Here is a 144,179-nt window from a genome sequence, read left to right as displayed (position 1 = left end):
TTTCATCCAGGAGTATCTGGACAAATTGTTGTAGTTTTGAAGTGAAATTTAACCAAAAAATCAACGTGAAAGTGGTTTTGGGAAAAGCACAATCTTCCGATTCGCCAAATGCATCCAATGTCATGTTTACAGAAAGAAATATCATGTTTTCTCAGGTTTCTGAAGCTTTCTTCCTAGAAAACTCGAATGTGGGGAGGATTTGACTCCAGGTGGAACCAATTAGCGTTTTCCAGCAGAAAACAAAAAGGGTCCTTGCTAAAATGCATTCAAAACCGTAAAGTCCATAGAGAATGTCCAGAAAACACAAACACACACAGAGGCTTTAGCAAGATCTGGGATTGAGATAGCCACAACACTCCAGATAGTTTTGTTTTCATCCAGGAGTATCTGGACAAATTGTTGTAGTTTTGAAGTGAAATGTAAGCAAAAAATCACCGTGAACGTGGTTTTGAAGAAAAGCACAATTTTCCTGTTTGGCAAATGCAACCAATGTCATGTTTACAGAAAGAAATATCATGTTTTCTCAGGTTTCTGAAGCTTTCTTCCTAGAAAACTCGAATGTGTGGAGGATTTGACTCCAGGTGGAACCAATTAGCGTTTGGCAGCTAAAAACAAAAACTTACATGCTAAAATGCATTCAAAACCGTAAAGTCCATGAAGAATGTCCAGAAAACACAAACACAGAGGCTGTAGCAAGATCTGGGATTGAGATAGCTAAAAATCACCAGATAGTTTTGTTTTCATCAAGGAGTATCTGGACAAATTGTTGTAGTTTGGAAGTGAAATTTAACCAAAAAATCACCGTGAACGTGGTTTTGAAGAAAAGCACAATCTTCCTGTTCAGCAAAAGCATCCAATGTCATGTTTACAAATACAAATATCATGTTTTCTCAGTTTTCTGGAGCTTTCTTCCTAGAAAACTCGAATGTGTGGAGGATTTGACTCCAGGTGGAACCAATTAGCGTTTGGCAGGTAAAAATAAAACCTTACATACTAAAATGCATTCAAAACCGTAAAGTCCATAGCGAATGTCCAGAAAACACAAACACACTGAGGCTGTAGCAAGATCTGGGATTGAGATAGCCACAACACACCAGATAGTTTTGTTTTCATCCAGGAGTATCTGGACAAATTGTTGTGGATTTTGGGTGATATTTAACAAAAATCACCGTGAACGTGGTTTTGCCCAAAAGCACAATCTTCCTGTTCGGCCAGTGCATCCAATGTCATGATTACAAATACAAATATCATGTTTTCTCAGGTTTCTGAAGCTTTCTTCCTAGAAAACTCGAATGTGTGTCGGATTTGATTCCAGGTGGAACCAATTAGCGTATGGCAGCTAAAAACAAAAACTTACATGCTAAAATGCATTCAAAACTTTCAAGTCCATAGAGAATGTCCAGATAACACAAACAAACACAGAGGCTGTAGCAAGATCTGGGATTGAGATAGCCACAACACACCAGATAGTTTTGTTTTCATCCAGGAGTATCTGGACAAATTGTTGTAGTTTTGCAGTGAAATTTAACCAAAAAATCACGGTGAAAGTGGTTTTGGAGAAAAGCACAATCTTCCTGTTCGGCAATTGCATCCAATGTCATGTTTACGAAAGAAATATCATGTTTTCTCAGGTTTCTGGAGCTTTCTTCCTAGAAAACTCGAATGTGTGGAGGATTTGACTCCAGGTGGAACCAATTAGCGTTTGGCAGCTAAAAACAAAACCTTACATGCTAAAATGCATTCAAAACTGTAAAGTCCATAGAGAATGTCCAGAAAACACAAACACACACAGAGGCTGTAGCAAGATCTATGTTTGAGATAGCTAAATATCACCAGATATCTTTGTTTTCATCCAGGAGTATCTGGACAAATTGTTGTCGTTTTGAAGTGAAATTTAACCAAAAAATCACCGTGAAAGTGGTTTTGGGGAAAAGCACAATCTTCCTGTTTGGCAAATGCATGCAATGTCATGTTTACAAATACAAATATCATGCTTTCTCAGGTTTCTGGAGCTTTCTTCCTAGAAAACTCGAATGTGTGGAGGATTTGACTCCAGGTGGAACCAATTAGCGTTTGCCAGCAGAAAACAAATGGGTCCTGCTAAAATGCATTCAAAACGGTAAAGTCCATAGAGAATGTCCAGAAAACAAAAACAAACACAGAGGCTGTAGCACGATCTGGGATTGAGATAGCTACAAATCAGCAGATAGTTTTGTTTTCATCCAGGAGTATCTGGACAAGTTGTTGTGGATTTCGGGTGAAATTTAACCAAAAAATCACCGTGAACGTGGTTTTGGAGAAAAGCACAATCTTCCTGTTCGGCAAATGCATCCAATGTCATGCTTACAGAAAGAAATATAATGTTTTCTCAGGTTTCTGGAGCTTTCTTCCTAGAAAACTCGAATGTGTGGAGGATTTGACTCCAGGTGGAACCAATTTGTGTTTGACAGCTAAAAACAAAACCTTACATGCTAAAATACATTCAAAACTGTAAAGTCCATAGAGATTGTCCAGAAAACACAAACACACACAGAGGATGTAGCAAGATCTGGGACTGAGATAGCCACAACACACCAGATAGTTTTGTTTTCATCCAGGAGTATCTGGACAAATGGTTGTAGTTTTGAAGTGAAATTTAACCAGAAATCAAAGTGAAAGTGGTTTTTTAGAAAAGCACAATCTTCCTGTTCGTCAAATGCATCCAATGTCATGTTTACAGAAAGAAATATCGTGTTTTCTGAGGTTTCTGAAGCTTTCTTCCTAGAAAACTCGAATGTATGGAGGATTTGACTCCAGGTGTAACCAATTAGCGTTTTGCATCTAAAAACAAAAACTTACATGCTAAAATGATTTCAAAGCCTTAAAATCCATAGAGAATGTCCAGAAAACACAAATACAGAGGCAGTAGCAAGATCTGGGATTGAGATAGCTAAAAATCACCAGGTAGTTTTGTTTTCATCCAGGAGAATCTGGACAAATTGTTGTAGTTTTGAAGTGAAATTTAACCAAAAATCACGGTGAACGTGGTTTTGAAGAAAAGCACAATCTTCCTGTTCAGCAAAAGCATCCAATGTCATGCTTACAAATACAAATATAATGTTTTCTCAGGTTTCTGGAGCATTCTTCCTAGAAAACTCGAATGTGTGGAGGATTTGACTCCAGGTGGAAACAATTAGCGTTTGGCAGCTAAAAACAAACCCTAACGTGCTAAAATGCATTCAAAACCGTAAAGTCCATAGAGATTGTCCAGAAAACACAAACACACACAGAGGCTGTAGCAAGATCTGGGACTGAGATAGCCACAACACACCAGATAGTTTTGTTTTCATCCAGGAGTATCTGGACAAATTGTTGTAGTTTTGAAGTGAAATTTAACCAAAAAATCACCGTGAAAGTGGTTTTGGGGAAAAGCACAATCTTCCTGTTTGGCAAATGCATGCAATGTCATGTTTACAAATACAAATATCATGCTTTCTCAGGTTTCTGGAGCTTTCTTCCTAGAAAACTCGAATGTGTGGAGGATTTGACTCCAGGTGGAACCAATTAGCGTTTGCCAGCAGAAAACAAATGGGTCCTGCTAAAATGCATTCAAAACGGTAAAGTCCATAGAGAATGTCCAGAAAACAAAAACAAACACAGAGGCTGTAGCACGATCTGGGATTGAGATAGCTACAAATCAGCAGATAGTTTTGTTTTCATCCAGGAGTATCTGGACAAGTTGTTGTGGATTTCGGGTGAAATTTAACCAAAAAATCACCGTGAAAGTGGTTTTGGAGAAAAGCACAATCTTCCTGTTCGGCAAATGCATCCAATGTCATGCTTACAGAAAGAAATATAATGTTTTCTCAGGTTTCTGGAGCTTTCTTCCTAGAAAACTCGAATGTGTGGAGGATTTGACTCCAGGTGGAACCAATTTGTGTTTGACAGCTAAAAACAAAACCTTACATGCTAAAATACATTCAAAACTGTAAAGTCCATAGAGATTGTCCAGAAAACACAAACACACACAGAGGATGTAGCAAGATCTGGGACTGAGATAGCCACAACACACCAGATAGTTTTGTTTTCATCCAGGAGTATCTGGACAAATGGTTGTAGTTTTGAAGTGAAATTTAACCAGAAATCAAAGTGAAAGTGGTTTTTTAGAAAAGCACAATCTTCCTGTTCGTCAAATGCATCCAATGTCATGTTTACAGAAAGAAATATCGTGTTTTCTGAGGTTTCTGAAGCTTTCTTCCTAGAAAACTCGAATGTATGGAGGATTTGACTCCAGGTGTAACCAATTAGCGTTTTGCATCTATAAACAAAAACTTACATGCTAAAATGATTTCAAAGCCTTAAAATCCATAGAGAATGTCCAGAAAACACAAATACAGAGGCAGTAGCAAGATCTGGGATTGAGATAGCTAAAAATCACCAGGTAGTTTTGTTTTCATCCAGGAGAATCTGGACAAATTGTTGTAGTTTTGAAGTGAAATTTAACCAAAAATCACGGTGAACGTGGTTTTGAATAAAAGCACAATCTTCCTGTTCAGCAAAAGCATCCAATGTCATGCTTACAAATACAAATATAATGTTTTCTCAGGTTTCTGGAGCATTCTTCCTAGAAAACTCGAATGTGTGGAGGATTTGACTCCAGGTGGAAACAATTAGCGTTTGGCAGCTAAAAACAAACCCTAACGTGCTAAAATGCATTCAAAACCGTAAAGTCCATAGAGATTGTCCAGAAAACACAAACACACACAGAGGCTGTAGCAAGATCTGGGACTGAGATAGCCACAACACACCAGATAGTTTTGTTTTCATCCAGGAGTATCTGGACAAATTGTTGTAGTTTTGAAGTGAAATTTAACCAAAAAATCACCGTGAAAGTGGTTTTGGGGAAAAGCACAATCTTCCTGTTTGGCAAATGCATCTAATGTCATGTTGACAAATACAAATATCATGTTTTCTCAGGTTTCTGAAGCTTTCTTCCTAGAAAACTCGAATGTGTGGCAGATTTGTCTCTAAGTGGAACCAATTAGCGTTTGCCAGCAGAAAACAAAAATGGTCCTGCTAAAATGCAATCAAAACCGTAATGTCCATAGAGAATGTCCAGAAAACACAAACACACACAGAGGCTGTAGCAAGATCTGGGATTGAGATAGCCACAACACACCAGATAGTTTTGCTTTCATCCAGGAGTATCTGGACAAATTGTTGTAGTTTTGAAGTGAAATTTAACCAAAAAATAAGGGTAAAAGTGGTTTTGGAGAAAAGCACAATCTTTCTCTTCAGCAAATTCATCCAATGTCATGTTTAGAAATACAAATAGCATGTTTTCTGAGATTAGTGGAGCTTTCTTCCTAGAAAACTCAAATGTGTGGAGGATTTGACTCCAGGTGGAACCAATTAGCGTTTGCCAGCAGAAAAGAAACAGGGTCCTGCTAAAATGCATTCAAAACCGTAAAGTCCATAGAGAATGTCCAGAAAACACAAACACACACAGAGGCTGTAGCAAGATCTGGGATTGAGATAGCTACAAATCACCAGATAGTTTTGTTTTCATCCAGGGATATCTGGACAAATTGTTGCAGTTTTGAAGTGAAATTTAACCAAAAATCACCTTGAAACTGGTTTTGGAGAAAAGCACACTCTCCCTGTTCGGCAAATGCATCCAATGTCAGGTTTACAAATAAAAATTTCACGTTTTCTCAGGTTTCTGGAGCTTTCTCCCTAGAAAACTCGAATGTGTGGAGGATTTGACTCCAGGTGGAACCAATTAGCGTTTTCCAGCAGAAAACAAAAAAGGTCCTGCTAAAATGCATTCAAAACCGTAAATTCCATAGAGAATGTCCAGAAAACACAAACACACCCAGAGGCTGTAGCAAGATCTGGGACTGAGATAGCCACAACACACCAGATAGTTTTGTTTTCATCCAGGAGTATCTGGACAAATTGTTGTAGTTTTGCAGTGAAATGTAACCAAAAAATCACCGTGAACGCCGTTTTGGAGAAAAGCACAATCTTACTGTAGGCAAATGCATCCAATGTCATGTTTACAGAAAGAAATATCATGTTTTCTCAGGTTTCTGAAGCTTTCTTCCTAGAAAACTCGAATGTGTGGAGGATTTGACTCCAGGTGGAACCAATTAGCGTTTGCCAGCTAAAACCAAAACCTTACATGCTAAAATGCATTCAAAACTGTAAAGTCCATAGAGAATGCCCAGAAAACACAAACACAGAGGCTGTAGCAAATCTGGTATTGAGATAGCTAAAAATCACCAGATAGTTTTGTTTTCATCCAGGAGAATCTGGACAAATTGTTGTAGTTTTGAAGTGAAATTGAACCAAAAAATCACGGTGAACGTGGTTTTGAAGAAAAGCACAATCTTCCTGTTCAGCAAAAGCATCCAATGTCATGCTTACAAATACAAATATCATGTTTTCTGAGGTTTCTGAAGCTTTCTTCCTAGAAAACTCGAATGTGTGGAGGATTTGACTCCAGGTGGAACCAATTAGCGTTTGGCAGCTAAAAACAAAACCTTACATGCTAAAATGCATTCAAAACTGTAAAGTCCATAGAGAATGTCCAGAAAACACAAACACAGAGGCTGTAGCAAGATCTGGGATAGAGATAGCTAAAAATCACTAGATAGTTTTGTTTTCATCCAGGAGTATCTGGACAAATTGTTGAAGTTTGGAAGTGAAATTTAACCAAAAAATCACGGTGAACGTGGTTTTGAAGAAAAGCACAATTTTCCTGTTCGGCAAAAGCATCCAATGTCATGTTTCCAGAAAGAAATATCATGTTTTCTGAGGTTTCTGAAGCTTTATTCCTAGAAAACTCGAATGTGTGGAGGATTTGACTCAAGGTGGAACCAATTAGGGTTTGCCAGCAGAAAACAAAAAGGGTCCTGCTAAAATGCATTCAAAATCGTAAAGTCCATACAGAATGTCCAGAAAACACAAACACACACAGAGGCTGTAGCAAGATCTCGGATTGAGATAGCTAAAAATCACCAGATATCTTTGTTTTCATCCAGGAGTATCTGGACAAATTGTTGTAGTTGGAAGTAAAATTTAACCAAAAATCACCCTGAAAGTGGTTTTGGAGAAAAGCACAATCTTCCTGTTCGGCAAATACATCCAATGTCATGTTTACAGAAGGAAATATCATGTTTTCTCAGGTTTCTGGAGCTTTCTTCCTAGAAAACTCGAATGTGTGGAGGATTTGACTCCAGGTGGAACCAATCAGCGTTTGGTAGCTAAAAACAAAAACTTACATGCTAAAATGCATTCAAAACTTTCAAGTCCATAGAGAATGTACAGAAAACACAAACACAGAGGCTGTAGCAAATCTGGGATTGAGATAGCTAAAAATCACCAGATATCTTTGTTTTCATCCAGGAGTATCTGGACAAATTGTTGTAGTTTTGAAGTGAAATTTAACCAAAAAATCACCGTGAACGTGGTTTTGAAGAAAAGCACAATCTTCCTGTTCGGCAAATGCATCCAATGTCATGTTTACAGAAAGAAATATCATGTTTTCTCAGGTTTCTGAAGCTTTCTTCCTAGAAAACTCGAATGTGTGGAGGATTTGACTCCAGGTGGAACCAATTAGCGTTTGGCAGCTTAAAACAAAAACTTAAATGCTAAAATGCATTCAAAACCATAAAGTCCATAGAGAATGTCCAGAAAACACAAACAAACACAGAGGCTGTAGTAAGATCTGGGATTGAGATAGCCACAACACACCAGATAGTTTTGTTTTCATCCAGGAGAATCTTGACAAATTCTTGTAGTTTTGAAGTGAAATTTAACCAAAAAATCACCGTGAAAGTGGCTTTGGGGAAAAGCACAATCTTCCTGTTCAGCACGTGCATCCAATGTCATGCTTACAAATACAAATATCATGTTTTCTCAGGTTTCTGGAGCTTTCTTCCTGGAAAACTCGAATGTGTGGAGGATTTGATTCCAGGTGGAAACAATTAGCGTTTGGCAGCTAAAAACAAAACCTTTCATGCTAAAATGCATTCAAAATCATAAAGTCCATAGAGATTGTCCACAAAACACAAACACACCCAGAGGCTGTAGCAAGATCTGGGATTGAGATAGCTACAAATCACCAGATAGTTTTGTTTTCATCCAGGAGTATCTGGACAAATTGTTGAAGATTTGAAGAGAAATTTAATCAAAAAATCACCGTGAAAGTGGTTTTGGGGAAAAGCACAATCTTCCTGTTCGATAAATGTATCCAATGTCATGTTTACAAATACAAATGTCATGTTTTCTCAGATTTCTGAAGCTTTCTTCCTAGAAAACTCGAAAGTGTGGAGGATTTGACTCCAGGTGGAACCAATTAGCGTTTGGCAGCTAAAAACAAAAATGGTCCTGCTAAAATGCATTCAAAACCGTAAAGTCCATAGAGAATGTCCAGAAAACACAAACACACACAGAGGCTGTAGCAGGATCTCGGATAGAGATACCTAAAAATCACCAGATATCTTTGTTTTCATCCAGGAGTATCTGGACAAATTGTTGTAGTTTGAAGTAAAATTTAACCAAAAATCACCGTGAAAGTGGTTTTGGAGAAAAGCACAACATTCCTGTTTGGCAAATGCATCCAATGTCATGTTTACAAATACAAATGTCATGTTTTCTCAGGTTTCTGAAGCTTTCTTCCTAGAAAACTCGAATGTGTGGAGGATTTGACTCCAGGTGGAACCAATCAGCGTTTGGCAGCTAAAAACAAAAACTTACATGCTAAAATGCATTCAAAACTTAGAAAACCGTAAAGTCCATAGAGAATGTCCAGAAAACACAAACACACACAGAGGCTGTAGCAAGATCTGGGATTGAGATAGCTAAAAATCACCAGATATCTTTGTTTTCATCCAGGAGTATCTGGACAAATTGTTGTGGATTTCGGGTGATATTTAACAAAAATCACCGTGAAAGGGGTTTTGGGGAAAAGCACATTCTTCCTGTTCGGCAAATGCATCCAATGTCATGTTTACAGAAAGAAATATCATGTTTTCTCAGGTTTCTGGAGCTTTCTTCCTAGAAAACTCGAATCTGTGGAGGATTTGACTCCAGGTGGAACCAATCAGCGTTTGGTAGCTAAAAACAAAAACTTACATGCTAAAATGCATTCAAAACTTTCAAGTCCGTAGATAATGTCTAGAAAACACAAACACAGAGGCTGTAGCAAATCTGGGATTGAGATAGCTAAAAATAACCAGATAGTTTTGTTTTCATCCAGGAGTATCTGGACAAATTGTTGTGGATTTTGGGTGATATTTAACAAAAATCACCGTGAACGTGGTTTTGGGGAAAAGCACAATCTTCCTGTTCGGCAAATGCATCCAATGTCGTGATTACAAATACAAATATCATGTTTTCTCAGGTTTCTGAAGCTTTCTTCCTAGAAAACTCGAATGTGTGGCGGATTTGATTCCAGGTGGAACCAATTAGCGTATGGCAGCTAAAAACAAAAACTTACATGCTAAAATGCATTCAAAACTTTCAAGTCCATAGAGAATGTCCAGAAAACACGAACACACCCAGAGGCTGTAGCAAGATCTGGGACTGAGATAGCCACACCACACCAGATAGTTTTGTTTTCATCCAGGAGTATCTGGACAAATTGTTGTAGTTTTGCAGTGAAATGTAACCAAAAAATCACCGTGAACGCCGTTTTGGAGAAAAGCACAATCTTACTGTTAGGCAAATGCATCCAATGTCATGTTTACAGAAAGAAATATCATGTTTTCTCAGAATTCTGGAGCTTACTTCCTAGAAAACTCTAATGTGTGGAGGATTTGACTCCAGGTGGAACCAATTAGCGTTTGGCAGCTAAAAACAAAACCTTACATGCTAAAATGCATTCAAAACTTTCAAGTCCATAGAGAATGTCCAGAAAACACAAACACACACAGAGGCTGTAGCAAGATCTGGGATTGAGATAGCCACAACACACCAGATAGTTTTGTTTTCATCCAGGAGTATCTGGACCAATTGTTGTGGATTTTGGGTGATATTTAACAAAAATCACCGTGAAGTGGTTTTGGAGAAAAGCACAATCTTCCTGTTCGGCAAATGCATCCAATGTCATGTTTACAGAAAGAAATATCATGTTTTCTCAGTTTTCTGAAGCTTTCTTCCTAGAAAACTCGAATGTGTGGAGTATTTGACTCCAGGTGGAACTAATTAGTGTTTGCCAGCATAAAACAAATGGGTCCTGCTAAAATGCATTCAAAACCTTAAAGTCCATAGAGAATGTCCAGAAAACACAAACAAACACAGAGGCTGTAGCACGATCTGGGATTGAGATAGCCACAACACACCAGATAGTTTTGTTTTCATCCAGGAGTATCTGGACAAATTGTTGTAGTTCTGAAGTGAAATTTAACCAAAAAATCACCGTGAACGTGGTTTTGAGGAAAAGCACAATATTCCTGTTCAGCAAAAGCATCCAATGTCATGCTTACAAATACAAATATCATGTTTTCTCAGGTTTCTGGAGCTTTCTTCCTGGAAAACTCGAATGTTTGGAGGATTTGACTCCAGGTGGAACCAATTAGCGTTTGGCAGCTAAAAACAAAACCTTACATGCTAAAATGCATTCAAAACCGTAAAGTCCATAGAGAATGACCAGAAAACACAAACACACACAGAGGCTGTAGCAAGATCTGGGATTGAGATAGCCACAACACACCAGATAGTTTTGTTTTCATCCAGGATTATCTGGACAAATTGTTGTGGATTTGAAGTAAAATTTAACCAAAAAATCACCGTGAAAGTGGTTTTGGGGAAAAGCACAATCTTCCTGTTCGGCCAATGCATCCAATGTCATGTTTACAAATACAAATGTCATGTTTTCTCAGGTTTCTGAAGCTTTCTCCCTAGAAAACTCGAATGTGTGGAGTATTTGACTCCAGGTGGAACCAATTAGTGTTTGGCAGCTAAAAACAAAAACTTGCATGCTAAAATGCATTCAAAACCGTAAAGTCCATAGAGAATGTCCAGAAAACACAAACACAGAGGATGTAGCAAGATCTGGATTCAGATAGCTAAAAATCACCAGATAGTTTTGTTTTCATCCAGGAGTATATGGACAAATTGTTGTAGTTTTGAAGTGAAATTTAACCAAAAAAACACCGTGTACGTGCTTTTGAAGAAAAGCACAATCTTCCTGTTCAGCAAAAGCATCCAATGTCATGCTTACAAATACAAATATCATGTTTTCTCAGGTTTCTGGAGCTTTCTACATAGAAAACTCGAATGTGTGGAGGATTTGACTCCAGGTGGAACCAATTAGCGTTTGGCAGCTAAAAACAAAACCTTACATGCTAAAATGCATTCAAAACGGTAAAGTCCATAGAGATTGTCCAGAAAACACAAACACACACAGAGGCTGTAGCAAGATCTGGGATTGAGATAGCTAAAAATCACCAGATAGTTTTGTTTTCATCCAGGAGTATCTGGACAAATTGTTGTAGTTTTGAAGTGAAATTTAACCAAAAAATCAACATGAACGTGGATTTGAAGAAAAGCACAATCTTCCTGTTTAGCAAATGCATCCAATGTCATGTTTACAGAAAGAAATATCATGTTTTCTCAGGTTTCTGAAGCTTTCTTCCTAGAAAACTCGAATGTGTAGAGGACTTGACTCCAGGTGGAACCAATTAGCGTATGGCAGCTAATAACAAAATCTTACAGGCTAAAATGCATTCGAAACCTTAAAGTCCATAGAGAATGTACAGAAAACACAAACAAACACTGAGGCTGTAGCAAGATCTGGAATTGAGATAGCCACAACACACCAGATATCTTTGTTTTCATCCAGGAGTATCTGGACAAATTGTTGTGGATTTGAAGTGAAATTTAACCAAAAAATCACCGTGAAAGTGGTTTTGGGGAAAAGCACAATCTTCCTGTTCGGCCAATGCATCCAATGTCATGTTTACAAATACAAATGTCATGTTTTATCAGGTTTCTGAAGCTTTCTCCCTAGAAAACTCGAATGTGTGGAGGATTTAACTCCAGGTGGAACCAATTAGTGTTTGGCAGCTAAAAACAAAAACTTACATGCTAAAATGCATTCAAAACCGTAAAGTCCATAGAGAATGTCCAGAAAACACAAACACAGAGGATGCAGCAAGATCTGGATTCAGATAGCTAAAAATCACCAGATAGTTTTGTTTTCATCCAGGAGTATATGGACAAATTGTTGTAGTTTTGAAGTGAAATTTAACCAAAAAATTACGGTGAACATGGTTTTGAAGAAAAGCACAATCTTCCTGTTCAGCAAAAGCATCCAATGTCATGCTTACAAATAAAATATCATGTTTTCTCAGGTTTCTGGAGCTTTCTACCTAGAAAACTCGAATGTGTGGAGGATTTGACTCCAGGTGGAACCAATTAGCGTTTGGCAGCTAAAAACAAAACCTTACATGCTAAAATGCATTCCAAACCGTAAACTCCATAGAGAATATCCAGAAAACAGAAACACACACAGAGGCTGTAGCAAGATCTGGGATTGAGATAGCCACAACACACCAGATAGTTTTGTTTTCATCCAGGAGTATCTGGACAAATTGTTGTAGTTCTGAAGTGAAATTTAACCAAAAAATCACCGTGAAAGTGGTTTGGGGGAAAAGCACAATCTTCCTGTTCGGCAAATGCATCCAATGTCATGTTTACAGAAAGAAATATCATGTTTTCTCAGGTTTCTGGAGCTTTCTTCCTAGAAAACTCGAATGTGTGGAGGATTTGATTCCAGGTGGAACCAATTAGCGTTTGGCAGCTAAAAACAAAACCTTACATGCTAAAATGCATTCAAAACTGTAAAGTCCATAGAGAATGTCCAGAAAACACAAACAAACACAGAAGCTGTAGCAAGATCTGGGATTGAGATAGCCACAACACACCAGATAGATTTGTTTTCATCCAGGAATATCTGGACAAATTGTTGTGGATTTTTGGAGAAATTTAACCAAAAATCACCGTGAAAGTGGTTTTTGAGACAAGCACAATCTTCCTGTTCAGAAAATGCATCCAATGTCATGTTTACAGAAAGAAATATCATGTTTTCTCAGGTTTCTGAAGCTTTCTTCCTAGAAAACTCGAATGTGTGGTGTATTTGACTCCAGGTGGAACCAATTAGCGTTTGGCAGCTAAAAACAAAAACTTACATGCTAAAATGCATTCAAAACCGTAAAGTCCATAGAGAATGTCCAGAAAACACAAATACACCGAGGCTGTAGCAAGATCTGGGATTGAGATAGCCACAACACACAAGATAGTTTTGTTTTCATCCAGGAGTATCTGGACAAATTGTTGTAGTTTTGAAGTAAAATTTAACCAAAAAATCACCGTGAAAGTGGTTTTGGAGAAAGCACAATCTTCCTGTTTGGCAAATGCATCCAATGTCATGTTTACAGAAAGAAATATCATGTTTTCTCAGGTTTCTGAAGCTTTCTTCCTAGAAAACTCGAATGTGTGGTGTATTTGACTCCAGGTGGAAAAATTAGCGTTTGGCAGCTAAAAACAAAAACTTACATGCTAAAATGCATTCAAAACCGTAAAGTCCATAGAGAATGTCCAGAAAACACAAATACACCGAGGCTGTAGCAAGATCTGGGTTTGAGATAGCTACAAATCCCCAGATAGTTTTGTTTTCATCCAGGAGTATCTGGACAAATTGTTGTGGATTTCGGGTGAAATTTAACCAAAAAATCACCGTGAAAGTGGTTTTGGAGAAAAGCACAATCTTCCTGTTCAGCAAATGCATCCAATGTCATGTTTACAGAAAGAAATATCATGTTTTCTCAGGTTTCTGAAGCTTTCTTCCTAGAAAACTCGAAACTGTGGCGGATTTGACTCCAGGTGGAACCAATTAGCATTTGGCAGCTAAAAACAAAAACTTACATGCTAAAGTGCATTCAAAACCGTAAAGTCCATAGAGAATGTCCAGAAAACACAAACAAACACAGAGGCTGTAGCAAGATCTGGGATTGATATAGCTAAAAATCAACACATATCTTTGTTTTCATCCAGGAGTATCTGGAGAAATTGTTGTGGATTTCGGGTGAAATTTAACCAAAAATTAACGTGAAAGTGGATTTCGAGAAAACCACAATCTTCCTGTTCGTCAAATGCATCCAATGTCATGTTTACAGAAAGAAATATCATGTTTTCTCACGTTTCTGAAGCTTTCTTCCTAGAAAACTCCAATGTGTGGAGGATTTAACTCCAGGTGGAACCAATTAGCGTTTGGCAGCTAAAAACAAAAACTTACATGCTAAAGTGCATTCAAAAACTTAAAGTCCATAGAGAATGTCCAGAAAACACAAACAAACACAGAGGCTGTAGCAAGATCACGGATTGAGATAGGTAACAATCACCAGATAGTTTTGTTTTCATCCAGGAGTATCTGGACAAATTGTTGTAGTTTTGAAATGAAATTTAACGAAAAAATCTACGTGAACGTGGATTTGAAGAAAAGCACAATCTTCCTGTTTAGCAAATGCATCCAATGTCATGTTTACAAGTACAAATATCATGTTTTCTCAGGTTTCTGAAGCTTTCTTCCTAGAAAACTCGAATGTGTGGAGGATTTGTCTCCAGGTGGAACCAATTAGCGTTTGCCAGCAGAAAACAAATGGGTCCTGCTAAGATGCTTTCGAAACCTTAAAGTCCATAGAGAATGTCCAGAAAACACAAACACACACAGAGGCTGTAGCAAGATCTGGGATTGAGATAGCCACAACACACCAGAGAGTTTTGTTTTCATCCAGGAATATCTGGACAAATTGTTGTAGTTTTGAAGTAAAATTTAACCGAAAAAGCACCGTGAAAGTGGTTTTGGAGAAAAGCACAATCTTCCTGTTCGGCATATGCATCCAATGTCATGTTTACAGAAATAAATATCATGTTTTCTCAGGTTTCTGAAGCTTTCTTCCTAGAAAACTCGAATGTGTGAAGGATTTGACTCCAGGTGGAAGCAATTAGGGTTTGGGAGCTAAAAAAAAAAACTTACATGCTAAAATGAATTCAAAACCTTAAAGTCCATAGAGAATGTCCAGAAAACACAAACACAGATGCTGTAGCAAGATCTGAGATTGAGATAGCCACAACACAGCAGATAGTTTTGTTTTCATCCAGGAGTATCTGGAGAAATTGCTGTAGTTTTGAAGTGAAATTTAACCAAAAAATTACCGTGAACGTGGTTTTGGAGAAAAGCACAATCTTCCTGTTCAGCAAATGCATCCAATGTCATGTTTACAAATACAAATATCATGTTTTCTCAGGTTTCTGGAGCTTTCTTCCTAGAAAACTCGAATGTGTGGAGGATTTGACTCCAGGTGGAACCAATTAGCGTTTGGCAGCTAAAAACAAAACCTTACATGCTAAAGTGCATTCAAAACCGTAAAGTCCATAGAGAATGTCCAGAAAACACAAACAAACACAGAGGTTGTAGCAAGATCTGGGATTGAGATAGCTAAAAATCAGCAGATAGTTTTGTTTTCATCCAGGAGTATCTGGAAAAATTGTAGTTTTGAGGTAAAATTTAACCAAAAAATCACCGTGAAAGTGGTTTTGGAGAAAAGCACAATCTTCCTGTTCGGCAAATGCGTCCAATGTCATTGGTACAGAAAGAAATATCATGTTTTCTCAAGTTTCTGGAGCTTTCTTCCTAGAAAACTCGAATGTGTGGAGGATTTGACTCCAGGTGGAACCAATTAGCCTTTGGCAGCTAAAAACAAAAACTTACATGCTAAAATGCATTTAAAACCGTAAAGTCCATAGAGAATGTCCAGAAAACACAAACCAACACAGAGGCTTTAGCAAGATCTGGGATTGAGATAGCTAAAAATCACCAGATAGTTTTGTTTTCATCCAGGAGTATCTGGAGAAATTGTTGTAGTTTTGACGTGAAATTTAACCAAAAAATCACCGTGAAAGTGGTTTTGGAGAAAAGCACAATCTTCCTGTTCAGCAAGTGCATCCAATGTCATGTTTACAAATACAAATATCATGTTTTCTCAGGTTTCTGAAGCTTTCTTCCTAGAAAACTCGAATGTGCAGAGGATTTGACTCCAGGTGGAAGCAATTAGCGTTTAGCAGCTAAAAACAAAAACTTAAATGCTGAAATGCATTCAAAACCGTAAAGTCCATAGAGAATGTCCAGAAAACACAAACACACACAGAGGCTGTAGCAAGATCTGGGATTGAGATAGCTAAAAATCACCAGATAGTTTTGTTTTCATCCAGGAGTATCTGGACAAAGTGTTGTGGATTTCGGGTGAATTTAACCAAAAAATCACCGTGAAAGTGGTTTTGGAGAAAAGCACAATCTTCCTGTTCGGCAAATGCATCCAATGTCATGTTTACAAATACAAACACCATGTTTTCTCAGGTTTCTGATGCTTTCTGCGCAGAAAACTCGAATGTGTGGAGGATTTGACTCCAGGTGGAACCAATTAGTGTTTGGCAGCTCAAAACAAAAACTTACATGCTAAAATGCATTCAAAAGCATAAAGTCCAAAGAGAATGTCCAGAAAACACAACCACACACAGAGGCTGTAGAAAGATCTGGGATTGAGATAGCTAAAAATCACCAGATAGTTTTGTTTTCATCCAGGAGTATCTGGACAATTTGTTGCAGTTTTGAAGTGAAATTTAACCAAAAAATCACCGTGAACATGGTTTTGGAGAAAAGCACAATCTTCCTGTTCAGCAAATGCATCCAATGTCATGTTTACAAATACAAATGTCATGTTTTCTCAGGTTTCTGAAGCTTTCTTCCTAGAAAACTCGAATGTGTGGAGGATTTGACTCCAGGTGGAACCAATTATCGTTTGCCAGCTAAAAACAAAAACTTACATGCAAAAATGCATTCAAAAACCGTAAAGTCCATAGAGAATGTCCAGAAAACAGAAACAAACACACAGGCTGTAGCAAGATCTGGGATTCAGATAGCCAGAACACACCAGATAGCTTTGTTTTCATCCAGGAGTATCTGGACAAATTGTTGTGGATTTCGGGTGAAATTTAACCAAAAAATCACCGTGAAAGTGGTTTTGGAGAAAAGCACAATCTTCCTGTACAGCAAATGCATCCAATGTCATGTTTACAGAAAGAAATATCATGTTTTCTCAGGTTTCTGAAGCTTTCTTCCTGGAAAACTCGAATGTGGGGAGGATTTCACTCCAGGTGAAACCAATTAGTGTTTGCCAGCTCTAAAGAAAAACTTACATGCTAAAATGCATTCAAAACCGTAAAGTCCACAGAGAATGTCCAGAAAACACAAACACAGAGGATGTAGCAAGATCTGGGATTGAGATAGCCACAACATACCAGATAGTTTTGTTTTCATCCAGGAGTATCTGGATAAATTGTTGTAGTTTTGAAGCAAAATTTATACAAAAATCACCGTGAAAGTGGTTTTAAAAAAAGCAAAATCTTCCTGTTTGGCAAATGCCTCCAATGTCATGTTTACAAATACAAATATCATGTTTTCTCAGGTTTGTGAAGCTTACTGCGTAGAAAACACGAATGTGCGGAGGATTTGACTCCTAGTGGAACCAATTAGCGTTTGGCAGCTAAAAACAAAAACTTAAATGCTGAAATGCATTCAAAACCTTAAAGTCCATAGAGAATATCCAGAAAACACAAACAAACACAGAGGCTGTAGCAAGATCTGGGATTGAGATAGCCACAACACACCAGATAGTTTTGTTTTCATCCAGGAGTATCTGGACAAATTGTTGTAGTTTTGAAGTAAAATTTAACCAAAAAATCACCGTGAAAGTGGTTTTGGAGAAAAGCACAATCTTCCTGTTCGGCAAATGCATCCAATGTCATGTTTACAAATACAAATATCATGTTTTCTCAGGTTTCTAGAGCTTTCTTCCTAGAAAACTAGAATGTGTGGCGGATTTGACTCCAGGTGGAACCAATTAGCGTTTGCCAGCAGAAAACAAAAAGGGTCCTGCTAAAATGCATTCAAAACCTTAAAGTCCATAGAGAATGTCCAGAAAACACAAACACACACAGAGGCTGTAGCAAGATCTGCGATTGAGATAGCCACAACACACCAGATAGGTTTGTTTAAATCCGGGAGTATCTGGACAAATTCTTGTGCATTTCGGGTGAAATTTAACCAAAAAATCACCGTGAAAGCGGTTTTGGAGAAAAGCACAATCTGCCTGTTCGGCAAATGCATCCAATGTCATGTTTCCAGAAAGAAATATCATGTTTTCTCAGGTTTCTGAAGCTTTCTTCGTGGATTCTCGAATGTGCAGAGGATTTGACTCCAGGTGGAACCAATTAGCGTTTGCCAGCTGAAAAGTAAAACTTACATGCTAAAATGCATTCAAAACCGTAAAGTCTATAGAGAATGTCCAGAAAACACAAACAAACACAGAGGCTGTAGCAAGTTCTGGGATTGAGATAGCCACTACACACCAGATAGTTTTGTTTTCATCCAGGAGTATCTGGACAAATTGTTGCAGTTTTGAAGTAAAATTTAACCAAAAAATCACCGGGAAAGTGTTTTGGAGAAAAGCACAATCTTCCTGTTCGGCAAATGCATCCAATGTCATGTTTACAAATACAAATGTCATGTTTTCTCAGGTTTCTGAAGCTTTCTTCCTAGAAAACTCGAATGAGTGGAGGATTTGATGCCAGGTGGAACCAATTAGCGTTTGGCAGCAGAAAACAAAAAGGGTCCTGCTAAAATGCATTCAAAACCGTAAAGTCCATAGAGAATGTCCAGAAAACACAAACACACCGAGACTGTAGCAAGATCTGGGATTGAGATAGCTAAAAATCACCAGATAGTTTTGTTTCCATCCAGGAGTATCTGGACAAATTGTTGTAGTTTTGAAGTGAAATTTAACCAAAAAATCACCGTGAAAGTGCTTTTGGAGCAAAGCACAATCTTCCTGTTCAGCAAATGCATCCAATGTCATGTTTACAAATACAAAAGTCATGTTTTCTCAGGTTTCTGAAGCTTTCTTCCTAGAAAACTCGAATGTGTGGAGGATTTGACTCCAGGTGGAACCAATTAGCCTTTGGCAGCTAAAAACAAAAACTTACATGCAAAAATGCATTCAAAAACCATAAAGTCCATAGAGAATGTCCAGAAAACAGAAACAAACACAGAGGCTGTAGCAAGATCTGGGATTCAGATAGCCACAACACACCAGATAGTTTTGTTTTCATCCAGGAGTATCTGGACAAATTGTTGTGGATTTCGGGTGAAATTTAACCAAAAAATCACCGTGAAAGTGGTTTTGGAGAAAAGCACAATCTTCCTGTTCGGCAAATGCATCCAATGTCATGTTTACAGAAAGAAATATCATGTTTTCTCAGGTTTCTGAAGCTTTCTTCCTAGAAAACTCGAATGTGTGGAGGATTTGACTCCAGGTGGAACCAAATAGCGTTTGCCAGTTAAAAACAAAAGCTTACATGCTGAAATGCATTCAAAACCTTAAAGTCCATAGAGAATGTACAGAAAACACAAACACAGAGGCTGTAGCAAGATCTGGGATTGAGATAGCTAAAAATCAGGAAATAGTTTTGTTTTCATCCGGGAGTATCTGGACAAATTCTTGTGGATTTCGGGTGAAATTTAACCAAAAAATCACCGTGAAAGTGGTTTTGGAGAAAAGCACAATCTTCCTGTTCGGCAAATTCATCCAATGTCATGTTTACAGAAAGAAATATCATGTTTTCTCAGGTTTCTGAAGCTTTCTTCGTGGATTCTCGAATGTGTGGAGGATTTGACTCCAGGTGGAAGCAATTAGCGTTTGGCAGCTAAAAACAAAAACTTAAAAGCTGAAATGCATTCAAAACCGTAAAGTCCATAGAGAATGTCCAGAAAACACAAACACACACAGAGGCTGTAGCAAGCTCTGGGATTGAGATAGCTAAAAATCACCAGATATCTTTGTTTCCATCCAGGAGTACCTGGACAAATTGTTGTAGTTTTGAAGTGAAATTTAACCAAAAAACACCGTGAAAGTGGTTTTGGAGAAAAGCACAATCTTCCTGTTCGGCAAATGCCTCCAATGTCATGTTTACAAATACAAATATCATGTTTTCTCAGGTTTCTGAAGCTTTCTTCCTAGAAAACTCGAAGGTGTGGAGGATTTGACTCCAGGTGGAACCAATTAGCATTTGGCAGCTAAAAACAAAAACTTACATGCTAAAATGCATTCAAACCCGTAAAGTCCATAGAGAATGTCCAGAAAACACAAACAAACGCAGAGGCTGTAGCAAGATCTGGGATTGAGATAGCCACAACACACCAGATAGTTTTGTTTTCATCCAGGAGTATCTGGACAAATTGTTGTAGTTTTGAAGTAAAATTTAACCAAAAAATCACCGGGAAAGTGGGTTTGGAGAAAAGCAAAATCTTCCTGTTTGGCAAATGCATCCAATGTCATGTTTAAAAATACAAATGTAATGTTTTCTCAGGTTTCTGAAGCTTTCTTCCTAGAAAACTCGAATGTGTGGAGGTTTTGACTCCAGGTGCAAAAAATTAGCGTTTGGCAGGTAAAAACAAAACCTTACATGCTAAAATGCATTCAAAACCGTAAAGTCCATAGAGAATGTCCAGAAAACACAAACACACCGAGGCTGTAGGAAGATCTGGGATTGAGATAGCTAAAAATCACCAGATAATTTTGTTTTCATCCAGGAGTATCTTGACAAATTGTTGTGGATTTCGGGTGAAATTTAACCAAAAAATCACCGTGAAAGTGGTTTTGGAGAAAAGAACAATCTTCCTGTTAGGAAAATACATCCAATGTCATGTTTACAGAAAGAAATATCATGTTTTCTCAGGTTTCTGAAGCTTTCTTCCTGGAAAACTCGAATGTGTGGAGGATTTCACTCCAGGTGAAACCAATTAGTGTTTGTCAGTTCTAAAGAAAAACTGACATGCTAAAATGCATTCAAAACTGTAAAGTCCATAGAGAATGTCCAGAAAACACAAACACACACAGAGGCTGTAGCAAGATCTGGGATTGAGATAGCCACAACACACCAGATAATTTTGTTTTCTTCCAGGAGTATCTGGATAAATTGTTGTAGTTTTCAAGCAAAATTTATACAAAAATCACCGTGAAAGTGGTTTTGAAGAAAAGCACAGTCTTCCTGTTCGGCAAATGCCTCCAATGTCATGTTTACAAATACAAATATCATGTTTTCTCAGGTTTCTGAAGCTTTCTTCCTAGAAAACTCGAATGTGCGGAGGATTTGGCTCCAGGTGGAACCAATTAGCGTTTACCAGCTGAAAACAAAAACTTACATGCTAAAATGCATTCAAAGCCATAAAGTCCATAGAGAATGTCCAGAAAACATAAACAAACACAGAGGCTGTAGCAAGATCTGGGATTGAGATAGCCACAACACACCAGATAGTTTTGTTTTCATCCAGGAGTATCTGGAGAAATTGTTGTGGATTTCGGGTGAAATTTAACCAAAAATCAACGTGAAAGTGGATTTGGAGAAAAGCACAATCTTCTTGTTTGGCAAATGCATCCAATGTCATGTTTACAGAAAGAAATATCATGTTTTCTCAGGTTTCTAAAACTTTCTTCCTAGAAAACTCCAATCGTGGTGTATTTGTCTCCAGGTGGAATCAATTAGCGTTTGGCAGCTAAAAACAAAACCTTACATGCTAAAATGCATTCAAAACCGTAAAGTCCATAGAGAATGTCCAGAAAACACAAATACACCGAGGCTGTAGCAAGATCTGGGATTGAGATAGCTACAAATCCCCATTAGTTTTGTTTTCATCCATGAGTATCTGGACAAATTGTTGTAGTTTTGAAGCAAAATTTATACAAAAATCACCGTGAAAGTGGTTTTAAAAAAAGCACAATCTTCCTGTTCGGCAAATGCCTCCAATGTCATGTTTACAAATACAAATATCATGTTTTCTCAGGTTTCTGAAGCTTACTGCGTAGCAAACACGAATGTGCGGAGGATTTGACTCCAAGTGGAACCAATTAGCGTTTGGTAGCTAAAAACAAAAACTTACATGCTAAAATGCATTCAAAATCATAAAGTCCAAAGAGAATGTCCAGAAAACACAACCACACACAGAGGCTGTAGAAAGATCTGGGATTGAGATAGCTAAAAATCACCAGATAGTTTTGTTTTCATCCAGGAGTATCTGGACAATTTGTTGCAGTTTTGAAGTGAAATTTAACCAAAAAATCACCGTGAAAGTGGTTTTGGAGAAAGCACAATCTTCCTGTTTGGCAAATGCATCCAATGTCATGTTTACAGAAAGAAATATCATGTTTTCTCAGGTTTCTGAAGCTTCCTTCCTAGAAAACTCGAATGTGTGGAGGATTTGACTCCAGGTGGAACCAATTAGCGTTTGCCAGCAGAAAACAAAAACTTGCATACTAAAATGCATTCCAAACAGTAAAGTCCATAGAGAATGTCCAGAAAACAGAAACAAACACAGAGGCTGTAGCAAGATCTGGGATTGAGATAGCTAAAAATCACCAGATAGTTTTGTTTTCATCCAGGAGTATCTGGACAAATTGTTGTGGATTTCGGGTGAAATTTAACCAAAAAATCACCGCGAAAGTGGTTTTGGAGAAAAGCACAATCTTCCTGTACAGCAAATGCATCCAATGTCATGTTTACAGAAAGAAATATCATGTTTTCTCAGGTTTCTGAAGCTTTCTTCCTGGAAAACTCGAATGTGTGGAGGATTTCACTCCAGGTGAAACCAATTAGTGTTTGCCAGCTCTAAAGAAAAACTTTCATGGTAAAATGCATTCAAAACCGTAAAGTCCATAGAGAATGTCCAGAAAACACAAACAGAGAGGCTGTAGCAAGATCTGGGATTGAGATAGCCACAACATACCAGAGAGTTTTGTTTTCATCCAGGAGTATCTGGATAAATTGTTGTAGTTTTGAAGCAAAATTTATACAAAAATCACCGTGAAAGTGGTTTTAAAAAAAGCACAATCTTCCTGTTCGGCAAATGCCTCCAATGTCATGTTTACAAATACAAATATCATGTTTTCTTAGGTTTCTGAAGCTTACTGCGTAGCCAACACGAATGTGCGGAGGATTTGACTCCAAGTGGAACCAATTAGCGTTTGGCAGCGAAAAACAAAAACTTAAATGCTGAAATGCATTCAAAACCTTAAAGTCCATAGAGAATGTCCAGAAAACACAAACAAACACAGAGGCTGTAGCAAGATCTGGGATTGAGATAGCCACAACACACCAGATAGTTTTGTTTTCAACCAGGAGTATCTGGACAAATTGTTGTAGTTTTGATGTAAAATTTAACCAAAAAATCACCGTGAAAGTGGTTTTGGAGAAAAGCACAATCTTCCTGTTCGGCAAATGCATCCAATGTCATGTTTACAAATACAAATATCATGTTTTCTCAGGTTTCTAGAGCTTTCTTCCTAGAAAACTAGAATGTGTGGCGGATTTGACTCCAGGTGGAACCAATTAGCGTTTGCCAGCTAAAAACAAAAACTTACATGCAAAAATGCATTCAAAACTGTAAAGTCCATAGAGAATGTCCAGAAAACAGAAACAGACACAGAGGCTGTAGCAAGATCTGGTATTCAGATAGCCACAACACACCAGATCGTTTTGTTTTCATCCAGGAGTATCTGGACAAATTGTTGTGGATTTCGGGTGAAATTTAACCAAAAAATCACCGTGAAAGTGGTTTTGGAGAAAAGCACAATCTTCCTGTTAGGAAAATGCATCCAATGTCATGTTTACAAATACAAATGTCATGTTTTCTCAGGTTTCTGAAGCTTTCTTCCTGGAAAACTCGAATGTGTGCAGGATTTCACTCCAGGTGAAACCAATTAGTGTTTGCCAGCTCTAAAGAAAAACTTACATGCTAAAATGCATTCAAAACCGTAAAGTCCACAGAGAATGTCCAGAAAACACAAACACACACAGAGGCTGTAGCAAGTTCTGGGATTGAGATAGCCACAACATACCAGATAGTTTTGTTTTCATCCAGGAGTATTTGGATAAATTGTTGTAATTTTGAAGCAAAATTTATACAAAAATCACCGTGAAAGTGGTTTTGAAGAAAAGCACAATCTTCCTGTTCGGCAAATGCATCCAATGTCATGTTTACAAATACAAATATCATGTTTTCTCAGGTTTCTGAAGCTTTCTTCCTAGAAAACTCGAATGTGAAGAGGATTTGACTCCAGGTGGAAGCAATTAGCGTTTAGCAGCTAAAAACAAAAACTTAAATGCTGAAATGCATTCAAAACCGTAAAGTCCATAGAGAATGTCCAGAAAACACAAACACACACAGAGGCTGTAGCAAGATCTGGGATTGAGATAGCCACAACACACCAGATAGTTTTGTTTTCATCCAGGAGTATCTGGACAAATTGTTGTAGTTTTGAAGTAAAATTTAACCAAAAAATCACCGTGAAAGTGGTTTTGGAGAAAAGCAAAATCTTCCTGTTCGGGAAATGCATCCAATGTCATGTTTACAAATGCAAATATCATGTTTTCTCAGGTTTCTAGAGCTTTCTTCCTAGAAAACTAGAATGTGTGGCGGATTTGACTCCAGGTGGAACCAATTAGCGTTTGCCAGCAGAAAACAAAAAGGGTCCTACTCAAATGCATTCGAAACCTTAAAGTTCATAGAGAATGTCCAGAAAACAAACACACACAGAGGCTGTAGCAAGATCTGCGATTGAGATAGCCACAACACACCAGATAGTTTTGTTTTCATCCAGGAGTTTCTGGACAAATTGTTGTAGTTTTGAAGTGAAATTTAACCAAAAAATTACCGAGAAAGTTGTTTTGGAGAAAAGCACAATCTTCCTGTTCGGCAAATGCATCCAATGTCATGTTTACAGAATGAAATATCATGTTTTCTCAGGTTTCTGAAGCTTTCTTCCTAGAAAACTCGAATGTGTGGAGGATTTGACTCCAGGTGGAACCAATTAGCGTTTGCCAGTTAAAAACAAAAACTTACATGCTGAAATGCATTCAAAAGCTTAAAGTCCATAGAGAATGTCCAGAAAACACAAACACAGAGGCTGTAGCAAGATCTAGGATTGAGATAGCTAAAAATCAGCAAATAGTTTTGTTTTCATCCGGGGGTATCTGGACAAATTCTTGTGGATTTCGGGAGAAATTTAACCAAAAAATCACCGTGAACGTGGTTTTGGAGAAAAGCACAATCTTCCTGTTCGGCAAATGCATCCAATGTCATGTTTACAGAAAGAAATATCATGTTTTCTCAGGTTTGAAATGCTTTCTTCCTAGAAAACTCGAATGTGTGGAGGATTTGACTCCAGGTGGAACCAATTACCGTTTGCCAGTTAAAAACAAAAACTTACATGCTGAAATGCATTCAAAACCTTAAAGTCCATAGAGAATGTCCAGAAAACACAAACACAAACAGAGGCTGTAGCAAGCTCTGGGATTGAGATAGCTAAAAATCACCAGATATCTTTGTTTTCATCCAGGAGTATCTGGACAAATTGTTGTAGTTTTGAAGTGAAATGTAACCAAAAAATCACCGTGAAAGTGGTTTTGGAGAAAAGCACAATCTTCCTGTTCGGCAAATGCATCCAATGTCATGTTTACAAATACAAATGTCATGTTTTCTCAGGTTTCTGAAGCTTTCTTCCTAGAAAACTCGAAGGTGTGGAGGATTTGACTCGAGGTGGAACCAATTAGCGTTTGGCAGCTTAAAACAAAAACTTACATGCTAAAATGCATTCAAACCCGTAAAGTCCATAGAGAATGTCCAGAAAACACAAACAAACACAGAGGCTGTAGCAAGATCTGGGATTGAGATAGCCACAACACACCAGATAGTTTTGTTTTCATCCAGGAGTATCTGGACAAATTGTTGTAGTTTTGAAGCAAAATTTAACCAAAAAATCACCGGGAAAGTGGTTTTGGAGAAAAGCAAAATCTTCCTGTTTGGCAAATACATCCAATGTCATGTTTAAAAATACAAATGTCATGTTTTCTCAGGTTTCTGAAGCTTTCTTCCAAGAAAACTCGAATGTGTGGAGGATTTGACTCCAGGTGCAACCAACTAGCGTTTGCCAGCTAAAAACAAAACCTTACATGCTAAAATGCATTCAAAACCGTAAAGTCCATAGAGAATGTCCAGAAAACACAAACACACCGAGGCTGTAGCAAGATCTGGGATTGAGATAGCTAAAAATCACCAGATAATTTTTTTTTCATCCAGGAGTATCTTGACAAATTGTTGTGGATTTCGGGTGAAATTTAACCAAAAAATCACCGTGAAAGTGGTTTTGGAGAAAAGCACAATCTTCCTGTTCGGCAAATGCATCCAATGTCATGTTTACAGAAAGAAATATCATGTTTTCTCAGGTTTCTGAAGCTTTCTTCGTGGATTCTCGATTGTTGTGAGGATTTGACTCCAGGTGGAACCAATTAACGTTTGTCAGCTAAAAACAAAAACTTACATGCTAAAATGCATTCCAAACCGTAAAGTCTATAGAGAATGTCCAGAAAACACAAACAAACACAGAGGCTGTAGCAAGATCTGGGATTGAGATAGCCACAACACACCAGATAGTTTTGTTTTCATCCAGGAGTATCTGGACAAATTGTTGTAGTTTTGAAGTAAAATTTAACCAAAAAATCACCGGGAAAGTGGTTTTGGAGAAAAGCAAAATCTTCCTGTTTGGCAAATGCATCCAATGTCATGTTTAAAAATACAAATGTCATGTTTTCTCAGGTTTCTGAAGCTTTCTTCCAAGAAAACTCGAATGTGTGGAGGATTTGACTCCAGGTGCAACCAACTAGCGTTTGGCAGCTAAAAACAAAACCTTACATGCTAAAATGCATTCAAAACCGTAAAGTCCATAGAGAATGTCCAGAAAACACAAACACACACAGAGGCTGTAGCAAGATCTTGGATTGAGATAGCTAAAAATCACCAGATAATTTTGTTTTCATCCAGGAGTATCTTGACAAATTGTTGTGGATTTCGGGTGAAATTTAACCAAAAAATCACCGTGAAAGTGGTTTTGGAGAAAAGCACAATCTTCCTGTTAGGAAAATACATCCAATGTCATGTTTATAGAAAGAAATATCATGTTTTCTCAGGTTTCTGAAGCTTTCTTCCTAGAAAACTCGAATGTGCGGAGGATTTGACTCCAGGTGGAACCAATTAGCGTTTGGCAGCTAAAAACAAAAACTTAAATGCTGAAATGCATTCAAAACCGTAAAGTCCATAGAGAATGTCCAGAAAACACAAACACACACAGAGGCTGTAGCAAGATCTGGGATTGAGATAGCCACAACACACCAGATAGTTTTGTTTTCATCCAGGAGTATCTGGACAAATTGTTGTAGTTTTGAAGTAAAATTTAACCAAAAAATCACCGTGAAAGTGGTTTTGGAGAATAGCACAATCTTCCTGTTCGGCAAATGCATCCAATGTCATGTTTACAAATACAAATATCATGTTTTCTCAGGTTTCTAGAGCTTTCTTCCTAGAAAACTAGAATGTGTGGCGGATTTGACTCCAGGTGGAACCAATTAGCGTTTGCCAGCAGAAAACAAAAAGGGTCCTGCTAAAATGCTTTCAAAACCTTAAAGTCCATAGAGAATGTCCAGAAAAGACAAACACACACAGAGGCTGTAGCAAGATCTGCGATTGAGATAGCCACAACACACCAGATAGTTTTGTTTTCATCCAGGAGTTTCTGGACAAATTGTTGTAGTTTTGAAGTGAAATTTAACCAAAAAATTACCGTGAAAGTGGTTTTGGAGAAAAGCACAATCTTCCTGTTCGGCAAATGCATCCAATGTCATGTTTACAGAAAGAAATATCATGTTTTCTCAGGTTTCTGAAGCTTCCTTCCTAGAAAACTCGAATGTGTGTAGGATTTGACTCCAGGTGGAACCAATTAGCGTTTGCCAGTTAAAAACAGAAACTTACATGCTGAAATGCATTCAAAACCGTAAAGTCCATAGAGAATGTCCAGAAAACACAAACACAGAGGCTGTAGCAAGATCTGCGATTGAGATAGCTAAAAATCACCAGATAGTTTTGTTTTCATCCAGGAGTATCTGGACAAATTGTTGTAGTTTTGAAGTAAAATTTAACCAAAAAATCACCGGGAAAGTGGTTTTGGAGAAAAGCAAAATCTTCCTGTTTGGCAAATGCATCCAATGTCATGTTTAAAAATACAAATGTCATGTTTTCTCAGGTTTCTGAAGCTTTCTTCCTAGAAAACTCAAATGTGTGGACGATTTGACTCCAGGTGGAACCAATTAGCGTTTGCCAGCAGAAAACAAAAACTTGCATAGTAAAATGCATTCCAAACAGTAAAGTCCATAGAGAATGTCCAGAAAACACAAACACACACAGAGGCTGTAGCAAGATCTGGGATTGAGATAGCTAAAAATCACCAGATAGTTTTGTTTTCATCCAGGAGTATCTGGACAAATTGTTGTAGATTTCGGGTGAAATTTAACCAAAAAATCACCGCGAAAGTGGTTTTGGAGAAAAGCACAATCTTCCTGTACAGCAAATGCATCCAATGTCATGTTTACAGAAAGAAATATCATGTTTTCTCAGGTTTCTGAAGCTTTCTTCCTGGAAAACTCGAATGTGTGGAGGATTTCACTCCAGGTGAAACCAATTAGTGTTTGCCAGCTCTAAAGAAAAACTTTCATGCTAAAATGCATTCAAAACCGTAAAGTCCATAGAGAATGTCCAGAAAACACAAACAGAGAGGCTGTAGCAAGATCTGGGATTGAGATAGCCACAACATACCAGATAGTTTTGTTTTCATCCAGGAGTATCTGGATAAATTGTTGTAGTTTTGAAGCAAAATTTATACAAAAATCACCGTGAAAGTGGTTTTAAAAAAAGCACAATCTTCCTGTTCGGCAAATGCCTCCAATGTCATGTTTACAAATACAAATATCATGTTTTCTCAGGTTTCTGAAGCTTACTGCGTAGCAAACACGAATGTGCGGAGGATTTGACTCCAAGTGGAACCAATTAACGTTTGGCAGCGAAAAACAAAAACTTAAATGCTGAAATGCATTCAAAACCTTAAAGTCCATAGAGAATGTCCAGAAAACACAAACAAACACAGAGGCTGTAGCAAGATCTGGGATTGAGATAGCCACAACACACCAGATAGTTTTGTTTTCATCCAGGAGTATCTGGACAAATTGTTGTAGTTTTGATGTAAAATTTAACCAAAAAATCACCGTGAAAGTGGTTTTGGAGAAAAGCACAATCTTCCTGTTCGGCAAATGCATCCAATGTCATGTTTACAAATACAAATATCATGCTTTCTCAGGTTCCTAGATCTTTCTTCCTAGAAAACTAGAATGTGTGGCGGATTTGACTCCAGGTGGAACCAATTAGCGTTTGCCAGCAGAAAACAAAAAGGGTCCTGCTAAAATGCATTCAAAACCTTAAAGTCCATAGAGAATGTCCAGAAAAGACAAACACACACAGAGGCTGTAGCAAGATCTGTGATTGAGATAGCCACAACACACCAGATAGTTTTGTTTTCATCCAGGAGTTTCTGGACAAATTGTTGTAGTTTTGAAGTTAAATTTAACCAAAAAATCACCGTGAAAGTGGTTTTGGAGAAAAGCACAATCTTCCTGTTCAGCAAATGCATCCAATGTCATGTTTACAGAAAGAAATATAATGTTTTCTCAGGTTTCTGAAGCTTTCTTCCTAGAAAACTCGAAGGTGTGGAGGATTTGACTCCAGGTGGAACCAATTAGCGTTTGGCAGCTAAAAACAAAAACTTACATGCTAAAATGCATTCAAACCCGTAAACTCCATAGAGAATGTCCAGAAAACACAAACACACACAGAGGCTTTAGGAAGATCTGGGATTGAGATAGCCACAACACACCAGATAGTTTTGTTTTCATCCAGGAGTATCTGGAAAAATTGTTGTAGTTTTGAAGTAAAATTTAACCAAAAAATCACCGTGAAAGTGGTTTTGGAGAAAAGCACAATCTTCCTGTTCGGCAAATGCATCCAATGTCATGTTTCCAGAAAGAAATATCATGTTTTCTCAGGTTTCTGAAGCTTTCTTCGTGGATTCTCGATTGCTGTGAGGATTTGACTCCAGGTGGAACCGATTAGCGTTTGCCAGCTAAAAACAAAAACTTACATGCTAAAGTGCATTCAAAAACGTAACGTCCATAGAGAATGTCCAGAAAACACAAACACACACAGAGGCTGTAGCAAGATCTGGGATTGAGATAGACACAACACACCAGATAATTTTGTTTTCATCCAGGAGTATCTTGACAAATTGTTGTGGATTTCGGGTGAAATTTAACCAAAAAATCACCGTGAAAGTGGTTTTGGAGAAAAGCACAATCTTCCTGTTAGGAAAATACATCCAATGTCATGTTTATAGAAAGAAATATCATGTTTTCTCAGGTTTCTGAAGCTTTCTTCCTAGAAAACTCGAATGTGCGGAGGATTTGACTCCAGGTGGAAGCAATTAGCGTTTGGCAGCTAAAAAGAAAAACTTAAATGCTGAAATGCATTCAAAACCGTAAAGTCCATAGAGAATGTCCAGAAAACACAAACACACACAGAGGCTGTAGCAAGATCTGGGATTGAGATAGCCAAAACACACCAGATAGTTTTGTTTTCATCCAGGAGTATCTGGAGAAATTGTTGTAGTTTTGAAGTAAAATTTAAACAAAAAATCACCGTGAAAGTGGTTTTGGAGAATAGCACAATCTTCCTGTTCGGCAAATGCATCCAATGTCATGTTTCCAGAAAGAAATATCATGTTTTCTCAGGTTTCTGAAGCTTTCTTCGTGGATTCTCGATTGCTGTGAGGATTTGACTCCAGGTGGAACCGATTAGCGTTTGCCAGCTGAAAACTAAAACTTACATGCTAAAATGCATTCAAAACCGTAAAGTCCATAGAGAATGTCCAGAAAACACAAACACACACAGAGGCTGTAGCAAGATCTGGGATTGAAATACCCACAACACACCAGATAGTTTTGTTTTCATCCAGGAGTATTGGACAAATTGTTGTATTTTGAAGTGACATTTAAACAAAAAATCACCGTGAAAGTGGTTTTGGGGAAAAGAACAATCTTCCTGTTCGGCAAATGCATCCAATGTCATGTTTACAAATACAAATGTCATGTTTTCTCTGGTTTCTGAAGCTTTCTTCTTAGAAAACTTGAATGTGTGGAGGATTTGACTGCAGGGGGAACCGATTAGCGTTTGCCAGCAGAAAAGAAAACCTTACATGCTAAAATGCATTCAACACTCTAAAGTTCGTAGAGAATGTCCAGAAAACACAAACACAGAGGCTGTAGTAAGATCAGGAATTGAGATAGCTAAAAATCACCAGATAGTTTTGTTTTCATCCAGCAGTATCTGGAAAAATTGTTGTAGTTTTGAAGTAAAATTTAAAAAAAAAAATCACCGTGAAAGTGTTTTTGGAGAATAGCACAATCTTCCTGTTCGGCAAATGCATCCAATGTCATGTTTACAGAAAGAAATATCATGTTTTCGCAGGTTTCTGAAGCTTTCTTCCTAGAAAACTCGAATGTGTGGAGGATTTGACTCCAGGTGGAACCAATTAGCGTTTGGCAGCTAAAAAAAAAAAAAAAAACTTACATGCTAAAATGCATTCAAAACCGTAAAGTCCATAGAGAATGTCCAGAAAACACAAACAAACACAGAGGCTGTAGCAAGATCTGGGATTGAGATAGCCACAACACACCAGATCGTTTTGTTTTCATCCAGGAGTATTGGACAAATTGTTGTATTTTGAAGTGACATTTAACCAAAAAATCACCGTGAAAGTGGTTTTGGAGAATAGCACAATCTTCCTTTTCGGCAAATGCATCCAATGCAATGTTTACAGAAAGAAATATCATGTTTTCTCAGGTTTCTGGAGCTTTCTTCCTAGAAAACTCGAATGTGTGGAGGAATTGACTCCAGGCGGAACCAATAAGCGTTTGGTAGCAAAAACAAAAACTTACATGCTAAAATGCATTCAAAACCGTAAAGTCCATAGAGAATGTCCAGAAAACACAAACACACACAGAGGCTGTAGCAAGATCTGGGATTGAGATACCCACAACACACCAGATAGTTTTGTTTTCATCCAGGAGTATTGGACAAATTGTTGTATTTTGAAGTGACATTTAACCAAAAAATCACCGTGAAAGTGGTTTTGGGGAAAAGAACAATCTTCCTGTTCGGCAAATGCATCCAATGTCATGTTTACAAATACAAATGTCATGTTTTCTCTGGTTTCTGAAGCTTTCTTCTTAGAAAACTTGAATGTGTGGAGGATTTGACTGCAGGGGGAACCGATTAGCGTTTGCCAGCAGAAAAGAAAACCTTACATGCTAAAATGCATTCAACACTGTAAAGTTCATAGAGAATGTCCAGAAAACAGAAACACAGAGGCTGCAGCAAGATCTGGGATTGAGATAGCTAAAAATCACCAGATAGTTTTGTTTTCATCCAGGAGTATCTGGACAAATTGTTGTAGTTTTGAAGTAAAATTTAACCAAAAATCACCGTGAAAGTGTTTTTGGAGAATAGCACAATCTTCCTGTTCGGCAAATGCATCCAATGTCATGTTTACAGAAAGAAATATCATGTTTTCGCAGGTTTCTGAAGCTTTCATCCTAGAAAACTCGAATGTGTGGAGGATTTGACTCCAGGTGGAACCAATTAGCGTTTGCCAGCAGAAAACAAAAAGAGTCCTGCTAAAATGCATTCAAAACCTTAAAGTCTATAGAGAATGTCCAGAAAACACAAACACACACTGAGGCTGTAGCAAGATCTGGGATTGAGATAGTTAAAAATCACCAGATATCTTTGTTTTCATCCAGGAGTATCTGGACAAATTGTTGTAGTTTTGAAGTGAAATGTAACCAAAAAATAACCGTGAAAGTGGTTTTGGGGAAAAGCACAATCTTCCCTTTTTGCAAATGCATCCAATGTCATGTTTGCAGAAAGATATATCATGTTTTCTCAGGTTTCTGGAGCTTTCTTCCTAGAAAACTCGAATGTGTGGAGGATTTGACTCCAGGTGGAACCAATTAGCGTTTGGCAGCTAAAAACAAAACCTTACATGCTAAAAAGCATTCAAAACCGTAAACTCCATAGAGAATGTCCAGAAAACACAAACAAACACAGAGGTTGTAGCAACATCTGGGATTGAGATAGCCACAACACACCAGATAGTTTTGTTTTCATCCAGGAGTATCTGGACAAATTGTTGTAGTTTTGAGTAAAATTTAACCAAAAAATCACCGTGAAAGTGGTTTTGGAGAATAGCACAATCTTCCTGTTCGGCAAATGCATCCAATGTCATGTTTACAGAAAGAAATATCATGTTTTCTCAGGTTTCTGAAGCTCTCTTCCTAGAAAATTCGAATGTGTGGAGTATTTGACTCCGGGTGGAACCAATTAGCATTTGGCAGCTAAAAACAAAAACTTGCATGCTAAAATGCATTCAAAACCGTAAAGTCCATAGAGAATGTCCAGAAAAAACAAACACACACAGAGGCTGTAGCAAGATCTGGGATTGAGATAGCCACAACACACCAGATAGTTTTGTTTTCATCCAGGTGTATCTGGACAAATTGTTGTAGTTTTGAACTGAAATGCAACCAAAAAAGTCACCATGAAAGTGGTTTTGGGGAAAAGCACAATCTTCCTGTTTGGCAAATGCATCCAATGTCATGTTTACAGAAAGAAATATCATGTTTTCTCAGGTTTCTGGAGCTTTCTTCCTAGAAAACTCGAATGTGTGGAGGACTTGACTCCAGGCGGAACCAATAAGCGTTTGGTAGCAAAAACAAAAACTTACATGCTAAAATTCATTCAAAACCGTAAAGTCCATAGAGAATGTCCAGAAAACACAAACACACACAGAGGCTGTAGCAAGATCTGGGATTGAAATACCCACAACACACCAGATAGTTTTGTTTTCATCCAGGAGTATTGGACAAATTGTTGTATTTTGAAGTGACATTTAAACAAAAAATCACCGTGAAAGTGGTTTTGGGGAAAAGAACAATCTTCCTGTTCGGCAAATGCATCCAATGTCATGTTTACAAATACAAATGTCATGTTTTCTCTGGTTTCTGAAGCTTTCTTCTTAGAAAACTTGAATGTGTGGAGGATTTGACTCCAGGTGGAACCAATTAGCGTTTGCCAGCAGAAAACAAATGGGTCCTGCTAAAAAGCATTCAAAACCTTAAAGTCTATAGCGAATGTCCAGAAAACACAAACACACACAGAGGCTGTAGCAAGATCTGGGATTGAGATAGCTAAAATTCACCAGATAGTTTTGTTTTCATCCAGGAGTATCTGGACAAATTGTTGTGGATTTCGCGTGAAATTTAACCAAAAAATCACCGTGAAAGTGGTTTTGGAGAAAAGCACAATCTTCCTGTTCGGCAAATGAATCCAATGTCATGTTTACAGAAAGAAATATCATGTTTTCTCAGGTTTCTGGAGCTTTCTTCCTAGAAAACTCGAATGTGTGGAGGATTTGACTCCAGGTGGAACCAATAAGCGTTTGACAGCTAAAAACAAAAACTTAAATGCTAAAATGCATTCAAAACCGTAAAGTCCATAGAGAATGTCCAGAAAACACAAACACAGAGGCTGTAGCAAGATCTGGGATTGAGATAGCCACAACACACCAGATAATTTTGTTTTCTTCCAGGAGTATCTGGATAAATTGTTGTAGTTTTCAAGCAAAATTTATACAAAAATCACCGTGAAAGTGGTTTTGAAGAAAAGCACAGTCTTCCTGTTCGGCAAATGCATCCAATGTCATGTTTACAAATACAAATATCATGTTTTCTCAGGTTTCTGAAGCTTTCTTCCTAGAAAACTCGAATGTGTGGAGGATTTGACTCCAGGTGGAACCAATTAGCTTTTGGCAGCTAAAAACAAAACCTTACATGCTAAAATGCATTCAAAACCGTAAAGTCCATAGAGAATGTCCAGAAAACACAAACACAGAGGCTGTAGCAAGATCTGGGATTGAGATAGCCACAACACACCAGATAGTTTTGTTTTCATCCAGGAGTATCTGGACAAATTGTTGTACTTTTGAAGTGAAATTTAACCAGAAAATAACGGTGAAAGTGGTTTTGGAGAAAAGCACAATCTTCCTGTTCGGCAAATGCATCCAATGTCATGTTTACAGAAAGAAATATCATGTTTTCTCAGGTTTCTGAAGCATTCTTCCTAGAAAACTCGAATGTGTGGAGTTTTTGCCTCCAGGTGGAACTAATTAGCCTTTGCCAGCAGAAAACAAATGGGTCCTGCTAAAATGCATTCAAAACCTTAAAGTCCATAGAGAATGTCCAGAAAACACAAAGAAACACAGAGGCTGTAGCAAGATGTGGGATTGAGATAGCTAAAAATCACCAGATAGTTTTGTTTTCATCCAGGAGTATCTGGAAAATTTGTTGTAGTTTTGAAGTGAAGTTTAACCAGAAAATAACGGTGAAAATGGTTTTGGAGAAAAGCACAATCTTCCTGTTGGGCAAATGCATCCAATGTCATGTTTACAGAAAGAAATATCATGTTTTCTCAGTTTTCTGAAGCTTTCTTCCTAGAAAACTCGAATGTGTGGAGTTTTTGACTCCAGGTGGAACTAATTAGCGTTTGCCAGCAGAAAACAAATGGGTCCTGTTAAAATGCATTCAAAACCGTAAAGTCCATAGAGAATGTCCAGAAAACACAAAGAAACACAGAGGCTGTAGCAAGATCTGGGATTGAGATTGCCACAACACACCAGATAGTTTTGTTTTCATCCAGGAGTATCTGCACAAATTGTTGTTGTTTTGAAGTGAAATTTAACCAAAAAATCACCATGAAAGTGGTTTTGGAGAAAAGCGCAATCTTCCTGTTTGGCAAATGCATCCAATGTCATGTTTACAGAAAGAAATATCATGTTTTCTCAGGTTTCTGAAGCTTTCTTCCTAGAAAACTCGTATGTGTGGAGGATTTGACTCCAGGTGGAACCAATTAGCGTTTGGCAGCTAAAAACAAAAACTTAAATGCTAAAATGCATTCAAAACCGTAAAGTCCATAGAGAATGTCCAGAAAACACAAACACAGAGGCTGTAGCAAGATCTGGGATTGAGATAGCCACAACACACCACATAGTTTTGTTTTCATCCAGGAGTATCTGGAGAAATTGTTGTAGTTTTGAAGTGAAATTTAACCAAAAAATCACTGTGAAAGTGGTTTTGGAGAAATGCACAATCTTCCTGTTCGGCAAATGCATATAATGTCATGCTTACAGAAACAAATATCATGTTTCTTCAGGTTTCTGGAGCTTTCTTCCTAGAAAACTCGAATGTGTGGAGGATTTGACTCCAGGTGGCACCAATTAGCGTTTGGCAGCTAATAACAAAACCTTACATGCTAACATGCATTCAAACTTTCAAGTCCATAGAGAATGTCCAGAAAACACAAACAAACACAGAGGCTGTAGCAAGATCTGGGATTTAGATAGCTAAAAATCACCAGATAGTTTTGTTTTCATCCAGGAGTATCTGGACAAATTGTTGTAGTTTTGAAATGAAATTTAACCAAAAAATCACCGTGAAAGTAGTTTTGGAGATTAGCACAATCTTCCTGTTCGGCAAATGCCTCCAATATCATGTTTACAGAAAGAAATACCATGTTTTCTCTGGTTTCTGAAGCTTTCTTCTTAGAAAACTTGAATGTGTGGAGGATTTGACTGCAGGTGGAACCAATTAGCGTTTGCCAGCAGAAAACAAAACCTTACATGCTAAAATCCATTCAAAACTGTAAAGTCCATAGAGAATGTCCAGAAAACACAAACACACACAGAGGCTGTAGCAAGATCTGGGATTGAGATAGCCACAACACACCAGATAGTTTTGTTTTCATCCATGAGTATCTGGACAAATTGTTGTGGATTTCGGGTGAAATTTAACAAAAAACACCGTGAAAGTGGTTTTGGGGAAAAGCACAATCTTGCTGTTCGGCAAATGCATCCAATGTCATGTTTACAAATACAAATATCATGCTTTCTCAGGTTTCTGAAGCTTTCTTCCTAGAAAACTCGAATGTGTGGAGGATTTGATTCCAGGTGGAACCAATTAGCGTTTGGCAGCTAAAAACAAAACCTTACATGCTAAAATGCATTCAAAACCGTAAAGTCCATAGAGAATGTCCAGAAAACACAAACACACACAGAGGCTGTAGCAAGATCTGGGATTGAGATAGCCACAACACACCAGATAGTTTTGTTTTCATCCAGGAGTATCTGGACAAATTGTTGTGGATTTCGGGTGAAATTTAACAAAAAACACCGTGAAAGTGGTTTTGGGGAAAAGCACAATCTTCCTTTTCGGCAAATGCATATAATGTCATGCTTCCAGAAAGAAATATCATGTTTTCTCAGGTTTCTGGAGGTTTCTTCCTAGAAAACTCGAATGTGTGGAGGATTTGACTCCAGGTGGAACCAATTAGCGTTTGGCAGCTAAAAACCAAACCTTACATGCTAAAATGCATTCAAAACCGTAAAGTCCATAGAGAATGTCCAGAAAACACAAACACACACAGAGGCTGTAGCAAGACCTGGGATTGAGATAGCCACAACACACCAGATGGTTTTGATTTCATCCAGGAGTATCTGGACAAATTGTTGTACTTTTGAAGTGAAATTTAACCATAAAATCACCGTGAAAGTGATTTTGGTGAAAAGCACAATCTTCCTGTTCGGCAAGTGCATCCAATGTCATGTTTACAGAAAGAAATATCATGTTTTCTCAGGTTTCTGAAGCTTTCTTCCTAGAAAACTCGAATGTGTGGAGGATTTGACTCCAGGTGGAACCAATTAGCGTTTGGCAGCTAAAAACAAAAACTTACATGCTAAAATGCATTCAAAACTGTAAAGTCAATAGAGAATATCCAGAAAACACTAACACACACAGAGCCTGTAGCAAGATCTGGGAATGAGATAGCTAAAGATCACCAGATAGTTTTGTTTTCATCCAGTAGAATCTGGACAAATTGTTGTGGATTTCGGGTGAAATTTAACCAAAAAATCACCGTGAAAGTGATTTTGGAGAAAAGCACAATATTCCTGTTCAGCAAGTGCATGCAATGTCATGTTTATAGAAAGAAATATCATGTTTTCTCAGGTTTCTGAAGCTTTCTTCTTAGAAAACTCGAATGTGTGGAGGATTTGACTCCAGGTGGAACCAATTAGCGTTTGGCAGCTAAAAACAAAAACTTACATGCTAAAATGCATTCAAAACTGTAAAGTCCATAGAGTATATCCAGAAAACACAAAGAAACACAGAGGCTATAGCAAGATCTCGGATTGAGACAGCCACAACACACCAGATAGTTTTGTTTTCATCCAGGAGTATCTGGACACATTGTTGTAGTTTTGAAGTGAAATTAACCAAAAAATCACCGTGAAAGTGGTTTTGAAGAAAAGAAAAATCTTCCGGTTCAGCAAATGCATCCAATGTCATGTTTACAGAAAGAAATATCATGTTTTCTCAGGTTTCTGAAGGTTTCCTCCTAGAAAACTCGAATGTGTCGAGGATTTGACTCCAGGTGGAACCAATTAGCGTTTGGCAGCTAATAACAAAACCTTACATGCTAAAATGCATTCAAACTTTCAAGTCCATAGAGAATGTCCAGAAAACACAAACACACAGAGGCTGTAGCAAGACCTGGGATTGAGATAGCCACAACACACCAGATAGTTTTGTTTTCATCCACGAGTATCTGGACAAATTCTTGTGGATTTCGGGTGAAATTTAACAAAAAACAACATGAAAGTGGTTTTGGGGAAAAGCACAATCTTCCTGTTCGGGAAATGCATCCAATGTCATCTTTACAGAAAGAAATATCATGTTTTTTTCAGGTTTCTGGAGCTTTCTTCCTAGAAAACTCGAATGTGTGGAGGATTTGAATCCAGGTGGATCCAATTAGGGTTTGGCAGCTAAAACAAAACCTTACATGCTAAAATGCATTCAAACTTTCAAGTCCATAGAGAATGTCCAGAAAACACAAACACACAGAAGCTGTAGCAAGACCTGGGATTGAGAAAGCCACAACACACCAGATAATTTTGTTTTCATCCAGGAGTATCTGGACAAATTGTTGTAGTTTTGAAGTGAAATTTAACCAAAAAATCACCGTGAAAGTGGTTTTGGAGAATAGCACAATCTTCCTGTTCTGCAAATGCATCCAATGTCATGATTACAGAAAGAAATATCATGTTTTCTCTGGTTTCTGAAGCTTTCTTCTTAGAAAACTTGAATGTGTGGAGGATTTGACTGCAGGTGAAACCAATTAGCGTTTGCCAGCAGAAAACAAAAAGGGTCCTGCTAAAATGCATTCAAAATCTTAAAGTCCATAGAGAATGTCCAGAAAACACAAACACACACAGAGGCTGCAGCAAGATCTGGGATTGAGATAGCTAAAAATTACCAGATAGTTTTATTTTCATTCTGGAGTATCTGGACAAATTGTAGTTTTGAAATGAAATTGAACCAAAAATCACCGTGAAAGTGGTTTTGGTGAAAAGCCCAATCTTTCTGTTCGGCAAATGCATCCAAAGTCATGTTTACAGAAAGAAATATCATGTTTTCTCAGGTTTCTGGAGCTTTCTTCCTAGAAAACTCGAATGTGTGGAGGATTTGACTCCAGGTGCAACCAATTAGCGTTTGCCAGCTGAAAACAAAAACTTACATGATAAAATGCATTCAAAACCGTAAAGTCCATAGAGAATGTCCAAAAAACACAAAGACAGAGGCTGTAGAAAGATCTGGGATTGAGATAGCTAAAAATCACCAGATAGTTTTGTTTTCATCCAGGAGTATCTGGACCAATTGTTGTGGATTTCGGGTGAAATTTAACCAAAAATCACCGTGAACGTGATTTTGGAGAAAAGCCCAATCTTTCTGTTCGGCAAATGCATCCAATCTCATGTTTACAGAAAGAAAATTCATGTTTTCTCAGGTTTCAGAAGCTTTCTTCCTAGAAAACTCGAATGTGTGGAGGAATTGACTCCAGGTGGAACCAATTAGCGTTTGCCAGCAGAAAACAAAAAGGGTCCTGCTAAAATGCATTTCAAACCTTAAAGTCTATTGAGAATGTCCAGAAAACACAAACACACACAGAGGCTGTAGCAAGATCTGGGATTGAGATAATACACAACACACCAGATAGTTTTGTTTTCATCCAGTGTATCTGGACAAAATGTTGTAGTATCCGGGTGAAATTTAACCAAAAATCACCGTGAAAGTGGTTTTTGAGAAAAGCACAAATTTTCTGTTCAGCAAGTGAATCCAATGTCATGTTTACAAATACAAATATCATGTTTTCTCTGGTTACTGGAGCTTTCATCCTAGAAAACTCGAATGTGTGGAGGATTTGACTCCAGGTGGAACCAATTATCGTTTGGCAGCTAAAAACAAAAACTTACATGCTAAAATGCATTCAAAACCGTTAAGTCCATAGAGAATGTCCAGGAAACACAAACAAACACAGAGGCTACAGCAAGATCTGGGATTGAGATAGCTAACAATTACCAGATAGTTTGATTTCATCCAGGAGTACCTGGACAAATTGTTGTGGATTTCGGGTGAAATTTAACCAAAAATCACCATGAAAGTGGTTTTGGAGAAAAGCACAATCTTTCTGTTCAGCAAATGAATCCAATGCCATGTTTACAAATACAAATATCATGTTTTCTCAGCTTTCTGGAGCTTTCTTCCTAGAAAACTTGAATGTGTGGAGTAATTGACTCCAGGTGGATCCAATTAGCGTTTGGGAGCTGAAAACAAAAACTTACATGCTAAAATGCATTCAAAACCGCAAATTCCATAGAGAATGTCCAGAAAATACAAAGACAGAGGCTGTAGCAAGATCTGGGATTGAGATAGCTAAAAATCACCAGATAGTTTTGTTTTCATCCAGGAGTATCTGGACCAATTGTTGTGGATTTTTTTGGAGAAATTTAACCAAAAATAACCGTGAACGTGGTTTTGGAGAAAAGCCCAATCTTTCTGTTCGGCAAATACATCCAATGTCATGTTTACAGAAAGAAAATGCATGTTTTCTAAGGTTTCAGAAGCTTTCTTCCTAGAAAATTCGGATGTGTGGAGGATTTGACTCCAGGTGAAGCCAATTAGCGTTTGCCAGTAGAAAACAAAAAGGGTCCTGCTAAAATGCATTCAAAATCTTAAAGTCCATAGAGAATGTCCAGAAAACACAAACACACACAGAGGCTGTAGCAAGATCTGGGATTGAGATAGCTAAAAATTACCAGATAGTTTTATTTTCATCCAGGAGTATCTGGACAAATTGTAGTTTTGAAATGAAATTGAACCAAAAATCACCGTGAAAGTGGTTTTGGTGAAAAGCACAATCTTCCTGTTCGGCAAATGCATCCAAACTCATGTTTACAGAATGAAATATCATGTTTTCTCAGGTTTCTGGAGCTTTCTTCCTAGAAAACTCGAATGTGTGGAGGATTTGGCTCCAGGTGGAACCAATTAGTGTTTGCCAGCTGAAAACAAAAACTTACATGATAAAATGCATTCGAAACCGTAAAGTCCATTGAGAATGTCCAAAAAACACAAAGACAGAGGCTGTAGCAAGATCTGGGATTGAGAGAGCTAAAAATCACCAGATAGTTTTGTTTTCATCCAGGAGTATCTGGACCAATTGTTGTGGAATTTGGGTAAAATTTAACCAAAAATCACCGTGAACGTGATTTTGGAGAAAAGCCCAATCTTTCTGTCCGGAAAATGCATCCAATCTCATGTTTACAGAAAGAAAATTCATGTTTTCTCAGGTTTCAGAAGTTTTCTTCCTAGAAAACTCGAATGTGTGGAGGAATTGACTCCAGGTGGAACCAATTAGCGTTTGCCAGCAGAAAACAAAAAGGGTCCTCCTAAAATGCATTTCAAACCTTAAAGTCCATTGAGAATGTCCAGAAAACACAAACACACACAGAGGCTGTAGCAAGATCTGGGATTGAGATAATACACAACACACCAGATAATTTTGTTTTCATCCAGTGTATCTGGACAAAATGTTGTAGTATCCGGGTGAAATTTAACCAAAAGTCACCGTGAAAGTGGTTTTTGAGAAAAGTACAAATTTTCTGTTCAGCAAGTGAATCCAATGTCATGTTTACAAATACAAATATCATGTTTTCTCAGGTTACTGGAGCTTTCATCCTAGAAAACTCAAATGTGTGGAGGATTTGACTCCAGGTGGAACCAATTAGCGTTTGGCAGCTAAAAACAAAAACTTACATGCTAAAATGCATTCAAAACCGTAAAGTCCATAGAGAATGTCCAGAAAACACAAAAACACACAGGGGCTACAGCAAGATCTGGGATTGAGATAGCTAACAATCACCAGATAGTTTGATTTCATCCAGGAGTACCTGGACAAATTGTTGTGGATTTTGGGTGAAATTTAACCAAAAATCACCATGAAAGTAGTTTTGGAGAAAAGCACAATCTTTCTGTTCAGCAAATGAATCCAATGCCATGTTTACAAATACAAATATCATGTTTTCTCAGCTTTCTGGAGCTTTCTTCCTAGAAAACTTGAATGTGTGGAGTAATTGACTCCAGGTGGATCCAATTAGCGTTTGGGAGCTGAAAACAAAAACTTACATGCTAAAATGCATTCAAAACCGCAAATTCCATAGAGAATGTCCAGAAAATACAAAGACAGAGGCTGTAGCAAGATCTGGGATTGAGATAGCTAAAAATTACCAGATAATTTTGTTTTCATCCAGGAGTAGCTGGACAAATTGTTGTGGATTTCGGGTGAAATTTAAACAAAAAATCACCTTGAAAGTGGTTTTGGAGAAAAGCACAATCTTTCTATTCAGCAAATGCACCCAATGTCATGTTTACAGAAAGAAATATCATGCTTTCTCAGGTTTCTGGATCTTTCTTCCTAGAAAACTCGAATGTGTCGAGGATTTGACTCCAGGTGGAACCAATTAGTCTTTGGCAGCTAAAAACAAAAAATACATGCTTAAATGCATTCAAAACTGTAAAGTCCATAGAGAATGTCCAGAAAACACAAACAAACACAGAGGCTGTAGCAAGATCTGGGATTGAGATAGCTAAAAATCACCAGATAGTTTTGTTTTCATCCAGGAGTATCTGGACAAATTGTTGTGGATTTCGGGTGAAATTTAACAAAAATCCCCGAGAAGGTGGTTTTGTAGAAAAGAACAATCTTCCTGTTCAGCAACTTAATCCAATGTCATGTTTAGATAAAGAAATATCATGTTTTCTCAGGTTTCTGAAGCTTTCTTCCTAGAAAGCTCGAATGTGTGGAGGATTTGACTCCAGGTGGAACCAATTAGCGTTTGCCAGCAGAAAACAAAAAGGGTCCTGCTAAAATGCATTCAAAACCGTAAAGTCCATAGAGAATGTCCAGAAAACAGAAACACACACATAGGCTGTAGCAAGATCTGGGATTGAGATAGCTACAAATCAACAGATAGTTTTGTTTTCATCCTGGAGTATCTGGAGAAATTGCTGTGGATTTCAGGTGAAATGTAACCAAAAATCACCATGAAAGTAGTTTTGGAGAAAAGCACAATCTTCCTGTTCGGCAAATGCATCCAATGTCATGTTTACAGAAAGAAATGTCATGTTTTCTCAGGTTTCTGAAGCTTTCTTCCTAGAAAACTTGAATGTGTGTAGTATTTGACTCTAGGTGGAACCAATTTGCGTTTGCCAGCAGAAAACAAAAAGTGTCCTGCTAAAATGAATTCAAAATCTTAAAGTCCATAGAGAATGTCCAGAAAACACAAACACACACAGAGGCTGTAGCAAGATCTGGGATTGAGATAGCTACAAATCACCAGATATCTTTGTTCGGCAAATGCATCCAATGTCATGTTTACAGAAAGAAATATCATGTTTTCTCAGGTTTCTGAAGCTTTCTTCCTAGAAAACTCGAATGTGTGGAGGATTTTACTCAAGGTGGAACCAATTAGCCTTTGGCAGCTGAAAACGAAAAATTACATGCTAAAAACATGCATTCAAAACCGTAAAGTCCATAGAGAATTTCGAAAATACACAAACAAACACAGAGGCTGTAGCAAGATCTGGGATTGAGATAGCTACAAATCACCAGTTAGTTTTGTTTTCATTCAGAGTATCTGAACAAAACGTTGTAGTTTTGAAGTGAAATTTAACCGAAAAATCACCGTGAAAGTGGTTTTGGTGAAAAGCACAATCTTCCTGTTCGGCACATGCATCCAAAGTCATGTTTACAGAAAGAAATATCATGTTTTCTCAGGTTTCTGGAGCTTTCATCCTAGAAAACTCAAATGTGTGGAGGATTTGACTCCAGGTGGAACCAATTAGCGTTTGGCAGCTAAAAACAAAAACTTACATGCTAAAATGCATTGAAAACCGTAAAGTCCATAGAGAATGTCCAGAAAAAACAAACAAACACAGAGGCTGTAGTAAGATCTGGGATTAAGATAGCTAACAATCACCAGATAGTTTTGTTTTCATCCAGGAGTACCTGGACAAATTGTTGTGGATTTCGGGTGAAATTTAACCAAAAACCACCGTGAAAGTGGTTTTGGAGAAAAGTACAATCTTCTTGTTCGGCAAATGCATCCAAAGTCATGTTTACAGAAAGAAATATCATGCTTTCTCATGTTTCTGGAGCTTTCTTCCCAGAAAACTCGAATGTGTGCAGGATTTGACACCAGGTGGATCCAATTAGCGTTTGCCAGCAGAAAACAAAAAGGGTCCTGCTAAAATGCATTTCAAACCTTAAAGTCCATTGAGAATGTCCAAAAAACACAAACACACACAGAGGATGTAGCAAGATCTGGGATTGAGATAGCCACAACACACCAGATAGTTTTGTTTTCATCCAGGAGTATCTGGACAAATTGTTGTGGATTTTGTGTGAAATTTATCAAAAAACACCGTGAGAGTGGTTTTGGGGAAAAGCACAATCTTCCTGTTCGGCAAATGCATCCAATGCCATGTTTACAGAAAGAAATATCATGTTTTTTCAGGTTTCTGGAGCTTTCTTCCTAGAAAACTCGAATGTGTGGAGGATTTGACTCCAGGTGGAACCAATTTGCGTTTGGCAGCTAATAACAAAACCTTACATGCTAAAATGCATTCAAACTTTCAAGTCCATAGAGAATGTCCAGAAAACACCAACACACAGAGGCTGTAGCAAGACCTGGGATTGAGATAGCCACAACACACCAGATAGTTTTGTTTTCATCCAGGAGTATCTGGACAAATTGTTGTAGTTTTGAAGTGAAATTTAACCAAAAAATCACCGTGAACGTGGTTTTGGAGCAAAGCACCATCTGCCTGTTCGGCAAATGCATCCAATGTCATGTTTACAGAAAGAAATATCATGTTTTTTCAGGTTTCTGGAGCTTTCTTCCTAGAAAACTCGAATGTGTGGAGGATTTGACTCCAGGTGGAACCAATTAGCGTTTGGCAGCTAAAAACAAAAACTTACATGCTAAAATGCATTCAAACTTTCAAGTCCATAGAGAATGTCCAGAAAACACAAACACACAGAGGCTGTAGCAAGACCTGGGATTGAGATAGCCACAACACACCAGATAATTTTGTTTTCATCCAGGAGTATCTGGACAAATTGTTGTAGTTTGAAGTGAAATGTAACCAAACAATCACCGTGAAAGTGGTTTTGGGGAAAAGCACAATCTTCCTGTTAGGCAAATGCATATAATGTCATGCTTACAGAAAGAAATATCATGTTTTCTCAGGTTTCTGGAGCTTTCTTCCTAGAAAACTCGAATGTGTGGAGGATTTGACTCCAGGTGGAACCAATTAGCGTTTGGCAGCTAATAACAAAACCATACATGCTAAAATGCATTCAAACTTTCAAGTCCATAGAGAATGTCCAGAAAACAAAAACAAACACAGAGGCTGTAGCAAGATCTGGGATTGAGATAGCTAAAAATCACCAGATAGTTTTGTTTTCATCCAGGAGTATCTGGACAAATTGTTGTAGTTTTGAAGGGAAATTTAACCAAAAAATCACCGTGAAAGTGGTTTTGGGGAATAGCACAATCTTCCTGTTCGGCAAATGCATCCAATGTCATGTTTACAGAAAGAAATATCATGTTTTTTCAGGTTTCTGGAGCTTTCTTCCTAGAAAACTCGAATGTGTGGATGATTTGACTCCAGGTGGAACCAATTAGCGTTTGCCAGCAGAAAACAAAAAGGGTCTTGCTAACATGCATTCAAACTTTCAAGTCCATAGAGAATGTCCAGAAAACACAAACACACAGAGGCTGTAGCAAGACCTGGGATTGAGATAGGCACAACACACCAGATAGTTTTGTTTTCATCCAGGAGTATCTGGACAAATTGTTGTGGATTTCGGGTGAAATTTAACAAAAAACAACATGAAAGTGGTTTTGGGGAAAAGCACAATCTTCCTGTTCGGGAAATGCATCCAATGTCATGTTTACAGAAAGAAATATCATGTTTTTTCAGGTTTTTGGAGCTTTCTTCCTAGAAAACTCGAATATGTGGAGGATTTGACTCCAGGTGGAACCAATTAGCGTTTGGCAGCTAAAAACAAAACCTTACATGCTAAAATGCATTCAAACTTTCAAGTTCACAGAGAATGTCCAGAAAACAAAAACACACACAGAGGCTGTAGCAAGATCTGGGATTGAGATAGCTAAAAATCACCAGATAGTTTTGTTTTCATCCAGGAGTATCTGGACAAATTGTTGTTGTTTTGAAGTGAAATGTAACCAAAAAATCACCGTGAAAGTGGTTTTGGAGAATAGCACTATCTTCCTGTTCGGCAAATGCCTCCATTATCATGTTTACAGAAAGAAATATCATGAATTCTCAGGTTTCTGAAGCTTTCTTCTTAGAAACCTTGAATGTGTGCAGGATTTGACTGCAGGTGGAACCAATTAGCGTTTGCCAGCAGAAAACAAAACCTTACATGCTGAAATGCATTCAAAACCGTAAAGTCCATAGAGAATGTCCAGAAAACACAAACACACACAGAGGCTGTACAAGATCTGGGATTGTGATAGCCACAACACACCAGATAGTTTTGTTTTCATCCAGGAGTATCTGGACAAATTGTTGTGGATTTCGGGTGAAATTTAACAAAAAACACCGTGAAAGTGGTTTTGGGGAGAAGCACAATCTTCCTGTTAGGCAAATGCATCCAATGTCATGTTCACAGAAAGAAATATCATGTTTTCTCAGGTTTCTGGAGCTTTCTTCCTAGAAAACTCGAATATGTGGAGGATTTGACTCAGGGGGAACCAATTAGCGTTTGGCAGCTAAAAACAAAAACTTACATGCTAAAATGCATTCAAACTTTCAACTCCATAGAGAATGTCCAGAAAACACAAACACACAGAGGCTGTAGCAAGACCTGGGATTGAGATAGCCACAACACACCAGATAGTTTTGTTTTCATCCAAGAGTATCTGGACAAATTGTTGTAGTTTTGAAGTGAAATTTAACCAAACAATCACCGTGAAAGTCGTTTTGGGGAAAAGCACAATCTTCCTGTTCGGCAAATGCATCCAATATCATGTTCACAGAAAGAAATATCATGTTTTCTCAGGTTCTGGAGCTTTCTTCCTAGAAAACTCGAATGTGTGGAGGATTTGACTCCAGGTGGAACCAATTAGCGTTTGCCAGCAGAAAACAAAAACTTACATGCTAAAATGCATTCAAACTTTCAAGTCCATAGAGAATGTCCAGAAAACACAAACACACACAGAGGCTGTAGCAAGATCTGGGATTGAGATAGCCACAACACACCAGATAGTTTTGTTTTCATCCAGGAGTATCTAGACAAATCGTTGAGGATTTCAGGTGAAATTTAACAAAAATCACCGTGAAAGTGGTTTTGGAGAAAGGCACCATCTTCCTGTTCGGCAAATGCATCCAATGTCATGTTTACAGAAAGAAATATCATGTTTTCTCAGGTTTCTGAAGTTTTCTTCCTTGAAAACTCGAATGTGTGGAGGATTGGACTCCACGTGGAACCAATTAGCGTTTGGCAGCTAAAAACAAAACCTTACATGCTAAAATGCATTCAGAAGCGTAAAGTTCATAGAAAATGTCCAGAGAACACAAACACAGAGGCTGTAGCAAGATCTGGGATTGAGATAGCCACAACACGCAAGATAGTTTTGTTTTCATCCAGGAGTATCTGGACAAATTGTTGTAGTTTTGAAGTGAAATGTAACCAAAAATTCACCGTGAACGTGGTTTTGAAGAAAAGCAGAATCTTCCTGTTCGGCAAATGCATCCAATGTCATGTTTACAGAAAGAAAGATCATGTTTTCTCAGGTTTCTGAAGCTTTCTTCCTAGAAAACTCGAATGTGTGGATGATTTTACTCCAGGTGGAACCAATTAGTGTTTGGCAGCTGAAAACAAAACCTTACATGCTAAAATGCATTGAAAACCTTAAAGTCCATAGAGAATATCCAGAAAACACAAACACACACAGAGGCTGTAGCAAGATCTGGGATTCAGATAGCCACAACACACCAGATAGTTTTGTTTTCATCCAGGAGTATCTAGACAAATTGTTGTGGATTTCGGGTGAAATTTAACAAAAATCACTGTGAAAGTGATTTTGGAGTAAAGCACCATCTTCCTGTTCGGCAAATGTATCCAATGTCATGTTTACAGAAAGAAAAATCATGTTTTCTCAGGTTTCTGAAGTTTTCTTCCTAGAAAACTCGAATGTGTGGTGGATTTGACTGCAGGTGGAACCAATTAGCGTTTGGCAGCTAAAAACAAAACCTTACATGCTAAAATGCATTGAAACCCGTAAAGTTCATAGAAAATGTCCAGAAAACACAAACACAGAGGCTGTAGTAAGATCTGGGATTGAGATAGCCACAACACGCCAGATAGTTTTGTTTTCATCCAGGAGTATCTGGAAAAATTGTTGTAGTTTTGAAGTGAAATGTAACCAAAAAATCACCGTGAACGTGGTTTTGAAGAAAAGCACAATCTTCCTGTTCGGCAAATGCATCCAATGTCATGTTTACAGAAAGAAATATCATGTTTTCTCAGGTTTCTGGAGCTTTCTTCCTAGAAAACTCGAATGTGTGGATGATTTTACTCCAGGTGGAACCAATTAGCGTTTGGCAGCTGAAAACAAAACCTTACATGCTAAAATGCATTCAAAACCTTAAAGTCCATAGAGAATATCCAGAAAACACAAACACACACAGAGGCTGTAGCAAGATCTGTGATTGAGATAGCCACAACACACCAGATAATTTTGTTTTCATCCAGGAGTATCTGGACAAATTGTTGTACTTTTGTACTGAAATTTAACCAAAAAATAACCGTGAAAGTGATTTTGGAGAAACGCACAATCTTCCTGTTCGGCATGCTTATCCAATGTCATGTTTACAGTAAGAAATATCATGTTTTCTCAGGTTTCTGAAGCTTTCTTCCTTGAAAACTCGAATGTGTGAAGGATTTGACTCCAGGTGGAACCAATTAGCGTTTGGCAGCTAAAAACAAAAACTTACATGCTAAAATGCATTCAAAACTGTAACGTCCAAAGGCAATGTCCAGAAAACACAAACACACACAGAGGCTGTAGCAAGATCTGGGATTGAGATAGCCACAACACACCAGATAGTTTTGTTTTCATCCAGGAGTATCTGGACAAATTGTTGTGGATTTCGGGTGAAATTTCACAAAAAACACCGTGAGAGTGGTTTTGGGGAAAAGCACAATCTTCCTGTTCGGCAAATGCATCCAATGTCATCTTTACAGAAAGAAATATCATGTTTTTTTCAGGTTTCTGGAGCTTTCTTCCTAGAAAGCTCGAATGTGTGGAGGATTTGAATCCAAGTGGAACCAATTAGCGTTTGGCAGCTAAAACAAAACCTTACATGCTAAAATGCATTCAAGATTTCAAGTCCATAGAGAATGTCCAGAAAACACAAACACACAGAAGCTGTAGCAAGACCTGGGATTGAGAAAGCCACAACACATCAGATAATGTTGTTTTCATCCAGGAGTATCTGGACAAATTGTTGTAGTTTTGAAGTGAAATTTAACCAAAAAATCACCGTGAAAGTGGTTTTGGAGAATAGCACAATCTTCCTGTTAGGCAAATGCATCCAATGTCATGATTACAGAAAGAAATATCATGTTTTCTCTGGTTTCTGAAGCTTTCTTCTTAGAAAACTTGAATGTGTGGAGGATTTGACTGCAGGTGGAACGAATTAACGTTTGCCAGCATAAAAGAAAACCTTACATGCTAAAATGCATTCAAAACCGTAAAGTCCATAGAGAATGTCCAGAAAACACAAACACACACAGAGGCTGTAGCAAGATCTGGGATTGAGATAGCCACAACACACCAGATAGTTTGTTTTCATCCAGGAGTATCTGGACAAATTGTTGTGGATTTCGGGTGAAATTTAACAAAATCACTGTGAAAGTGGTTTTGGGGAAAAGCACAATCTTCCTGTTCGGCAAATGCATCCAATGTCATGTTTACAGAAAGAAATATCATGTTTTTTCAGGTTTCTAGAGCTTTCTTCCTAGAAAACTCGAATGTGTGGAGGATTTGACTCCAGGTGGAAGCAATTAGCGTTTGGCAGCTAAAAACAAAAACTTACATGCTAAAATGCATTCAAACTTTCAAGTCCATAGAGAATGTCCAGAAAACACAAACACACACAGAGGCTGTAGCAAGACCTGGGATTGAGATAGCCACAACACACCAGATAATTTTGTTTTCATCCAGGAGTATCTGGACAAATTGTTGTAGTTTTGAAGTGAAATGTAACCAAACAATCACCGTGAAAGTGGTTTTGGGGAAAAGCACAATCTTCCTGTTAGGCAAATGCATATAATGTCATGTTTACAGAAAGAAATATCATGTTTTCTCAGGTTTCTGGAGCTTTCTTCCTAGAAAACTCGAATGTGTGGAGGATTTGACTCCAGGTGGAACCAATTAGCGTTTGGCAGCTAATAACAAAACCATACATGCTAAAATGCATTCAAACTTTCAAGTCCATAGAGAATGTCCAGAAAACACAAACACACACAGAGGCTGTAGAAGATCTGGGATTGAGATAGCTAAAAATCACCAGATAGTTTTGTTTTCATCCAGGAGTATCTGGACAAATTGTTGTAGTTTTGAAGGGAAATTTAACCAAAAAATCACAGTGAAAGTGGTTTTGGAGAAAAGCACAATATTCCTGTTCGGCAAATGCCTCCAATGCCATGTTTACAGAAAGAAATATCATGCTTTCTCTGGTTTCTGAAGCTTTCTTCTTAGAAACCTTGAATGTGTGGAGGATTTGACTGCACGTGGAACCAATTAGCGTTTGCCAGCAGAAAACAAAACCTTACATGCTAAAATGCATTCAAAACCATAAAGTCCATAGAGAATGTCCAGAAAACAACAAACACACACAGAGGCTGTACAAGATATGGGATTGAGATAGCCACAACACACCAAGTAGTTTTGTTTTCATGCAGGAGTATCTGGACAAATTGTTGTGGATTTCGGGTGAAATTTAACAAAAAACACCGTGAAAGTGGTTTTGGGGAAAAGCACAATCTTCCTGTTGGGCAAATGCATCCAATGTCATGTTTACAGAAAGAAATATCATGCTTTCTCTGGTTTCTGAAGCTTTCTTCTTAGAAAACTCGAATGTGTGGAGGATGTGACTGCAGGTGGAACCAATTAGCGTTTGCCAGCATAAAAGAAAACCTTACATGCTAAAATGCATTCAAAACCGTAAAGTCCATAGAGAATGTCCAGAAAACACAAACACACACAGAGGCTGTAGCAAGATCTGGGATTGAGATAGCCACAACACACCAGATAGTTTTGTTTTCATCCACGAGTATCTGGACAAATTGTTGTGGATTTCGGGTGAAATTTAACAAAAAACACCGTGAAAGTTGTTTTGGGGAAAAGCACAATCTTCCTGTTCGGCAAATGCATCCAATGTCATGTTTACAGAAAGAAATATCATGTTTTCTCAGGTTTCTGGAGCTTTCTTCCTAGAAAACTCGAATATATGGAGGATTTGACTCCAGGTGGAACCAATTAGCGTTTGGCAGCTAAAAACAAAAACTTACATGCTAAAATGCATTCAAACTTTCAAGTCCATAGAGAATGTCCAGAAAACACAAACACACAGAGGCTGTAGCAAGACCTGGGATTGAGATAGCCACAACACACCAGATAGTTTTGTTTTCATCCAGGAGTATCTGGACAAATTGTTGTAGTTTTGAAGTGAAATGTAACCAAAAAATCACCGTGAAAGTCTTTTTGGGGAAAAGCACAATCTTCCTGTTCGGTAAATGCATCCAATGCCATGCTTACAGAAAGAAATATCATGTTTTCTCAGGTTTCTGGAGCTTTCTTCCTAGAAAACTCGAATGTGTGGAGGATTTGACTGCAGGTGGAACCAATTAGCGTTTGCCAGCAGAAAACAAAAACTTACATGCTAAAATGCATTCAAACTTTCAAGTCCATAGAGAATGTCCAGAAAACACAAACACACACAGAGGCTGTAGCAAGATCTGGGATTGAGATAGCCACAACACACCAGATAGTTTTGTTTTCATCCAGGAGTATCTAGACAAATCGTTGAGGATTTCAGGTGAAATTTAACAAAAATCACCGTGAAAGTGGTTTTGGAGAAAGGCACCATCTTCCTGTTCGGCAAATGCATCCAATGTCATGTTTACAGAAAGAAATATCATGTTTTCTCAAGTTTCTGAAGTTTTCTTCCCAGAAAACTCGAATGTGTGGAGGATTTGACTCCAGGTCGAACCAATTAGCGTTTGGCAGCTAAAAACAAAACCTTACATGCTAAAATGCATTCAAAACCGTAAAGTCCACAGAGAATGTCCAGAAAACACAAACACACACAGAGGCTGTAGCAAGATCTGGGATTGAGATAGCTAAAAATCACCAGATCGTTTTGTTTTCATCCAGGAGTATCTAGACAAATTGTTGTGGATTTCGGATGAAATTTAACAAAAATCACTGTGAAAGTGGTTTTGGGGAAAAGCACAATCTTCCTGTTGGGCAAATGCATCCAATGTCATGTTTACAGAAAGAAATATCATGTTTTCTCAGGTTTCTGAAGCTTTCTTCCTAGAAAACTCAAATGTGTGGAGTATTTGCCTCCAGGTGGAACCAATGAGCGTTTCGCAGATAAAAACAAAACCTTACATGCTAAAATGCATTCAAAACCGTAAAGTCCATAGAAAATGTCCAGAAAACACAAACACACACAGAGGCTGTAGAAGATCTGGGATTGAGATAGCTAAAAATCACCAAATAGTTTTGTTTTCATCCAGGAGTATCTGGACAAATTGTTGTGGATTTCGGGTGAAATTTAACCAAAAAATCACCGTGAAAGTGGTTTTGGAGAAAAGCACAATCTTCCTGTTCGGCAAATGCATCCAATCTCATGTTTACAAATACAAATATCAAGTTTTCTCAGGTTTCTGAAGCTTTCTTCCTAGAAACCTCGAATGTGTAGAGGATTTGACTCCAGGTGGAACCAATTAGCGTTTGGCAGCTAAAAACAAAACCTTACATGTTAAAATGCATTCAAAACCGTAAAGTCCATAGAGAATGTCCAGAAAACACAAACACACACAGAGGCTGTAGCAAGATCTGGGATTGAGATAGCTAATAATCACTAGATAGTTTTGTTTTCATCCAGGAGTATCTGGACAAATTGTTGTAGTTTTGAAGTGAAATTTAACCAAAAAATCACCGTGAAAGTGGTTTTGCAGAATAGCACAATCTTCCTGTTCGGAAAATGCATCCAATGTCATGTTTACAGAAAGAAATATCATGTTTTCTCAGGTTTCTAGAGCTTTCTTCCTAGAAAACTAGAATGTGTGGAGGATTTGACTCCAGGTGGAACCAATTAGCGTTTGGCAGCTAAAAACAAAACCTTACATGCTAAAATGCATTCAAAACCTTAAAGTCCATAGGAATGTCCAGAAAACACAAACACACAGAGAGGCTGTAGCAAGATCTGGAATTGAGATAGCCACAACACACCAGATAGTTTTGTTTTCACCCAGGAGTATCTGGACAAATTGTTGTAGTTTTGAACTAAAATGTAACCAAAAAATCACCGTGAAAGTGGTTTTGGAGAAAAGCACAATCTTCCTGTTCGGCAAATGCATCCAATGTCATGTTTACAGAAAGAAATATCATGTTTTCTCAGGTTTCTGAAGCTTTCTTCCTAGAAAACTCGAATGTGTGGAGGATTTGACTCCAGGTGGAACCAATTAGCGTTTGGCAGCTAAAAACAAAACCTTACATGCTAAAATGCATTCAAAACCGTAAAGTCCATAGAGAATGTCCAGAAAACACAAACACACACAGAGGCTGTAGCAAGATCTGGGATTGAGATAGCCACAACACACCAGATCGTTTTGTTTTCATCCAGGAGTATCTGGACAAATTGTTGTGGATTTCGGGTGAAATTTAACAAAAATCACCGTGAAAGTGGTTTTGGAGAAAAGCACCATCTTCCTGTTCGGCAAATGCATCCAATGTCATGTTTACAGAAAGAAAAATCATGTTTTCTCAGGTTTCTGAAGTTTTCTTCCTAGAAAACTCGAATGTGTGGAGGATTTGAGTGCAGGTGGAACCAATTAGCGTTTGGCAGCTAAAAACAAAACCTTACATGCTAAAATGCATTCAAAACCGTAAAGTTCATAGAAAATGTCCAGAAAACACAAACACAGAGGCTGTAGCAAGATCTGGGATTGAGATAGCCACAACACGCCAGATAGTTTTGTTTTCATCCAGGAGTATCTGGACAAATTGTTGTAGTTTTGAAGTGAAATGTAACCAAAAAGTCACCGTGAACGTGGTTTTGAAGAAAAGCACAATCTTCCTGTTCGGCAAATGCATCCAATGTCATGTTTACAGAAAGAAATATCATGTTTTCTCAGGTTTCTGAAGCTTTCTTCCTAGAAAACTCGAATGCGTGGATGCTTTTACTCCTGGTGGAACCAATTAGCGTTTGGCAGCTGAAAACAAAACCTTTCATGCTAAAATGCATTCAAAGCCATGAAGTCCATAGAGAATATCCAGAAAACACAAACACACACAGAGGCTGTAGCAAGATCTGGGATTGAGATAGCTAAAAATCACCAGATAGTTTTGTTTTCATCCAGGAGTATCTGGACAAATTGTTGTAGTTTTGAAGTGAAATGTAACCAAAAAACCACCGTGAACGTGGTTTTGAAGAAAAGCACAATCTTCCTGTTCGGCATGTGCATCCAATGTCATGTTTACAGTAAGTAATATCATGTTTTCTCAGGTTTCTGAAGCTTTCTTCCTTGAAAACTCGAATGTGTGAAGGATTTGACTCCAGGTGGAACCAATTAGCGTTTGGCAGCTAAAAACAAAAACTTACATGCTAAAATGCATTCAAAACTGTAACGTCCAAAGAGAATGTCCAGAAAACACAAACACACACAGAGGCTGTAGCAAGATCTCAGATTGAGATAGCCACAACACACCAGATAGTTTTGTTTTCATCCAGGAGTATCTGGACAAATTGTTGTAGTTTTGAAGTGAAATTTAACCAAAAAATCACCGTGAAAGTGGTTTTGGAGAAAAGCACAATCTTCCTGTTCGGCAAATGCCTCCAATGTCATGTTCATAGAAAGAAATATCATGTTTTCTCTGGTTTCTGAAGCTTTCTTCTTAGAAAACTTGAATGTGTGGAGGATTTGACTCCAGGTGGAACGAATTAGCGTTTGGCAGCAGAAAACAAAACCTTACATGCTAAAATGCATTCAAAACTGTAAAGTCCATAGAGAATGTACAGAATACACAAACACACACAGAGGCTGTAGCAAGACCTGGGATTGAGATAGCCACAACACACCAGATAGTTTTGTTTTCATCCAGGAGTATCTGGACAAATTATTGTAGTTTTGAAGTGAAATGTAACCAAAAAATCACCGTGAAAGTGGTTTTGGGGAAAAGCACAATCTTCCTGTTTGGCAAATGCATCCAATGCCATGCTTACAGAAAGAAATGTCATGTTTTCTCAGGTTTCTGGAGCTTTCTTCCTAGAAAACTCATATGTTTGGAGGATTTGACTGCAGGTGGAACCAATTAGCGTTTGGCAGCTAAAAACAAAACCTTACATGCTAAAATGCATTCAAAACCGTAAAGTCCATAGAGAATGTCCAGAAAACACAAACACACACAGAGGCTGTAGCAAGATCTGGGATTGAGATAGCTAAAAATCACCAGATAGTTTTGTTTTCATCCAGGAGTGTCTAGACAAATTGTTGTGGATTTCGGGTGAAATTTAACAAAAATCACCGTGAAAGTGGTTTTGGAGAAAAGCACCATCTTGCTGTTTGGCAAATGCATCCAATGTCATGTTTACAAAAAGAAAAATCATGTTTTCTCAGGTTTCTGAAGTTTTCTTCCTAGAAAACTCGAATGTGTGGAGGCTTTGACTCCAGGTGGAATCAATTATCTTTTGGCAGCTAAAAACAAAACCTTACATGCTAAAATGCATTCAAAACCGTGAAGTTCATAGAAAATGTCCAGAAAACACAAACACAGAGGCTGTAGCAAGATCTGGGATTGAGATAGCTAAAAATCACCAGATAGTTTTGTTTTCATCCAGCAGTATCTGGAAAAATTGTTGTAGTTTTGAAGTGAAATTTAACCAAAAAATCACCGTGAAAGTGGTTTATGGTGAAAAGCACAATCTTCCTGTTCGGCAAATGCATCCAATGTCATGTTTACGGAAAGAAATGTCATGTTTTCTCAGGTTTCTGAAGCTTTCTTCCTTGAAAACTCGAAGGTGTGGAGGATTTGACTCCAGGTCGAACCAATTAGCGTTTGGCAGCTAAAAACAAAACCTTACATGCTAAAATGCATTCAAAACCGTAAAGTCCATAGAGAATGTCCAGAAAACACAAACACACACAGAGGCTGTAGCAAGATCTGGGATTGAGATAGCTAAAAATCACCAGATCGTTTTGTTTTCATCCAGGAGTATTTAGACAAATTGTTGTGGATTTCTGATGAAATTTAACAAAAATCACTGTGAAAGTGGTTTTGGGGAAAAGCAAAATCTTCCTGTTGGGCAAATGCATCCAATGTCATGTTTACAAATGCAAATATCAAGTTTTCTCAGGTTTCTGAAGCTTTCTTCCTAGAAAACTCGAATGTGTGGAGGATTTGACTCCAGGTGGAACCAATTAGCGTTTGGCAGCTAAAAACAAAACCTTACATGCTAAAATCCATTCAAAACCGTAAAGTCCATAGAGAATGTCCAGAAAACACAAACACCCACAGAGGCTATAGCAAGTTCTGGGATTGAGATAGCCACAATACACCATAGTTTTGTTTTCATCCAGGAGAATCTGGACAAATTGTTGTGGATTTCGGGTGAAATTTAACCAAAAAATCACCGTGAAAGTGGTTTTGGGGAAAAGCACAATCTTCCTGTTGGGCAAATGCATCCAATGTCATGTTTACAGAAAGAAATATCATGTTTTCTCAGGTTTCTGAAGCTTTCTACCTGGAAAACTCGAATGTGTGCCGGATTTGACTTCCAGGTGGAACCAATTAGCGTTTGGCAGATAAAAACAAAACCTTACAAGCTAAAATGCATTCAAAACCGTAAAGTCCATAGAGAATGTCCAGAAAACACAAACACACACAGAGGCTGTAGCAAGATCTGGGATTGAGATAGCTAATAATCACCAAATAGTTTTGTTTTCATCCAGCAGTATCTGGACAAATTGTTGTAGTTTTGAAGTGAAATTTAACCAAAAAACCACCGTGAAAGTGGTTTTGCAGAATAGCACAATCTTCCTGTTCGGAAAATGCATCCAATGTCATGTTTACAGAAAGAAATATCATGTTTTCTCAGGTTTCTAGAGCTTTCTTCCTAGAAAACTCGAATGTGTGGAGGATTTGACTCCAGGTGGAACCAATTAGCGTTTGGCAGCTAAAAACAAAACCTTACATGCTAAAATGCATTCAAAACCTTAAAGTCCATAGGAATGTCCAGAAAACACAAACACAGAGGCTGTAGCAAGATCTGGGATTGAGATAGCCACAACACACCAGATAGTTTTGTTTTCATCCAGGAGTATCTGGACAAATTGTTGTAGTTTTGAAGGGAAATTTAACCAAAAAATCACCGTGAAAGTGGTTTATGGTGAAAAGCACAATCTTCCTGTTCGGCAAATGCATCCAAAGTCATGTTTACAAATACAAATATCATGTTTTCTCAGGTTTCTGAAGCTTTCTTCCTAGAAAACTCGAATGTGTGGAGGATTTGACTCCAGGTCGAACCAATTAGCTTTTGGCAGCTAAAAACTAAACCTTATATGCTAAAATGCATTCAGTACCGTAAAGTCCATAGAGAATGTCCAGAAAACACAAACACACACAGAGGCTGTAGCAAGATCTGGGATTGAGATAGACAAAACACACCAGATAGTTTTGTTTTCATCCAGGAGTATCTGGACAAATTGTTGTGGATTTCGGGTGAAATTTAACAAAAAACACGGTGAAAGTGGTTTTGGGGAAAAGCACAATCTTCCTGTTCGGCAAATACATCCAATGTCATGTTTACAGAAAGAAATATCATGTTTTTTCAGGTTTCTGGAGCTTTCTTCCGAGAAAACTCGAATAAGTGGAAGATTTGACTCCAGGTGGAGCCAATTAGCGTTTTGCAGCTAAAAACAAAACCTTACATGCTAAAATGCATTCAAACTTTCAAGTACATAGAGAATGTCCAGAAAACACAAACATACACAGAGGCTGTAGCAAGATCTGGGATTGAGATAGCTAAAAATCACCAGATAGTTTTGTTTTCATCCAGGAGTATCTGGACAAATTGTTGTAGTTTTGAAGTGAAATTTAACCAAAAAATCACCGTGAAAGTGGTTTTGGAGAAAAGCACAATCTTCCTGTGCGGCAAATGCATCCAATGTCATGTTTATAGAAAGAAATGTCATGTTCTCTCTGGTTTCTGAAGCTTTCTTCTTGGAAAACTTGAATGTGTGGAGGATTTGACTGCAGGTGGAACCAATTAGCGTTTGGCAGCTAAAAACAAAACCTTACATGCCAAAATGCATTCAAAACTGTAACGTCCATAGAGAATGTCCAGAAAACACAAACAAACACAGAGGCTGTAGCAAGATCTGGGATTGAGATAGCCACAACACACCAGATAGTTTTGTTTTCATCCAGGAGTATCTGGACAAATTGTTGTGGATTTCGGGTGAAATTTAACAAAAAACACCGTGAAAGTGGTTTTGGGGAAAAGCACAATCTTCCTGTTCGGCAAATGCATCCAATGTCATGTTTCCAAATATAAATATCATGTTTTCTCAGGTTTCTGGAGCTTTCTTCCTCTGAAACTCGAATGTGTGGAGGATTTGACTCCAGGTGGAACCAATTAGCGTTTGCCAGCAGAAAAAAAAAGGGTCCTGCTAAAATGAATTCAAAACCGTAAAGTCCATAGAGAATGTCCAGAAAACACAAACACACACACAGGCTGTAGCAAGATCTGGGATTGAGATAGCCACAACACACCAGATAGATTTGTTTTCATCCAGGAGTATCTAGACAAATTGTTGTGGATTTCGGGTGAAATTTAACAAAAATCACCGTGAAAGTGGTTTTGGAGAAAAGCACCATCTTCCTGTTCGGCAAATGCATCCAATGTCATGTTTACAGAAAGAAAAATCATGTTTTCTCAGGTTTCTGAAGTTTTCTTCCTAGAAATCTCGAATGTGTGGAGGCTTTGATTCCAGGTGGAATCAATTATCGTTTGGCAGCTAAAAACAAAACCTTACATGCTAAAATGCATTCAAAACCGTAAAGTTCATAGAAAATGTCCAGAAAACACAAACACAGAGGCTGTAGCAAGATCTGGGATTGAGATAGCTAAAAATCACCAGATAGTTTTGTTTTCATCCAGGAGTATCTGGACAAATTGTTGTAGTTTTGAAGTGAAATATAACCAAAAAATCACCGTGAACGTGGTTTTGAAGAAAAGCACAATTTTCCTGTTCGGCAAATGCATCCAATGTCATGTTTACAGAAAGAAAGATCATGTTTTCTCAGGTTTCTGAAGCTTTCTTCCTAGAAAACTCGAATGTGTGGATGATTTTACCCCACGTGGAACCAATTAGCGTTTGGCAGCTCAAAACAAAACCTTACATGCTAAAATGCATTCAAAACCTTAAAGTCCATAGAGAATGTCCAGAAAACACAAACACACAGAGAGGCTGTAGCAAGATCTGGAATTGAGATAGCTAAAAATCACCAGATAGTTTTGTTTTCATCCAGCAGTATCTGGAAAAATTGTTGTAGTTTTGAAGTGAAATTTAACCAAAAAATCACCGTGAAAGTGGTTTATGGTGAAAAGCACAATCTTCCTGTTCGGCAAATGCATCCAAAGTCATGTTTACAAATACAAATATCATGTTTTCTCAGGTTTCTGAAGCTTTCTTCCTAGAAAACTCGAATGTGTGGAGGATTTGACTCCAGGTGGAACCAATGAGCGTTTGGCAGCTAAAAACTAAACCTTACATGCTAAAATGCATTCAGTACCGTAAAGTCCATAGAGAATGTCCAGAAAACACAAACACACACAGAGGCTGTAGCAAGATCTGGGATTGAGATAGCCACAACACACCAGATAGTTTTGTTTTCATCCAGGAGTATCTGGACAAATTGTTGTGGATTTCGGGTGAAATTTAACAAACAATCACCGTGAAAGTGGTTTTGGGGAAAAGCACAATCTTCCTGTTCGGCAAATGCATCCAATGTCATGTTTCCAAATATAAATATCATGTTTTCTCAGGTTTCTGAAGCTTTCTTCCTAGAAAACTCGAATGTGTGGAGGATTTGCCTCCAGGTGGAACCAATTAGCGTTTTGCAGCTAAAAACAAAACCTTACATGCTAAAATGCATTCAAAACCATAAAGTCCATAGAGAATATCCAGAAAACACAAACACACACAGAGGCTGTAGCAAGATCTGGGATTGAGATAGCCACAACACACCTGATAGTTTTGTTTTCATCCGGAGTATCTGGACAAATTGTTGTGGATTTCGGGTGAAATTTAACAAAAATCAACATGAAAGTGGTTTTGGGGAAAAGCACAATCTTCCTGTTTCGCAAATGCATCCAATGTCATGTTTACAGAAAGAAATATCATGTTTTTTCAGGTTTCTGAAGCTTTCTTCATAGAAAACTCGAATGTGTGGAGTATTTGACTCCAGGTGGAACCAATTAGCGTTTGGCAGCTAAAAACAAAACCTTACATGCTAAAATGCATTCAAAACTGTAAAGTCCATGGAGAATGTCCAGAAAACACAAACACACACAGAAGCTGTAGCAAGATCTGGGATTGAGATAGCCACAACACACCAGATAGTTTTGTTTTCATCCAGGATTATCTGGACAAATTGTTGTGGATTTCGGGTGAAATATATCAAAAAACACAGTGAAAGTGGTTTTGGAGAAAAGCACAATCTGCCTGTTTGGCAAATGCATCCAATGTCATTTTTACAGAAAGAAATATCATGTTTTTTCAGGTTTCTGGAGCTTTCTTCCTAGAAAACTCGAATGTGTGGAGGATTTGACTCCAGGTGGAACCAATTAGCGTTTGGCAGCTAAAAACGAAAACTTAAATGCTAAAATGCATTCAAAACCGTAAAGTCCATAGAGAATGTCCACTAAACACAAACACACACAGAGGCTGTAGCAAGATCTGCGATTGAGATAGCAAAAAATCACCAGATATCTATGTTTTCATCCAGGAGTATCTAGACAAACTGTTGTAGTTTTGAAGTGAAATTTAACCAAAAAATCACCGTGAAAGTGGTTTTGGAGCAAAGCACAATCTTGCTGTTTGGCAAATGCATCCAATGTCATGTTTACAGAAAGAAATATCATGTTTTCTCAGGTTTCTTAAGCTTTCTTCCTAGAAAACTCGAATGTGTGGAGGATTTGACTCCAGGTGGAACTAATTAGCGTTTGGCAGCTAAAAACAAAACCTTACATGCTAAAATGCATTCAAAACCGTAAAGTCCATAGAGAATGTCCAGAAAACACAAACACACACAGAGGCTGTAGCAAGTTCTGGGATTGAGATAGCCACAACACACCAGATACTTTTGTTTTCATCCAGGAGTATCTGGACAAATTGTTGTGGATTTCAGATGAAATTTAACAAAAATCACCGTGAAAGTGGTTTTGGGGAAAAGCACAATCTTCCTGTTCGGCAAATGCATCCAATGTCATGTCTACAGAAAGAAATAGCATGTTTTCTCAGGTTTCTGGAGCTTTCTTCCTAGAAAACTCGAATGTGTGGAGGATTTGACTCCAGGTGGAACCAATTAGCGTTTGGCAGCTAAAAACAAAACCTTACATGCTAAAATGCATTCAAAACCGTAAATTCCATAGAGAATGTCCAGAAAACACAAACACACACAGAGGCTGTAGCAAGATCTGGGATTGAGATAACCACAATACACCAGATAGTTTTGTTTTCATCCAGGAGTATCTGGACAAATTGTTGTACTTTTGAAGTGAAATGTAACCAAAAAATCACCGTGAAAGTGGTTTTGGGGAAAAGCACAATCTTCCTGTTGGGCAAATGCATCCAATGTCATGTTTACAGAAAGAAATATCATGTTTTCTCAGGTTTCTGAAGCTTTCTTCCTAGAAAACTCGAATGTGTTGAAAATTTGACTCCAGGTGGAACCAATTAGCGTTTGCCAGCTAAAAACAAAAACTTACATGCTAAAATGCATTCAAAACCGTAAAGTCCATAGAGAATGTCCAGAAAACACAAACACACACAGAGGCTGTAGCAAGATCTGGGATTGAGATAGCCACAACACACCAGATAGTTTTGTTTTCATCCAGGAGTATCTGGACAAATTGTTGTGGATTTCGGGTGAAATTTAACCAAAAAATCACCTTGAAAGTGGTTTTGGAGAAAAGCATAATCTTCCTGTTTGGCAAATGCATCCAATGTCATGTTTACAGAAAGAAATATCATGTTTTCTCAGGTTTCTTAAGCTTTCTTCCTAGAAAACTCGAATGTGTGGAGGATTTGACTCCAGGTGGAACCAATTAGCGTTTGGCAGCTAAAAACAAAACCTTACATGCTAAAATGCATTCAAAACCGTAAAGTCCATAGAGAATGTCCAGAAAACACAAACACACACAGAGGCTGTAGCAAGATCTGGGATTGAGATAGCCACAACACACCAGATAGTTTTGTTTTCATCCAGGAGTATCTCGACAAATTGTTGTGGATTTCGGATGAAATTTAACAAAAATCAATGTGAAAGTGGTTTTGGGGAAAAGCACAATCTTCCTGTTGGGCAAATGCATCCAATGTCATGCTTACAGAAAGAAATATCATGTTTTCTCAGGTTTCTGAAGCTTTCTTCCGAGGAAACTCGAATGTGTGGAGTATTTGACTCCAGGTGGAACCAATGAGCGTTTGGCAGATAAAAACAAAAACTTACATGCTAAAATGCATTCAAAACCGTAACGTCCATAGAAAATGTCCAGAAAACACAAACACACACAGAGTCTGTAGAAGAGCTGGGATTGAGATAGCTAAAAATCACCAAATAGTTTTGTTTTCATCCAGGAGTATCTGGACAAATTGTTGTGGATTTCGGGTGAAATTTAACCAAAAAATCACCGTGAAAGTGGTTTTGTAGAAAAGCACAATCTTCCTGTTCGGCAAATGCATCCAATGTCATGTTTACAAATACAAATATCATGTTTTCTCAGGTTTCTGAAGCTTTCTTCCTAGAAAACTCGAATGTGTGGAGGATTTGACTCCAGGTGGAACCAATTAGCGTTTGCCACCTAAAAACAAAACCTTACATGCTAAAATGCATTCAAAACCGTAAAGTCCATAGAGAATGTCCAGAAAACACAAACACACACAGAGGCTGTAGCAAGATCTGGGATTGAGATAGCCACAACACACCAGATAGTTTTGTTTTCATCCAGGAGTATCTGCACAAATTGTTGTACTTTTGAAGTAAATGTAACCAAAAAAATCACCGTGAAAGTGGTTTTGGAGAATAGCACAATCTTTCTGTTCAGCAAATGCATCCAATGTCATGTTTACAGAAATAAATATCATGTTTTCTCAGGTTTCTGAAGCTTTCTTCCTAGAAAACTCGAATGAGTGGAGGATTTGACTCCAGGTGGAACCAATTAGCGTTTGGCAGCTAAAAACAAAAACTTACATGCTAAAATTCATTCAAAATTGTAAAGTCCATAGAGAATGTCCAGAAAACACAAACACACATAGAGGCTGTAGCAAGATCTGGGATTAAGATAGCCACAACACACCAGATAGTTTTGTTTTCATCCAGGAGTATCTGGACAAATTGTTGTGGATTTCGGGCGAAATTTAACAAAAATCACCGTGGAAGTGGTTTTGGGGAAAAGCACAATCTTCCTGTTCGGCAAATGCATCCAATGTCATGTTTACAGAAATAAATATCATGTTTTCTCAGGTTTCTGAATCTTTCTTCCTAGAAAACTCGAAGGTGTGGCGGATTTGACTCCAAGTGAAACCAATTAGCGTTTGCCAGCAGAAAATAAAAAGAGTCCTGCTAAAATGCATTCAAAACCTTAAACTCCATAGAGAATGTCCAGAAAACACAAACACACACAGAGGCTGTAGCAAGTTCTGGGATTGAGATAGCTAAAAATCACCAGATATCTTTGTTTTCATCCAGGAGTATCTAGACAAATTGTTGTAGTTTTGAAGTGAAATTTATCAAAAAAATCACCGTGAAAGTGGTTTTGGAGAAAAGCACAATCTTCCTGTTTGGCAAATGCATCCATTGTCAGTTTACAGAAAGAAATATCATGTTTTCTCAGGTTTCTGAGGCTTTCTTTCTAGAAAACTCGAATGAGTGGAGGATTTGACTCCAGGTGGAACCAATTAGCGTTTTGCAGCTAAAAACAAAACCTTACATGCTAAAATGCATTCAAAACCATAAAGTCCATAGAGAATGTCCAGAAAACAGAAACACACACAGAGGCTGTAGCAAGATCTGGGATTGAGATAGCTAAAAATCACCAGATAGTTTTGTTTTCATCCAGGAGTATCTGGACAAATTGTTGTACTTTTGAAGTGAAATGTAAGCAAAAAATCACCGTGGAAGTGGTTTTGGGGAAAAGCACAATCTTTCTGTTCGGCAAATGCATCCAATGTCATGTTTACAGAAATAAATATCATGTTTTCTCAGGTTTCTGAAGCTTTCTTCCGAGAAAACTCGAATGAGTGGAGTATTTGACTCCAGGTGGAACCAATTAGCGTTTGGCAGCTAAAAACAAAATCTTACATGCTAAAATGCATTCAAAACTGTAAAATCCATAGAGAAGGTCTAGAAAACACAAACACACAGGGTGGCTGTAGCAAGATCTGGGATTGAGATAGCCACAACACACCAGATAGTTTTGTTTTCATCCAAGAGTATCTGGACAAATTGTTGTAGTTTTGAACTGAAATGTAACCAAAAAATCACCGTGAAAGTGGTTTTGGAGAAAAGCACAATCTTCCTGTTCGGCAAATGCATCCAATGTCAGGTTTACACAAAGAAATATCATGTTTTCTCAGGTTTCTGAGGCTTTCTTTCTAGAAAACTCGAATGAGTGGAGGATTTGACTCTAGGTGGAACCAATTAGCGTTTGGCAGCTAAAAACAAAACCTTACATGCTAAAATGCATGCAAAACCGTAAAGTCCATAGAGAATGTCCAGAAAACACAAACACACACAGAGGCTGTAGCAAGATCTGGGATTGAGATAGCCACAACACACCAGATAGTTTTGTTTTCATCCAGGAGTATCTGGACAAATTGTTGTACTTTTGAAGTGAAATTTAACAAAAAAATCACCGTGAAAGTGGCTTGGAAGAAAAGGACAATCTTCCTGTTCAGCAAATGCATCCAATGTCATGTTTACAGAAAGAAATATCATGCTTTCTCAGGTTTCTGAAGCTTTCTTCCTAGAAAACTCGAATGTGTGGAGTATTTGACTCCAGGTGGAACCAATTAGCGTTTGGCAGCTAAAAACAAAACCTTACATGCTAAAATGCATTCAAAACCGTAAAGTCCATAGAGAATGCCCAGAAAACACAAACACACACAGAGCCTGTAGCAAGATCTGGGATTGAGATAGCCACAACACACCAGATAGTTTTGTTTTCATCCAGGACTATCTGGACAAATTGTTGTACATTTGAAGTGAAATTTAACCAAAAAATCACCGTGAAAGCCGTTTTGGGGAAAAGCACAATCTTGCTGTTCGGCAAATGCATCCAATGTCATGTTTACAGAAAGAAATATCATGTTTTCTCAGGTTTCTGGAGCTTTCTTCCTAGAAAACTCGAATGTTTTGGAGGATTTGACTCCAGGTGGAACCAATTAGCGTTTGCCAGCAGAAAACAAAAAGAGTCCTCCTAAAATGCATTCAAAACCTTAAAGTCCATAGAGAATGTCCACTAAACACAAACACACACAGAGGCTGTAGCAAGATCTGGGATTGAGATAGCTAAAAATCACCAGATATCTTTGTTTTCATCCAGGAGTATCTGGACAAATTGTTGTACATTTGAAGTGAAATGTAACCAAAAAATCACCGTGAAAGTGGTTTTGGAGAAAAGCACAATCTTCCTGTTCGGCAAATGCATCCAATGTCATGTTTACAAATACAAATATCATGTTTTCTCAGGTTTCTGAAGCTTTCTTCCTGGAAAACCTCGAATGTGTGGAGGATTTGACTCCAGGTGGAACCAATTAGCGTTTGGCAGCTAAAAACAAAACCTTACATGCTAAAATGCATTCAATACCGTAAAGTCCATAGAGAATGTTCACAAAACACAAACACACAGAGAGGCTGTAGCAAGATCTGGGATTGAGATAGCCACAACACACTAGTTAGTTTTGTTTTCATCCAGGAGTATCTGGACAAATTGTTGTGGATTTCGTGTGAAATTCAAGAAAAATCACCGTGAAAGTGGTTTTGGAGAAAAGCACAATCTTCCTGTTCGGAAAATGCATCCAATGTCATGTTTACAGAAAGAAATATCACGTTTTCCCAGGTTTCTGGAGCTTTCTTCCTAGAAAACTCGAATGTGTGGAGGATTTGACTCCAGGTGGAACTAATTAGCGTTTGGCAGCTAAAAACAAAACCTTACATGCTAAAATGCATTCAAAACCGTAAATTTCATAGAGAATGTCCAGAAAATACAAACACAGAGGCTGTAGCAAGATCTGGCATTGAGATAGCCACAACATACCTGATAGTTTTGTTTTCATCAAGGAGTTTCTGGACAAATTGTTGTGGGTTTCAGAAGAAATTTAACAAAAATCACCGTGAAGGTGGTTTTGGGGAAAAGCACAATCTTGCTGTTCGGAAAGTGCATCCAATGTCATGTTTACAAATACAAATATCATGTTTTCTCGGGTTTTTGAAGCTTTCTTCCTAGAAAACACGAATGTGTGGAGATTTGAATCCAGGTGCAACCTGTTAGCATTTCGCAGCTAAAAACAAAAACTTACATTCTAAAATGCATTCAAAACTGTAAAGTCCATAGAAAATGTCCAGAAAACACAAACACACACAGAGGCTGTAGCAAAATCTGGGATTGAGATAGCCACAACACACCAGGTAGTTTTGTTTTCATCCAGGAGTATCTGGACAAATTGTAGTTTTGAAGTGAAATTTAACCAAAAGGTCACCTTGAAAGTGGTTTTGGAGCAAAGCACAATCTTGCTGTTTGGCAAATGCATCCAATGTCATGTGTACAGAAAGAAATATCATGTTTTCTCAGGTTTCTGGAGCTTTCTTCCTAGAAAACTTGAATGTGTGGAGGATTTGACTCCAGGTGGAACCAATTAGCGTTTGGCAGCTATAAACAAAACATTACATGCTAAAATGCATTCAAAACCGTAAAGTCGATAGAGAATGTCCAGAAAACACAAACACACACAGAGGCTGTAGCAAGATCTGGGATTCAGATAGCCACAACACACCAGATAGTTTTGTTTTCATCCAGGAGTATCTGGACAAATTGTTGTGGATTTCGGGTGAAATTTAACAAAAAACACCGTGAAAGTGGTTTTGGGGAAAAGCACAATCTTCCTCTTCGGGAAATGCATCCAATGTCATGTTTACAGAAAGTAATATCATGTTTTTTCAGGTTTCTGGAGATTTCTTCCTAGGAAACTCGAATGAGTGGAGGATTTGACTCCAGGTGGAACCAATTAGCGTTTGGCAGCTAAAAACAAAACCTTACATGCTAAAATGCATTCAAACTTTCAAGTCCATAGAGAATGTCCAGAAAACACAAACAAACACAGAGGCTGTAGCAAGATCTGGGATTGAGATAGCTAAAAATCACCAGATAGTTTTGTTTTCATCCAGGAGTATCTGGACAAATTGTTGTAGTTTTGAAGTGAAATTTAACCAAAAATCACCGTGAAAGTGGTTTTGGAGAAAAGCACAATCTTCCTGTTCGGAAAATGCATCCAATGTCATGTTTACAAATACAAATATCATGTTTTCTCAGGTTTCTGAAGCTTTCTTCCTAGAAAACGCGAATGTGTGGAGGATTTGACTCCAGGTGGAACCAATTTCCGTTTGCCAGCAGAAAACAAAAAGGGTCCTGCTAAAATGCATTCAAAACCGTAAAGTCCATAGAGAATGTCCAGAAAACACAAACACAGAGGCTGTCGCCACATCTGGGATTGAGATAGCCACAACACACCAGATAGTTTTGTTTTCATCCAGGAGTATCTGGATAAATTGTTGTAGTTTTGAAGTAAAATTTAATCAAAAAAACACCGTGAAAGTGATTTTGGAGAAAAGCACAATCTTCCTGTTCGGAAAGTGCATCCAATGTCATGTTTACAAATACAAATATCATGTTTTCTGGGGTTTTTGAAGCTTTCTTCCTAGAAAACTCGAATGTGTGGAGGATTTGAATCCAGGTGCAACCTGTTAGCGTTTGGCAGCTAAAAGCAAAAACTTACATGCTAAAATGCATTCAAAACTGTAAAGTCCCTAGAGAATGTCCAGAAAACACAAACACACACAGAGGCTGTAGCAAGATCTGGGATTGAGATAGCCACAACACACCAGATAGTTTTGTTTTCATCCAGGAGTATCTGGACCAATTGTTGTAGTTTTGAAGTGAAATTTAACCAAAAGATCACCTTGAAAGTGGTTTTGGAGATAAGCACAATCTTCCTGTTCGGCAAATGCATCCAATGTCATGTTTACAGAAAGAAATATCATGTTTTCTCAGGTTTCTGAAGCTTTCTTCCTAGAAAACTCGAATGTGTGGAGGATTTGACTCCAGGTGGAACCAATTAGCGTTGCCAGCAGAAAACAAAAAGTTACATGCTAAAATGCATTCAAAACCTTAAAGTCCATAGAGAATGTCCAGAAAACACAAACACACACAGAGGCTGTAGCAAGATCTGGGATTGAGATAGCCATAACACACCAGATAGTTTTGTTTTCATCCAGGAGTATCTGGACAAATTGTTTTGGATTTCGGGTGAAATTTAAACAAAAATCACCGTGAAAGTGGTTTTTGAGAAAAGCACAATCTTCCTGTTCGGCACATGCATCCAATGTCAAGTTTACAGAAAGAAATATCATGTTTCCTCAGGTTTCTGAAGCTTTCTTCCTAGAAAACTCGAATGTGTGGAGGATTTGACTCCAGATGGAATAATTAGGGTTGTTTTGCAGCTAAAAACAAAAACTTTCATGCTAAAATGCATTCAAAACTTGCAAGTCCATAGAGAATGTCCAGAAAACACAAACACACAGAGAGGCTGTAGCAAGATCTGGGATTGAGATAGCCACAACACACCAGATAGTTTTGTTTTCATCCAGGAGTATCTGGACAAATTGTTGTACTTTTGAAGTGAAATTTAACAAAAAAAATCACCGTGAAAGTGGCTTGGGAGAAAAGGACAATCTTCCTGTTCAGCAAATGCATCCAATGTCATGTTTACAGAAAGAAATATCATGCTTTCTCAGGTTTCTGAAGCTTTCTTCCAAGAAAACTCGAATGTGTGGAGTATTTGACTCCAGGTGGAACCAATTAGCGTTTGGCAGCTAAAAACAAAACCTTACATGCTAAAATGCATTCAAAACCGTAAAGTCCATAGAGAATGCCCAGAAAACACAAACACACACAGAGCCTGTAGCAAGATCTGGGATTGAGATAGCCACAACACACCAGATAGTTTTGTTTTCATCCAGGACTATCTGGACAAATTGTTGTACATTTGAAGTGAAATTTAACCAAAAAATCACCGTGAAAGTCGTTTTGGGGAAAAGCACAATCTTGCTGTTCGGCAATTGCATCCAATGTCATGTTTACAGAAAGAAATATCATGTTTTCTCAGGTTTCTGGAGCTTTCTTCCTAGAAAACTCGAATGTTTTGGAGGATTTGACTCCAGGTGGAACCAATTAGCGTTTGCCAGCAGAAAACAAAAAGAGTCCTCCTAAAATGCATTCAAAACCTTAAAGTCCATAGAGAATGTCCACTAAACACAAACACACACAGAGTCTGTAGCAATATCTGGGATTGAGATAGCTAAAAATCACCAGATATCTTTGTTTTCATCCAGGAGTATCTGGACAAATTGTTGTACATTTGAAGTGAAATTTAACCAAAAAATCACCGTGAAAGTGGTTTTGGGGAAAAGCACAATCTTCCTGTTCGGCAAATGCATCCAATGTCATGTTTACAAATACAAATATCATGTTTTCTCAGGTTTCTTAAGCTTTCTTCCTAGAAAACTCGAATGTGTGGAGGATTTGACTCCAGGTGGAAACAATTAGCGTTTGGCAGCTAAAAACAAAACCTTACATGCTGAAATGCATTCAAAACCATAAAGTCCATAGAGAATGTCCAGAAAACACAACAAACACAGAGGCTGTAGCAAGATCTGGGATTGATATAGCTAAAAATCACCAGATAGTACTGTTTTCATCCAGGAGTATCTGCACAAATTGTTGTAGTTTTGAAGTGAATTTTAACCAAAAAATCACCGTGAAAGTGGTTTTGGAGAAAAGCACAATCTTTCTGTTCGGCAAATGCATCCAATGTCATGTTTCCAAACAGAAATATCATGTTTTCTCAGGTTTCTGAAGCTTTCTTCCTTGAAAACTCGAATGTGTGGAGGATTTGACTCCAGGTGGAACCAATAAGTGTTTGGCAGCTAAAAGGAAAACCTTACATGCTAAAATGCATTCAACACCGTAAAGTCCATAGAGAATGTCCAGAAAACACAAACAAACACAGAGGCTGTAGCAAGATCTGGGATTGAGATAGCCACAACACACCAGATAGTTTTGTTTTCATCCAGGAGTATCTGGACAAATTGTTGTACTTTTGAAGTGAAATTTAACCAAAAAATCACCGTGAAAGTGGTTTTGGAGAAAAGCACAATCTTCCTGTTCGGCAAATGCAACCAATGTCATGTTTACAAATACAAATATCATGTTTTCTCAGGTTTCTTAAGCTTTCTTCCTAGAAAACTCGAATGTGTGGAGGATTTGACTCCAGGTGGAACCAATTAGCGTTTGGCAGCTAAAAACAAAAACTTACATGCTAAAATGCATTCAAAACTGTAAAGTCCATAGAGAATGTCCAGAAAACACAAACAAACAGAAGCTGTAGCAAGATCTGGGATTGAGATAGCCACAACTCACCAGATAGTTTTGTTTTCATCCAGGAGTATCTGGACAAATTGTTATACTTTTGAAGTGAAATTTAACCAAAAAATCACCGTGAAAGTGCTTTTGGAGAAAAGCACAATCTTCTTGTTCGGCAAATTCATGCAATGTCATGTTTACAGAAAGAAATATCACGTTTTCTCAGGTTTCTGAAACTTTCTTCCTAGAAAACTCGAATGTGTGGAGGATTTGACTCCAGGTGGAACCAATTAGCGTTTGCCAGCAGAAAACAAAAAGAGTCCTGCTAAAATGCATTCAAAACCTTAAAGTCCATAGAGAATGTCCAGAAAACACACACACACATAGAGGCTGTTGCAAGATCTGGGATTGAGATAGCTAAAAATCACCAGATATCTTTGTTTTCATCCAAGAGTATCTCGACAAATTTTTGTAGATTTGAAGTGAAATTTAAGCAAAAAATCACCGTAAAGGTGGTTTTGGAGAAAAGCACAATCTTGCTGTTCGGCAAAAGCATCCAATGTCATGTTTACAAATACAAATATCATTTTTTCTCTGGTTTCTGGAGCTTTCTTCCTAGAAAACTCGAATGTGTGGCGGATTTGACTCCAGGTGGAACCAATTAGCGTTTTCCAGCAGAAAACAAAAAGTTACATGCTAAAATGCATTCAAAACCGTAAAGTCCATAGAGAATGTCCAGAAAACACAAACACACACAGAGGCTGTAGCAAGATCTGGGACTGAGATAGCCACAACAAACCATATAGTTTTGTTTTCATCCAAGAGTATCTGGACAAATTGTTGTAGTTTTGAAGTAAAATTTAACCAAAAAATCACGTGAAAGTGCTTTTGGAGAAAAGCACAATCTTCCTGTTCGGCAAATGCATCCAATGTCATGTTTACAGTAAGAAATATCATGTTTTCTCAGGTTTCTGGAGCTTTCTTCCTAGAAAACTCGAATGTGTGGCGGATTTGACTCCAGGTGGAACCAATTAGCGTTTTCAAGCAGAAAACAAAAAATTACATGCTAAAATGCATTCAAAACCGTAAAGTCCATAGAGAATGTCCAGAAAACACAAACACACACAGAGGCTGTAGCAAGATCTGGGATTGAGATAGCCACAACACACCAGATAGTTTTGTTTTCATCCAGGAGTATCTGGATAAAAAGTTGTGGATTTCGGGTGAAATTCAACAAAATCACCGTGAAAGTGGTTTTGGAGAAAAGCACAAGCTTCCTGTTCGGCAAATGCATCCAATATCATATTTACAAATACAAATATCATGTTTTCTCAGGTTTCTGAAGCTTTCTTCCTAGAAAACTCGAATGTGCAGAGGATTTGACTCCAGGTGGAACTAATTAGCGTTTGGCAGCTAAAAACAAAAACTTACATGCTAAAATGCATTCAAAACCGTAAAGTCCATAGAGAATGTCCAGAAGACACAAACACACACAGAGGCTGTAGCGAGATCTGGGATTGAGATAGCTAAAAATCACCAGATAGTTTTGTTTTCATCCAGGAGTATCTGGACAAATTGTTGTAGTTTTGAAGTGAAATGTAACCAAAAAATCACCGTGAACGTGGTTTTGGAGAAAAGCACAATCTTCCTGTTTGGCAAATGCATCCAATGTCATGTTTACAGAAAGAAATATCATGTTTTCTCAGGTTTCTGGAGCTTTCTTCCTAGAAAACTCGAATGTGTGGAGGATTTGACTCCAGGTGGAACCAATTAGCATTTGCCAGTTGAAAAAAAAACTTACATGCTAAAATGCATTCAAAACCGTAAAGTCCATAGAGGATATCCAGAAAACACAAACGCACACAGAGGCTGTAGCAAGATCTGGGATTGAGATAGCCACAACACACCAGATAGTTTTGTTTTCATCCAGGAGTATCTGGACAAATTGTTGTAGTTTTGAAGTGAAATTTAAAGAAAAAATCACCGTGAAAGTGGTTTTGGAGAAAAGCACAATCTTCCTGTTTTGAAAATGTATCCAATGTCATGTTTACAGAAAGAGATACCATGTTTTCTCAGGTTTCTGAAGCTTTCTTCCTAGAAAACTGGAATGTGAGGAGTATTTGACTCCAGGTGCAACCAATTAGCGTTTGCCAGCAGAAAACAAATAGGGTCTTGCTAAAATGCATTCTAAACCGTAAAGTCCATAGAGAATGTCCAGAAAACACAAACACACACAGAGGCTGTAGCAACATCTGGGACTGAGATAACCACAACACACCAGATAGTGTTGTTTTCATCCAGGAATACCTGGAGAAATTGTTGTAGTTTTGAAGTGAGATTTAACCAAAAAATCACCGTGAAAGTGGTTTTGGAGAAAAGCACAACCTTCCTGTTCGGCAAATGCATCCAATGTCATGTTTACATAAAGAAATATCATGTTTTCTCAGATTTCTGAAGCTTTCCTCCTAGAAAACTGGAATGTGAGGAGTATTTGACTCCAGGTGGAACCAATTAGCGTTTGGCAGCTAAAAACAAAAACTTACATGCTAAAATGCATTCAAAACCGTAAAGTCCATAGAGAATGTCCAGAAAATACAAACACAGAGGCTGTTGCGAGATCTGGAGTTGAGATAGGCACAACACACCAGATAGTTTTGTTTTCATCCAGGAGTATCTGGACAAATTGTTGTGGATTTCGGGTGAAATTTAACCAAAAAATCACCGTGAAAGTGGTTTTGGAGAAAAGCACAATCTTCCTGTTCGGCAAATGCATCCAATGTCATGTTTACAGAAAGAAATATCATGTTTTCTCAGGTTTCTGGAGCTTTCTTCCTAGAAAACTCGAATGTGTGAAGGATTTGACTCCAGGTGGAACCAATTAGCTTTTGCCAGCAGAAAACAAAAAGGGTCCTGCTAAAATGCATTCACAACTTTAAAGTCCATTGAGAATGTCCAGAAAACACAAACAAACACAGAGGCTGTAGCAAAATCTGGGCATGAGATCGCTAAAAATCACCAGATAGTTTTGTTTTCATCCAGGAGTGTCGGGACAAATTGTTGTAGTCTCGAAGTGAATGTTAATAAAAAATCACCGGGAAAGTGGTTTTGGAGAAAAGCACAATCTTCCTGTTTGGCAAATCCATCCAATGTCATGTTAACAAATACAAATATCATGTTTTCTCAGGTTTCTGGAGCTTTCTTCCTAGAAAACTCGAACGTGTGGAGGATTTGACTCCAGGTGGAACCAATTAGCGTTTTCCAGCTAAAAACAAAATCTTACATGCTAAAATGCATTCAAAACCGTAAAGTCCATAGAGAATGTCCATAAAACACAAACACACACAGAGGCTGTAGCAAGATATGGGATTGAGATAGCCACAACACACCAGGTAATTTTGTTTTCATCCAGGAGTATCCGGACAAATTGTGGTAGTTTTGAAGTAAAATTTAACCAAAAAATCACCGTGAAAGTGGTTTTGGAGAAAAGCACAATCTTCCTGTTCAGCAAATGCATCCAATGTCATGTTTACAAATACAAATATCATGTTTTCTCAAGTTTCTGGAGCTTTCTTCCTAGAAAACTCGAATGTGTGGAGGATTTGACTCCAGGTGAAACAATTAGCGTTTGGCAGCTAAAAACAAAACCTTACATGCTGAAATGCATTCAAAACTGTAAAGTCCATAGAGAATGTCCAGAAAACACAAACAAACACAGAGGCTGTAGCAAGATCTGGGATTGAGATAGCCACAAAACACCAGACAGTTTTGTTTTCATCCAGGAGTATCCGGACAAATTGTTGTAGTTTTGAAGTGAAATTTAACCAAAAAATCTCCGTGAAAGTTGTTTTGGAGAAAAGCACAATCTTCCTGTTCGGCAAATGCATCCTATGTCAGGTGTACAGAAAGAAATATCATGTTTTCTCAGGTTTCTGGAGCTTTCTTCCTAGAAAACTCGAATGTGTGGAGGATTTGACTCCAGGTGGAACCAATTAGCGTTTTCCAGCTAAAAAAAAAAAACCTTACATGCTGAAATGCATTCAAAACTGTAAAGTCCATAGAGAATGTCCAGAAAACACAAACAAACACAGAGGCTGTATCAAGATCTGGGACTGAGGTAGCTACAAAACACCAGATAGTTTTGCTTTCATCCAGGAGTATCTGGACAAATTGTTGTAGTTTTGAAATAAAAATTAACCAAAAAATCACCGTGAAAGTGGTTTTGGAGAAAACACCATCTTCCTGTTCGGCAAATGCATTCTATGTTATGATTACAGAGAGAAATATGATGTTTTCTCAGGTTTCTGAAGCTTTCTTCCTAGAAAACTCGAATGTGTGGAGGATTTGACTCCAGGTGGAACCAATTAGCGTTTGCCAGCTAAAAACAAAAACTTACATGCTAAAATGCATTCAAAACTGTAAAGTCCATAGAGAATGTCCAGAAAACACAAACACAGAGGCTATAGCAAGATCTGGGACTGAGGTAGGCACAGCACACCATATAGTTTTGTTTTCATCCAAGAGTATCTGGACAAATTGTTGCAGTATTGAAGTGAAATTTAACCAAAAAATGACCGTGAAAGTGGTTTTGGAGAAAAGCACAATCTTCCTCTTCGGCAAATGCATCCAATGTCATGTTTACAAATACAAATATCATGTTTTCTTAGGTTTCTGGAGCTTTCTTCCTAGAAAACTCGAATGTGTGGAGGATTTGACTCCAGGTGGAACCATTTAGCGTTTGGCAGCTAAAAACAAAAACTTACATGGTAAAATGCATTCAAAACTGTAAAGTCCATAGAGAATGTCCAGAAAGCACAAACAAACACAGAGGTTGTAGCAAGATATGGGATTGAGATAGCCACAACACACCAGATAATTTTGTTTTCATCCAGGAGTATCTGGACAAATTGTTGTAGTTTTGAAGTAAAATTTAATCAAAAAATCACCGTGAAAGTTGTTTTGGAGAAAAACACAATCTTCCTGTTCGGCAAATGCATCCAATGTCATGTTTACAAATACAAATATCATGTTTTCTCAGGTTTCTGAAGCTTTCTTCCTAGAAAACTCGAACGTGTGGAGGATTTGACTCCAGGTGGAACCAATTAGCGTTTGCCAGCTAAAAACAAAAACTTACATGCTAAAATGCATTCAAAACTGTAAAGTCCATAGAGAATGTCCAGAAAACACAAACAAACACAGAGGCTGTAGCAAGATCTGGGACTGAGATAGCCACAACAAACCATATAGTTTTGTTTTCATCCAGGAGTATCTGGACAAATTGTTGTAGTTTTGAAGTAAAATTTAACCAAAAAATCACCGTGAAAGTGGTTTTGGAGAAAAGCACAATCTTCCTGTTCGGCAAATGCATCCTATGTCATGTGTACAGAAAGAAATATCATGTTTTCTCAGGTTTCTGAAGCTTTCTTCCTAGAAAACTCGAATGTGTGGATTACATGACTCCAGGTGGAACCAATTAGCGTTTGCCAGCTGAAAACAAAAACGTACATGCTAAAATGCATTCAAAACCATAAAGTCCATAGAGAATGTCCAGAAAACACAAACAAACACAGAGGCTGTATCAAGATCTGGGACTGAGGTAGCTACAAAACACCAGATAGTTTTGCTTTCATCCAGGAGTATCTGGACAAATTGTTGTAGTTTTGAAATAAAAATTAACCAAAAAATCACCGTGAAAGTGGTTTCGGAGAAAACACAATCTTCCTGTTCGTCAAATGCATCCTATGTTATGATTACACAGAGAAATATGATGTTTTCTCAGGTTTCTGAAGCTTTCTTCCTAGAAAACTCGAATGTGTGGCGGATTTGACTCCAGGTGGAACCAATTAGCGTTTGCCAGCTAAAAACAAAAACTTACATGCTAAAATGCATTCAAAACTGTAAAGTCCATAGAGAATGTCCAGAAAACACAAACAAACACAGAGGCTGTAGCAAGATCTGGGACTGAGATAGCCACAACACACCGTATAGTTTAGTTTTCATCCAAGAGTATCTGGACAAATTGTTGTAGTTTTGAAGTAAAATTTAATCAAAAAATCACCGTGAAAGTGCTTTTGGAGAAAAGCGCAATCTTCCTGTTCGGCAAATGCATCCAATGTCATGTTTACAGAAAGAAATATCATGTTTTCTCAGGTTTCTGAAGCTTTCTTCCTAGAAAACTCGAATGTGTAGAGGATTTGACTCCAGGTGGAACCAATTAGCGTTTTCCAGCTGAAAACAAAAACGTACATGCTAAAATGCATTCAAAGCCATAAAGTCCATAGAGAATGTCCAGAAAACACAAACACAGAGGCTGTAGCAAGATCTGGGACTGAGGTAGCCACAAAACACCAGATAGTTTTGTTTTCATCCAGGAGTATCTGGACAAATTGTTGTAGTTTTGAAGTAAAATTTAACCAAAAAATCACCGTGAAAGTGGTTTTGGAGAAAAGCACAATCCTCCTGTTCGGCAAATGCATCCTATGTCATGTTTACAGAAAGAAATATCATGTTTTCTCAGGTTTCTGAAGCTTTCTTCCTAGAGAACTCGAATGTGTGGCGGATTTGATTTCAGGTGGAACCAATTAGCGTTTTCCAGCTGAAAACAAAAACTTACATGCTAAAATGCATTCAAAACTGTAAAGTCCATAGAGAATGTCCAGAAAACACAAACAAACACAGAGGCTGTTGCAAGATCTGGGAATGAGGTAGCTACAAAACACCAGATAGTTTTGCTTTCATCCAGTAGTATCTGGACAGATTGTTGTAGATTTGAAATAAAATTTAACCAAAAAATCACCGTGAAAGTGGTTTTGGAGAAAAGCACAATCTTCCTGTTCGGCAAATGCATCCTATGTCATGTTTACAGAAAGAAATATCATGTTTTCTCAGGTTTCTGAAGCTTTCTTCCTAGAAAACTCGAATGTGTGGAGGATTTGACTCCAGGTGGAACCAATTAGCGTTTTCCAGCTGAAAACAAAAACGTACATGCTAAAATGCATTCAAAGCCATAAAGTCCATAGAGAATGTCCAGAAAACACAAACAAACACAAAGGCTGTAGCAAGATCTGGGACTGAGATAGCTAAAAATCACCGAATAGTTTTGTCTTCATCCAGGAGTATCTGGAAAAATTCTTGTGGATTTCGGGTGAAATGTAACCAAAAAATCACCGTGAAAGTGGTTTTGGAGAAAAGCACAATCTTCCTGTTTGGCAAATGCATCCAATGTCATGTTTACAAATACAAATATCATGTTTTCTCAAGTTTCTGGAGCTTTCTTCCTAGAAAACTCGAACGTGTGGAGGATTTGACTCCAGGTGGAACCAATTAGCGTTTGCCAGCTAAAAACAAAAACTTACATGCTAAAATGCATTCAAAACCGTAAAGTCCATAGAGAATGTCCAGAAAACACAAACACAGAGGCTGTAGCAAGATCTGGGACTGAGATAGCCACAACACACCATATAGTTTTGTTTTCATCCAAGAGTATCTGGACAAATTGTTGTAGTTTTGAAGTAAAATTTAACCAAAAAATCACCGTGAAAGTGCTTTTGGAGAAAAGCACAATCTTCCTGTTCGGCAAATGCATCCAATGTCATGTTTACAGAAAGAAATATCATGTTTTCTCATGTTTCTGAAGCTTTCTTCCTAGAAAACTCGAATGTGTGGAGGATTTGACTCCAGGTGGAACCAATTAGCGTTTTCCAGCTGAAAACAAAACCTTACATGCTAAAATGCATTCAAAGCCATAAAGTCCATAGAGAATGTCCAGAAAACACAAACAAACACAAAGGCTGTAGCAAGATCTGGGACTGAGGTAGCCACAACACACCAGAGAGTTTTGTTTTCATCCAGGAGTATCTGGACAAATTCTAGTGGATTTCGGTTGAAATTTAACAAAAAAATCACCGTGAAAGTGGTTTTGGAGAAAAGCACAATCTTCCTGTTTGGCAAATGCACCCATTGTCATGTTTACAAATACAAATATTATGTTTTCTCAAGTTTCTGTAGCTTTCTTCCTAGAAAACTCGAATGTGTGGAGGATTTGACTCCAGGTGGAAACAATTAGCGTTTGGCAGCTAAAAACAAAACCTTACATGCTGAAATGCATTCAAAACTGTAAAGTCCATAGAGAATGTCCAGAAAACACAAACAAACACAGAGGCTGTAGCAAGATCTGGGACTGAGATAGCCACAACACACCATATAGTTTTGTTTTCATCCAAGAGTATCTGGACAAATTGTTGTAGTTTTGAAGTGAAATTTAACCAAAAAATCACCGAGAAAGTGGTTTTGGAGAAAAGCACAATATTCCTGTTCGGCAAATGCATCCTATGTCATGTGTACAGAAAGAAATATCATGTTTTCTCAGGTTTCTGGAGCTTTCTTCCTAGAAAACTCGAATGTGTGGAGGATTTGACTCCAGGAGGAACCAATTAGCGTTTTCCAGCTAAAAACAAAAACTTACATGCTAAAATGCATTCAAAACCGTAAAGTCCATAGAGAATGTCCAGAAAACATAAACACAGAGTCTGTAACACGATCTTGGACTGAGATAGCCACAACACACCAGATAGTTTTGTTTTCATCCTGGAGTATCTGGACAAATTTTTGTAGTTTTGAAGTAAAATTTAACCAAAAAATCACCGTGAAAGTGGTTTTGGAGAAAAGCACAATCTTCCTGTTCGGCAAATGCATCCAATGTCATGTTTACAGAAAGAAATAGCATGTTTTCTCAGGTTTCTGAAGCTTTCTTCCGAGAAAACTCGAATGTGTGGCGGATTTGACTCCAGGTGGAACCAATTAGCGTTTTCCAGCTGAAAACAAAAACGTACATGCTAAAATGCATTCAAAGCCATAAAGTCCATAGAGAATGTCCAGAAAACACAAACACAGAGGCTGTAGCAAGATCTGGGACTGAGGTAGCCACAAAACACCAGACAGTTTTGTTTTCATCCAGGAGTATCTGGACAAATTGTTGTAGTTTTGAAGTAAAATTTAACCAAAAAATCACCGTGAAAGTGGTTTTGGAGAAAAGCACAATCTTCCTGTTTGGCAAATGCATCCAATGTCATGTTTACAAATACAAATATCATGTTTTCTCAGGTTTCTGGAGCTTTCTTCCTAGAAAACTCGAACGTGTGGAGGATTTGACTCCAGGTGGAACCAATTAGCGTTTGCCAGCTAAAAAGAAAAACTTACATGCTGAAATGCATTCAAAACCGTAAAGTCCATAGAGAATGTCCAGAAAACACAAACACTGAGGCTGTAGCAAGATCTGGGACTGAGATAGCCACAACACACCATATAGTTTTGTTTTCATCCAAGAGTATCTGGAAAAATTCTTGTGGATTTCGGGTGAAATTTAACCAAAAAATCACCGTGAAAGTTCTTTTGGAGAAAAGCACAATCTTCCTGTTCAGCAAATGCATCCAATGTCATGTTTACAGAAAGAAATATCATGTTTTCTCATGTTTCTGAAGCTTTCTTCCTAGAAAACTCGAATGTGTGGAGGATTTGACTCCAGGTGGAACCAATTAGCGTTTTCCAGCTGAAAACAAAAACGTACATGCTAAAATGCATTCAAAGCCATAAAGTCCATAGAGAATGTCCAGAAAACACAAACACAGAGGCTGTAGCAAGATCTGGGACTGAGGTAGCCACAAAACACCAGACAGTTTTGTTTTCATCCAGGAGTATCTGGACAAATTGTTGTAGTTTTGAAGTAAAATTTAACCAAAAAATCACCGTGAAAGTGGTTTTGGAGAAAAGCACAATCTTCCTGTTTGGCAAATGCATCCAATGTCATGTTTACAAATACAAATATCATGTTTTCTCAGGTTTCTGGAGCTTTCTTCCTAGAAAACTCGAACGTGTGGAGGATTTGACTCCAGATGGAACCAATTAGCGTTTGCCAGCTAAAAAGAAAAACTTACATGCTGAAATGCATTCAAAACCGTAAAGTCCATAGAGAATGTCCAGAAAACACAAACACAGAGGCTGTAGCAAGATCTGGGACTGAGATAGCCACAACACACCATATAGTTTTGTTTTCATCCAAGAGTATCTGGAAAAATTCTTGTCGATTTCGGGTGAAATTTAACCAAAAAATCACCGTGAAAGTGCTTTTGGAGAAAAGCACAATCTTCCTGTTCGGCAAATGCATCCAATGTCATGTTTACAGAAAGAAATATCATGTTTTCTCATGTTTCTGAAGCTTTCTTCCTAGAAAACTCGAATGTGTGGAGGATTTGACTCCAGGTGGAACCAATTAGCGTTTTCCAGCTGAAAACAAAAACGTACATGCTAAAATGCATTCAAAGCCATAAAGTCCATAGAGAATGTCCAGAAAACACAAACACAGGGGCTGTAGCAAGATCTGGGATTGAGATAGCTAAAAATCACCAAATAGTTTTGTCTTCATCCAGGAGTATCTGGAAAAATTCTTGTGGATTTCGGGTGAAATTTAACAAAAAAATCACCGTGAAAGTGGTTTTGGAGAAAAGCACAATCTTCCTGTTTGGCAAATGCATCCAATGTCATGTTTACAAATACAAATATCATGTTTTCTCAGGTTTCTGGAGCTTTCTTCCTAGAAAACTCGAACGTGTGGAGGATTTGACTCCAGGTGGAACCAATTAGCGTTTGCCAGCTAAAAACAAAAACTTACATGCTAAAATGCATTCAAAACCGTAAAGTCCATAGAGAATGTCCAGAAAACACAAACACAGAGGCTGTAGCAAGATCTGGGACTGAGGTAGCCACAACACACCAGAGAGTTTTGTTTTCATCCAGGAGTATCTGGACAAATTCTTGTGGATTTCGGGTGAAATTTAACCAAAAAATCACCATAAAAGTGGTTTTGGAGAAAAGCACAATCTTCCTGTTTGGCAAATGCATCCAATGTCATGTTTACAGAAAGAAATATCATGTTTTCTCAGAATTCTGGAGCTTACTTCCTAGAAAACTCGAATGTGTGGAGGATTTGACTCCAGGTGGAACCAATTAGCGTTTGGCAGCTAAAAACAAAACCTTACATGCTGAAATGCATTCAAAACTGTAAAGTCCATAGAGAATGTCCAGAAAACACAAACAAACACAGAGGCTGTAGCAAGATCTGGGATTGAGATAGCCACAACACACCAGATAGTTTTGTTTTCATCCAGGAGTATCTGGACAAATTGTTGTAGTTTTGAAGTGAAATTTAACCAAAAAATCACCGTGAAAGTGGTTTTGGAGAAAAGAACAATCTTCCTGTTTGGCAAATGCATCCAATGTCATGTTTACAAATACAAATATCATGTTTTCTCAGGTTTCTGGAGCTTTCTTCCTAGAAAACTCGAACGTGTGGAGGATTTGACTCCAGGTGGAACCAATTAGCGTTTGCCAGCTAAAAACAAAAACTTACATGCTAAAATGCATTCAAAACCGTAAAGTCCATAGAGAATGTCCAGAAAACACAAACACAGAGGCTGTAGCAAGATCTGGGACTGAGATTGCCACAACACACCAGATAGTTTTGTTTTCATCCAGGAGTATCTGGACAAATTGTTGTAGTTTTGAAGTAAAATTTAACCAAAAAATCACCGTGAAAGTGCTTTTGGAGAAAAGCACAATCTTCCTGTTCGGCAAATGCATCCTATGTCATGTGTACAGAAAGAAATATCATGTTTTCTCAGGTTTCTGAAGCTTTCTTACTAGAAAACTCGAATGTGTGGATTATATGACTCCAGGTGGAACCAATTAGCGTTTTCCAGCTGAAAACAAAAACGTACATGCTAAAATGCATTCAAAACCATAAAGTCCATAGAGAATGTCCAGAAAACACAAACAAACACAGAGGCTGTATCAAGATCTGGGACTGAGGTAGCTACAAAACACCAGATAGTTTTCCTTTCATCCAGGAGTATCTGGACAAATTGTTGTAGATTTGAAATAAAAATTAACCAAAAAATCACCGTGAAAGTGGTTTCGGAGAAAACACAATCTTCCTGTTCGGCAAATGCATCCTATGTTATGATTACAGAGAGAAATATGATGTTTTCTCAGGTTTCTGAAGCTTTCTTCCTAGAAAACTCGAATGTGTGGCGGATTTGACTCCAGGTGGAACCAATTAGCGTTTGCCAGCTAAAAACAAAAACTTACATGCTAAAATGCATTCAAAACTGTAAAGTCCATAGAGAATGTCCAGAAAACACAAACACAGAGGCTGTAGCAAGACCTGGGACTGAGATAGCCACAACACACCATATAGTTTTGTTTTCATCCAAGAGTATCTGGACAAATTGTTGTAGTTTTGAAGTAAAATTTAACCAAAAAATCACCGTGAAAGTGGTTTTGGAGAAAAGCACAATCCTCCTGTTTGACAAATGCATCCTATGTCATGTTTACAGAAAGAAATATCATGTTTTCTCAGGTTTCTGAAGCTTTCTTCCTAGAGAACTCGAATGTGTGGTGGATTTGACTTCAGGTGGAACCAATTAGCGTTTTCCAGCTGAAAACAAAAACTTACATGCTAAAATGCATTCAAAACTGTAAAGTCCATAGAGAATGTCCAGAAAACACAAACAAACACAGAGGCTGTAGCAAGATCTGGGAATGAGGTAGCTACAAAACACGAGATAGTTTTCCTTTCATCCAGGAGTATCTGGACAAATTGTTGTAGATTTGAAATAAAATTTAACCAAAAAATCACCGTGAAAGTGGTTTTGGAGAAAAGCACAATCTTCCGGTTCGGCAAATGCATCCTATGTCATGTTTACAGAAAGAAATATCATGTTTTCTCAGGTTTCTGAAGCTTTCTTCCTAGAAAACTCGAATGTGTGGCGGATTTGACTCCAGGTGGAACCAATTAGCGTTTGCCAGCTGAAAACAAAAACTTCCATGCTAAAATGCATTCAAAGCCATAAAGTCCATAGAGAATGTCCAGAAAACACAAACACAGGGGCTGTAGCAAGATCTGGGATTGAGATAGCTAAAAATCACCAAATAGTTTTGTCTTCATCCAGGAGTATCTGGAAAAATTCTTGTGGATTTCGGGTGAAATTTAACAAAAAAATCACCGTGAAAGTGGTTTTGGAGAAAAGCACAATCTTCCTGTTTGGCAAATGCATCCAATGTCATGTTTACAAATACAAATATCATGTTTTCTCAGGTTTCTGGAGCTTTCTTCCTAGAAAACTCGAACGTGTGGAGGATTTGACTCCAGGTGGAACCAATTAGCGTTTGCCAGCTAAAAACAAAAACTTACATGCTAAAATGCATTCAAAACCGTAAAGTCCATAGAGAATGTCCAGAAAACACAAACACAGAGGCTGTAGCAAGATCTGGGACTGAGATAGCCACAACACACCATATAGTTTTGTTTTCATCCAAGAGTATCTGGACAAATTGTTGTAGTTTTGAAGTAAAATTTAACCAAAAAATCACCGTGAAAGTGCTTTTGGAGAAAAGCACAATCTTCCTGTTTGGCAAATGCACCCATTGTCATGTTTACAAATACAAATATCATGTTTTCTCAGGTTTCTGGAGCTTTCTTCCTAGAAAACTCGAATGTCTGGAGGATTTGACTCCAGGTGGAAACAATTAGCGTTTGCCAGCTAAAAACAAAACCTTACATGCTAAAATGCATTCAAAACAGTAAAGTCCATAGAGAATGTCCAGAAAACACAAACAAACACAGAGGCTGTAGCAAGATCTGGGATTGAGATAGCCACAGAACACCAGATAGTTTTGTTTTCATCCAGGAGTGTCTGGACAAATTGTTGTAGTTTTGAAGTGAAATTTAACCAAAAAATCACCGTGAAAGTGCTTTTGGAGAAAAGCACAATCTTCCTGTTCGGCAAATGCATCCTATGTCATGTGGACAGAAAGAAATATCATGTTTTCTCAGGTTTCTGAAGCTTTCTTCCTAGAAAACTCGAATGTGTGGAGGATTTGACTCCAGGTGGAACCAATTAGCGTTTGCCACCTAAAAACAAAAACTTACATGCTAAAATGCATTCAAAACCGTAAAGTCCATAGAGAATGTCCAGAAAACACAAACACAGAGGCTGTAGCACGATCTGGGACTGAGATAGCCACAACACACCAGATAGTTTTGTTTTCATCCAGGAGTATCTGGACAAATTGTTGTAGTTTTGAAGTGAAATTTAACCAAAAAATCACCGTGAAAGTGGTTTTGGAGAAAAGCACAATCTTCCTGTTCGGCAAATGCATCCTATGTCATGTGGACAGAAAGAAATATCATGTTTTCTTAGGTTTCTGAAGCTTTCTTCCTAGAAAACTCGAATGTGTGGATTATTTGACTCCAGGTGGAACCAATTAGCGTTTTTCAGGTGAAAACAAAAACGTACATGCTAAAATGCATTCAAAACCTTAAAGTCCATAGAGAATGTCCAGAAAACACAAACAAACACAGAGGCTGTATCAAGATCTGGGACTGAGGTAGCTACAAACACCAGATAGTTTTACTTTCATCCAGGAGTATCTGGACAAATTGTTGTAGTTTTGAAATAAAAATTAACCAAAAAATCACCGTGAAAGTGGTTTCGGAGAAAACACAATCTTCCTGTTCGGCAAATGCATCCAATGTCATCTTTACAAATACAAATATCATGTTTTCTCAGGTTTCTGAAGCTTTCTTCCTAGAAAACTCGAATGTGTGGCGGATTTGACTCCAGGTGGAACCAATTAGCGTTTGCCAGCTAAAAACAAAAACTTACATGCTAAAATGCATTCAAAACTGTAAAGTCCATAGAGAATGTCCAGAAAACACAAACACAGAGGCTGTAGCAAGATCTGGGACTGAGATAGCCACAACACACCATATAGTTTTGTCTTCATCCAAGAGTATCTGGAAAAATTCTCGTGGATTTCGGGTGAAATTTAACCAAAAAATGACCGTGAAAGTGGTTTTGGAGAAAAGCATAATCTTCCACTTTGGCAAATGCATCCAATGTCATGTTTACAAATACAAATATCATGTTTTCTCAGGTTTCTGGAGCTTTCTTCCTAGAAAACTCGAATGTGTGGAGGATTTGACTCCAGGTGGAACCATTTAGCGTTTGGCAGCTAAAAACAAATCTTACATGGTAAAATGCATTCAAAACTGTAAAGTCCATAGAGAATGTCCAGAAAGCACAAACAAACACAGAGGTTGTAGCAAGATATGGGATTGAGATAGCCACATCACACCAGAGAGTTTTGTTTTCATCCAGGAGTATCTGGACAAATTGTTGTAGTTTTGAAGTAAAATTTAACCAAAAAATCACCGTGAAAGTGCTTTTGGAGAAAAGCGCAATCTTCCTGTTCGGCAAATGCATCCAATGTCATGTTTACAGAAAGAAATATCATGTTTTCTCAGGTTTCTGAAGCTTTCTTCCTAGAAAACTCGAATGTGTAGAGGATTTGACTCCAGGTGGAACCAATTAGCGTTTGCCAGCTGAAAACAAAAACGTACATGCTAAAATGCATTCAAAGCCATAAAGTCCATAGAGAATGTCCAGAAAACACAAACACAGAGGCTGTAGCAAGATCTGGGACTGAGGTAGCCACAAAACACCAGATAGTTTTGTTTTCATCCAGGAGTATCTGGACAAATTGTTGTAGTTTTGAAGTAAAATGTAACCAAAAAATCACCGTGAAAGTGGTTTTGGAGAAAAGCACAATCCTCCTGTTCGGCAAATGCATCCTATGTCATGTTTACAGAAAGAAATATCATGTTTTCTCAGGTTTCTGAAGCTTTCTTCCTAGAGAACTCGAATGTGTGGCGGATTTGACTCCAGGTGGAACCAATTAGCGTTTTCCAGCTGAAAACAAAAACTTACATGCTAAAATGCATTCAAAACTGTAAAGTCCATAGAGAATGTCCAGAAAACACAAACAAACACAGAGGCTGTAGCAAGATCTGGGAATGAGGTAGCTACAAAACACCAGATAGTTTTGCTTTCATCCAGGAGTATCTGGACAAATTGTAGATTTGAAATAAAATTTAAGCAAAAAATCACCGTGTAAGTGGTTTTGGGGAAAAGCACAATCTTCCTGTTCGGCAAATGCATCCTATGTCATGTTTACAGAAAGAAATATCATGTTTTCTCAGGTTTCTGAAGCTTTCTTCCTAGAAAACTCGAATGTGTGGCGGATTTGACTCCAGGTGGAACCAATTAGCGTTTGCCAGCTGAAAACAAAAACTTCCATGCTAAAATGCATTCAAAGCCATAAAGTCCATAGAGAATGTCCAGAAAACACAAACACAGAGGCTGTAGCAAGATCTGGGATTGAGATAGCCACAACACCCCAGATAGTTTTGTTTTCATCCAGGAGTATCTGGACAAATTGTTGTAGTTTTGAAGTGAAATTTAACCAAAAAATCACCTTGAAAGTGGTTTTGGAGAAAAGCACAATCTTCCTGTTCGGCAAATGCATCCTATGTCATGTGTACAGAAAGAAATATCATGTTTTCTCAGGTTTCTGGAGCTTTCTTCCTAGAAAACTCGAATGTGTGGAGGATTTGACTCCAGGTGGAACCAATTAGCGTTTTCCAGCTAAAAACAAAAACTTACATGCTAAAATGCATTCAAAACCGTAAAGTCCATAGAGAATGTCCAGAAAACACAAACACAGAGGCTGTAGCACGATCTGGGACTGAGATAGCCACAACACACCAGATAGTTTTGTTTTCATCCAGGAGTATCTGGACAAATTGTTGTAGTTTTGAAGTAAAATTTAACCAAAATTCACCGTGAAAGTGGTTTTGGAGAAAAGCACAATCTTCCTGTTCGGCAAATGCATCCTATGTCATGTGTACAGAAAGAAATATCATGTTTTCTCAGGTTTCTGAAGCTTTCTTCCTAGAGAACTCGAATGTGTGGATTATTTGACTCCAGGCGGAACCAATTAGCGTTCTCCAGTTGAAAACAAAAACGTACATGCTAAAATGCATTCAAAACCATAAAGTTCATAGAGAATGTCCAGGAAACACAAACAAACACAGAGGCTGTATCAAGATCTGGGACTGAGGTAGCTACAAAACACCAGATATTTTTACTTTCATCCAGGAGTATCTGGACAAATTGTTGTAGTTTTGAAATAAAAATTAACCAAAAATCACCGTAAAAGTGGTTTTGGAGAAAAGCACAATCTTCCTGTTCGGCAAATGCATCCTATGTTATGATTACAGAGAGAAATATGATGTTTTCTCAGGTTTCTGAAGCTTTCTTCCTAGAAAACTCGAATGTGTGGCGGATTTGACTCCAGGTGGAACCAATTAGCGTTTGCCATCTAAAAACAAAAACTTACATGCTAAAATGCATTCAAAACTGTAAAGTCCATAGAGAATGTCCAGAAAACACAAACACAGAGGCTGTAGCACGATCTGGGACTGAGATAGCCACAACACACCATATAGTTTTGTTTTCATCCAAGAGTATCTGGAAAAATTCTTGTGGATTTCGGGTGAAATTTAACGAAAAAATCACGGTGAAAGTGGTTTTGGAGAAAAGCACAATCTTCCTCTTCGGCAAATGCATCCAATGTCATGTTTACAAATACAAATATCATGTTTTCTCAGGTTTCTGGAGCTTTCTTCCTAGAAAACTCGAATGTGTGGAGGATTTGACTCCAGGTGGAACCAATTAGCGTTTGGCAGCTAAAAACAAACCTTACATGGTAAAATGCATTCAAAACTGTAAAGTCCATAGAGAATGTCCAGAAAACACAAACAAACACAGAGGCTGTAGCAAGATATGGGATTGAGATAGCCACAACACACCAGATAATTTTGTTTTCATCCAGGAGTATCTGGACAAATTGTTGTAGTTTTGAAGTCAAATTTAATCAAAAAATTACCGTGAAAGTGGTTTTGGATAAAAGCACAATCTTCCTGTTCGGCAAATGCATCCTATGTCATGTGTACAGAAAGAAATATCATGTTTTCTCAGGTTTCTGGAGCTTTCTTCCTAGAAAACTCGAATGTGTGGAGGATTTGACTCCAGGTCGAACCAATTAGCATTTGCCAGCAGAAAACAAAAACTTACATGCTGAAATGCATTCAAAACCTTAAAGTCCATAGAGAATGTCCAGAAAACACAAACACAGAGGCTGTAGCACGATCTGGGACTGAGATAGCCACAACACACCAGATAGTTTTGTTTTCATCCAGGAGTATCTGGACAAATTGTTGTAGTTTTGAAGTAAAATTTAACCAAAAAATCACCGTGAAAGTGGTTTTGGAGAAAAGCACAATCTTCCTGTTCGGCAAATGCATCCTATGTCATGTGTACAGAAAGAAATATCATGTTTTCTCAGGTTTCTGAAGCTTTCTTCCTAGAAAACTCGAATGTGTGGATTATTTGACTCCAGGTGGAACCAATTAGCATTTTCCAGTTGAAAACAAAAACGCACATGCTAAAATGCATTCAAAACCTTAAAGTCCATAGAGAATGTCCAGAAAACACAAACAAACACAGAGGCTGTATCAAGATCTGGGACTGAGGTAGCTACAAAACACCAGATAGTTTTCCTTTCATCCAGGAGTATCTGGACAAATTGTTGTAGTTTTGAAATAAAAATTAACCAAAAAATCACCGTGAAAGTGGTTTCGGAGAAAACACAATCTTCCTGTTCGGCAAATGCATCCAATGTCATGTTTACAAATACAAATATCATGTTTTCTCAGGTTTCTGAAGCTTTCTTCCTTGAAAACTCGAATGTGTGGCGGATTTGACGCCAGGTTGAACCAATAAGCGTTTGCCAGCTAAAAACAAAAACTTACATGCTAAAATGCATTCAAAACTGTAAAGTCCATAGAGAATGTCCAGAAAACACAAACACAGAGGCTGTAGCAAAATCTGGGACTGAGATAGCCACAACACACCATATAGTTTTGTTTTCATCCAAGAGTATCTGGAAAAATTCTTGTGGATTTCGGGTGAAATTTAACCAAAAAATCACCGTGAAAGTGGTTTTGGAGAAAAGCACAATCTTCCTCTTCGGCAAATGCATCCAATGTCATGTTTACAAATACAAATATCATGTTTTTTCAGGTTTCTGGAGCTTTCTTCCTAGAAAACTCGAATGTGTGGAGGATTTGACTCCAGGTGGAACCAATTAGCGTTTGTCAGCTAAAAACAAAAACTTACATGCTGAAATGCATTCAAAACCGTAAAGTCCATAGAGAATGTCCAGAAAACACAAACACAGAGGCTGTAGCAAGATCTGGGACTGAGATAGCCACAACACACCAGATAGTTTTGTTTTCATCCAGGAGTATCTGGACAAATTGTTGTAGTTTTGAAGTGACATGTAACCAAAAAATCACCGTGAAAGTGGTTTTGGAGAAAAGCACAATCTTCCTGTTTGGCAAATGCATCCAATGTCATGTTTACAAATACAAATATCATGTTTTCTCAGCTTTCTGGAGCTTACTGCGTAGAAAACACGAATGTGCGGAGGATTTGACTCCAGGTGGAACCAATTAGCGTTTGGCAGCTAAAAGCAAAAACTTAAATCCTGAAATGCATTCAAAACCGTAAAGTCCATAGAGAATGTCCAGAAAACACAAACACAGGGGGTGTAGCAAGATCTGGGACTGAGGTAGCTAAAAATCACCAAATAGTTTTGTTTTCATCCAGGAGTATCTGGACAAATTGTTGTACTTTTGAAGTAAAATTTAATCAAAAAATTACCGTGAAAGTGGTTTTGGAGAAAAGCACAATCTTCCTGTTTGGCAAATGCATCCAATGTCATGTTTACAAATACAAATATCATGTTTTCTCAGGTTTCTGGAGCTTTCTTCCTAGAAAACTCGAACGTGTGGAGGATTTGACTCCAGGTGGAACCAATTAGCGTTTTCCAGCTGAAAACAAAAACGTACATGCTAAAATGCATTCAAAGCCATAAAGTCCATAGAGAATGTCCAGAAAACACAAACAAACACAAAGGCTGTAGCAAGATCTGGGACTGAGGTAGCCACAACACACCAGAGAGTTTTGTTTTCATCCAGGAGTATCTGGACAAATTCTTGTGGATTTCGGGTGAAATTTAACCAAAAAATCACCGTAAAAGTGGTTTTGGAGAAAAGCACAATCTTCCTGTTTGGCAAATGCACCCATTGTCATGTTTACAAATACAAATATCATGTTTTCTCAAGTTTCTGGAGCTTTCTTCCTAGAAAACTCGAATGTGTGGAGGATTTGACTCCAGGTGGAAACAATTAGCGTTTGGCAGCTAAAAACAAAACCTTACATGCTGAAATGCATTCAAAACAGTAAAGTCCATAGAGAATGTCCAGAAAACACAAACAAACACAGAGGCTGTAGCAAGATCTGGGACTGAGATAGCCACAGAACACCAGATAGTTTTGTTTTCATCCAGCAGTGTCTGGACAAATTCTTGTAGTTTTGAAGTGAAATTTAACCAAAAAATCACCGAGAAAGTGGTTTTGGAGAAAAGCACAATCTTCCTCTTCGGCAAATGCATCCAATGTCATGTTTACAAATACAAATATCATGTTTTTTCAGGTTTCTGGAGCTTTCTTCCTAGAAAACTCGAATGTGTGGAGGATTTAACTCCAGGTGGAACCAATTAGCGTTTTGCAGCTAAAAACAAAAACTTACATGCTAAAATGCATTCAAAACCGTAAAGTCCATAGAGAATGTCCAGAAAACACAAACACAGAGGCTGTAGCACGATCTGGGACTGAGATAGCCACAACACACCAGATAGTTTTGTTTTCATCCAAGAGTATCTGGAAAAATTCTTGTGGATTTCGGGTGAAATTTAACCAAAAAATCACCGTGAAAGTGGTTTTGGAGAAAAGCACAATCTTCCTCTTCGGCAAATGCATCCAATATCATGTTTACAAATACAAATATCATGTTTTCTCAGCTTTCTGGAGCTTACTGCGTAGAAAACACGAATGTGCGGAGGATTTGACTCCAGGTGGAACCAATTAGCGTTTGGCAGCTAAAAGCAAAAACTTAAATGCTGAAATGCATTCAAAACCGTAAAGTCCATAGAGAATGTCCAGAAAACACAAACAAACACAGAGGCTGTATCAAGATCTGGGACTGAGGTAGCTACAAAACACCAGATAGTTTTGCTTTCATCCAGGAGTATCTGGACAAATTGTTGTAGTTTTGAAGTAAAATTTAACCAAAAACTCACCGTGAAAGTGGTTTTGGAGAAAACACAATCTTCCTGTTCGGCAAATGCATCCTATGTTATGATTACAGAGAGAAATATGATGTTTTCTCAGGTTTCTGAAGCTTTCTTCCTAGAAAACTCGAATGTGTGGCGGATTTGACTCCAGGTGGAAACAATTAGCGTTTGGCAGCTAAAAACAAAACCTTACATGCTGAAATGCATTCAAAACTGTAAAGTCCATAGAGAATGTCCAGAAAACACAAACACAGAGGCTGTAGCAAGATCTGGGACTGAGATAGCCACAACACACCAGATAGTTTTGTTTTCATCCAGGAGTATCTGGACAAATTGTTGTAGTTTTGAAGTGAAATTTAACCAAAAAATCACCGAGAAAGTGGTTTTGGAGAAAAGCACAATCTTCCTGTTCGGCAAATGCATCCTATGTCATGTGTACAGAAAGAAATATCATGTTTTCTCAGGTTTCTGGAGCTTTCTTCCTAGAAAACTCGAATGTGTGGAGGATTTGACTCCAGGTGGAACCAATTAGCGTTTTCCAGCTGAAAACAAAAACGTACATGCTAAAATGCATTCAAAGCCATAAAGTCCATAGAGAATGGCCAGAAAACACAAACAAACACAGAGGCTGTAGCAAGATCTGGGACTGAGGTAGCCACAACACACCAGATAGTTTTGTCTTCATCCAGGAGTATCTGGACAAATTGTTGTAGTTTTGAAGTAAAATTTAACCAAAAAATCACCGTGAAAGTGGTTTTGGAGAAAAGCACAATCTTCCTGTTCGGCAAATGCATCCTATGTCATGTTTACAGAAAGAAATATCATGTTTTCTCAGGTTTCTGAAGCTTTCTTCCTAGAAAACTCGAATGTGTGGCGGATTTGACTCCAGGTGGAACCAATTAGCGTTTGCCAGCTGAAAACAAAAACTTCCATGCAAAAATGCATTCAAAGCCATAAAGTCCATAGAGAATGTCCAGAAAACACAAACACAGGGGCTGTAGCAAGATCTGGGATTGAGATAGCTAAAAATCACCAAATAGTTTTGTCTTCATCCAGGAGTATCTGGAAAAATTCTTGTGGATTTCGGGTGAAATTTAACCAAAAAATCACCGTGAAAGTGGTTTTGTAGAAAAGCACAATCTTCCTGTTGGGCAAATGCATCCAATGTCATGTTTACAAATACAAATATCATGTTTTCTCAGGTTTCTGGAGCTTTCTTCCTAGAAAACTCGAACGTGTGGAGGATTTGACTCCAGGTGGAACCAATTAGCGTTTGCCAGCTGAAAACAAAAACGTACATGCTAAAATGCATTCAAAACTGTAAAGTCCATAGAGAATGTCCAGAAAACACAAACACACACAGAGGCTGTAGCAAGATATGGGATTGAGATAGCCACAACAAACCAGATAGTTTTGTTTTCATCCAAGAGTATCTGCACAAATTGTTGTAGTTTTGAAGTAAAATTTAAGCAAAAAATCACCGTGAAAGAGGTTTTGGAGAAAAGCACAATCTTCCTGTTCGGCAAATGCCTCCAATGTCATGTTTACAAATACAAATATCATGTTTTCTCAGGTTTCTGAAGCTTTCTTCCTAGAAAACTCGAATGTGTGGCGGATTTGACTCCAGGTGGAACCAATTAGCGTTTGCCAGCTAAAAACAAAAACTTACATGCTAAAATGCATTCAAAACTGTAAAGTCCATAGAGAATGTCCAGAAAACACAAACACAGAGGCTGTAGCAAGATCTGGGACTGAGATAGCCACAACACACCATATAGTTTGTTTTCATCGAAGAGTATCTGGACAAATTGTTGTAGTTTTGAAGTAAAATTTAACCAAAAAATCACCGTGAAAGTGCTTTTGGAGAAAAGCGCAATCTTCCTGTTCGGCAAATGCATCCAATGTCATGTTTACAGAAAGAAATATCATGTTTTCTCAGGTTTCTGAAGCTTTCTTCCTAGAAAACTCGAATGTGTAGAGGATTTGACTCCAGGTGGAACCAATTAGCGTTTTCCAGCTGAAAACAAAAACGTACATGCTAAAATGCATTCAAAACTGTAAAGTCCATAGAGAATGTCCAGAAAACACAAACACACACAGAGGCTGTAGCAAGATATGGGATTCAGATAGCCACAACAAACCAGATAGTTTTGTTTTCATCCAAGAGTATCTGCACAAATTGTTGTAGTTTTGAAGTAAAATTTAACCAAAAAATCACCGTGAAAGTGGTTTTGGAGAAAAGCACAATCTTCCTGTTCGGCAAATGCCTCCAATGTCATGTTTACAGAAAGAAATATCATGTTTTCTCAGGTTTCTGAAGCTTTCTTCCTAGAAAACTCGAATGTGTAGAGGATTTGACTCCAGGAGGAACCAATTAGCGTTTTCCAGCTGAAAACAAAAACGTACATGCTAAAATGCATTCAAAGCCATAAAGTCCATAGAGAATGTCCAGAAAACACAAACACAGAGGCTGTAGCAAGATCTGGGACTGAGGTAGCCACAAAACACCAGATAGTTTTGTTTTCATCCAGGAGTATCTGGACAAATTGTTGTAGTTTTGAAGTAAAATTTAACCAAAAACTCACCGTGAAAGTGGTTTTGGAGAAAAGCACAATCCTCCTGTTCGGCAAATGCATCCTATGTCATGTGTACAGAAAGAAATATCATGTTTTCTCAGGTTTCTGAAGCTTTCTTCCTAGAGAACTCGAACGTGTGGAGGATTTGACTTCAGGTGGAACCAATTAGCGTTTTCCAGCTGAAAACAAAAACTTACATGCTAAAATGCATTCAAAACTGTAAAGTCCATAGAGAATGTCCAGAAAACACAAACAAACACAGAGGCTGTAGCAAGATCTGGGAATGAGGTAGCTACAAAACACCAGATAGTTTTGATTTCATCCAGGAGTATCTGGACAAATTGTTGTAGATTTGAAATAAAATTTAACCAAAAAATCACCGTGAAAGTGGTTTTGGAGAAAAGCACAATCTTCCTGTTCGGCAAATGCATCCTATGTCATGTTTACAGAAAGAAATATCATGTTTTCTCAGGTTTCTGAAGCTTTCTGCCTAGAAAACTCGAATGTGTGGCGGATTTGACTCTAGGTGGAACCAATTAGCGTTTGCCAGCTGAAAACAAAAACTTCCATGCTAAAATGCATTCAAAGCCATAAAGTCCATAGAGAATGTCCAGAAAACACAAACACAGGGGCTGTAGCAAGATCTGGGATTGAGATAGCTAAAAATCACCAAATAGTTTTGTCTTCATCCAGGAGTATCTGGAAAAATTCTTGTGGATTTCGGATGAAATTTAACAAAAAAATCACCGTGAAAGTGGTTTTGGAGAAAAGCACAATCTTCCTGTTTGGCAAATGCATCCAATGTCATGTTTACAAATACAAATATCATGTTTTCTCAGGTTTCTTGAGCTTTCTTCCTAGAAAACTCGAACGTGTAGAGGATTTGACTCCAGGTGGAACCAATTAGCGTTTGCCAGCAGAAAACAAAAACTTACATGCTAAAATGCATTCAAAACCGTAAAGCCCATAGAGAATGTCCAGAAAACACAAACACAGAGGCTGTAGCAAGATCTGGGCCTGAGATAGCCACAACAAACCATATAGTTTTGTTTTCATCCAAGAGTATCTGGAAAAATTCTTGTGGATTTCGGGTGAAATTTAACCAAAAAATCCCCGTGAAAGTGGTTTCGGAGAAAAGCACAATCTTCCTGTTTGGCAAATGCATCCAATGTCATGTTTACAAATAAAAATATCATGTTTCTCAGGTTTCTGGAGCTTACTGCGTAGAAAACACGAATGTGCGGAGGATTTGACTCCAGGTGGAACCAATTAGCGTTTGGCAGCTAAAAACAAAAACTTAAATGCTGAAATGCATTCAAAACCGTAAAGTCCATAGAGAATGTCCAGAAAACACAAACAAACACAGAGGCTGCATCAAGATCTGGGACTGAGGTAGCTACAAAACACCAGATAGTTTTGCTTTCATCCAGGAGTATCTGGACAAATTGTTGTAGTTTTGAAATAAAAATTAACCAAAAAATCACCGTGAAAGTGGTTTTGGAGAAAACACAATCTTCCTGTTCGGCAAATGCATCCTATGTTATGATTACAGAGAGAAATATGATGTTTTCTCAGGTTTCTGAAGCTTTCTTCCTAGAAAACTCGAATGTGTGGAGGATTTGACTCCAGGTGGAACCAATTAGAGTTTGCCAGCTAAAAACAAAACTTACATGCTAAAATGCATTCAAAACTGTAAAGTCCATAGAGAATGTCCAGAAAACACAAACACAGAGGCTGTAGCAAGATCTGGGACTGAGATAGCCACAACACACCATATAGTTTTGTTTTCATCCAAGAGTATCTGGAAAAATTCTTGTGGATTTCGGGTGAAATTTAACCAAAAAATGACCGTGAAAGTGGTTATGGAGAAAAGCACAATCTTCCTGTTTGGCAAATGCATCCAATGTCATGTTGACAGAAAGAAATATCATGTTTTCTCAGTTTTCTGAAGCTTTCTTCCTAGAAAACTCGAATGTGTGGAGGATTTGACTCCAGGTGGAACCAATTAGCGTTTTCCAGCTGAAAACAAAAACGTGCATGCTAAAATGCATTCAAAGCCATAAAGTCCATAGAGAATGTCCAGAAAACACAAACAAACACAGAGGCTGTAGCAAGATCTGGGACTGAGGTAGCCACAACACACCAGATAGTTTTGTTTTCATCCAGGAGTATCTGGACAAATTGTTGTAGTTTTGAAGTAAAATTTAACCAAAAAATCACCGTGAAAGTGGTTTTGGAGAAAAGCACAATCTTCCTGTTCGGCAAATGCATCCAATGTCATGTTTACAGAAAGAAATATCATGTTTTCTCAGGTTTTTGAAGCTTTCTTCCTAGAAAACTCGAATGTGTGGAGGATTTGACTCCAGGTGGCACGAATTAGCGTTTGCCAGCTAAAAACAAAAACTTACATGTTAAAATGCATTCAAAACTGTAAAGTCCATAGAGAATGTCCAGAAAACACAAACACACACAGAGGCTGTTGCAAGATATCGGATTGAGATAGCCACAACACACCAGATAATTTTGTATTCATCCAGGAGTATCTGGACAAATTGTTGTAGTTTTGAAGTAAATTTTAACCAAAAAATCACCGTGAAAGTGGTTTTGAAGAAAAGCACAATCTTCCTGTTCGGCAAATGCATCCAATGTCATGTTTACAGAAAGAAATACCATGTTTTCTCTGGTTTCTGAAGCTTTCGTCCTAGAAAACTCGAATGTGTAGAGTATTTGACTCCAGGTGGAACCAATTAGCGTTTGCCACTTAAAAACAAAAACGTACATGCTGAAATGCATTCAAAACCTTAAAGTCCATAGAGAATGTCCAGAATACACAAACGCAGAGGCTCTAGCAATATTTGGGATTGAGATAGCTAAAAATCACCAAATAGTTTTGTTTTCATCCAGGAGTATCTGGACAATTCTTGTGGATTTCGGGTGAAATTTAACCAAAAAATCACCGTGAAAGTGTTTTTTTAGAAAAGCACAATCTTTCTGTTTGGCAAATGCATCCAATGTCATGTTTACAAATACAAATATCATGTTTTCTCAGGTTTCTGGAGCTTTCTTCCTAGAAAACTCAAATGTGTGGAGGATTTGACTCCAGGTGGAACCAATTAGCGTTTGGCAGCTAAAAACAAAACCTTCATGCTAAAATGCATTCAAAACTGTAAAGTCCATAGAGAATGTCCAGAAAACACAAACACACACAGAGGCTGTAGCAAGATATAAGATTGAGATAGCCACAACACACCAGATAATTTTGTTTTCATCCAGGAGTATCTGCACAAATTGTTGTAGTTTTGAAGTAAAATTTAACCAAAAAATCACCGTGAAAGTGGTTTTGGAGAGAAGCACAATCTTCCTGTTTGGCAAATGCATCCAATGTCATGTTTACAGAAAGAAATATCATGTTTTCTCAGGTTTCTGAAGCTTTCTTCCTAGAAAACTCGAATGTGTGGCGGATTTGACTCCAGGTGGAACCAATTAGCGTTTGCCAGCTAAAAACAAAAACTTACATGCTAAAATGCATTCAAAACTGTAAAGTCCACAGAGAATGTCCAGAAAACACAAACACACACAGAGGCTGTAGCAAGATATGGGATTGAGATAGCCACAACACACCAGATAATTTTGTTTTCATCCAGGAGTATCTGGAAAATTGTTGTAGTTTTCAAGTAAAATTTAACCAAAAAATCACCGTGAAAGTGGTTTTGGATAAAAGCACAATCTTCCTGTTCAGCAAATGCATCCTATGTCATGTTTACAGAGAGAAATATGATGTTTTCTCAGGTTTCTGAAGCTTTCTGCCTAGAAAACTCGAATGTGTGATGGATTTGACTCTAGGTGGAACCAATTAGCGTTTGCCAGCTGAAAACAAAAACTTCCATGCTAAAATGCATTCAAAGCCATAAAATCCATGGAGAGTGTCCAGAAAAAACAAACACAGGGGCTGTAGCAAGATCTGGGATTGAGATAGCTAAAAATCACCAAATAGTTTTGTTTTCATCCAGGTGTATCTGGAAAAATTCTTGTGGATTTTGGGTGAAAGTTAACCAAAAATCACCGTGAATGTAGTTTTGGAGAAAAGCACAATCTTCCTGTTCGGCAAATGCATCCTATGTCATGTTTACAGAAAGAAATATCATATTTTCTAAGGTTTCTGAAGCTTTCTTCCTAGAAAACTCGAATGTGTGGAGGATTTGACTCCAGGTGGAACCAATTAGCGTTTGCCAGCAGAAAACAAAAACTTACATGCTGAAATGCATTCAAAACCTTAAAGTCCATAGAGAATGTCCAGAAAACACAAACACAGAGGCTGTAGCAAGATCTGGGATTGAGATAGCCAGAACACACCAGATAGTTTTGTTTTCATCCAGGAGTATCTGGACAAATTGTTGTAGTTTTGAAGTGAAATTTAACCAAAGAATAACCGTGAAAGTGGTTTTGGAGAAAAGCACAATCTTCCTGTTCGGCAAATGCATCCAATGTCATGTTTAGAAATACAAATACCATGTTTTCTCAGGTTTCTGAAGCTTTCTTCCTGGAAAACTCGAATGTGTGGAGGATTTGACTCCAGGTGGAACCAATTAGCGTTTGCCAGCTAAAAACAAAAACTTACATGCTAAAATGCATTCAAAACTGTAAAGTCTATAGAGAATGTCCAGAAAACACAAACACAGAGGCTGTAGAAAGATCTGGGACTGAGATCGCCACAACACACCAGATAGTTTTGTGTTCATCCAGGAGTATTTGGAAAATTGTTGTAGTTTTGAAGTAAAATTTAACCAAAAAATCACCGTGAAAGTGGTTTTGGAGAAAAGCACAATCTTCCTGTTCGGCAAATGCATCCAATGTCATGTTTACAGAAAGAAATATCATGTTTTCTCAGGTTTCTGAAGCTTTCTTCCTAGAAAACTCGAATGTGTGGCGGATTTGACTCCAGGTGGAACCAATTAGCGTTTTCCAGCTGAAAACAAAAACTTACATGCTGAAATGCATTCAAAACCTTAAAGTCCATAGAGAATGTCCAGAAAACACAAACAAACACAGAGGCTGTTGCAAGATCTGGGAATGAGGTAGCCACAACACACCAGATAATTTTGTTTTCATCCAGGAGTATCTGGACAAATTGTTGTAGTTTTGAAGTAAAATTTAACAAAAAATCACCGTGAAAGTGGTTTTGGAGAAAAGCACAATCTTCCTGTTCGGCAAATGCATCCTATGTCATGTGTACAGAAAGAAATATCATATTTTCTCAGGTTTCTGAAGCTTTCTTCCTAGAAAACTCGAATGTGTGGAGTATTTGACTCCAGGTGGAACCAATTAGCGTTTGCCAGCAGAAAACAAAAACTTACATGCTGAAATGCATTCAAAACCTTAAAGTCCATAGAGAATGTCCAGAAAACACAAACACAGAGGCTGTAGCAAGATCTGGGATTGAGATAGCCACAACACACCAGATAGTTTTGTTTTCATCCAGGAGTATCTGGACAAATTGTTGTAGTTTTGAAGTGAAATTTAACCAAAAAATCACCGTGAAAGTGGTTTTGTTGAAAAACACAATCTTCCTGTTTGGCAAATGCATCCAATGTCATGTTTAGAAATACAAATACCATGTTTTCTCAGGTTTCTGAAGCTTTCTTCCTTGAAAACTCGAATGTGTGGAGGATTTGACTCCAGGTGGAACCAATTAGCGTTTGCCAGCTGAAAACAAAAACTTACATGCTAAAATGCATTCAAAACTGTAAAGTCTATAGAGAATGTCCAGAAAACACAAACACAGAGGCTGTAGAAAGATCTGGGACTGAGATCGCCACAACACACCAGATAGTTTTGTTTTCATCCAGGAGTATCTGGAAAATTGTTGTAGTTTTGAAATAAAATTTAACCAAAAAATCACCGTGAAAGTGGTTTTGGAGAAAAGCACAATCTTCCTGTTTGGCAAATGCTTCCAATGTCATGTTTACAGAAAGAAATATCATGTTTTCTCAGGTTTCTGAAGCTTTCTTCCTAGAAAACTCGAATGTGTGGCGGATTTGACTCCAGGTGGAACCAATTAGCGTTTTCCAGCTGAAAACAAAAACTTACATGCTGAAATGCATTCAAAACCGTAAAGTCCATAGAGAATGTCCAGAAAACACAAACACAGAAGCTGTAGCAAGATCTGGGATTGAGATAGCTAAAAATCACCAAATAGTTTTTTTTTCGTCCAGGTGTATGTGGACAAATTCTCGTGGATTTCGGGTGAAATTTAACCAAAAACTCACTGTGAAAGTGGTTTTGGAGAAAAGCACAATCTTCTTGTTTGGCAAATGCATCCAATGTCATGTTTACAGAAAGAAATATCATGTTTTCTCAGGTTTCTGAAGCTTTCTTCCTAGAAAACTCGAATGTGTGGAGGATTTGACTCCAGGTGGAACCAATTAGCGTTTGCCAGCTGAAAACAAAAACTTACATGCTAAAATGCATTCAAAACCGTAAAGTCTATACAGAATGTCCAGAAAACACAAACACAGAGGCTGTAGCAAGATCTGGGACTGAGGTAGCCACAAAACACCAGATAATTTTGTTTTCATCCAGGAGTATCTGGACAAATTGTTGTAGTTTTGAAGTAAAATTTAAAAAAGAATCACCATGAAAGTGGTTTTGGAGAAAAGCACAATCTTCCTGTTCGGCAAATGCATCCTATGTCATGTTTAAAGAAAGAAATATCATGTTTTCTCAGGTTTCTGAAGCTTTCTTCCTAGAAAACTCGAATGTGTGGCGGATTTGACTCCAGGTGGAACCAATTAGCGTTTTCCAGCTGAAAACAAAAACTTACATGCTGAAATGCATTCAAAACCTTAAAGTCCATAGAGAATGTCCAGAAAACACAAACAAACACAGAGGCTGTTGCAAGATCTGGGAATGAGGTAGCCACAACACACCAGATAATTTTGTTTTCATCCAGGAGTATCTGGACAAATTGTTGTACTTTTGAAGTAAAATTTAACAAAAAATCACCGTGAAAGTGGTTTTGGAGAAAAGCACAATCTTCCTGTTTGGCAAATGCATCCTATGTCATGTTTACAGAATGAAATATCATGTTTTCTCAGGTTTCTGAAGCTTTCTTCCTAGAAAACTCGAATGTGTGGAGGATTTGACTCCAGGTGGAACCAATTAGCGTTTGCCAGCAGAAAACAAAAACTTACATGCTGAAATGCATTCAAAACCTTAAAGTCCATAGAGAATGTCCAGAAAACACAAACACAGAAGCTGTAGCAAGATCTGGGATTGAGATAGCTAAAAATCACCAAATAGTTTTGTTTTCATCCAGGTGTATGTGGACAAATTCTTGTGGATTTCGGGTGAAATTTAACCAAAAAATCACTGTGAAAGTGGTTTTGGAGAAAAGCACAATCTTCTTGTTTGGCAAATGCATCCAATGTCATGTTTACAGAAAGAAATATCATGTTTTCTCAGGTTTCTGAAGCTTACTTCCTAGAAAACTCGAATGTGTGGAGGATTTGACTCCAGGTGGAATCAATTAGCGTTTGGCAGCTAAAAACAAAAACTTACATGCTGAAATGCATTCAAAACCTTAAAGTCCATAGAGAATGTCCAGAAAACACAAACACAGAGACTGTAGCAAGATCTGGAATTGAGATAGCCACAACACACCAGATAGTTTTGTTTTCATCCAGGAGTATCTGGACAAATTGTTGTAGTTTTGAAGTAAAATTTAAAAAAGAATCACCATGAAAGTGGATTTGGAGAAAAGCACAATCTTCCTGTTCGGCAAATGCATCCAATGTCATGTTTACAGAAAGAAATATCATGTTTTCTCAGGTTTCTGAAGCTTTCTTCCTAGAAAACTCGAATGTGTGGAAGATTTGACTCCAGGTGGAACCAATTAGCGTTTGCCAGCTAAAAACAAAAACTTACATGCTAAAATGCATTCAAAACTGTAAAGTCTATAGAGAATGTCCAGAAAACACAAACACAGAGGCTGTAGAAAGATCTGGGATTGAGATAGCCACAACACACCAGATAGTTTTGTTTTCATCCAGGAGTATCTGGACAAATTGTTGTAGTTTTGAAGTGAAATTTAACCAAAAAATCACCGTGAAAGTGGTTTTGGAGAAAAGCACAATCTTCCTGTTCGGCAAATGCATCCAATGTCATGTTTACAGAAAGAAATATCATGTTTTCTCAGGTTTCTGAAGCTTTCTTCCTAGAAAACTCGAATGTGTGGCGGATTTGACTCCAGGTGGAACCAATTAGCGTTTGCCAGCAGAAAACAAAAACTTACATGCTGAAATGCATTCAAAACTGTAAAGTCCAAAGAGAAAGTCCAGAAAACACAAACACAGAGGCTGTAGCAAGATCTGGGATTGAGATAGCCACAACACACCAGATAGTTTTGTTTTCATCCAGGAGTATCTGGACAAATTGTTGTAGTTTTGAAGTAAAATTTAACCAAAAAATCACCGTGAAAGTGATTTTGGAGAAAAGCACAATCCAATCTTCCTGTTCGGCAAATGCATCCAATGTCATGTTTACAGAAAGAAATATCATGTTTTCTCAGGTTTCTGGAGCTTTCTTCCTAGAAAACTCGAATGTGTGGCGGATTTGACTCCAGGTGGAACCAATTAGCGTTTGCCAGCAGAAAACAAAAACTTACATGCTGAAATGCATTCAAAACCTTAAAGTCCATAGAGAATGTCCAGAAAACACAAACACAGAGGCTGTAGCAAGATCTGGGATTGAGATAGCTAAAAATCACCAAATAGTTTTGTTTTCATCCAAGTGTATGTGGACAAATTCTTGTGGATTTCGGGTGAAATTTAACCAAAAAATCACCGTGAAAGTGGTTTTGGAGAAAAGCACAATCTTCCTGTTTGGCAAATGCATCCAATGTCATGTTTACAGAAAGAAATATCATGTTTTCTCATGTTTCTGAAGCTTTCTTCCTTGAAAACTCGAATGTGTGGAGGATTTGACTCCAGGTGGAACCAATTAGCGTTTGCCAGCAGAAAACAAAAACTTACATGCTGAAATGCATTCAAAACCTTAAAGTCCATAGAGAATGTCCAGAAAACACAAACACAGGGGCTGTAGCAAGATCTGGGATTGAGATAGCTAAAAATCACCAAATAGTTTTGTTTTCATCCAAGTGTATGTGGACAAATTCTTGTGGATTTCGGGTGAAATTTAACCAAAAAATCACTGTGAAAGTGGTTTTGGAGAAAAGCACAATCTTCCTGTTCGGCAAATGCATCCAATGTCATGTTTACAGAAAGAAATACCATGTTTTCTCAGGTTTCTGAAGCTTTCTTCCTTGAAAACTCGAATGTGTGAAGGATTTGACTCCAGGTGGAACCAATTAGCGTTTGGCAGCTAAAAACAAAAACTTACATGCTGACATGCATTCAAAACTGTAAAGTCCATAGACAAAGTCCACAAAACACAAACACAGAGGCTGTAGCAAGATCTGGGACTGAGATAACCACAACACACCAGATAGTTTTGTTTTCATCCAGGAGTATCTCGACAAATTGTTGTAGTTTTGAAGTAAAATTTAACCAAAAATCACCGTGAAAGTGGTTTTTGAGAAAAGCACAATCTTCCTGTTCGGCAAATGAATCCTATGTCATGTTTACAGAGAGAAATATGATGTTTTCTCAGGTTTCTGACGCTTTCTTCCTAGAAAACTCGAATGTGTGGAGGATTTGACTCCAGGTGGAACCAATTAGCGTTTGCCAGGTGAAAACAAAAACTCCCATGCTAAAATGCATTCAAAGCCATAAAGTCCATAGAGAATGTCCAGAAAACACAAACACAGGGGCTCTAGCAAGATCTGGGATTGAGATAGCTAAAAATCACCAAATAGTTTTGTTTTCATCCATGAGCATCTGGAAAAATTCTTTCGGATTTCGGGTGAAATGTAACCAAAAAATCACCGGGAAAGTGGTTTTGGAGAAAAGCACAATCTTCCTGTTTGGCAAATGCATCCAATGTCATGTTTAGAAATACAAATACCATGTTTTCTCAGGTTTCTGAAGCTTTCTTCCTTGAACTCGAATGTGTGCAGGATTTGACTCCAGGTGGAACCAATTAGCGTTTGCCAGCAGAAAACAAAAACTTACATGCTGAAATGCATTCAAAACCTTAAAGTCCATAGAGAATGTCTAGAAAACACAAACACAGAGGCTGTAGCAAGATCTGGGATTGAGATAGCCACAACATACCAGATAGTTTTGTTTTCATCCAGGAGTATCTGGACAAATTGTTGTAGTTTTGAAGTGAAATTTAACCAAAAAATCACCGTGAAAGTGGTTTTGGAGAAAAGCACAATCTTCCTGTTCGGCAAATGCATCCAATGTCATGTTTAGAAATACAAATACCATGTTTTCTCAGGTTTCTGAAGCTTTCTTCCTTGAAAACTCGAATGTGTGGAGGATTTGACTCCAGGTGGAACCAATTAGCGTTTGCCAGCTGAAAACAAAAACTTACATGCTAAAATGCATTCAAAACTGTAAAGTCTATAGAGAATGTCCTGAAAACACAAACACAGAGGCTGTAGAAAGATCTGGGACTGAGATCGCCACAACACACCAGATAGTTTTGTTTTCATCCAGGAGTATCTGGAAATTTGTTGTAGTTTTGAAGTAAAATTTAACCAAAAAATCACCGTGAAAGTGGTTTTGGAGAAAAGCACAATCTTCCTGTTTGGCAAATGCATCCAATGTCATGTTTACAGAAAGAAATATCATGTTTTCTCAGGTTTCTGAAGCTTTCTTCCTAGAAAACTCGAATGTGTGGCGGATTTGACTCCAGGTGGAACCAATTAGCGTTTTCCAGCTGAAAACAAAAACTTACATGCTGAAATGCATTCAAAACCTTAAAGTCCATAGAGAATGTCCAGAAAACACAAACAAACACAGAGGCTGTTGCAAGATCTGGGAATGAGGTAGCCACAACACACCAGATAATTTTGTTTTCATCCAGGAGTATCTGGACAAATTGTTGTACTTTTGAAGTAAAATTTAACAAAAAATCACCGTGAAAGTGGTTTTGGAGAAAAGCACAATCTTCCTGTTTGGCAAATGCATCCTATGTCATGTTTACAGAAAGAAATATCATGTTTTCTCAGGTTTCTGAAGCTTTCTTCCTAGAAAACTCGAATGTGTGGAGGATTTGACTCCAGGTGGAACCAATTAGCGTTTGCCAGCCAAAAACAAAAACTTACATGCTGAAATGCATTCAAAACCATAAAGTCCATAGAGAATGTCCAGAAAACACAAACACAGAGGCTGTAGCAAGATCTGGGATTGAGATAGCTAAAAATCACCAAATAGTTTTATTTTCATCCAGGTGTATGTGGACAAATTCTTGTGGATTTCGGGTGAAATTTAACCAAAAAATCACTGTGAAAGTGGTTTTGGAGAAAAGCACAATCTTCTTGTTTGGCAAATGCATCCAATGTCATGTTTACAGAAAGAAATATCATGTTTTCTCGGGTTTCTGAAGCTTTTTTCCTAGAAAACTCGAATGTTTGGAGGATTTGACTCCATGTGGAACCAATTAGCGTTTGCCAGCAGAAAACAAAAACTTACATGCTAAAATGCATTCAAAACCGTAAAGTCCATAGAGAATGTCCAGAAAACACAAACACAGAGACTGTAGCAAGATCTGGGATTGAGATAGCCACAACACACCATATAGTTTTGTTTTCATCCAGTAGTATCTGGACAAATTGTTGTAGTTTTGAAGTAAAATTTAACAAAGAATCACCGTGAAAGTGGTTTTGGAGAAAAGCACAATCTTCCTGTTCGGCAAATGCATCCAATGTCATGTTTACAAATACAAATACCATGTTTTCTCAGGTTTCTGAAGCTTTCTTCCTAGAAAACGCGAATGTGTGGAGGATTTGACTCCAGGTGGAACCAATTAGCGTTTGCCAGCTGAAAACAAAAACTTACATGCTAAAATGCATTCAAAACCGTAAAGTCTATACAGAATGTCCAGAAAACACAAACACGGAGGCTGTAGCAAGATCTGGGACTGAGGTAGCCACAAAACACCAGATTATTTTGTTTTCATCCAGGAGTATCTGGACAAATTGTTGTAGTTTTGAAGTAAAATTTAACAAAAAATCACCGTGAAAGTGGTTTTGGAGAAAAGCACAATCTTCCTGTTCGACAAATGCATCCTATGTCATGTTTACAGAAAGAAATATCATGTTTTCTCAGGTTTCTGGAGCTTTCTTCCTAGAAAACTCGAATGTGTGGCGGATTTGACTCCAGGTGGAACCAATTAGCATTTGCCAGCAGAAAACAAAAACTTACATGCTGAAATGCATTCAAAACCTTAAAGTCCATAGAGAATGTCCAGAAAACACAAACACAGAGGCTGTAGCAAGATCTGGGATTGAGATAGCTAAAAATCACCAAATAGTTTTGTTTTCATCCAAGTGTATGTGGACAAATTCTCGTGGATTTCGGGTGAAATTGAACCAAAAAATCACCGTGAAAGTGGTTTTGGAGAAAAGCACAATCTTCCTGTTCGGCAAATGCATCCAATGTCATGTTTACAGAAAGAAATATCATGTTTTCTCAGGTTTCTGGAGCTTTCTTCCTAGAAAACTCGAATGTGTGGAGTATTTGACTCCAGGTGGAACCAATTAGCGTTTGCCAGCAGAAAACAAAAACTTACATGCTGAAATGCATTCAAAACTGTAAAGTCCAAAGAGAAAGTCCAGAAAACACAAACACAGAGGCTGTAGCAAGATCTGGGATTGAGATAGTCACAACACTCCAGATAGTTTTGTTTTCATCCAGGAGTATCTGGACAAATTGTTGTAGTTTTGAAGTAAAATTTAACCAAAAAATCACCGTGAAAGTGATTTTGGAGAAAAGCACAATCCAATCTTCCTGTTCGGAAAATGCATCCAATGTCATGTTTAGAAATACAAATACCATGTTTTCTCAGGTTTCTGAAGCTTTCTTCCTTGAAAACTCGAATGTGTGGAGGATTTGACTCCAGGTGGAACCAATTAGCGTTTGCCAGCTGAAAACAAAAACTTACATGCTGACATGCATTCAAAACTGTAAAGTCCATAGAGAAAGTCCACAAAACACAAACACAGAGGCTGTAGCAAGATCTGGGACTGAGATAACCACAACACACCAGATAGTTTTGTTTTCATCCAGGAGTATCTCGACAAATTGTTGTAGTTTTGAAGTAAAATTTAACCAAAAATCACCGTGAAAGTGGTTTTGGAGAAAAGCACAATCTTCCTGTTCGGCAAATGAATCCTATGTCATGTTTACAGAGAGAAATATGATGTTTTCTCAGGTTTCTGACGCTTTCTTCCTAGAAAACTCGAATGTGTGGAGGATTTGACTCCAGGTGGAACCAATTAGCGTTTGCCAGGTGAAAACAAAAACTCCCATGCTAAAATGCATTCAAAGCCATAAAGTCCATAGAGAATGCCCAGAAAACACAAACACAGGGGCTCTAGCAAGATCTGGGATTGAGATAGCTAAAAATCACCAAATAGTTTTGTTTTCATCCATGAGCATCTGGAAAAATTCTTTCGGATTTCGGGTGATATGTAACCAAAAAATCACCGGGAAAGTGGTTTTGGAGAAAAGCACAATCTTCCTGTTTGGCAAATGCATCCAATGTCATGTTTAGAAATACAAATACCATGTTTTCTCAGGTTTCTGAAGCTTTCTTCCTTGAACTCGAGTGTGTGGAGGATTTGACTCCAGGTGGAACCAATTAGCGTTTGCCAGTTGAAAACAAAAACTTACATGCTAAAATGCATTCAAAACTGTAAAGTCTATAGAGAAAGTCCAGAAAACACAAACACAGAGGCTGTAGAAAGATCTGGGAATGAGGTAGCCACAACACACCAGATAATTTTGTTTTCATCCAGGAGTATCTGGACAAATTGTTGTAGTTTTGAAGTAAAATTTAACAAAAAATCACCGTGAAAGTGGTTTTGGAGAAAAGCACAATCTTCCTGTTCGGCAAATGCATCCTATGTCATGTTTACAGAAAGAAATATCATATTTTCTCAGGTTTCTGAAGCTTTCTTCCTAGAAAACTCGAATGTGTGGAGTATTTGACTCCAGGTGGAACCAATTAGCGTTTGCCAGCAGAAAACAAAAACTTACATGCTGAAATGCATTCAAAACCTTAAAGTCCATAGAGAATGTCTAGAAAACACAAACACAGAGGCTGTAGCAAGATCTGGGATTGAGATAGCCACAACACACCAGATAGTTTAGTTTTCATCCAGGAGTATCTGGACAAATTGTTGTAGTTTTGAAGTGAAATTTAACCAAAAAATCACCGTGAAAGTGGTTTTGGAGAAAAGCACAATCTTCCTGTTCGGCAAATGCATCCAATGTCAAGTTTAGAAATACAAATACCATGTTTTCTCAGGTTTCTGAAGCTTTCTTCCTTGAAAACTCGAATGTGTGGAGGATTTGACTCCAGGTGGAACCAATTAGCGTTTGCCAGCTGAAAACAAAAACTTACATGCTAAAATGCATTCAAAACTGTAAAGTCTATACAGAATGTCCTGAAAACACAAACACAGAGGCTGTAGAAAGATCTGGGACTGAGATCGCCACAACACACCAGATAGTTTTTTTTCATCCAGCAGTATCTGGAAAATTGTTGTAGTTTTGAAGTAAAATTTAACCAAAAAATCACCGTGAAAGTGGTTTTGGAGAAAAGCACAATCTTCCTGTTTGGCAAATGCATCCAAAGTCATGTTTACAGAAAGAAATATCATGTTTTCTCAGGTTTCTGAAGCTTTCTTCCTAGAAAACTCGAATGTGTGGCGGATTTGACTCGAGGTGGAACCAATTAGCGTTTTCCAGCTGAAAACAAAAACTTACATGCTGAAATGCATTCAAAACCTTAAAGTCCATAGAGAATGTCCAGAAAACACAAACAAACACAGAGGCTGTTGCAAGATCTGGGAATGAGGTAGCCACAACACACCAGATAATTTTGTTTTCATCCAGGAGTATCTGGACAAATTGTTGTACTTTTGAAGTAAAATTTAACAAAAAATCACCGTGAAAGTGGTTTTGGAGAAAAGCACAATCTTCCTGTTTGGCAAATGCTTCCTATGTCATGTTTACAGAAAGAAATATCAAGTTTTCTCAGGTTTCTGAAGCTTTCTTCCTAGAAAACTCGAATGTGTGGAGGATTTGACTCCAGGTGGAATCAATTAGCGTTTTCCAGCTAAAAACAAAAACTTACATGCTAAAATGCATTCAAAACCATAAAGTCCATAGAGAATGTCCAGAAAACACAAACACAGAGGCTGTTGCAAGATCTGGGATTGAGATAGCTAAAAATCACCAAATAGTTTTGTTTTCATCCAGGTGTATGTGGACAAATTCTTGTGGATTTCGGGTGAAATTTAACCAAAAAATCACTGTGAAAGTGGTTTTGGAGAAAAGCACAATCTTCCTGTTCGGCAAATGCATCCAATGTCATGTTTACAGAAAGAAATATCATGTTTTCTCGGGTTTCTGATGCTTTTTTCCTAGAAAACTCGAATGTTTGGAGGATTTGACTCCAGGTGGAACCAATTAGCGTTTGACAGCAGAAAACAAAAACTTACATGCTAAAATGCATTCAAAACCGTAAAGTCCATAGAGAATGTCCAGAAAACACAAACACAGAGACTGTAGCAAGATCTGGGATTGAGATAGCCACAACACACCATATAGTTTTGTTTTCATCCAGTAGTATCTGGACAAATTGTTGTAGTTTTGAAGTAAAATTTAACAAAGAATCACCGTGAAAGTGGTTTTGGAAAAAGCACAATCTTCCTGTTTGGCAAAGGCATCCAATGTCATGTTTACAAATACAAATACCATGTTTTCTCAGGTTTCTGAAGCTTTCTTCCTTGAAAACTCGAATGTGTGGAGGATTTGACTCCAGGTGGAACCAATTAGCGTTTGGCAGCTAAAAACAAAACCTTACATGCTAAAATGCATTCAAAACCGTAAAGTCTATACAGAATGTCCAGGAAACACAAACACGGAGGCTGTAGCAAGATCTGGGACTGAGGTAGCCACAAAACACCAGATAATTTTGTTTTCATCCAGGAGTATCAGGACAAATTGTTGTAGTTTTGAAGTAAAATTTAACAAAAAATCACCGTGAAAGTGGTTTTGGAGAAAAGCACAATCTTCCTGTTCGGCAAATGCATCCTATGTCATGTTTACAGAAAGAAATATCATATTTTCTCAGGTTTCTGAAGCTTTCTTCCTAGAAAACTCGAATGTGTGGAGGATTTGACTCCAGGTGGAACCAATTAGCGTTTGCCAGCAGAAAACAAAAACTTACATGCTGAAATGCATTCAAAACCTTAAAGTCCATAGAGAATGTCCAGAAAACACAAACACAGAGGCTGTAGCAAGATCTGGGATTGAGATAGCTAAAAATCACCAAATAGCTTTGTTTTCATCCAAGTGTATGTGGACAAATTCTTGTGGATTTCGGGTGAAATTTAACCAAAAAATCACTGTGAAATTGGTTTTGGAGAAAAGCACAAACTTCTTGTTTGGCAAATGCATCCAATGTCATGTTTACAGAAAGAAATATCATGTTTTCTCATGTTTCTGAAGCTTTCTTCCTTGAAAACTCGAATGTGTGGAGGATTTGACTCCAGTTGGAACCAATTAGCGTTTGCCAGCAGAAAACAAAAACTTACATGCTGAAATGCATTCAAAACCTTAAAGTCCATAGAGAATGTCCAGAAAACACAAACACAGAGGCTGTAGCAAGATCTGGGATTGAGATAGCTAAAAATCACCAAATAGTTTTGTTTTCAGCCAAGTGTATGTGGCCAAATTCTTGTGGATTTCGGGTGAAATTTAACCAAAAAATCACTGTGAAAGTGGTTTTGGAGAAAAGCACAATCTTCCTGTTTGGCAAATGCATCCAATGTCATGTTTAGAAATACAAATACCATGTTTTCTCAGGTTTCTGAAGCTTTCTTCCTTGAAAACTCGAATGTGTGGAGGATTTGACTCCAGGTGGAACCAATTAGCGTTTGCCAGCTGAAAACAAAAACTTACATGCTAAAATGCATTCAAAACTGTAAAGTCTATAGAGAATGTCCAGAAAACACAAACACAGAGGCTGTAGAAAGATCTGGGACTGAGATCGCCACAACACACCAGATAGTTTTGTTTTCATCCAGTAGTATCTGGAAAATTGTTGTAGTTTTGAAGTAAAATTTAACCAAAAAATCACCGTGAAAGTGGTTTTGGAGAAAAGCACAATCTTCCTGTTCGGCAAATGCATCCAATGTCATGTTTACAGAAAGAAATATCATGTTTTCTCAGGTTTCTGAAGCTTTCTTCCTAGAAAACTCGAATGTGTGGCGGATTTGACTCCAGGTGGAACCAATTAGAATTTTCCAGCTGAAAACAAAAACTTACATGCTGAAATGCATTCAAAACCTTAAAGTCCATAGAGAATGTCCAGAAAACACAAACAAACACAGAGGCTGTTGCAAGATCTGGGAATGAGGTAGCCACAACACACCAGATAATTTTGTTTTCATCCAGGAGTATCTGGACAAATTGTTGTACTTTTGAAGTAAAATTTAACAAAAAATCACCATGAAAGTGGTTTTGGAGAAAAGCACAATCTTCCTGTTTGGCAAATGCATCCAATGTCATGTTTACAGAAAGAAATATCATGTTTTCTCGGGTTTCTGAAGCTTTTTTCCTAGAAAACTCGAATGTTTGGAGGATTTGACTCCAGGTGGAACCAATTAGCGTTTGCCAGCAGAAAACAAAAACTTACATGCTAAAATGCATTCAAAACCGTAAAGTCCATAGAGAATGTCCAGAAAACACAAACACAGAGACTGTAGCAAGATCTGGGATTGAGATAGCCACAACACACCATATAGTTTTGTTTTCATCCAGTAGTATCTGGACAAATTGTTGTAGTTTTGAAGTAAAATTTAACAAAGAATCACCGTGAAAGTGGTTTTGGAGAAAAGCACAATCTTCCTGTTCGGCAAATGCATCCAATGTCATGTTTCCAAATACAAATACCATGTTTTCTCAGGTTTCTGAAGCTTTCTTCCTTGAAAACTCGAATGTGTGGAGGATTTGACTCCAGGTGGAACCAATTAGCGTTTGGCAGCTAAAAACAAAACCTTACATGCTAAAATGCATTCAAAACCGTAAAGTCTATACAGAATGTCCAGGAAACACAAACACGGAGGCTGTAGCAAGATCTGGGACTGAGGTAGCCACAAAACACCAGATAATTTTGTTTTCATCCAGGAGTATCAGGACAAATTGTTGTAGTTTTGAAGTAAAATTTAACAAAAAATCACCGTGAAAGTGGTTTTGGAGAAAAGCACAATCTTCCTGTTCGGCAAATGCATCCTATGTCATGTTTACAGAAAGAAATATCATGTTTTCTCAGGTTTCTGAAGCTTTCTTCCTAGAAAACTCGAATGTGTGGCGGATTTGACTCCAGGTGGAACCAATTAGAATTTTCCAGCTGAAAACAAAAACTTACATGCTGAAATGCATTCAAAACCTTAAAGTCCATAGAGAATGTCCAGAAAACACAAACAAACACAGAGGCTGTTGCAAGATCTGGGAATGAGGTAGCCACAACACACCAGATAATTTTGTTTTCATCCAGGATTATCTGGACAAATTGTTGTACTTTTGAAGTAAAATTTAACAAAAAATCACCATGAAAGTGGTTTTGGAGAAAAGCACAATCTTCCTGTTTGGCAAATGCATCCTATGTCATGTTTACAGAATGAAATATCATGTTTTCTCAGGTTTCTGAAGCTTTCTTCCTTGAAAACTCGAATGTGTGGAGGATTTGACTCCAGGTGGAACCAATTAGCGTTTGCCAGCAGAAAACAAAAACTTACATGCTGAAATGCATTCAAAACCTTAAAGTCCATAGAGAATGTCCAGAAAACACAAACACAGAAGCTATAGCAAGATCTGGGATTGAGATAGCTAAAAATCACCAAATAGCTTTGTTTTCATCCAAGTGTATGTGGCCAAATTCTTGTGGATTTCGGGTGAAATTTAACCAAAAAATCACTGTCAAAGTGGTTTTGGAGAAAAGCACAATCTTCTTGTTTGGCAAATGCATCCAATGTCATGTTTACAGAAAGAAATATCATGTTTTCTCAGGTTTCTGAAGCTTTTTTCCTAGAAAACTCGAATGTGTGGAGGATTTGACTCCAGGTGGAACCAATTAGCGTTTGGCAGCTAAAAACAAAAACTTACATGCTGAAATGCATTCAAAACCTTAAAGTCCATAGAGAATATCCAGAAAACGCAAACACAGAGACTGTAGCAAGATCTGGGATTGAGATAGCCACAACACACCATATAGTTTTGTTTTCATCCAGTAGTATCTGGACAAATTGTTGTCGTTTTGAAGTAAAATTTAACAAAGAATCACCGTGAAAGTGGTTTTGGAGAAAAGCACAATCTTCCTGTTCGGCAAATGCATCCAATGTCATTTTTAGAAATACAAATACCATGTTTTCTCATGTTTCTGAAGCTTTCTTCCTTGAAAACTCGAATGTGTGGAGGATTTGACTCCAGGTGGAACCAATTAGCGTTTGCCAGCTGAAAACAAAAACTTACATGCTAAAATGCATTCAAAACCGTAAAGTCTATAGAGAATGTCCAGAAAACACAAACACAGAGGCTGTAGCAAGATCTGGGACTGAGGTAGCCACAAAACACCAGATAATTTTGTTTTCATCCAGGAGTATCTGGACAAATTGTTGTAGTTTTGAAGTAAAATTTAACAAAAAATCACCGTGAAAGTGGTTTTGGAGAAAAGCACAATCTTCCTGTTTGGCAAATGCATCCTATGTCATGTTTACAGAAAGAAATATCATTTTCTCAGGTTTCTGAAGCTTTCTTCCTAGAAAACTCGAATGTGTGGAGGATTTGACTCAAGGTGGAACCAATTAGCGTTTGCCAGCAGAAAACAAAAACTTACATGCTGAAATGCATTCAAAACCTTAAAGTCCATAGAGAATGTCCAGAAAACACAAACACAGAGGCTGTAGCAAGATCTGGGATTGAGATAGCTAAAAATCACCAAATAGTTTTGTTTTCATCCAAGTGTATGTGGACAAATTCTTGTGGATTTCGGGTGAAATTTAACCAAAAAATCACTGTGAAAGAGGTTTTGGAGAAAAGCACAATCTTCCTGTTCGGCAAATGCATCCAATGTCATGTTTACAGAAAGAAATATCATGTTTTCTCAGGTTTCTGAAGCTTTCTTCCTAGAAAACTCGAATGTGTGGCGGATTTGACTCCAGGTGGAACCAATTAGAATTTTCCAGCTGAAAACAAAAACTTACATGCTGAAATGCATTCAAAATCTTAAAGTCCATAGAGAATGTCCAGAAAACACAAACAAACACAGAGGCTGTTGCAAGATCTGGGAATGAGGTAGCCACAACACACCAGATAATTTTGTTTTCATCCAGGAGTATCTGGACAAATTGTTGTACTTTTGAAGTAAAATTTAACAAAAAATCACCATGAAAGTGGTTTTGGAGAAAAGCACAATCTTCCTGTTTGGCAAATGCATCCTATGTCATGTTTACAGAATGAAATATCATGTTTTCTCAGGTTTCTGAAGCTTTCTTCCTAGAAAACTCGAATGTGTGGAGGATTTGACTCCAGGTGGAACCAATTAGCGTTTGCCAGCAGAAAACAAAAACTTACATGCTGAAATGCATTCAAAACCTTAAAGTCCATAGAGAATGCCCAGAAAACACAAACAAACACAGAGGCTGTTGCAAGATCTGGGAATGAGGTAGCCACAACACACCAGATAATTTTGTTTTCATCCAGGAGTATCTGGACAAATTGTTGTACTTTTGAAGTAAAATTTAACAAACAATCACCATGAAAGTGGTTTTGGAGAAAAGCACAATCTTCCTGTTTGGCAAATGCATCCTATGTCATGTTTACAGAATGAAATATCATGTTTTCTCAGGTTTCTGAAGCTTTCTTCCTAGAAAACTCGAATGTGTGGAGGATTTGACTCCAGGTGGAACCAATTAGCGTTTGCCAGCAGAAAACAAAAACTTACATGCTGAAATGCATTCAAAACCTTAAAGTCCATAGAGAATGTCCAGAAAACACAAACACAGAGGCTGTAGCAAGATCTGGGATTGAGATAGCTAAAAATCAGCAAATAGCTTTGTTTTCATCCAGGTGTATGTGGACAAATTCTTGTGGATTTCGGGTGAAATTTAACCAAAAAATCACTGTGAAAGTGGTTTTGGAGAAAAGCACAATCTTCTTGTTTGGCAAATGCATCCAATGTCATGTTTACAGAAAGAAATATCATGTTTTCTCAGGTTTCTGAAGCTTTTTTCCTAGAAAACTCGAATGTGTGGAGGATTTGACTCCAGTTGGAACCAATTAGCGTTTGGCAGCTAAAAACAAAAACTTACATGCTGAAATGCATTCAAAACCTTAAAGTCCATAGAGAATGTCCAGAAAACACAAACACAGAGACTGTAGCAAGATCTGGGATTGAGATAGCCACAACACACCATATAGTTTTGTTTTCATCCAGTAGTATCTGGACAAATTGTTGTCGTTTTGAAGTAAAATTTAACAAAGAATCACCGTGAAAGTGGTTTTGGAGAAAAGCACAATCTTCCTGTTCGGCAAATGCATCCAATGTCATGTTTAGAAATACAAATACCATGTTTTCTCATGTTTCTGAAGCTTTCTTCCTTGAAAACTCGAATGTGTGGAGGATTTGACTCCAGGTGGAACCAGTTAGCGTTTGCCAGCTGAAAACAAAAACTTACATGCTAAAATGCATTCAAAACCGTAAAGTCTATATAGAATGTCCAGAAAACACAAACACAGAGGCTGTAGCAAGATCTGGGACTGAGGTAGCCACAAAACACCAGATAATTTTGTTTTCATCCAGGAGTATCTGGACAAATTGTTGTAGTTTTGAAGTAAAATTTAACAAAAAATCACCGTGAAAGTGGTTTTGGAGAAAAGCACAATCTTCCTGTTCGGCAAATGCATCCTATGTCATGTTTACAGAAAGAAATATCATTTTCTCAGGTTTCTGAAGCTTTCTTCCTAGAAAACTCGAATGTGTGGAGGATTTGACTCAAGGTGGAACCAATTAGCGTTTGCCAGCAGAAAACAAAAACTTACATGCTGAAATGCATTCAAAACCTTAAAGTCCATAGAGAATGTCCAGAAAACACAAACACAGAGGCTGTAGCAAGATCTGGGATTGAGATAGCTAAAAATCACCAAATAGTTTTGTTTTCATCCAAGTGTATGTGGACAAATTCTTGTGGATTTCGGGTGAAATTTAACCAAAAAATCACTGTGAAAGAGGTTTTGGAGAAAAGCACAATCTTCCTGTTCGGCAAATGCATCCAATGTCATGTTTACAGAAAGAAATATCATGTTTTCTCAGGTTTCTGAAGCTTTCTTCCTAGAAAACTCGAATGTGTGGCGGATTTGACTCCAGGTTTAACCAATTAGAATTTTCCAGCTGAAAACAAAAACTTACATGCTGAAATGCATTCAAAATCTTAAAGTCCATAGAGAATGTCCAGAAAACACAAACAAACACAGAGGCTGTTGCAAGATCTGGGAATGAGGTAGCCACAACACACCAGATAATTTTGTTTTCATCCAGGAGTATCTGGACAAATTGTTGTACTTTTGAAGTAAAATTTAACAAAAAATCACCATGAAAGTGGTTTTGGAGAAAAGCACAATCTTCCTGTTTGGCAAATGCATCCTATGTCATGTTTACAGAATGAAATATCATGTTTTCTCAGGTTTCTGAAGCTTTCTTCCTAGAAAACTCGAATGTGTGGAGGATTTGACTCCAGGTGGAACCAATTAGCGTTTGCCAGCAGAAAACAAAAACTTACATGCTGAAATGCATTCAAAACCTTAAAGTCCATAGAGAATGCCCAGAAAACACAAACAAACACAGAGGCTGTTGCAAGATCTGGGAATGAGGTAGCCACAACACACCAGATAATTTTGTTTTCATCCAGGAGTATCTGGACAAATTGTTGTACTTTTGAAGTAAAATTTAACAAACAATCACCATGAAAGTGGTTTTGGAGAAAAGCACAATCTTCCTGTTTGGCAAATGCATCCTATGTCATGTTTACAGAATGAAATATCATGTTTTCTCAGGTTTCTGAAGCTTTCTTCCTAGAAAACTCGAATGTGTGGAGGATTTGACTCCAGGTGGAACCAATTAGCGTTTGCCAGCAGAAAACAAAAACTTACATGCTGAAATGCATTCAAAACCTTAAAGTCCATAGAGAATGTCCAGAAAACACAAACACAGAGGCTGTAGCAAGATCTGGGATTGAGATAGCTAAAAATCAGCAAATAGCTTTGTTTTCATCCAGGTGTATGTGGACAAATTCTTGTGGATTTCGGGTGAAATTTAACCAAAAAATCACTGTGAAAGTGGTTTTGGAGAAAAGCACAATCTTCTTGTTTGGCAAATGCATCCAATGTCATGTTTACAGAAAGAAATATCATGTTTTCTCAGGTTTCTGAAGCTTTTTTCCTAGAAAACTCGAATGTGTGGAGGATTTGACTCCAGTTGGAACCAATTAGCGTTTGGCAGCTAAAAACAAAAACTTACATGCTGAAATGCATTCAAAACCTTAAAGTCCATAGAGAATGTCCAGAAAACACAAACACAGAGACTGTAGCAAGATCTGGGATTCAGATAGCCACAACACACCATATAGTTTTGTTTTCATCCAGTAGTATCTGGACAAATTGTTGTCGTTTTGAAGTAAAATTTAACAAAGAATCACCGTGAAAGTGGTTTTGGAGAAAAGCACAATCTTCCTGTTCGGCAAATGCATCCAATGTCATGTTTAGAAATACAAATACCATGTTTTCTCATGTTTCTGAAGCTTTCTTCCTTGAAAACTCGAATGTGTGGAGGATTTGACTCCAGGTGGAACCAATTAGCGTTTGCCAGCTGAAAACAAAAACTTACATGCTAAAATGCATTCAAAACCGTAAAGTCTATATAGAATGTCCAGAAAACACAAACACAGAGGCTGTAGCAAGATCTGGGACTGAGGTAGCCACAAAACACCAGATAATTTTGTTTTCATCCAGGAGTATCTGGACAAATTGTTGTAGTTTTGAAGTAAAATTTAACAAAAAATCACCGTGAAAGTGGTTTTGGAGAAAAGCACAATCTTCCTGTTCGGCAAATGCATCCTATGTCATGTTTACAGAAAAAAATATCATTTTCTCAGGTTTCTGAAGCTTTCTTCCTAGAAAACTCGAATGTGTGGAGGATTTGACTCCAGGTGGAACCAATTAGCGTTTGCCAGCAGAAAACAAAAACTTACATGTTGAAATGCATTCAAAACCTTAAAGTCCATAGAGAATGTCCAGAAAACACAAACACAGAGGCTGTAGCAAAATCTGGGATTGAGATAGCTAAAAATCACCAAATAGTTTTGTTTTCATCCAAGTGTATGTGGACAAATTCTTGTGGATTTCGGGTGAAATTTAATTAAAAAATCACTGTGAAAGTGGTTTTGGAGAAATGCACAATCTTCCTGTTCCTCAAATGCATCCAATGTCATGTTTAGAAATACAAATACCATGTTTTCTCAGGTTTCTGAAGCTTTCTTCCTTGAAAACTCGAATGTGTGGAGGATTTGACTCCAGGTGGAACCAATTAGCGTTTGCCAGCAGAAAACAAAAACTTACATGCTGAAATGCATTCAAAACCTTAAAGTCCATAGAGAATGTCCAGAAAACACAAACACAGAAGCTATAGCAAGATCTGGGATTGAGATAGCTAAAAATCACCAAATAGCTTTGTTTTCATCCAAGTGTATGTGGCCAAATTCTTGTGGATTTTGGGTGAAATTTAACCAAAAAATCACTGTGAAAGTGGTTTTGGAGAAAAGCACAATCTTCCTGTTTGGCAAATGCATCCAATGTCATGTTTACAGAAAGAAATATCATCTTTTCTCAGGTTTCTGAAGCTTTCTTCCTAGAAAACTCGAATGTGTGGCGGATTTGACTCCAGGTGGAACCAATTAACGTTTTCCAGCTGAAAACAAAAACTTACATGCTGAAATGCATTCAAAACCTTAAAGTCCATAGAGAATGTCCAGAAAACACAAACAAACACAGAGGCTGTAGCAAGATCTGGGAATGAGGTAGCCACAACACACCAGATAATTTTGTTTTCATCCAGGAGTATCTGGACAAATTGTTGTAGTTTTGAAGTAAAATTTAACCAAAAAATCACCGTGAAAGTGGTTTTGGAGAAAAGCACAATCTTCCTGTTCGGCAAATGCATCCTATGTCATGTTTACAGAAAGAAATATCATGTTTTCTCAGGTTTCTGAAGCTTTCTTCCTAGAAAACTCGAATGTGTGGAGGATTTGAATCCAGGTGGAACCAATTAGCGTTTGCCAGCAGAAAACAAAAACTTACATGCTGAAATGCATTCAAAACCTTAAAGTCCATAGAGAATGTCTAGAAAACACAAACACAGAGGCTGTAGCAAGATCTGGGACTGAGGTAGCCACAAAACACCAGATAGTTTTGTTTTCATCCAGGAGTATCTGGACAAATTGTTGTAGTTTTGAAGTAAAATTTAACCAAAAAATCACCGTGAAACTGGTTTTGGAGAAAAGCACAATCTTCCTGTTCGGCAAATGCATCCAATGTCATGTTTAGAAATACAAATACCATGTTTTCTCAGGTTTCTGAAGCTTTCTTCCTTGAAAACTCGAATGTGTGGAGGATTTGACTCCAGGTGGAACCAATTAGCGTTTGCCAGCTGAAAACAAAAACTTACATGCTAAAATGCATTCAAAACTGTAAAGTCTATAGAGAATGTCCAGAAAACACAAACACAGAGGCTGTAGAAAGATATGGGACTGAGATCGCCACAACACACCAGATAGTTTTGTTTTCATCCAGGAGTATCTGGAAAATTGTTGTAGTTTTGAAGTAAAATTTAACCAAAAAATCACCGTGAAAGTGGTTTTGGTTTAAAGCACAATCTTCCTGTTCGGCAAATGCATCCAATGTCATGTTTACAGAAAAAATATCATGTTTTCTCAGGTTTCTGAAGCTTTCTTCCTAGAAAACTCGAATGTGTGGCGGATTTGACTCCAGGTGGAACCAATTATCGTTTGGCAGCTAAAAACAAAAACTTACATGCTAAAATGCATTCAAAGCCGTAAAGTCCACAGAGAATGTCCAGAAAACACAAACACACACAGAGGCTGTAGCAAGATCTGGGATTGAGATAGCCACAACACACCAGATAATTTTGTTTTCATTTAGGAGTATCTGGACAAATTCTTGTGCATTTCCGGTGAAATTTAACCAAAAATCACCGTGAAAGTGGTTTTGGAGAAAAGCACAATCTTCCTGTTAGGCAATTGTATCCAATATCATGTTTACAGAAAGAAATATCATGTTTTCTCAGGTTTATGAAGCTTTTTTCCTAGAAAACTAGAATGTGTGGAGGATTTGACTCCAGGTGGAACCAATTAGTTTTTGCCAGCTAAAAACAAAAACTTACATGCTAAAATGCATTCAAAACTGTAAAGTCCATTGAGAGTGTCCAGAAAACACAAATACAGAGGCTGTAGCAAGATCTGGGATTGAGATAGCCACAACACACCAGATAGTTTAGTTTTCATCCAGGAGTATCTGGAGAAATTGTTGTGGATTTCGGTTGAAATTTAAACAAAAAATCACCGTGAAAGTGGTTTTGGAGAAAAGCACAATCTTCCTGTTCGGCAAATGCATCCAATGTCATGTTTACAGAAAGAAATATCATGTTTTCTCAGGTTTCTGAAGCTTTCTTCCTAGAAAACTCGAATGAGTGGAGGATTTGACTCCAGGTGGAACCAATTAGCATTTGCCAGTTAAAAACAAAAACTTACATGCTGAAATGCATTCAAAACCTTAAAGTCCATAGAGAATGTCCAGAAAACACAAACACAGAGGCTGTAGCAATATCTGGGATTGAGATAGCTAAAAATCAACAAATAGTTTTGTTTTCATCCAGGAGTATCTGGACAAATTCTTGTGGATTTCGGGTGAAATTTAACCAAAAAAATCACTGTTAAAGTGGTTTTGGAGAAAAGCACAATCTTCCTGTTTGGCAAATGCATCCTATGTCATGTTTACAGAAAGAAATATCATGTTTTCTCAGGTTTCTGAAGCTTTCTTCCTTGAAAACTCGAATGTGTGGAGGATTTGACTACAGGTGGAACCAGTTCCCGTTTGCCATTTAAAAACAAAACTTACAAGTTGAAATGCATTCAAAACCTTAAAGTCCATAGAGAATGTCCAGAAAACACAAACACAGAGGCTGTAGCAATATCTGGGATTGAGATAGCTAAAAATCACCAAATAGTTTTGTTTTCATCCAGGAGTATCTGGACAAATTCTTGTGAATTTCTGGTGAAATTTAACTAAAAAATCACGTGAAAGTTGTTTTGAGGAAAAGCACAATCTTCCTGTTCGGCAAATGCATCCAATGTCATCTTTACAGAAAGAAATATCATGTTTTCTCAGGTTTCTTAAGCTTTCTTCCTAGAAAACTCGAATGTGTGGAGGATTTGACTCCAGGTGGAACCAATTAGCGTTTGCCAGCTGAAAACAAAAACTTACATGCTAAAATGCATTCAAAACCATAAAGTCCATAGAGAATGTCCAGAAAACACAAACACACACAGAGGCTGTAGCAAGATCTTTGATTGAGATAGCCACAACACACCAGATAGTTTTGCTTTCATACAGGTGTGTCTGGACAAATTGTTGTAGTTAAAAAATGAAATTTAACCAAAAAATCACCGTGAAAGTGGTTTTGGGGAAAAGCACAATCTTCCTGTTCGGCAAATGCATCCAATGTCATGTTTACAGAAAGAAATATCATGTTTTCTCACGTTTCTGAAGCTTTCTTCCTAGAAAACTCGAATGAGTAGAGGATTTGACTCCAGGTGGAACCATTTAGCGTTTGGCAGCAGAAAAGAAAAAGGGTCCTGCTAAAATGCATTCAAAACCGTAATGTCCATAGAGAATGTCCAGAAAACACAAACACACACAGAGGCTGTAGCAAGATCTGGGATTGAGATAGCTAAAAATCACCAGATATCTTTGTTTTCATTCAGGAGTATCTGAACAAATTGTTGTAGTTTTCAAGTGAAAGGTAACCAAAAAATCACCGTGAAAGTGGTTTTCGGGAAAAGCACAATCTTCCTGTTCGGCAAATGCATCCAATGTCATGTTTACAGAAAGAAATATCATGTTTTCTAGGGTTTCTGGAGCTTTCTTCCTAGAAAACTCGAATGTGTGGAGGATTTGACTCCAGGTGGAACCAATTAGCGTTTGGCAGCTAAAAACAAAACCTTCATGCTAAAATGCATTCAAAACCGTAAAGTCCATAGAGAATGTCCAGAAAACACAAACACACACAGAGGCTGTAGCAAGATCTGGGATTGAGATAGCTAAAAATCACCAGATATCTTTGTTTTCATTCAGGAGTATCTGAACAAATTGTTGTAGTTTTCAAGTGAAAGGTAACCAAAAAATCACCGTGAAAGTGGTTTTCGGGAAAAGCACAATCTTCCTGTTCGGCAAATGCATCCAATGTCATGTTTACAGAAAGAAATATCATGTTTTCTAGGGTTTCTGGAGCTTTCTTCCTAGAAAACTCGAATGTGTGGAGGATTTTACTCCAGGTGGAACCAATTAGCGTTTGGCAGCTAAAAACAAAACCTTCATGCTAAAATGCATTCAAAACCGTAAAGTCCATAGAGAATGTCCAGAAAACACAAACACACACAGAGGCTGTAGCAAGATCTGGGATTGAGATAGCTAAAAATCACCAGATAGTTTTGTTTTCTTCCAGGAGTATCCGGAAAAATTGTTGTAGTTAAAAAATGAAATTTAACCAAAAAATCACCGTGAAAGTGGTTTTGGGGAAAAGCACAATCTTCCTGTTCGGCAAATGCATCCAATGTCATGTTTACAGAAAGAAATATCATGTTTTCTCACGTTTCTGAAGCTTTCTTCCTAGAAAACTCGAATGAGTAGAGGATTTGACTCCAGGTGGAACCATTTAGCGTTTGGCAGCAGAAAAGAAAAAGGGTCCTGCTAAAATGCATTCAAAACCGTAATGTCCATAGAGAATGTCCAGAAAACACAAACACACACAGAGGCTGTAGCAAGATCTGGGATTGAGATAGCTAAAAATCACCAGATATCTTTGTTTTCATTCAGGAGTATCTGAACAAATTGTTGTAGTTTTCAAGTGAAAGGTAACCAAAAAATCACCGTGAAAGTGGTTTTCGGGAAAAGCACAATCTTCCTGTTCGGCAAATGCATCCAATGTCATGTTTACAGAAAGAAATATCATGTTTTCTAGGGTTTCTGGAGCTTTCTTCCTAGAAAACTCGAATGTGTGGAGGATTTGACTCCAGGTGGAACCAATTAGCGTTTGGCAGCTAAAAACAAAACCTTCATGCTAAAATGCATTCAAAACTGTAAAGTCCATAGAGAATGTCCAGAAAACACAAACACACACAGAGGCTGTAGCAAGATCTGGGATTGAGATAGCCACAACACACCAGATAGTTTTGTTTTCATCCAGGAGTATCTGGACAAATTGTTGTAGTTTTGAACTGAAATTTAACAAAAAATCACCGAGAAAGTGGTTTTGGAGAAAAGCACAATCTTCCTGTTCGGCAAATGCATCCAATGTCATGTTTACAGAAAGAAATATCATGTTTTCTCAGGTTTCTGAATCTTTCTTCCTAGAAAACTCGAATGTGTGGAGGATTTGACTCCAGGTGGAACCAATTAGCGTTTGCCAGCTAAAAACAAAACCTTACATGCTAAAATGCATTCCAAACCGTAAAGTCCATAGAGAATGTCCAAAAACACAAACACACACAGAGGCTGTAGCAAGATATGGGATTGAGATAGCCACAACAAACCAGATAGTTTTGCTCATCCAGGTGTGTCTGGACAAATTGTTGTAGTTTAGAAATGAAATTTAACCAAAAAATCACCGTGAAAGTGGTTTTGGGGAAAAGCAAAACCTTCCTGTTCGGCAAATGCATCCAATGTCATGTTTACAGAAAGAAATATCATGTTTTCTCAGGTTTCTGAAGCTTTCTTCCTAGAAAACTCGAATGTGTGGAGGATTTGACTCCAGGTGGAACCAATTAGCGTTTGCCAGCAGAAAACAAAAAGGGTCCTGCTAAAATGCATTCAAAACCGTAAAGTCCATAGAGAATGTCCAGAAAACACAAACAAACACAGAGGCTGTAGCAAGATCTGGGATTGAGATAGCCACAACACACCAGATAGTTTTGTTTTCATCCAGGAGTACCTGGGCAAATTGTTGTAGTTTTGAAGTGAAATTTAACCAAAAAATCACCGTGACACTGTTTTTGTAGAAAAGCACAATCTTCCTGTTCGGCTAATGCATCCAATGTCATGTTTACAGAAAGAAATATCATGTTTTCTCAGGTTTCTGAAGCTTTCTTCCGAGAAAACTCGAATGTGTGGAGGATTTGACTCCAGGTGGAACCAATTAGCGTTTGGCAGCTAAAAACAAAAAGAGTCCTGCTAAAATGCATTCAAAACCGTAAAGTCCATAGAGAATGTCCAGAAAACACAAACACACACAGAGGCTGTAGCAAGATCTGGTATTGAGATAGCCACAACAAACCAGATAGTTTTGCTTTCATCCAGGTGTGTCTGGACAAATTGTTGTAGTTTAGAAATGAAATTTAACCAAAAAATCACCGTGAAAGTGGTTTTGGGGAAAAACACAATCTTCCTGTTCGGCAAATGCATCCAATGTCATGTTTACAGAAAGAAATATCATGTTTTCTCAGTTTTCTGAAGCTTTCTTCCTAGAAAACTCGAATGTGTGGAGGATTTGACTCCAGGTGGAAGCAATTAGCGTTTGCCAGCAGAAAACAAAAAGGGTCCTGCTAAAATGCATTCAAAACCGTAAAGTCCATAGAGAATGTCCAGAAAACACAAACACACACAGAGGCTGTAGCAAGATCTGGGATTGAGATAGCCACAACACACCAGATAATTTTGTTTTCATCCAGGAGTACCTGGACAAATTGTTGTAGTTTTGAAATGAAATTTAACCAAAAAATCACCGTGAAAGTGGTTTTGGTGAAAACCACAATCTTCCTGTTCGGCAAATGCATCCAATGTCATGTTTACGGAAAGAAATATCATGTTTTCTCAGTTTTCTGAAGCCCTTTTCCTAGAAAACTCGAATGAGTGGAGGATTTGACTCCAGGTGGAACCAATTAGCGTTTGCCAGCAGAAAACAAAAAGGGTCCTGCTAAAATGCATTCAAAACCGTAAAGTTCATAGAGAATGTCCAGAAAACACAAACACACACAGAGGCTGTAGCAAGATCTGGGATTAGATAGCCACAACACACCAGATAGTTTTGTTTTCATCCAGGAGTATCTGGACAAATTGTTGTAGTTTTCAAGTGAAAGGTAACCAAAAAATCACCGTGAAAATGGTTTTCGGGAAAAGCACAATCTTCCTGTTCGGCAAATGCATCCAATGTCATGTTTACAGAAAGAAATATCATGTTTTCTCACGTTTCTGAAGCTTTCTTCCTAGAAAACTCGAATGAGTGGAGGATTTGACTCCAGGTGGAACCATTTAGCGTTTGGCAGCAGAAAACAAAAAGGGTCCTGCTAAAATGCATTCAAAACCGTAAAGTCCATAGAGAATGTCCAGAAAACACAAACACACACAGAGGCTGTAGCAAGATCTGAGATTGAGATAGCTAAAAATCACCAGATATCTTTGTTTTCATCCAGGAGTATCTGGACAAATTGTTGTAGTTTTCAAGTGAAAGGTAACCAAAAAATCACCGTGAAAGTGGTTTTCAGGAAAAGCACAATCTTCCTGTTCGGCAAATGCATCCAATGTCATGTTTCCAGAAAGAAATATCATGTTTTCTGAGGTTTCTGGAGCTTTATTCCTAGAAAACTCGAATGTGTGGAGGATTTGTCTCCAGGTGGAACCAATTAGCGTTTCGCAGCTAAAAACAAAATCTTACATGCTAAAATGCATTCAAAACCATAAAGTCCATAGAGAATGTCCAGAAAACACAAACACACACAGAGGCTGTAGGAAGATCTGGGATTGAGATAGCCACAACACACCAGATAGATTTGTTTGCATCCAGGAGTGTCCTGACAAATTGTTGTGGATTTCGGGTGAAATTTAAAAAAAATCACCGTGAAAGTGGTATTGGAGAAAAGCACAATCTTCCTGTTCGGCAAATGCATCCAATGTCATGTTTACAGAAAGAAATATCATGTTTTCTCAGGTTTCTGGAGCTTTCTTACTAGAAAACTCGAATGAGTGGAGGATTTGACTCCAGGTGGAACCAATTAGCGTTTGGCATCTGAAAACAAAAACTTACATGGTAAAATGCATTCAAAACCGTAAAGTCCATAGAGAATGTCCAGAAAACACAAAAACACACAGAGGCTGTAGCAAGATCTCAGATTGAGATAGCCACAACACACCAGATAGTTTTGTTTTCATCCAGGAGTATCTGCACAAATTGTTGTAGTTTTGAAGTGAAATTTAACCAAAAAATCACCGTGAAAGTGGTTTTGGGGAAAAGCACAATCTTCCTGTTCGGCAAATGCATCCAATGTCATGTTTACAAAAAGAAATATCATGTTTTCTCAGGTTTCTGAAGCTTTCTTCCTAGAAAACTCGAATGTGTGGTGTATTTGACTCCAGGTGGAACCAATTAGAGTTTGGCAGCTAAAAACAAAAACTTACATGCTAAAATGCATTCAAAACTGTAATGTCCATAGAGAATGTCCAGAAAACACAAACACACACAGAGGCTGTAGCACGATCTGGGATTGAGATAGCCAAAACACACCAGATAGTTTTGTTGTCATCCAGGAGGGTCTGGACAAATTGTTGTAGTTTTGAAATGAAATTTAACCAAAAAATCACCGTGAAATGGTTTTGGGGAAAAGCAGAATCTTCCTGTTTGGCAAATGCATCCAATGTCATGTTTACAAATACAAATATCATGTTTTCTCAGGTTTCTAAAGCTTTCTTCCTAGAAAACTCGAATGTGTTGAGGATTTGTCTCCAGGTGGAACCAATTAGTGTTTGGAAGCTAAAAACAAAAACTTACATGCTATAATGCATTCAAGACTGTAAAGTCCATAGAGAATGTCCAGAAAACACAAACACACACAGAGGCTGTAGCAAAATCTGGGATTGAGATAGCCACAACACACCAGATAGTTTTGTTTTCATCCAGGAGGGTCTGGACAACTTGTTGTAGTTTTGAAGTGAAATTTAAACAAAAAATCACCGAGAAAGTGGTTTTGGGGAAAAGCACAATCTTCCTGTTCGGCAAATGCATCCAATGTCATGTTTCCAGAAAGAAATATCATGTTTTCTCAGGTTTCTGAAGCTTTCTTCCTAGAAAATTCGAACGTGTGGAGGATTTGTCTCCAGGTGGAACCAATTAGCGTTTGGCAGCTAAAAACAAAAACTTACATGCTAAAATGCATTCAAAACCGTAATGTCCATAGAGAATGTCCAGAAAACACAAACACACAGAGGCTGTAGCAAGATCTGGGATTGAGATAGCCACAACACACCAGATAGTTTTGTTTTCATCCAGGAGTACCTGGACAAATTGTTGTAGTTTTGAAATGAAATTTAACCAAAAAATCACCGTGAAATGGTTTTGGGGAAAAGCACAATCTTCCTGTTCGGCAAATACATCCAATGTCATGTTTACAGAAAGAAATATCATGTTTTCTCAGGTTTCTGAAGCTTTCTTCCTAGAAAACTCGGATGTGTTGTGGATTTGTCTCCAGGTGGAACCAATTAGCGTTTGGCAGCTAAAAACAAAAACTTACATGCTAAAATGCATTCAAGACTGTAAAGTCCATAGAGAATCTCCAGAAAACACAAACACTCACAGAGGCTGTAGCAAGATCTGGGATTGAGATAGCCACAACACACCAGATAGTTTTGTTTTCATCCAGGAGGGTCTGGACAAATTATTGTAGTTTTGAAATGAAATTTAACCAAAAAATCACCGTGAAATGGTTTTGGGGAAAAGAACAATCTTCCTGTTCGGCAAATGCATCCAATGTCATGTTTACAGAAAGAAATATCATGTTTTCTCAGGTTTCTGAAGCTTTCTTCCTAGAAAACTCGAATGTGTTGAGGATTTGTCTCCAGGTGGAACCAATTAGCGTTTGCAGCTAAAAAGAAAAACTTATATGCTAAAATGCATTCAAGACTGTAAAGTCCATAGAGAATCTCCAGAAAACACAAACACACACAGAGGCTGTAGCAAAATCTGGGATTGAGATAGCCACAACACACCAGATAGTTTTGTTTTCATCCAGGAGTATCTGAACAAATTGTTTTAGTTTTGAAGTGAAATTTAATCAAAAAATCACCGAGAAAGTGGTTTTGGAGAAAAGCACAATCTTCCTGTTCGGCAAATGCATGCAATGTCATGTTTACAGAAAGAAATATCATGTTTTATCAGGTTTCTGAAGCTTTCTTCCTAGAAAACTCGAATGTGTGGAGGATTTGACTCCAGGTGGAACCAATTAGCGTTTGGCAGCTAAGAACAAAAACTTACATGCTAAAATGCATTCAAAACCGTAATGTCCATAGACAATGTCCAGAAAACACAAACACACTCAGAGGCTGTAGCAAGATCTGGGATTGAGATAGCCACAACACACCAGATAGTTTTGTTTTCATCCAGGAGTGTCTTGAAAAATTCTTGTAGTTTTCAAGTGATATGTAACCAAAAAATCACCGTGAAAGTGGTTTTAGGGAAAAGCACAATCTTCCTGTTCGGCAAATGCATCCAATGTCATGTTTACAGAAAGAAATATCATGTTTTCTCAGGTATCTGAAGCTTTATTCCTAGAAAACTCGAATGTGTGGAGGATTTGTCTCCAGGTGGAACCAATTAGCTTTTTGCAGCTAAAAACAAAAACTTACATGCTAAAATGCATTCAAAACTGTAAAGTTCATAGAGAATGTCCAGAAAACACAAACGCACACAGAGGCTGTAGCAAGATCTGGGATTGAGATAGCCACAACACACCAGATAGTTTTGTTTTCATCCAGGAGTGTCTGGACAAATTGTTGTGGATTTCGGTTGAAATTTAACAAAAATCACCGTGAAAGTGGTTTTGGAGAAAAGCACAATCTTCCTGTTCGGGAAATGCATCCAATGTCATGTTTAGAGAAAGAAATATCATGTTTTCTCAGGTTTCTGAAGCTTTCTTCCTAGAAAACTCGAATGTGTTGAGGATTTGTCTCCAGGTGGAACCAATTAGCGTTTGCCAGCTAAAAACAAAAAGGTCCTGCTAAAATGCATTCAAAACTGTAAAGTCCATAGAGAATGTCCAGAAAACACAAACACACACAAAGGCTGTAGCAAGATCTGGGATTGAGATAGCCACAACACACCAGATAGTTTTGTTTCCATCCAGGAGTATCTGGACAAATTGTTGTAGCATTGAAGTGAAATTTAACCAAAAATCACCGTGAAAGTGGTTTTGGGGAAAAGCACAATCTTCCTGTTCGGCAAATGCATCCAATGTCATGTTTACAGAAAGAAATATCATGTTTTCTCAGGTTTCTGAAGCTTTCTTCCTAGAAAACTCGGATGTGTGGAGGATTTCACTCCACTTGGACCCAATTAGCGTTTGGCTGCTAAAAACAAAACCTTACATGCTAAAATGCATTCAAAACCGTAAAGTCCATAGAGAATGTCCAGAAAACACAAACACACACAGAGGCTGTAGCAAGATCTGGGATTGAGATAGCCACAACACACCAGATAGTTTTGTTTTCATCCAGGAGTATCTGGACAAATTGTTTTGGATTTCGGGTTAAATTTAACCAAAAATCACCGTGAAAGTGGTTTTGGTGAAAACCACAATCTTCCTGTTCGGCAAATGCATCCAATGTCATGTTTACAGAAAGAAATATCATGTTTTCTCAGTTTTCTGAAGCTTTGTTCCTAGAAAACTCGAATGTGTGGAGGATTTGACTCCAGGTGAAACCATTTAGCGTTTGGCAGCTAAAAACAAAAACTTACATTCTAAAATGCATTCAAAACCTTAAAGTGCATAGAGAATATCCAGAAAACACAAACACACACAGAGGCTGTAGCAAGATCTGGGATTGGGATAGCCACAACACACCAGATAGTTTTGTTTTCATCCAGGAGTGTCTGGACAAATTGTTGTAGTTTCGAAATGAAATTTAACCAAAAATCACCTGGAAAGTGGTTTTGGGGAAAAACACAATTTTCCTGTTTGGCAATTGCATCCAATGTCATGTTTACAGAAAGAAATATCATCTTTTTTCAGGATTCTGAAGCTTTCTCCCTAGAAAACTCGAATGTGTTGAGGATTTGTCTCTAGGTGGAACCAATTAGCGTTTGGCAGCTAAAAACAAAAACTTACATGCTAAAATGCATTCAAAACTGTAAAGTCCATAGAGAATGTCCAGAAAACACAAACACACACAGAGGCTGTAGCAAGATCTGGGATTGAGATAGCCACAACACACCAGATAGTTTTGTTTTCATCCAGGAGTGTCTGGACAAATTGTTGTGGATTTCGGGTGAAATTTAACCAAAAAATCACCGTGAAAGTGGTTTTGGAGAAAAGCACAATCTTCCTGTTCGGCAAATGCATCCAATGTCATGTTTACAGAAAGAAATATCATGTTTTCTCAGGTTTCTGAAGCTTTCTTCCTAGAAAACTCTAATGTGTGGAGGATTTGACTCCAGGTGGAACCAATTAGCATTTGGCAGCTAAAAACAAAACCTTACAAGGTAAAATGCATTCAAAACCGTAAAGTCCATAGAGAATGTCCAGAAAACACAAACACACACAGAGGCTGTAGCAAGATCTGGGATTGAGATAGCCACAACACACCAGATAGTTTTGTTTTCATCTAGGAGTGTCTGGACAAATTGTTGTAGTTTCGAAATGAAATTTAACCAAAAAATCACTCGAAAAGTGGTTTTGGGGAAAAACACAATTTTCCTGTTTGGCAAATGCATCCAGTGTCATGTTTACAGAAACAAATATCATCTTTTCCCAGGTTTCTGAAGCTTTCTTCCTAGAAAACTCGAATGTGTGGAGGATTTCTCTCTAGGTGGAACCAATTAGTATTTGGCAGCTAAAAACAAAAACTTACATGCTAAAATGCATTCAAAATTGTAAAGTCCATAGAGAATGTCCAGAAAACACAAACACACACAGAGGCTGTACAAGATCTGGGATTGTGATAGCCACAACACACCAGATAGTTTTGTTTTCATCCAGGAGTGTCTGGACAAATTGTTGTGGATTTCGGGTGAAATTTAACCAAAAAATCACCGTGAAAGTGGTTTTGGAGAAAAGCACAATCTTCCTGTTCGGCAAATGCATCCCATGTCATGTTCACAGAAAGAAATATCATGTTTTCTCAGGTTTCTGAAGCTTTCTTCCTAGAAAACTCTAATGTGTGGAGGATTTGACTCCAGGTGGAACCAATTAGCATTTGGCAGCTAAAAACAAAACCTGACAAGGTAAAATGCATTCAAAACCGTAAAGTCCATAGAGAATGTCCAGAAAACACAAACACACACAGAGGCTGTAGCAAGATCTGGGATTGAGATAGCCACAACACACCAGATAGTTTTGTTTTCATCTAGGAGTGTCTGGACAAATTGTTGTAGTTTCGAAATGAAATTTAACCAAAAAATCACTCGAAAAGTGGTTTTGGGGAAAAACACAATTTTCCTGTTTGGCAAATGCATCCAGTGTCATGTTTACAGAAACAAATATCATCTTTTCCCAGGTTTCTGAGGCTTTCTTCCTAGAAAACTCGAATGTGTGGAGGATTTCTCTCTAGGTGGAACCAATTAGCGTTTGGCAGCTAAAAACAAAAACTTACATGCTAAAATGCATTCAAAACTGTAAAGTCCATAGAGAATGTCCAGAAAACACAAAGACACACAGAGGCTGTAGCAAGATCTGGGATTGAGATAGCCACAACACACCAGATAGTTTTGTTTTCATCCAGGAGTGTCTGGACAAATTGTTGTGGATTTCGGTTGAAATTTAACAAAAATCACCGTGAAAGTGGTTTTGGAGAAAAGCACAATCTTCCTGTTCGGCAAATGCATCCAATGTCATGTTTACAGAAAGAAATATCATGTATTCTCAGGTTTCTGAAGCTTTCTTCCTAGAAAACTCGAATGTGTGGAGGATTTGTCTCCAGGTGGAACCAATTAGCTTTTGCCAGCATAAAACAAAAAGGGTCCTGCAAAAATGCATTCAAAACCATAAAGTCCATAGAGAATGTCCAGAAAATACAAACACACACAGAGGCTGTAGCAAGATCTGGGATTGAGATAGCTAAAAACAACCAGATATCTTTGTTTGCATCCAGGAGTATCTAGACAAAATGTTGTAGTTTTGAAGTTAAATTAAACCAAAAAATCACCTTCAAAGTTGTTTTGGAGAAAAGCGCAATCTTCCTGTTCGGCAACTGCATCCAATGTCATGTTTACAGAAAGAAATATCATGTTTTCTCAGGTTTCTGAAGCTTTCTTCCTAGAAAACTCGAATGTGTGGAGGATTTGACTCCAGGTGGAACCAATTAGCGTTTGGCAGCTAAAAACAAAACCTTAAATGCTAAAATGCATTCAAAACCGTAAAGTCCATAGAGAATGTCCAGAAAACACAAACACACACAGAGGCTGTAGCAAGATCTGGGATTGAGATAGCTAAAAATCACCAGATAGTTTTGTTTTCATCCCGGAGTATCTGGACAAATTGTTGTAGATTTAAAGTGAAATTTACCAAAAAAATCACCGTGAAAGTGGTTTTGGAGAAAAGCACAATCTTCCTGTTCGGCAAATGCATCCAATGTCATGTTTACAGAAATAAATATCATGTTTTCTCAGGTTTCTGGAGCTTTCTTCCTAGAAAACACGAATGTGTGGAGGATTTGACTCCAGGTGGAACCAGTTAGCGTTTGGCAGCTAAAAACAAAAACTTACATGCTAAAATGCATTCAAAACTGTAAAGTCCATAGAGAATGTCCAGAAAACACAAACACACACAGAGCCTGTAGCAAGATATCAGATTGAGATAGCCACAACACACCGGATAGTTTTGTTTTCATCCAGGAGTATCTGGACAAATTGTTGTAGTTTTGAAGTGAAATTTAACAAAAAATCACCGAGAAAGTGGTTTTGGAGAAAAGCGCAATCTTCCTGTTCGGCAAATGCATCATATGTCATGTTTACAGAAAGAAATATCATGTTTTCTCAGGTTTCTGAAGCTTTCTTCCTAGAAAACTCGAATGTGTGGAGGATTTGACTCCAGGTGGAACCAATTAGCGTTTGGCAGCTAAAAACAAAACCTTACATGCTAAAATGCATTTAAAACCGTAAAGTCCATAGAGAATGTCCAGAAAACACAAACACACACAGAGACTGTAGCAAGATCTGGGATTGAGATAGCCACAACACACCAGATAGTTTTGTTTTCATCCAGGAGTATCTGGACAAATTGTTGTGGATTTCAGATGAAATTTAACAAAAATCACCGTGAAAGTGGTTTTGGAGAAAAGCACAACCTTTCTGTTCATCAAATGAATCCAATGTCATGTTTACAAAAATAAATATGTTTTCTCAGGTTTCTGAAGCTTTCTTCCTAGAAAACTCGAATGTGTGGAGGATTTGACTCCAGATGGAACCAATTAGCGTTTGCCAGCTAAAAACAAAAAGGGTCCTGCTAAATTGCATTCAAAACCGTAAAGTCCATAGAGAATGTCCAGAAAACACAAACACACACAGAGGCTGCAGCAAGATCTGGGATTGAGATAGCTAAAAATCAAAAGATATCTTTGTTTTCATCCAGGAGTATTTGGACAAATTGTTGTAGTTTTAAAGTGAAATTTAACCAAAAAATCGCCGTGAAAGTGGTTTTGGAGAAAAGCAGAATATTCCTGTTCGGCAAATGCATCCAATGTCATGTTTACAGAAAGAAATATCATGTTTTCTCAGGTTTCTGGAGCTTTCTTGTAGAAAACTCGAATGTGTGGAGGATTTGACTCCAGGTGGAACCAGTTAGCGTTTGACAGCTGAAAACAAAACCTTACATGCTAAAATGCATTCAAAACCGTAAAGTCCATAGAGAATGTCCAGAAAACACAAACACACACAGAGGCTCTAGCAAGATCTGGGATTGAGATAGCCACAACACACCAGATAGTTTTGTTTTCATCCAGGAGAATCTGGACAAATCGTTGTGGATTTCTTGTGAAATTTAACAAAAATCACCGTGAAAGCGGTTTTGGAGAAATGCACAATCTTCCTGTTCGGCAAATGCATCCAATGTCATGTTTACAGAAAGAAATATCATGTTTTCTCAGGTTTCTGAAGCTTTCTTCCTAGAAAACTCGAATGAGTGGAGGATTTGACTCCAGGTGGAACCAATTAGCCTTTGGCAGCTAAAAACAAAAACTTACATGCTAAAATGCATTCAAAACCGTAAAGTCCATAGAGAATGTCCAGAAAACACAAACACACACAGAGGCTGTAGCAAGATCTGGGATTGAGATAGCCACAACACACAAGATAGTTTTGTTTTCATCCAGGAGTGTCTGGACAAATTGTTGTGGATTTCGGTTGAAATTTAACAAAAATCACCGTGAAAGTGGTTTTGGAGAAAAGCACAATCTTCCTGTTCGGCAAATGCATCCAATGTCATGTTTACAGAAAGAAATATCATGTATTCTCAGGTTTCTGAAGCTTTCTTCCTAGAAAACTCGAATGTGTGGAGGATTTGTCTCCAGGTGGAACCAATTAGCTTTTGCCAGCATAAAACAAAAAGGGTCCTGCAAAAATGCATTCAAAACCATAAAGTCCATAGAGAATGTCCAGAAAATACAAACACACACAGAGGCTGTAGCAAGATCTGGGATTGAGATAGCTAAAAACAACCAGATATCTTTGTTTGCATCCAGGAGTATCTAGACAAAATGTTGTAGTTTTGAAGTTAAATTAAACCAAAAAATCACCTTCAAAGTTGTTTTGGAGAAAAGCGCAATCTTCCTGTTCGGCAACTGCATCCAATGTCATGTTTACAGAAAGAAATATCATGTTTTCTCAGGTTTCTGAAGCTTTCTTCCTAGAAAACTCGAATGTGTGGAGGATTTGACTCCAGGTGGAACCAATTAGCGTTTGGCAGCTAAAAACAAAACCTTAAATGCTAAAATGCATTCAAAACCGTAAAGTCCATAGAGAATGTCCAGAAAACACAAACACACACAGAGGCTGTAGCAAGATCTGGGATTGAGATAGCTAAAAATCACCAGATAGTTTTGTTTTCATCCCGGAGTATCTGGACAAATTGTTGTAGATTTAAAGTGAAATTTACCAAAAAAATCACCGTGAAAGTGGTTTTGGAGAAAAGCACAATCTTCCTGTTCGGCAAATGCATCCAATGTCATGTTTACAGAAATAAATACCATGTTTTCTCAGGTTTCTGGAGCTTTCTTCCTAGAAAACACGAATGTGTGGAGGATTTGACTCCAGGTGGAACCAGTTAGCGTTTGGCAGCTAAAAACAAAAACTTACATGCTAAAATGCATTCAAAACTGTAAAGTCCATAGAGAATGTCCAGAAAACACAAACACACACAGAGCCTGTAGCAAGATATCAGATTGAGATAGCCACAACACACCGGATAGTTTTGTTTTCATCCAGGAGTATCTGGACAAATTGTTGTAGTTTTGAAGTGAAATTTAACAAAAAATCACCGAGAAAGTGGTTTTGGAGAAAAGCGCAATCTTCCTGTTCGGCAAATGCATCATATGTCATGTTTACAGAAAGAAATATCATGTTTTCTCAGGTTTCTGAAGCTTTCTTCCTAGAAAACTCGAATGTGTGGAGGATTTGACTCCAGGTGGAACCAATTAGCGTTTGGCAGCTAAAAACAAAACCTTACATGCTAAAATGCATTTAAAACCGTAAAGTCCATAGAGAATGTCCAGAAAACACAAACACACACAGAGACTGTAGCAAGATCTGGGATTGAGATAGCCACAACACACCAGATAGTTTTGTTTTCATCCAGGAGTATCTGGACAAATTGTTGTGGATTTCAGATGAAATTTAACAAAAATCACCGTGAAAGTGGTTTTGGAGAAAAGCACAACCTTTCTGTTCATCAAATGAATCCAATGTCATGTTTACAAAAATAAATATGTTTTCTCAGGTTTCTGAAGCTTTCTTCCTAGAAAACTCGAATGTGTGGAGGATTTGACTCCAGATGGAACCAATTAGCGTTTGCCAGCTAAAAACAAAAAGGGTCCTGCTAAATTGCATTCAAAAACGTAAAGTCCATAGAGAATGTCCAGAAAACACAAACACACACAGAGGCTGCAGCAAGATCTGGGATTGAGATAGCTAAAAATCAAAAGATATCTTTGTTTTCATCCAGGAGTATTTGGACAAATTGTTGTAGTTTTAAAGTGAAATTTAACCAAAAAATCGCCGTGAAAGTGGTTTTGGAGAAAAGCAGAATATTCCTGTTCGGCAAATGCATCCAATGTCATGTTTACAGAAAGAAATATCATGTTTTCTCAGGTTTCTGGAGCTTTCTTGTAGAAAACTCGAATGTGTGGAGGATTTGACTCCAGGTGGAACCAGTTAGCGTTTGACAGCTGAAAACAAAACCTTACATGCTAAAATGCATTCAAAACCGTAAAGTCCATAGAGAATGTCCAGAAAACACAAACACACACAGAGGCTCTAGCAAGATCTGGGATTGAGATAGCCACAACACACCAGATAGTTTTGTTTTCATCCAGGAGAATCTGGACAAATCGTTGTGGATTTCTTGTGAAATTTAACAAAAATCACCGTGAAAGCGGTTTTGGAGAAATGCACAATCTTCCTGTTCGGCAAATGCATCCAATGTCATGTTTACAGAAAGAAATATCATGTTTTCTCAGGTTTCTGAAGCTTTCTTCCTAGAAAACTCGAATGAGTGGAGGATTTGACTCCAGGTGGAACCAATTAGCCTTTGGCAGCTAAAAACAAAAACTTACATGCTAAAATGCATTCAAAACCGTAAAGTCCATAGAGAATGTCCAGAAAACACAAACACACACAGAGGCTGTAGCAAGATCTGGGATTGAGATAGCCACAACACACAAGATAGTTTTGATTTCATCCAGGAGTGTCTGGACAAATTGTTGTAGTTTTGAAGTAAAATTTAACAAAAAAATCACCGTGAAAGTGGTTTTGGGGAAAACACAATCTTCCTGTTCAGCAAATTCATCCAATGTCATGTTTACAAATACAAATATCATGTTTTTTAAGGTTTCTGAAGTTTTCTCCCTAGAAAACTCGAATGAGTGGAGGATTTGACTCCAGGTGGAACCAATTAGCGTTTGGACAACTAAAAACAAAAACTTACATGCTAAAATGCATTCAAAACCGTCAAGTCCATAGAGAATGTCCAGAAAACACAAACACACACAGAGGCTGTAGCTAGATCTATGATTGAGATAGCCACAACACACCAGATAGTTTTGTTTTCATCCAGGATTATCTGGACGAATTGTTGTGGATTTCCAGTGAAATTTAACAAAAATCACTGTGAAAGTGGTTTTGTAGAAAAGCACAATTTTCCTGTTTGGCTAGTGCATCCAATGTCATGTTTACAAATACAAATATCATGTTTTCTCAGGTTTCTGAAGCTTTCTGCCTAGAAAACTCGAATGTGTGGAGGATTTGACTTCAGGTGGAACCAATTAGCGTTTGGCAGCTAAAAACAAAACCTTACATGCTAAAATGCATTCAAAACCATAAAGTCCATAGAGAATGTCCAGATAACACAAACACACACAGAGGCTGTAGCAAGATCTGGGATTGAGATAGCTAAATATAACGAGATATCTTTGTTTTCATCCAGGAGTATCTAGACAAATTGTTGTAGTTTTCAAGTGAAATTTAACCAAAAAATCACCTTGAAAGTGGTTTTGGAGAAAAGCACAATCTTCCTGTTCAGCAAAGGCATCCAATGTCAAGTTTACAGAAAGAAATATCATGTTTTCTCAGGTTTCTGAAGCTTTCTTCATAGAAAACTCGAATGTGTGGCGGTTTTGACTCCAGGTGGAACCAACTAGTGTTTGGCAGCTGAAAGCCAAAACTTACATGCTAAAATGCATTCAAAACCGTAAAGTCCATAGAGAATGTCCAGAAAACACAAACACACACAGAGGCTGTAGCAAGATCTGGGATTGAGATAGCTAAAAATCACCAGATAGTTTTGTTTTCTTCCAGGAGTATCCGGACAAATTGTTGTAGTTTTGAAGTGAAATTTAACCAAAAAATCACCGTGAAAGTGGTTTTCGAGAATAGCACAATCTTCCTGTTCGGCAAGTGCATACAATGTCATGTTTACAGAAAGAAATACCATGTTTTCTCAGGTTTCTGAGGCTTTCTTCCTAGAAAACTCGAATGTCTGGAGGATTTGACTCCAGGTGGAACCAGTTAGCGTTTGCCAGCAGAAAACAAAAACTTACATGCTAAAATGCATTCAAAACCGTAAAGTCCATAGAGAATGTCCAGAAAACACAAACACACACAGAGGCTGTAGCAAGATCTGGGATTGTGATAGCTAAAAATCACCAGATAGTTTTGTTTTCATCCAGGAGTATCTGGACAAATTGTTGTAGTTTTGAAGTGAAATTTAACCAAAAAATCACCGTGAAAGTGGTTTATGGTGAAAAGCACAATCTTCCTGTTCGGCAAATGCATCCAATGTCATGCTTACAGAAAGAAATATCATGTTTTCTCAGGTTTCTGGAGCTTTCTTCCTAGAAAACTCGAATGAGTGGAGGATTCGACTCCAGGTGGAACCAATTAGCGTTTGGCAGCTAAAAACAAAACCTTACATGCAAAAATGCATTTAAAACCGTAAAGTCCATAGAGAATGTCCAGAAAACACAAACACACACAGAGACTGTAGCAAGATCTGGGATTGAGATAGCCACAACACACCAGATAGTTTTGTTTTCATCCAGGAGTATCTGGACAAATTGTTGTTGATTTCAGATGAAATTTAACCAAAAATCACCGTGAAAGTGGTTTTGGAGAAAAGCACAACCTTTCTGTTCATCAAATGAATCCAATGTCATGTTTACAAAAATAAATATGTTTTCTCAGGTTTCTTAAGCTTTCTTCCTAGAAAACTCGAATGTGTGGAGGATTTGACTCCAGATGGAACCAATTAGCGTTTGCCAGCTAAAAACAAAAAGGGTCCTGCTAAATTGCATTCAAAACCGTAAAGTCCATAGAGACTGTCCAGAAAACACAAACACACACAGAGGCTGCAGCAAGATCTGGGATTGAGATAGCTAAAAATCAAAAGATATCTTTGTTTTCATCCAGGAGTATCTGGACAAATTGTTGTAGTTTTAAAGTGAAATTTAACCAAAAAATCGCCGTGAAAGTGGTTTTGGAGAAAAGCAGAATATTCCTGTTCGGCAAATGCATCCAATGTCATGTTTACAGAAATAAATATCATGTTTTCTCAAGTTTCTGGAGCTTTCTTCCTAGAAAACTCGAATGTGTGGAGGATTTGACTCCAGGTGGAACCAGTTAGCGTTTCCCAGCTGAAAACAAAACCTTACATGCTAAAATGCATTCAAAACCGTAAAGTCCATAGAGAATGTCCAGAAAACACAAACACACACAGAGGCTCTAGCAAGATCTGGGATTGAGATAGCCACAACACACTAGATAGTTTTGTTTTCATCCAGGATTATCTGGACAAATTGTTGTGGATTTCTTGTGAAATTTAACAAAAATCACCGTGAAAGCGGTTTTGGAGAAATGCACAATCTTCCTGTTCGGCAAATGCATCCAATGTCATGTTTACAGAAAGAAATATCATGTTTTCTCAGGTTTCTGAAGCTTTCTTCCTAGAAAACTCGAATGAGTGGAGGATTTGACTCCAGGTGGAACCAATTAGCGTTTGGCAGCTAAAAACAAAAAGGGTCCTGCTAAAATGCATTCAAAACTGTAAAGTCCATAGAGAATGTCCAGAAAACACTAACAAACACAGAGGCTGTAGCAAGATCTGGGATTGAGATAGCTAAAAACAACCAGATATCTTTGTTTGCATTCAGGAGTATCTAGACAAATTGTTGTAGATTTGAAGTGAAATTTAACCAAAAAATCACCGTGAAAGTGGTTTTGGGGAAAAGCACAATCTTCCTGTTCGGCAAATTCATCCAATGTCATGTTTACAAATACAAATATCATTTTTCTAAGGTTTCTGAAGTTTTCTCCCTAGAAAACTCGAATGAGTGGAGGATTTGACTCCAGGTGGAACCAATTAGCGTTTGGCAGCTAAAAACAAAAAGGGTCCTGCTAAAATGCATTCAAAACTGTAAAGTCCATAGAGAATGTCCAGAAAACACAAACACACACAGAGGCTGTAGCAAGATCTGGGATTGAGATAGCTAAAAACAACCAGATATCTTTGTTTGCATTCAGGAGTATCTAGACAAATTGTTGTAGTTTTGAAGTGAAATTTAACCAAAAAATCACCGTGAAAGTGGTTTTGGGGAAAAGCACAATCTTCCTGTTCGGCAAATGCATCCAATGTCATGTTTACAGAAAGAAATATCATGTTTTCTCAGGTTTCTGGAGCTTTCTTCCTAGAAAACTCGACTGTGTGGCGGATTTGACTCCAGGTGGAACCAATTAGTGTTTGCCAGGAGAAAACAAAAAGGGCCCTGCTAAAATGCATTCAAAACTTTCAAGTCCATAGAGAATGTCCAAAAAACACAAACACACACAGAGGCTGTAGCAAGATCTGGGATTGAGATAGCCACAACACACCAGATAGTTTTGTTTTCATCCAGGAGTATCTGGACAAATTGTTGTAGTTTTGAAGTGAAATTTAACCAAAAAATCACCGTGAAAGTGGTTTTGGAGAAAAGCACAATCTTCCTGTTCAGCAAATGCATCCAATGTCATGTTTACAGAAAGAAATATCATGTTTTCTCAGGTTTCTGGAGCTTTCTACCTAGAAAACTCGACTGTGTGGCGGATTTGACTCCAGGTGGAACCAATTAGCGTTTGCCAGAAGAAAACAAAAAGGGCCCTGCTAAAATGCATTCAAAACATTCAAGTCCATAGAGAATGTCCAGAAAACACAAACACACACAGAGGCTGTAGCAAGAACTGGGATTGAGATAGCCACAACACACCAGATCGTTCTGTTTTCATCAAGGAGTATCAGGACAAATTGTTGTGGATTTCAGAGGAAATTTAACCAAAAATCACCGTGAAAGTGCTTTTGGAGAAAAGTGCAATCTTTCTGTTTGGCTAGTGCATCCAATGTCATGTTTACAAATACAAATATCATGTTTTCTCAGGTTTCTGAAGCTTTCTTCCTAGAAAACTCGAATGTGTGGAGTATTTGACTCCAGGAGGAACCAATTAGCATTTCGCAGCTAAAAACAAAAACTTTCATGCTAAAATGCATTCAAAACTTTCAAGTCCATAGAGAATGTCCAGAAAACACAAACACACACAGAGGCTGTAGCAAGATCTGGGAATGAGATAGCTAAAAACAACCAGATATCTTTGTTTTCATCCAGGAGTATCTGGAAAAATTGTTGTAGTTTTGAAGTGAAATTTAACCAAACAATCACCGTGAAAGTGGTTTTGGAGAAAAGCACAATCTTCCTGTTTGGCTAGTGCATCCAATGTCATGTTTACAGAAAGAAATATCATGTTTTCTCAGGTTTCTGAAGCTTTCTTCCTAGAAAACTCGAATGTGTGGAGGATTTGACTCCAGGTGGAAGCAATTAGCGTATGGCAGCTAAAAACAAAACTTACATGCTAAAATGCATTCAAAACCGTCAAGTCCATAGAGAATGTCCAGAAAACACAAACACACACAGAGGCTGTAGCAAGATCTATGATTGAGATAGCCACAACACACCAGATCGTTTTGTTTTCATCCAGGATTATCTGGACGAATTGTTGTGGATTTCCAGTGAAATTTAACAAAAATCACTGTGAAAGTGGTTTTGGAGAAAAGCACAATCTTCCTGTTTGGCTAGTGCATCCAATGTCATGTTTACAAATACAAATATGATGTTTTCGCAGGTTTCTGAAGCTTTCTGCCTAGAAAACTCGAATGTGTGGAGGATTTGACTTCAGGTGGAACCAATTAGCGTTTGGCAGCTAAAAACAAAACCTTACATGCTAAAATGCATTCAAAACCATAAAGTCCATAGAGAATGTCCAGAAAACACAAACACACACAGAGGCTGTAGTAAGATCTGGGATTGAGATAGCCACAACACACCAGATAGTTTTGTTTTCATCCACGAGTATCTG

The sequence above is a fragment of the Oryctolagus cuniculus genome, unplaced genomic scaffold (genome assembly GCF_964237555.1).
Source record: "Oryctolagus cuniculus unplaced genomic scaffold, mOryCun1.1 SCAFFOLD_43, whole genome shotgun sequence".
Taxonomy (NCBI): Eukaryota; Metazoa; Chordata; class Mammalia; order Lagomorpha; family Leporidae; genus Oryctolagus; species Oryctolagus cuniculus.
Note: the sequence above shows the minus strand (reverse complement) of the source record.